Below are 124902 nucleotides of genomic sequence, written 5' to 3'. Positions count from 1 at the left end.
CCTAAACCCTAAACCCTAAACCCTAAACCCTAAACCCTAAACCCTAAACCCTAAACCCTAAACCCTAAACCCTAAACCCTAAACCCTAAACCCTAAACCCTAAACCCTAAACCCTAAACCCTAAACCCTAAACCCTAAACCCTAAACCCTAAACCCTAAACCCTAAACCCTAAACCCTAAACCCTAAACCCTAAACCCTAAACCCTAAACCCTAAACCCTAAACCCTAAACCCTAAACCCTAAACCCTAAACCCTAAACCCTAAACCTCTAAACCCTAAACCCTAAACCCTAAACCCTAAACCCTAAACCCTAAACCCTAAACCCTAAACCCTAAACCCTAAACCCTAAACCCTAAACCCTAAACCCTAAACCCTAAACCCTAAACCCTAAACCCTAAACCCTAAACCCTAAACCCTAAACCCTAAACCCTAAACCCTAAACCCTAAACCCTAAACCCTAAACCCTAAACCCTAAACCCTAAACCCTAAACCCTAAACCCTAAACCCTAAACCCTAAACCCTAAACCCTAAACCCTAAACCCTAAACCCTAAACCCTAAACCCTAAACCCTAAACCCTAAACCCTAAACCCTAAACCCTAAACCCTAAACCCTAAACCCTAAACCCTAAACCCTAAACCCTAAACCCTAAACCCTAAACCCTAAACCCTAAACCCTAAACCCTAAACCCTAAACCCTAAACCCTAAACCCTAAACCCTAAACCCTAAACCCTAAACCCTAAACCCTAAACCCTAAACCCTAAACCCTAAACCCTAAACCCTAAACCCTAAACCCTAAACCCTAAACCCTAAACCCTAAACCCTAAACCCTAAACCCTAAACCCTAAACCCTAAACCCTAAACCCTAAACCCTAAACCCTAAACCCTAAACCCTAAACCCTAAACCCTAAACCCTAAACCCTAAACCCTAAACCCTAAACCCTAAACCCTAAACCCTAAACCCTAAACCCTAAACCCTAAACCCTAAACCCTAAACCCTAAACCCTAAACCCTAAACCCTAAACCCTAAACCCTAAACCCTAAACCCTAAACCCTAAACCCTAAACCCTAAACCCTAAACCCTAAACCCTAAACCCTAAACCCTAAACCCTAAACCCTAAACCCTAAACCCTAAACCCTAAACCCTAAACCCTAAACCCTAAACCCTAAACCCTAAACCCTAAACCCTAAACCCTAAACCCTAAACCCTAAACCCTAAACCCTAAACCCTAAACCCTAAACCCTAAACCCTAAACCCTAAACCCTAAACCCTAAACCCTAAACCCTAAACCCTAAACCCTAAACCCTAAACCCTAAACCCTAAACCCTAAACCCTAAACCCTAAACCCTAAACCCTAAACCCTAAACCCTAAACCCTAAACCCTAAACCCTAAACCCTAAACCCTAAACCCTAAACCCTAAACCCTAAACCCTAAACCCTAAACCCTAAACCCTAAACCCTAAACCCTAAACCCTAAACCCTAAACCCTAAACCCTAAACCCTAAACCCTAAACCCTAAACCCTAAACCCTAAACCCTAAACCCTAAACCCTAAACCCTAAACCCTAAACCCTAAACCCTAAACCCTAAACCCTAAACCCTAAACCCTAAACCCTAAACCCTAAACCCTAAACCCTAAACCCTAAACCCTAAACCCTAAACCCTAAACCCTAAACCCTAAACCCTAAACCCTAAACCCTAAACCCTAAACCCTAAACCCTAAACCCTAAACCCTAAACCCTAAACCCTAAACCCTAAACCCTAAACCCTAAACCCTAAACCCTAAACCCTAAACCCTAAACCCTAAACCCTAAACCCTAAACCCTAAACCCTAAACCCTAAACCCTAAACCCTAAACCCTAAACCCTAAACCCTAAACCCTAAACCCTAAACCCTAAACCCTAAACCCTAAACCCTAAACCCTAAACCCTAAACCCTAAACCCTAAACCCTAAACCCTAAACCCTAAACCCTAAACCCTAAACCCTAAACCCTAAACCCTAAACCCTAAACCCTAAACCCTAAACCCTAAACCCTAAACCCTAAACCCTAAACCCTAAACCCTAAACCCTAAACCCTAAACCCTAAACCCTAAACCCTAAACCCTAAACCCTAAACCCTAAACCCTAAACCCTAAACCCTAAACCCTAAACCCTAAACCCTAAACCCTAAACCCTAAACCCTAAACCCTAAACCCTAAACCCTAAACCCTAAACCCTAAACCCTAAACCCTAAACCCTAAACCCTAAACCCTAAACCCTAAACCCTAAACCCTAAACCCTAAACCCTAAACCCTAAACCCTAAACCCTAAACCCTAAACCCTAAACCCTAAACCCTAAACCCTAAACCCTAAACCCTAAACCCTAAACCCTAAACCCTAAACCCTAAACCCTAAACCCTAAACCCTAAACCCTAAACCCTAAACCCTAAACCCTAAACCCTAAACCCTAAACCCTAAACCCTAAACCCTAAACCCTAAACCCTAAACCCTAAACCCTAAACCCTAAACCCTAAACCCTAAACCCTAAACCCTAAACCCTAAACCCTAAACCCTAAACCCTAAACCCTAAACCCTAAACCCTAAACCCTAAACCCTAAACCCTAAACCCTAAACCCTAAACCCTAAACCCTAAACCCTAAACCCTAAACCCTAAACCCTAAACCCTAAACCCTAAACCCTAAACCCTAAACCCTAAACCCTAAACCCTAAACCCTAAACCCTAAACCCTAAACCCTAAACCCTAAACCCTAAACCCTAAACCCTAAACCCTAAACCCTAAACCCTAAACCCTAAACCCTAAACCCTAAACCCTAAACCCTAAACCCTAAACCCTAAACCCTAAACCCTAAACCCTAAACCCTAAACCCTAAACCCTAAACCCTAAACCCTAAACCCTAAACCCTAAACCCTAAACCCTAAACCCTAAACCCTAAACCCTAAACCCTAAACCCTAAACCCTAAACCCTAAACCCTAAACCCTAAACCCTAAACCCTAAACCCTAAACCCTAAACCCTAAACCCTAAACCCTAAACCCTAAACCCTAAACCCTAAACCCTAAACCCTAAACCCTAAACCCTAAACCCTAAACCCTAAACCCTAAACCCTAAACCCTAAACCCTAAACCCTAAACCCTAAACCCTAAACCCTAAACCCTAAACCCTAAACCCTAAACCCTAAACCCTAAACCCTAAACCCTAAACCCTAAACCCTAAACCCTAAACCCTAAACCCTAAACCCTAAACCCTAAACCCTAAACCCTAAACCCTAAACCCTAAACCCTAAACCCTAAACCCTAAACCCTAAACCCTAAACCCTAAACCCTAAACCCTAAACCCTAAACCCTAAACCCTAAACCCTAAACCCTAAACCCTAAACCCTAAACCCTAAACCCTAAACCCTAAACCCTAAACCCTAAACCCTAAACCCTAACCCTAAACCCTAAACCCTAAACCCTAAACCCTAAACCCTAAACCCTAAACCCTAAACCCTAAACCCTAAACCCTAAACCCTAAACCCTAAACCCTAAACCCTAAACCCTAAACCCTAAACCCTAAACCCTAAACCCTAAACCCTAAACCCTAAACCCTAAACCCTAAACCCTAAACCCTAAACCCTAAACCCTAAACCCTAAACCCTAAACCCTAAACCCTAAACCCTAAACCCTAAACCCTAAACCCTAAACCCTAAACCCTAAACCCTAAACCCTAAACCCTAAACCCTAAACCCTAAACCCTAAACCCTAAACCCTAAACCCTAAACCCTAAACCCTAAACCCTAAACCCTAAACCCTAAACCCTAAACCCTAAACCCTAAACCCTAAACCCTAAACCCTAAACCCTAAACCCTAAACCCTAAACCCTAAACCCTAAACCCTAAACCCTAAACCCTAAACCCTAAACCCTAAACCCTAAACCCTAAACCCTAAACCCTAAACCCTAAACCCTAAACCCTAAACCCTAAACCCTAAACCCTAAACCCTAAACCCTAAACCCTAAACCCTAAACCCTAAACCCTAAACCCTAAACCCTAAACCCTAAACCCTAAACCCTAAACCCTAAACCCTAAACCCTAAACCCTAAACCCTAAACCCTAAACCCTAAACCCTAAACCCTAAACCCTAAACCCTAAACCCTAAACCCTAAACCCTAAACCCTAAACCCTAAACCCTAAACCCTAAACCCTAAACCCTAAACCCTAAACCCTAAACCCTAAACCCTAAACCCTAAACCCTAAACCCTAAACCCTAAACCCTAAACCCTAAACCCTAAACCCTAAACCCTAAACCCTAAACCCTAAACCCTAAACCCTAAACCCTAAACCCTAAACCCTAAACCCTAAACCCTAAACCCTAAACCCTAAACCCTAAACCCTAAACCCTAAACCCTAAACCCTAAACCCTAAACCCTAAACCCTAAACCCTAAACCCTAAACCCTAAACCCTAAACCCTAAACCCTAAACCCTAAACCCTAAACCCTAAACCCTAAACCCTAAACCCTAAACCCTAAACCCTAAACCCTAAACCCTAAACCCTAAACCCTAAACCCTAAACCCTAAACCCTAAACCCTAAACCCTAAACCCTAAACCCTAAACCCTAAACCCTAAACCCTAAACCCTAAACCCTAAACCCTAAACCCTAAACCCTAAACCCTAAACCCTAAACCCTAAACCCTAAACCCTAAACCCTAAACCCTAAACCCTAAACCCTAAACCCTAAACCCTAAACCCTAAACCCTAAACCCTAAACCCTAAACCCTAAACCCTAAACCCTAAACCCTAAACCCTAAACCCTAAACCCTAAACCCTAAACCCTAAACCCTAAACCCTAAACCCTAAACCCTAAACCCTAAACCCTAAACCCTAAACCCTAAACCCTAAACCCTAAACCCTAAACCCTAAACCCTAAACCCTAAACCCTAAACCCTAAACCCTAAACCCTAAACCCTAAACCCTAAACCCTAAACCCTAAACCCTAAACCCTAAACCCTAAACCCTAAACCCTAAACCCTAAACCCTAAACCCTAAACCCTAAACCCTAAACCCTAAACCCTAAACCCTAAACCCTAAACCCTAAACCCTAAACCCTAAACCCTAAACCCTAAACCCTAAACCCTAAACCCTAAACCCTAAACCCTAAACCCTAAACCCTAAACCCTAAACCCTAAACCCTAAACCCTAAACCCTAAACCCTAAACCCTAAACCCTAAACCCTAAACCCTAAACCCTAAACCCTAAACCCTAAACCCTAAACCCTAAACCCTAAACCCTAAACCCTAAACCCTAAACCCTAAACCCTAAACCCTAAACCCTAAACCCTAAACCCTAAACCCTAAACCCTAAACCCTAAACCCTAAACCCTAAACCCTAAACCCTAAACCCTAAACCCTAAACCCTAAACCCTAAACCCTAAACCCTAAACCCTAAACCCTAAACCCTAAACCCTAAACCCTAAACCCTAAACCCTAAACCCTAAACCCTAAACCCTAAACCCTAAACCCTAAACCCTAAACCCTAAACCCTAAACCCTAAACCCTAAACCCTAAACCCTAAACCCTAAACCCTAAACCCTAAACCCTAAACCCTAAACCCTAAACCCTAAACCCTAAACCCTAAACCCTAAACCCTAAACCCTAAACCCTAAACCCTAAACCCTAAACCCTAAACCCTAAACCCTAAACCCTAAACCCTAAACCCTAAACCCTAAACCCTAAACCCTAAACCCTAAACCCTAAACCCTAAACCCTAAACCCTAAACCCTAAACCCTAAACCCTAAACCCTAAACCCTAAACCCTAAACCCTAAACCCTAAACCCTAAACCCTAAACCCTAAACCCTAAACCCTAAACCCTAAACCCTAAACCCTAAACCCTAAACCCTAAACCCTAAACCCTAAACCCTAAACCCTAAACCCTAAACCCTAAACCCTAAACCCTAAACCCTAAACCCTAAACCCTAAACCCTAAACCCTAAACCCTAAACCCTAAACCCTAAACCCTAAACCCTAAACCCTAAACCCTAAACCCTAAACCCTAAACCCTAAACCCTAAACCCTAAACCCTAAACCCTAAACCCTAAACCCTAAACCCTAAACCCTAAACCCTAAACCCTAAACCCTAAACCCTAAACCCTAAACCCTAAACCCTAAACCCTAAACCCTAAACCCTAAACCCTAAACCCTAAACCCTAAACCCTAAACCCTAAACCCTAAACCCTAAACCCTAAACCCTAAACCCTAAACCCTAAACCCTAAACCCTAAACCCTAAACCCTAAACCCTAAACCCTAAACCCTAAACCCTAAACCCTAAACCCTAAACCCTAAACCCTAAACCCTAAACCCTAAACCCTAAACCCTAAACCCTAAACCCTAAACCCTAAACCCTAAACCCTAAACCCTAAACCCTAAACCCTAAACCCTAAACCCTAAACCCTAAACCCTAAACCCTAAACCCTAAACCCTAAACCCTAAACCCTAAACCCTAAACCCTAAACCCTAAACCCTAAACCCTAAACCCTAAACCCTAAACCCTAAACCCTAAACCCTAAACCCTAAACCCTAAACCCTAAACCCTAAACCCTAAACCCTAAACCCTAAACCCTAAACCCTAAACCCTAAACCCTAAACCCTAAACCCTAAACCCTAAACCCTAAACCCTAAACCCTAAACCCTAAACCCTAAACCCTAAACCCTAAACCCTAAACCCTAAACCCTAAACCCTAAACCCTAAACCCTAAACCCTAAACCCTAAACCCTAAACCCTAAACCCTAAACCCTAAACCCTAAACCCTAAACCCTAAACCCTAAACCCTAAACCCTAAACCCTAAACCCTAAACCCTAAACCCTAAACCCTAAACCCTAAACCCTAAACCCTAAACCCTAAACCCTAAACCCTAAACCCTAAACCCTAAACCCTAAACCCTAAACCCTAAACCCTAAACCCTAAACCCTAAACCCTAAACCCTAAACCCTAAACCCTAAACCCTAAACCCTAAACCCTAAACCCTAAACCCTAAACCCTAAACCCTAAACCCTAAACCCTAAACCCTAAACCCTAAACCCTAAACCCTAAACCCTAAACCCTAAACCCTAAACCCTAAACCCTAAACCCTAAACCCTAAACCCTAAACCCTAAACCCTAAACCCTAAACCCTAAACCCTAAACCCTAAACCCTAAACCCTAAACCCTAAACCCTAAACCCTAAACCCTAAACCCTAAACCCTAAACCCTAAACCCTAAACCCTAAACCCTAAACCCTAAACCCTAAACCCTAAACCCTAAACCCTAAACCCTAAACCCTAAACCCTAAACCCTAAACCCTAAACCCTAAACCCTAAACCCTAAACCCTAAACCCTAAACCCTAAACCCTAAACCCTAAACCCTAAACCCTAAACCCTAAACCCTAAACCCTAAACCCTAAACCCTAAACCCTAAACCCTAAACCCTAAACCCTAAACCCTAAACCCTAAACCCTAAACCCTAAACCCTAAACCCTAAACCCTAAACCCTAAACCCTAAACCCTAAACCCTAAACCCTAAACCCTAAACCCTAAACCCTAAACCCTAAACCCTAAACCCTAAACCCTAAACCCTAAACCCTAAACCCTAAACCCTAAACCCTAAACCCTAAACCCTAAACCCTAAACCCTAAACCCTAAACCCTAAACCCTAAACCCTAAACCCTAAACCCTAAACCCTAAACCCTAAACCCTAAACCCTAAACCCTAAACCCTAAACCCTAAACCCTAAACCCTAAACCCTAAACCCTAAACCCTAAACCCTAAACCCTAAACCCTAAACCCTAAACCCTAAACCCTAAACCCTAAACCCTAAACCCTAAACCCTAAACCCTAAACCCTAAACCCTAAACCCTAAACCCTAAACCCTAAACCCTAAACCCTAAACCCTAAACCCTAAACCCTAAACCCTAAACCCTAAACCCTAAACCCTAAACCCTAAACCCTAAACCCTAAACCCTAAACCCTAAACCCTAAACCCTAAACCCTAAACCCTAAACCCTAAACCCTAAACCCTAAACCCTAAACCCTAAACCCTAAACCCTAAACCCTAAACCCTAAACCCTAAACCCTAAACCCTAAACCCTAAACCCTAAACCCTAAACCCTAAACCCTAAACCCTAAACCCTAAACCCTAAACCCTAAACCCTAAACCCTAAACCCTAAACCCTAAACCCTAAACCCTAAACCCTAAACCCTAAACCCTAAACCCTAAACCCTAAACCCTAAACCCTAAACCCTAAACCCTAAACCCTAAACCCTAAACCCTAAACCCTAAACCCTAAACCCTAAACCCTAAACCCTAAACCCTAAACCCTAAACCCTAAACCCTAAACCCTAAACCCTAAACCCTAAACCCTAAACCCTAAACCCTAAACCCTAAACCCTAAACCCTAAACCCTAAACCCTAAACCCTAAACCCTAAACCCTAAACCCTAAACCCTAAACCCTAAACCCTAAACCCTAAACCCTAAACCCTAAACCCTAAACCCTAAACCCTAAACCCTAAACCCTAAACCCTAAACCCTAAACCCTAAACCCTAAACCCTAAACCCTAAACCCTAAACCCTAAACCCTAAACCCTAAACCCTAAACCCTAAACCCTAAACCCTAAACCCTAAACCCTAAACCCTAAACCCTAAACCCTAAACCCTAAACCCTAAACCCTAAACCCTAAACCCTAAACCCTAAACCCTAAACCCTAAACCCTAAACCCTAAACCCTAAACCCTAAACCCTAAACCCTAAACCCTAAACCCTAAACCCTAAACCCTAAACCCTAAACCCTAAACCCTAAACCCTAAACCCTAAACCCTAAACCCTAAACCCTAAACCCTAAACCCTAAACCCTAAACCCTAAACCCTAAACCCTAAACCCTAAACCCTAAACCCTAAACCCTAAACCCTAAACCCTAAACCCTAAACCCTAAACCCTAAACCCTAAACCCTAAACCCTAAACCCTAAACCCTAAACCCTAAACCCTAAACCCTAAACCCTAAACCCTAAACCCTAAACCCTAAACCCTAAACCCTAAACCCTAAACCCTAAACCCTAAACCCTAAACCCTAAACCCTAAACCCTAAACCCTAAACCCTAAACCCTAAACCCTAAACCCTAAACCCTAAACCCTAAACCCTAAACCCTAAACCCTAAACCCTAAACCCTAAACCCTAAACCCTAAACCCTAAACCCTAAACCCTAAACCCTAAACCCTAAACCCTAAACCCTAAACCCTAAACCCTAAACCCTAAACCCTAAACCCTAAACCCTAAACCCTAAACCCTAAACCCTAAACCCTAAACCCTAAACCCTAAACCCTAAACCCTAAACCCTAAACCCTAAACCCTAAACCCTAAACCCTAAACCCTAAACCCTAAACCCTAAACCCTAAACCCTAAACCCTAAACCCTAAACCCTAAACCCTAAACCCTAAACCCTAAACCCTAAACCCTAAACCCTAAACCCTAAACCCTAAACCCTAAACCCTAAACCCTAAACCCTAAACCCTAAACCCTAAACCCTAAACCCTAAACCCTAAACCCTAAACCCTAAACCCTAAACCCTAAACCCTAAACCCTAAACCCTAAACCCTAAACCCTAAACCCTAAACCCTAAACCCTAAACCCTAAACCCTAAACCCTAAACCCTAAACCCTAAACCCTAAACCCTAAACCCTAAACCCTAAACCCTAAACCCTAAACCCTAAACCCTAAACCCTAAACCCTAAACCCTAAACCCTAAACCCTAAACCCTAAACCCTAAACCCTAAACCCTAAACCCTAAACCCTAAACCCTAAACCCTAAACCCTAAACCCTAAACCCTAAACCCTAAACCCTAAACCCTAAACCCTAAACCCTAAACCCTAAACCCTAAACCCTAAACCCTAAACCCTAAACCCTAAACCCTAAACCCTAAACCCTAAACCCTAAACCCTAAACCCTAAACCCTAAACCCTAAACCCTAAACCCTAAACCCTAAACCCTAAACCCTAAACCCTAAACCCTAAACCCTAAACCCTAAACCCTAAACCCTAAACCCTAAACCCTAAACCCTAAACCCTAAACCCTAAACCCTAAACCCTAAACCCTAAACCCTAAACCCTAAACCCTAAACCCTAAACCCTAAACCCTAAACCCTAAACCCTAAACCCTAAACCCTAAACCCTAAACCCTAAACCCTAAACCCTAAACCCTAAACCCTAAACCCTAAACCCTAAACCCTAAACCCTAAACCCTAAACCCTAAACCCTAAACCCTAAACCCTAAACCCTAAACCCTAAACCCTAAACCCTAAACCCTAAACCCTAAACCCTAAACCCTAAACCCTAAACCCTAAACCCTAAACCCTAAACCCTAAACCCTAAACCCTAAACCCTAAACCCTAAACCCTAAACCCTAAACCCTAAACCCTAAACCCTAAACCCTAAACCCTAAACCCTAAACCCTAAACCCTAAACCCTAAACCCTAAACCCTAAACCCTAAACCCTAAACCCTAAACCCTAAACCCTAAACCCTAAACCCTAAACCCTAAACCCTAACCCTAAACCCTAAACCCTAAACCCTAAACCCTAAACCCTAAACCCTAAACCCTAAACCCTAAACCCTAAACCCTAAACCCTAAACCCTAAACCCTAAACCCTAAACCCTAAACCCTAAACCCTAAACCCTAAACCCTAAACCCTAAACCCTAAACCCTAAACCCTAAACCCTAAACCCTAAACCCTAAACCCTAAACCCTAAACCCTAAACCCTAAACCCTAAACCCTAAACCCTAAACCCTAAACCCTAAACCCTAAACCCTAAACCCTAAACCCTAAACCCTAAACCCTAAACCCTAAACCCTAAACCCTAAACCCTAAACCCTAAACCCTAAACCCTAAACCCTAAACCCTAAACCCTAAACCCTAAACCCTAAACCCTAAACCCTAAACCCTAAACCCTAAACCCTAAACCCTAAACCCTAAACCCTAAACCCTAAACCCTAAACCCTAAACCCTAAACCCTAAACCCTAAACCCTAAACCCTAAACCCTAAACCCTAAACCCTAAACCCTAAACCCTAAACCCTAAACCCTAAACCCTAAACCCTAAACCCTAAACCCTAAACCCTAAACCCTAAACCCTAAACCCTAAACCCTAAACCCTAAACCCTAAACCCTAAACCCTAAACCCTAAACCCTAAACCCTAAACCCTAAACCCTAAACCCTAAACCCTAAACCCTAAACCCTAAACCCTAAACCCTAAACCCTAAACCCTAAACCCTAAACCCTAAACCCTAAACCCTAAACCCTAAACCCTAAACCCTAAACCCTAAACCCTAAACCCTAAACCCTAAACCCTAAACCCTAAACCCTAAACCCTAAACCCTAAACCCTAAACCCTAAACCCTAAACCCTAAACCCTAAACCCTAAACCCTAAACCCTAAACCCTAAACCCTAAACCCTAAACCCTAAACCCTAAACCCTAAACCCTAAACCCTAAACCCTAAACCCTAAACCCTAAACCCTAAACCCTAAACCCTAAACCCTAAACCCTAAACCCTAAACCCTAAACCCTAAACCCTAAACCCTAAACCCTAAACCCTAAACCCTAAACCCTAAACCCTAAACCCTAAACCCTAAACCCTAAACCCTAAACCCTAAACCCTAAACCCTAAACCCTAAACCCTAAACCCTAAACCCTAAACCCTAAACCCTAAACCCTAAACCCTAAACCCTAAACCCTAAACCCTAAACCCTAAACCCTAAACCCTAAACCCTAAACCCTAAACCCTAAACCCTAAACCCTAAACCCTAAACCCTAAACCCTAAACCCTAAACCCTAAACCCTAAACCCTAAACCCTAAACCCTAAACCCTAAACCCTAAACCCTAAACCCTAAACCCTAAACCCTAAACCCTAAACCCTAAACCCTAAACCCTAAACCCTAAACCCTAAACCCTAAACCCTAAACCCTAAACCCTAAACCCTAAACCCTAAACCCTAAACCCTAAACCCTAAACCCTAAACCCTAAACCCTAAACCCTAAACCCTAAACCCTAAACCCTAAACCCTAAACCCTAAACCCTAAACCCTAAACCCTAAACCCTAAACCCTAAACCCTAAACCCTAAACCCTAAACCCTAAACCCTAAACCCTAAACCCTAAACCCTAAACCCTAAACCCTAAACCCTAAACCCTAAACCCTAAACCCTAAACCCTAAACCCTAAACCCTAAACCCTAAACCCTAAACCCTAAACCCTAAACCCTAAACCCTAAACCCTAAACCCTAAACCCTAAACCCTAAACCCTAAACCCTAAACCCTAAACCCTAAACCCTAAACCCTAAACCCTAAACCCTAAACCCTAAACCCTAAACCCTAAACCCTAAACCCTAAACCCTAAACCCTAAACCCTAAACCCTAAACCCTAAACCCTAAACCCTAAACCCTAAACCCTAAACCCTAAACCCTAAACCCTAAACCCTAAACCCTAAACCCTAAACCCTAAACCCTAAACCCTAAACCCTAAACCCTAAACCCTAAACCCTAAACCCTAAACCCTAAACCCTAAACCCTAAACCCTAAACCCTAAACCCTAAACCCTAAACCCTAAACCCTAAACCCTAAACCCTAAACCCTAAACCCTAAACCCTAAACCCTAAACCCTAAACCCTAAACCCTAAACCCTAAACCCTAAACCCTAAACCCTAAACCCTAAACCCTAAACCCTAAACCCTAAACCCTAAACCCTAAACCCTAAACCCTAAACCCTAAACCCTAAACCCTAAACCCTAAACCCTAAACCCTAAACCCTAAACCCTAAACCCTAAACCCTAAACCCTAAACCCTAAACCCTAAACCCTAAACCCTAAACCCTAAACCCTAAACCCTAAACCCTAAACCCTAAACCCTAAACCCTAAACCCTAAACCCTAAACCCTAAACCCTAAACCCTAAACCCTAAACCCTAAACCCTAAACCCTAAACCCTAAACCCTAAACCCTAAACCCTAAACCCTAAACCCTAAACCCTAAACCCTAAACCCTAAACCCTAAACCCTAAACCCTAAACCCTAAACCCTAAACCCTAAACCCTAAACCCTAAACCCTAAACCCTAAACCCTAAACCCTAAACCCTAAACCCTAAACCCTAAACCCTAAACCCTAAACCCTAAACCCTAAACCCTAAACCCTAAACCCTAAACCCTAAACCCTAAACCCTAAACCCTAAACCCTAAACCCTAAACCCTAAACCCTAAAACCCTAAACCCTAAACCCTAAACCCTAAAACCCTAAAACCCTAAACCCTAAACCCTAAACCCTAAACCCTAAACCCCTAACCCTAAACCCTAAACCCTAAACCCTAAACCCTAAACCCTAAACCCTAAACCCTAAACCCTAAACCCTAAACCCTAAACCCTAAACCCTAAACCCTAAACCCTAAACCCTAAACCCAAACCCCTAAACCCTAAACCCCTAAACCCTAAACCCCTAAACCCTAAACCCTAAACCCTAAACCCTAAACCCTAAACCCTAAACCCTAAACCCTAAACCCTAAACCCTAAACCCTAAACCCTAAACCCTAAACCCTAAACCCTAAACCCTAAACCCTAAACCCTAAACCCTAAACCCTAAACCCTAAACCCTAAACCCTAAACCCTTTAACCCTAAAACCCTAAACCCTAAACCCTAAACCCTAAACCCTAAACCCTAAACCCTAAACCCTAAACCCTAAACCCTAAACCCTGAACCCTAAACCCTAAACCCTGAACCCTAAACCCTGAACCCTAAACCCTGAACCCCAAACCCCTAACCCCTAACCCCTAAACCCTAAACCCTAAACCCTAAACCCCAAACCCCAAACCCCAAACCCTAAACCCCAAACCCCAAACCCCAAACCCCAAACCCCAAACCCTAAACCCTAAACCCCAAACGCTAAACCCCAAACGCTAAACCCCAAACCCCAAACCCCAAACCCCAAATCCCAAACCCCAAACCCCAAACCCTAACCCCAAACCCTAAACCCCAAACCCTAGACCCCAAACCCTAGACCCCAAACCCTAAACCCTAATTCCTAAACCCTAAACCCTAAACCCTAAACCCTAAACCCTAATTCCTAAACCCTAATTCCTGAACCCTGAACCCTGAACCCTGAACCCTGAACCCTGAACCCTGAACCCTGAACCCTGAACCCTGAACCCTGAACCCTGAACCCTGAACCCCAAACCCTAAACCCCAAACCCTAAACCCCAAACCCTAAACCCCAAACCCTAAACCCCAAACCCTAAACCCGAAACCCTGAACCCGAAACCCTGAAACCCGAAACCCTGAAACCCGAAACCCTGAACCCTAAACCCTGAACCCTAAACCCTAAACCCTAAACCCTAAAACCCTAAACCCTAAACCCTAAACCCTCTAAACCCTCTAGACCCTCTACCCTAAACCCTCTACCCTAAACCCTCTACCCTGAACCCTCTACCCTCTACCCTGAACCCTGAACCCTCAACCCTCAACCCTCAACCCTCAACCCTCAACCCTCAACCCTCAACCCTCAACCCTCAACCCTAAACCCTCAACCCGTAACCCTAAACCCGTAACCCTAAACCCGTAACCCTAAACCCGTAACCCTAAACCCGTAACCCTAAACCCGTAAACCCTAAACCCTAAACCCTAAACCCGTAAACCCTAAACCCGTAAACCCTAAACCCGTAAACCCTAAATCCTAAACCCTAGACCCTAAACCCGTAAACCCTAAACCCTAAACCCTAAACCCTAAACCCTAAACCCTAAACCCCTAACCCTAAACCCCTAACCCTAAACCCTAAACCCTAAACCCTAAACCCTAAACCATAAACCCTAAACCCTAAACCCTAAAGGATTGTCGTGCGCGCCTAGGATTCTTGCCCGAGAAAACGAGAAGGCGACGGAGGAGGAGCAAACAACTAGGGTTCGTTGTGTCAGTTTCTAGGGTTTCATAACCATAACCGTAACCGTAATCCTACCTATAACCTACATAACCAATGGGTTGGATGACTCAACCAACTATGGGAAATGGGGTATCTAGAGGGCTATTCACGGTGAGCGATACCTCAGAAACCTTTTTCCTATATATACTATATATATATATATATATATATACTAGTAAAAAACCCCGTGCGAGGCACGGGCCGACAAAGAACTGTACGGACCACATCATCGACTTATCCAAATCGTCCATGTGATGGAACACAACATCAACAGGTTGTACCCGTAAAATCATTTCCATAGGCTGATCATAGCCCTCCAATCTATAGAGGTTTCCATAGTTTAAAAAGCATAAAGGAGGGGGTAGGATTGAAAATATGTCAGTTGAATGGGTGCCTTTGTTAAAAAAGTCAAGAAAAGTGATGTGTAATTCTCATAGAATTTTGTTTGTGGTTGCAGCAGATAAAGAAGATATGGTCAGAGACTATTTTTTTCGCAGTGAAAATGGGGTGGTTTGGGCACCATTGTTTAGAAGGGATTTTTTTTACAGAGAGCTTGAGTTAGTGGACACGCTGTTGGCTTTGTTGGAAAAGGTCTACATCAAACGCTCTGGCATAGGTAAAAGAATCTGGATATGGGACTCAGGGGGGATTTCTCTGTTAAATGTTTCTATCATCACCTAGTGCCTCTTGCTGCATCCTCCAAAGTAGCCAAGGTATGGAGCATCCAAGCACCACCCAGGGTACAAGCATTTGCATGGACGGCTATTTTGGAGAGAATCCAGACGGTGGATTTCCTTCAAAAGAGGAATATTATTATTGTTGATCACTATGCTCTTTGTATAGAAGAGGGAGAATCGGCAGACCACTTGCTCCTGCATTGCAAGATAGCTAGAGAGGTATGGAATAGATTGTTATCTAGATTTGGTGTCCCATGGATCTTCCCAGAAAAATTATCACAGCTCTTTGAACATTGGGAGTGGTGTCCATGGAAAGGCAAGGGTAAAATTCTGTGGAGTATTTCCTTTCTAGCTATAATATGGGTGTTATGGAAGGAAAGAAATGCTAGGGTCTTCAAATGTTTCTCCAGGCGTCCCTCTTTCCTCTTCAACAAAGTTGTAGCAGTTATCATTTCCTGGGTGAGACTCTTACCCAGCTTTGCTTTTGTATTGGCCTTCGATTTGTGGCATGGTTGGCGGGTGATATGTAATGGAGTTAGGGAAAAACGAAGGTGGATCAAGTATGGGAACCACCTTTACATGGTTTCTTGAAATTTAACTTTACGGATCTAGCATGGGGAATCCTGGCCCATCTGTATTGGTGGGGTGTTAAGAGATAATCAAGGGAAGGTTATATGGGCATTCTTTGGTCCAATCGGGATTTCGGACGCGAATGAGGCGGAGGTTCGAGCCGGACATCATGTTATAAAGCTTATTATCAATGTCTTAAATAGGGTGGAAATTGAAGGTGATTCAAAAAATGTCATAAGTTGGATTAATGGGTCACACTCTCCTCCGTGGAGATTTGCGGCTTTATTTGATGAGATTCAAGACATAATTGGAGTCTTTCACCTTCACGTATATCATGTGAAAAGATCAGCAAACGGGATTGCAGATAAATTAGCCAGAGAAGGAGTTTTCAGGGAGGGCTTGGAACAATTTGACTATCTTCCTCCTTGACTCCCCGGCTTCTTGATTACTGTACTCTTTCTATTTTTTGTTTTCTTTTATTTTATCTTGTACTTCGCTCGGGACTCCATCGGTCTCGTTTATTATTATTATCTATTTGCCCTTTCAAAAAAAAATCTCATAGAATTTTTGGAGAAATTCAAATAATTCTCTTATTTTCTCTTCTGCTATATATATATATATATATATATATAAAGAGGAAGGGGGTTTACTGTTCACCGCTGATGTGGCGTCCCTCCCCTTCCTCCATCAATCTATGTGGCATCTTAATTTCCTACTTGGCATTAAGATTTCATAAAATAAAAAGCCATTCTATTGATAACTCTTCAACTTCCCATAACGCTTAAAATTCTTATTTCCCATTTTTATAAAACACCTTTCCAATCCTGAAACATCCGTCTCTTTAACTTTCCAGAAGTTTCAACGTTTTCCCATTAAATCCATTTATTTCTATTTCAAATTACTGTTTTTGACTTCTCCTTTTCCACCATATTAATTTCATCTTTCTATTTTATTAGGATACACATGTCCATTGGATTTGATTTTTTCATCTGTCCTTTTTTCCCACTTTTGATTGATTTCATCTTTCCTCTTTTATCATGCTACACCAATTCCAATTATTTTGATATTACTGCCCCATAAAAAAACTCTCTCTATCTCCAACCTCTTCACATCAGAGAATTCAGCAACAACAGGAATAAGTGGTGAGATTCTTTTTTCCTTGTGGATGTCATTAGATTTTTTATATTTAGCTATTTTACCCCATTTTCCTAATATTTTTTTTGGTTTTTTATTCTTCCTTGGTTTTCCACCTTTCACTAAGATTTTGTTTCGGTTTTTTCTTTTTTGTTTCAACTATTTTTTTAGGTTCTTCACTAGATTTAGCTACAGTTTTCCTCTTCCATATTAACGGATGTGATATTTGTGTTAGAACCTTGGCATCCCATCCAATGAAATACAACAAAAAGGTGTTGGCGAGAAACATGTTCCTATAAACATCGGAGGTGCCTTATTTCGTGATGAGGAATGGTTATATGCATAGTGATGGCATCCTCATTTCAGAAGCAGGTTGTCTGTGTAAATATCATGGCACTTTTCCTAACAAGGTTAGTCTAATTATGACTCTCCTAACATCTTCTTGAACTGTACAAAAAACAGTTATTTGGGGATCAATCATGACACTTGAACTGCAGATAGAGTTGGTTCAGCCAAAGTGCGACGAGCAATTTCATCAAAAGCCTCCACAATTTTGCAAATGTTGTCCGTGAACATGGTATGTTTATTCTTGCTGAACTAAAGATAGGATTTAAACATTTTGTCTTCTAACGTATCAGTAACAGTTAGTTGCTAGGAAATTTCAGTTTTCTTTAGCTTAAATTAACTTTTTATTGTGTTACTTCTTAGTATGGATGACATGCTATGTTTGTGTTTGCAAGAAGATTTATATCTTCTTTTTTTTCCTCTTTTTAATAAGGTTTTGTTTGCAGGATGATCTTCATAGGGTTTTAGCTAAAGAGACTTGCACTGGTTGGTCCCATTTTTCTTTTCCTTATTTTGAAATTCTCCTATTATTCATGAATTCAAAACATGTGGCTATAGTTACTTTTCATAGAAACAATTCACATCTGGAAAAATAATTCAACCCTTAGTTTCTGCCCTTAGCTTCCACCTTGCGTCTTTTTATGAATGCATTTTTCTTTTTAAAACCTTTATTGTCGCAATTTTGTTTGATTAGTTTACTTGCATTTTCTTCTTCTACAATATTTTTACCACATTTTTTTCATGAATCATTCACTTTTTGGGTTGTTCCGTGCGATACACGGGTTGCCCCACAAGTGTGTGTGTATATATATAGAGAGAGAGAGAGAATTAAGTGAAGCTACACGTAGCTAACTTAGGTACACCGACGGCTTAAAATACAGTGGGCCCACATTGTTTGGGTGATCCAAACCATTCATTTGATAGGCCCCCACATTGATAGGGTGTGCCCAAAAAATCAGCTCCATTGGATGATCCTAACCCTTCAAACTGTAGAGGCAAAAATGGGCAGATTTGTGAAGGTTTTTACACATCCATTTTTGCCTCTACAGATCGTAGGGTTGAGATGATGCTATGGAGCTGATTTTTTGGGCACACCCTATCTATGTGAGGGCCCATCAAATGAATGGTTTGCATCACCGAAACAATGAGGGGCCCACTGTCTTTTAAGGCGTCGGTGTAGCTAAGTTAGCTACACGTATGTGTAGCTACACTTTGCTCATATATATATATGAGAAAAATGATTGTGAGCTTGAAGCTCATATAAGGGCCCAAACACATGGGTCTCACATTTTTTTGTGATGATCCAAACCATTCATTTGCAAGGCCCCATCATAGATAGGGTGTGTGCCAAAAATCAGATCCATTGGATAATCCTAACCCTTCCAAAAGCGGAGGGAAAAAATGGGCAGATTTGTGGCAAACAGTGTCTGTCCATTTTGCCCTCCACATTTGGATGGGTTAGGATGATCCTATGAAGCTGATTTTTTGTACACGTCCTATCTATGTAAGGGCCTTTATAATGAGGAAAATGATTGTGAGCTTGAAGCTCATATAGCTTATATGAGCTTGAGGGCCCTAACACATGTGGGCCCACATTGTTAGGATGATCCAAAGCATTCATTTGAAAGGCCCTTACATAGATAGGATGTGTACAAAAAATCAGCTCCATAAGATCATCCTAACCCATCCAAAAGTGGAGGGCAAAATGGACAGACACCGTTTGCCACAAATCTGCCCATTTTGCCCTCCGCTTTTGGAGGGGTTAGGATGATCCAATGGAGCTGATTTTTTGTACACACCCTATTTATGATGGGATCTTGTAAATGAATGATTTGGATCACCACAAAAAATGTGGGACCCATGTGTTTGTGCCCTCAAGCCCACATAAGCTATATGAGCTTCAAGCTCACAATGTATTTATTGTTAATATATATATATATATAAATATATATATATATATAGAGAGAGAGAGAGAGAGAAAACATTTCCTACACACTTGTGTAAGTAAGTTACTTACACACTAGCTTAAAATACAGCGGGGGCCCACATTGTTTGGGTGATCCAAACCATTCATTTGAATGGTCCTCATAGAGATAGGGTGTCCACAAAAAATCAGATCCATAGGATCATCCCAACCCTACGATTTATGGAGGTAAAATGGGCGTGTATAAACCTTCACAAATTAGTCCATTTTTTGCCTCCATAGTTTGAATGGTTGGGATGATCCTATGGATCTGATTTTTTGTGGACACCCTATCTATGTGACGACCATTCAAATGAATGGTTTGGATCACCCAAACAATGTGGGGCCCCACTGTATTTTAAGCTAGTTTGTAGGTAACTTACCTACACAAGTGTGTAGGAAATGTTCTCTCTCATATATATATATATATATATATATATTAGAAGATTTGACGTAGGGGGGTCAAATAAATCGTATAATGACACAGGGGTCTAGCTATAGCAAAAATGACATAAGGGGGTCAAAACGTGGGTTTCAAAGTTGCTTTGGACGAAAATACCCTTCCAATGAAGACACGTTTTTGCTTTATACTTTTTAAAAATATTTGTTTTATTTTCAGATTTTCAGGTGACATGACTGCTACTTTTTCCCTCCTCTTCCATTTTTGTCTTTTTTTTACCACTTATCTACTTCCCCATTAAATCCACTGTAGCACTATTCCTTGCCTACAAACGTCCGGCGAGCACGTCCTCTAGACCTGGCAAAAAGTGACCCGGACCCACGGGTCCACCCGGCCCGCCCGTAAATTTACGGGTCCGGGTCACCTATTGGTGACCCTTTAGAAATTGACCCGCGGGTCCACCCGGCCCGTCAAAAGTGGGCCGGGTCGGGTGGACCCGCGGGTGCCAGTAGAAAAGTGCAAAAGACGGTTTTTTCTTATAATTGTCATATTGTTTTACTTTTTTCCGTAGTTTTCTCGGTAATTGTCATATTTTATATGTAATTTTTTTACTTTTGACCTTTTTGCGGTAATTTTTCATTTCAAACTTACAAATTCTGAGAATCTTTCAAAAATCCTTAATGATTACTTCTCTTTATTCTCTTTATTGCTAGCCACCTTTGCCCCAGACCGTACTTCACCCAATCTTTGCAGCAAAGGAGGGGCTACAAGCCGAAAAATAGCCCAGGAGAAGGTGGCTAGCAAATCCCTAAATAAATAAAAGAAACTCTTAAAAAATACGTCAAAAATCCAGGTGACCCGCGGGTCGACCCGGCCCGTACGGGCCGGGTGCGGGTCCAATGTCAATGACCCGTAGAATTTTTCGGGTCACTTTGACCCGGCCCGTTTGACCCGGACCCGTACGGGCCGAGTCAAATCCGGCCCGCCCGTTTGCCAGGTCTAACATCCTCCGTTAAACCCATTTGAAGTTTCGAAAACCCTCTTCGTCTCTTTTCATTTTGTCATTTTTTTTAAAACCCTCTTCGTAAAACCCACTGTTTCCCTCATCTTTTTGTCTTTCCTTTACCACTTATCTTCTTCCCCATTAAACCCATTTTAGAGCTTTGAGCACTGTTTCTTGCCGTTGCACGTCCGGCCACTGGCGAAAAAGATGTTGAACGTCAGACATTGAATGTCTTCCTCGTGCAAAAGAAGATAGTAGGGGATTAAGATTAGGTTGTTTTCCAATGTTATTTGAGGTTTATTTATAGTATTTTGCACATTTCAGCTTATGTTTTTTTTTGTTTTCTTGCTTATATCAATGGAAATATGTTGTTTTTGTTATTTACGGTTTGTTTTATTTAGTGTATGTGGGTGGAAGAAGAAGAAGAGAGTAATGAAAAGTGTGTTATTTTTGGTTTGTGTAGTGTATGACCCAAAAGTGTAGTGTATTTAGGTTCTTGATGACCCCCATCCCCCTCCCCTCCCCTCCCAAATAATGGCTTAGAGAAGCCCCAAAACCCCATATATATACCTGGTAACCCTATATAAGTACCTGAAAATCCCAAATAATCAACTTGAGGTCCATGGTGTGTAGTTCATTGGCACCCTATGAGGACCTATCTTCTACACCATTTAGGGTCCCATATTCTCTTCTTTAATACTATAAGGAGTTTCCCTCTAATGCCCCACACTATCACCCTTTGGTACTAGTAACCCCATATAAGTATCTGAAAACCCCTGATTTAGAATGTGATGCCCATCTTGTGGAGTTGATGGGCTCTCTATGGGACTTCTCCTACCCCATGTGAAACCTTATTTAATAACATGTAGATCCAACCTCTAATGCCCTTGAGGAGCTCCCTTTAGGTACTATTAACCCCATATAGGTAGCTGAAAACCCCTGATTTGCAACATCAACACCATGGTGTGTAGTTGATTGCCACCCTATGAGGACCTATCTTCTACACCAATTAGGATCCCATATTCTCTTCTTTAATACCATAAGGAGTTTCCCACTAATGCCCCACACAATCACCCTTTGGTACTAGTAACCCCATATAAGTATCTGAAAACCCCTGATTTAGAATGTGATGCCCATCTTGTGGAGTTGATGGGCCCTCTATGGGACTTTTTCTACCCCATGTGAAACCTTATTTAATAACATGTAGACTCAACCTCTAATGCCCTTGAGGAGCCCCCTTTAGGTACTATTAAACTCATATAGGTAGCTGAAAACCCCTGATGTGCAACATCAACACCATGGTGTGTAGTTGATTGCCACCCTATGGGGACCTATCTTCTGCACCATTTAAGGTCCCATATTCCCTTCTTTAATACCATAAGGAGTTTCCCACTAATGCCCCACACAATCACCCTTTCGTACTAGTAACCCCATATAAGTATATGAAAACCCCTAATTTAGAATGTGATGCCCATCTTGTGGAGTTGATGGGGGGCCCTCTATGGGACTTCTTCTACCCCATGAAAAACCTTATTTAATAACATGTAGACCCAACCTCTAATGCCCTTGAGGAGCCCCATTTAGGTACTATTAAACCCATATAGGTAGCTGAAAACCCCTGATTTGCAGCATCAACACCATGGTGTGTAGTTGATTGCCACCCTATGGGGACATATCTTCTACACCAATTAGGGTCCCATATTCTCTTCTTTAATACCATAAGGAGTTTCTCACTAATGCCCCACACAATCACCCTTTCGTACTAGTAACCCCATATAAGTATCTGAAAACCCCTAATTTAGAATGTGATGCCCATCTTGTGGAGTTGATGGGGGGGCCTCTATGGGACTTCTTCTACCCCATGAAAAACCTTATTTAATAACATGTAGACCCAACCTCTAATGCCCTTGAGGAGCCCCCTTTAGGTACTATTAAACCCATTTAGGTAGCTGAAAACCCCTGATTTGCAACATCAACTCCATGGTGTGTAGTTGATTGCCACCCTATGGGGACATATCTTCTACACCAATTAGGGTCCCATATTCTCTTCTTTAATACCATAAGGAGTTTCTCACTAATGCCCCACACAATCACCCTTTCGTACTAGTAACCCCATATAAGTATCTGAAAACCCCTGATTTAGAATGTGATGACCATCTTGTGGAGTTGATGGGCCCTCTATGGGACTTCTTCTACCCCATGTGAAACCTTATTTAATAACATGTAGACCCAACCTCTAATGCCCTTGAGGAGCCCCCTTTAGGTACTATTAAACCCATATAGGTAGCTGAAAACCCCTGATTTGCAACATCAACACCATGGTGTGTAGTTGATTGCCACCCTATGGGGACCTATCTTCTACACCATTTAAGGTCCCATATTCCCTTCTTTAATACCTGTGGGACACGATCCCGCGAGAGGGGTGGGGCGCGAGCCGCCAGGCACTCTCTTGGTCTCTAGTACCCACGCGATTGGCGTGTGCTTCTTAGTGTTGATTTAGATTCGTCTTTTATGTGAACTTGGGATCACTAAGGCAATCCGAATTCCACATAAAAGAGACTGACAGAGTCGCCACCTAGATGTGGGATCTAGGACCCGTAATTAACCAGAAATCTAGACTCGCTACCTGGTTACAAGAATGGAAGGTATGGGGATTTATCCACCACATGCACCATTCCTGCCCGATAATCGGTCTTCGATTCCAAAAGCTAACTCTTTTAAATTTATTTTAAATGGCTCATTCAACTCTATGTTAATATGTTATCTACGGGACATGCATCCTATGATCTAATTGCAATGTGAATCCTAAATGTGTATCTTGATTTCTTAATTTGTCTGGATTCAATCTAGGTGAAAGTTCTCCTAAAATTCTAATTTCATGAAAAATCCTAAGTGATTTGATTAAGCATTTACAAGAAAATTAATATACAAAACACCACAATTTGTTGTGGTGCCGACTCGCGGGTGGTATGCCATCAGACATCCAAGCTGCCTACGTACCCAAGCCTCACTGGGATCAGAGTCGACGTAGTTCGGTGCACCTAAGCTAAGCTACATATGCCTAACTCAACTAGGACACCGACTTAGACGGATTTGACTGTTTCAACAGTTTTAAGAGGAATTATTTAATTCAAGTTGAGGATTTTATTATCTTAGGATTTCATCTAAGATGCTATATGATTCTTATCTGAATGCAAGTTGTCCCTTAGACTAATGCAGGTTTGCCTACATCCTAGTTTACTAGGCTTGTCTTAAGGAAAGATTGGGTGACTAGTGTAACTAGACCTATGGTACGGTTGCTATACATAGCAAGCGTCCGTGATGAGGCTGGACTCCTAACTCTAGGACTCCCTAAAACTTAGGACACGACACAACACTAGTGTTCCTAAATTGGGCTCTAATGGTTCTTAGATTGGAAACCATAATCCAATGGTTCCGAAAGACTCGAGACAAATCAATTCAAATTCTTGAAGTTAATTAATTTCAGATTTCATGGATTTTCGATTTATGGACACTTGAGGATTACCAATGGTTCTAGGGTTCACCAATTTCGGCCCAGAATAGCATCCAAGGAAGGGAATCGTGCGTTCTTTCCTTGCGCAATTTAATACTTAGGTTATAACATCTTATTGCCTGGCATATCTCAGGATTTCCGTGGACAGTAACCTCGGAGCCAACAACATGCTATAGCTTAAGTATTCAAATTGTCAAAGATCGGTTGCAATTGGGATACGATTATGGATGCACTGGCCATTTTTCCAGGAAAATCTAAAGATCCTAAAATTTCTGTTTCAATGGATTAAGGAGTGAACATGTGACAAAATTTAAGGTTCTTTGGAAATTTTCACAATGATTTTTAATTAATTTCGAATTTTCAATGGATTTTATCAATTTTAAGCATATGAGCGGTTTTACAAGTGAAATTGTTGCAAATAAATTCGAAATGATTTGAAATTTCTACAGCAGCAAGATGAAAATGTATGTAGCTTACAGGATGAGTTTTGCATATTTTTACATTAAATTCACATTTAATCTTGATTAAACCATTAAATGTCCAGATTGCACAATTAACACATAAACTAGTAGAAATATAACTCTAAATTCTATGAAATTTCTACAGAAATACTATATGAATCAAAATAGCATGCAGTGAGATTTTCATGAATTTTAGAAATTATTTACTACCAATTTCGGATTTTACAATTTCCAGACCAGATTATAAATTAACACTACATCCCATATTAAAACAGATCCAAATCACACGAAAATTTTACAGTAGCAAGTAATATGGAAGATAAGACTACTGTAAAAATTTTATGAATTTTAATGATGATCTGATGTTAGTAAAAAGTCTCCTAAAATCTGATAAGTTTCAAAGAAAATATTAAATAATATACCAAATAAACTCCAAACATCTTTACAAATTCATGGTAAAATGAATCAGTAACATATTATTTTCCCACGAAATTTCATTAATTTTAGAATCTGTTTGGTATATAATTTAATTTTTCTTCGTCAAAAGATGTTTTTTGAAGAGTTTTCATTTTTAAAACACGATTTTTGATAAAATTACGATTCTGGAAAACATCTTCCAACCTTGTTCTGATGTGATGAACACAAGAAAAATTTAAAATTCCGAAAAATAGATCATCCCGAGATGGCTATTTTTTCGAATTTCATAATTTCTCAGCCCATATTTTAAATAAAATACCACTCTTCACTTCAAATTCTAAAGAACCGTTGATCCAATGTCCGATCCGATCCGATAGTTATTTTACTCTATTGAAGTAGAACATCGTATTAAATTTTGGGACTAAACGGATTTGAAACACTTATACAGATCGTGAGTTTTAGCACAAACAATTAATATTGAATTTAAGTCATTTAAATGCTAAAAAACCATGCAAAAATCTAGAAAAATACCAAATAATTTCAAAAAAAATTCAAGAACAGTAGACTTACCTATGGTGGAGTTCCTCGACGAATCTGAGAGCAAAAAAATTCCAAAATATCGCCTATGTGCGATCCGCTTTTGCTTTCCTCTTCTTCTTTTTTTTTTACTGTTTTCTCAAGTGGATATGAAGAGAGGTTGAAAGGGAAAATATGAGAGTGAAAATGATTGAGAGAGAAAGATAGAGAGAGTGGGAGTTAAAAGGATAGAGAGAGAGAGAGAGAGAGAGATATCGAGGCTTCTCCCTTTCTTTTCTTTTTTTTTTGAGAGAGAGCTTGCTCTCTTTTTTATAAGCCTTGTTTTGAGGAATCCACCTCAAATACCCATCTTGGAGTTTCTTTAATAGAATAGGAATTCTAAATGATCAATATTTCTAATCAAAAGGGAATCCAAGAATAGATTAATGTGAACCCTTCCAATAACAACCGAAACCCATTTGAATGCATTCAATGGTGTTCTCCTTTATTTGTAGCAACAATGATGCCTTTTATATAAAAATTCTAATAATTGAGCAACAACATCACCACCTTTCCATAATAAAAACCATGTGGGGTCCTTATTAAGATGCCTTGTTCAAAATATGAGAAAAATTCAACCTTGCATGCCTTTTAGCATCTTTTTTGAATAATGGTAAGAGCATCTTTTTTTTTTTTTTTGAATAATGGTAAGAGATAATCCCAAGTGGGTCCCATGTGTATTTCTCACAAATTTTCTTCAACACCAACCGAATCATATGTATGGATTTTTCATTTTTATAGAAACCACTCATGGTTTGGAATCATTACCATACATAAAACCAAAACACCTCCTCAAAAAGTAAGCAATTTTTATTCTCAACAACCCAACGAATATAATTTTTGTAGCTTTGAAGGACCCACTTATTCCCATGTGCATATATGTTTTTCCCTATGAATTCCCAAAAGCTAATGCTTACCTCACAACATGCACACTAAGCATTAATAAGCTCATTTCAAATCAACCGAATTTCCATCTTGTATTATGGCTTAAAAAAATGAATGGGGTCTACACCATAGGATGATCTAAACCATCCAATTTCCCAGCCACATCGTATATTGGTTGTCCCCCTTGCATAATACCCATAAGATGATCCCAACCGTCCAAATAATAGCCACAATGTAAATCGGTTGTGTGACCAAAATACAATTTCTGCAGATTAATCCAAACCATCCATTAAGTTGTGCCTAAAAATCATTTTCGAGAATTATCCGAATAATTCATCTTGATGATCGCAACAAAATTTGTTTGTTAAGGTAACCTCCCTGAACTCCTGGATTCTCATGAATAACTCAACATTTTAGCAGAAAAATCAGAACATTACAGAAATGACCAGAAAGATTTGAGAAAGTGTAAGGGACGAACACGGGAATGGAAAATACTGAAAAATTGACAGCGAAACCCTAATTTCTTTGTTGATCAAAGCAGAGCAAAATGGGGGTGTCTACAATACCATAAGGAGTTTCCCACTAATGACTTGATTTTGAGGATTGTAGTCCGTACAGATCGCAGTCCAAACAGTTGTCGTATCCACGCCGTGTTGTTTTGTCTCGTGCGGAAGACGTGATACGGGCCCACAGATTGATTTCAGTTTCCCTCTCTTTCTCTTCCCTCTTCTCTCTTCCCTCTTCTCTCCACCCGTCTGTGTTTTTTTTTCCGTCCTCTTCTCCGGCGATCTCTACGGGTCTGTTTGGTTCGTGAATCTCGGCGGGAAGGGGAAGTGAAAGGGGATTTGTGCAGAATGGCAATGAAAGGACCTTATGGGGGTGGGGTTTTGAAGTAACGTTTGGTTGTAGGGATGCTTACTAGGATTTTGTTGGAACTAAATTCCCAAATGCCATTTGGTTACAAGAATTTAGCGGAAGATATGCGACGAAGCAGTGCGTGGAGCCTCATCCGTCGTTTGAGAAGGCCATTCCTGTTGAAATTCTAATATAGAAACTCGGTTTTGGGGGTTTGCCATTCGGTTCTCATTGGAGAGCCACGTGGGCCGACCGTCTCCTGACATTGTTGTGGGTGTTTTGACCATCGGGTTTGAAAAACACAACCAAACGACGTGCCGGCATCTAAAATTCCCACGAAATTCTAATGAGATGCCTCATTTTTGACAACCAAACAGAGCCGTAGGCAATCTCTCCGGCGATCTTGACGAAGGTGAAGCACGTATGAAACCTGGAAAACAGTAAACCCTACCTGGTCTCAGTTTATTTTTCATGATTTGTCTTCGGTGTGAGTACGAAGTAGAGATGTAGTTTGTAGTCAGTTGACAAATTTGTATTCTCACCTGTCATAGTAGAGATGTAGATGTAGTTTGTAGTCTCACCTCTCATACTAAAAGCTTTTGAACTACATTTATGCTTTTGAACTTTCCATGAATAAAAGCTTTCTTAACATCCATTTATTTTGAGCAACAAATTCTTGAAACTAACAAATAAAGATTAACATTAAAGAAATTGATGCTTTAACAATAAGAGTTGAGTGTATATTTAGAGAAAAAATAAACCATTTGTGGCAAACACACCGTTTTTACAGTTGGGGTACATGTTTCCAGATGGCATTCTTATACAATCACATATCTTTTTCCATTGTCTTCACCCCCTTGTTATCTTTCATATTATTTTCTTTACTACCTGAAAGAAATAATTTGCAAATATTTTATTTAAGAGAAATGTGGCAGTGTGATATGATACTGCGCAAAGGGTGGTTGTGCTCCATAAGATATTGCTATTATTAGTAATTCAAAACTCATGCTATCCCATTTAGCTTTGGTGTTAAATGTGAAAGTGCTTGCGAAAAGAAGACAGACATGAGTTTGAAGAGTGTAGGGATTGAATTTTTGAGGGCCCATAATCCCTTCTCTAATACCATGCATAGCTCCCCTCTATTGCCCTTGAGAAGCCCCCCTTAGGTACTAATAACCCCTTTTTGTAGCTGAAAACCCATGACTTTCAACTTGACGACCATCTTCTGGATTTGATGGACCCTCCAAGGGTACTTCTTCTACCCCATTTGAGGGCCCATAATTCCTTCTCTAATACCATGCATAGCTCCCCTCTATTGCCCTTGAGAAGCCCCCCTTAGGTACTAATAACCCCTTTTTGTAGCTGAAAACCCATGACTTTCAATTTCAGGACTTTCTTCTGGATTTGATGGACCCTCCAAGGGTACTTCTTCTACCCCATTTGAGTGGCCATAATCCCTTCTTTAATACCATGCATAGCTCCCCTCGGTTGCCCTTGAGAAGCCCCACTTAGGTACTAATAACCCCTTTTTGTAGCTGAAAACCCATGACTTTCAACTTCACGACCATCTTCTGGATTTGATGGACCCTCCAAGGGTACTTCTTCTACCCCATTTGAGGGCCCATAATCCCTTCTCTAATACCATGCATAGCTCCCCTCTATTGCCCTTGAGAAGTCCCCCTTAGGTACTAATAACCCCTGAAAACCCATGACTTTCAACTTCAGGACCATCTTCTGGATTTGATGGACCCTCCAAGGGTACTTCTTCTACCCCATTGAAAGTCATGGGTTTTCAGCTACAAAAAGGGGTTATTAGTACCTAAGGGGGGCTTCTCAAGGGCAATAGAGGGGAGCTATGCATGGTATTAGAGAAGGGATTATGGGCCCTCAAATGGGGTAGAAGAAGTACCCTTGGAGGGTCCATCAAATCCAGAAGATGGTCCTGAAGTTGAAAGTCATGGGTTTTCAGCTACAAAAAAGGGGTTATTAGTACCTAAGGGGGACTTCTCAAGGGCAATAGAGGGAAGCTATGCATGGTATTAGAGAAGGGATTATGGGCCCTCAAATGGGGTAGAAGAAGTACCCTTGGAGGGTCCATCAAATCCAGAAGATGGTCGTGAAGTTGAAAGTCATGGGTTTTCAGCTACAAAAAAGGGGTTATTAGTACCTAAGGGGGGCTTCTCAAGGGCAACCGAGGGGAGCTATGCATGGTATTAGAGAAGGGATTATGGCCACTCAAATGGGGTAGAAGAAGTACCCTTGGAGGGTCCATCAAATCCAGAAAAAAGTCCTGAAGTTGAAAGTCATGGGTTTTCAGCTACAAAAAGGGGTTATTAGTACCAATGGGGGCTTCTCAAGGGCAATAGAGGGGAGCTATGCATGGTATTAGAGAAGGGATTATGGGCCCTCAAATGGGGTAGAAGAAGTACCCTTGGAGGGTCCATCAAATCCAGAAGATGGTCGTCAAGTTGAAAGTCATGGGTTTTCAACTACAAAAAGGGGTTATTAGTACCTAAGGGGGGCTTCTCAAGGGCAATAGAGGGGAGTTATGCATGGTATTAGAGAAGGGATTATGGGCCCTCAAATGGGGTAGAAGAAGTACCCTTGGAGGGTCCATCAAATCTAGAAGATGGTCGTCAAGTTGAAAGTCATGGGTTTTCAGCTACAAAAAAGGGGTTATTAGTACCTAAGGGGGGCTTCTCAAGGGCAATAGAGGGGAGCTATGCATGGTATTAGAGAAGGGATTATGGGCCCTCAAAAATTCAATCCCTACACTCTTCAAATTCATGTCTGTCTTCTTTTCGCAAGCACTTTCACATTTAACACCAAAGCTAAATGGGATAGCATGAGTTTTGAATTACTAATAATAGCAATATCTTATGGAGCATAACCACCCTTTGCGCATTATCATATCACACTGCCACATTTCTTTTAAATAAAATATTTGCAAATTATTTCTTTCAGATAGTAAAGAAAATAATATGAAAGATAACAAGGGGGTGAAGGCAACGGAGAAAGATATGTGATTGTATAAGAATGCCATCTGGAAACATGTACCCCAACTGTAAGAACGGTGTGTTTGCCACAAATGGTTTATTTTTTCTCTAAATATACACTCAACTCCTATTGTTAAAGCATCAATTTCTTTAATCTTAATCTTTATTTGTTAGTTTCAAGAATTTGTTGCTCAAAATAAATGGATGTTAAGAAAGCTTTTATTCATGGAAAGTTCAAAAGCATAAATGTAGTTCAAAAGCTTTTAGTATGAGAGGTGAGACTACAAACTACATCTACATCTCTACTATGACAGGTGAAAATACAAATTTGTCAACTGACTACAAACTACATCTCTACTTCGTACTCACACCGAAGACAAATCATGAAAAATAAACTGAGACCAGGTAGGGTTTACTGTTTTCCAGGTTTCATACGTGCTTCACCTTCGTCGAGATCGCCGGAGAGATTGCCTACGGCTCTGTTTGGTTGTCAAAAATGAGGCATCTCATTAGAATTTCGTGGGAATTTTAGATGCCGGCACGTCGTTTGGTTGTGTTTTTCAAACCCGATGGTCAAAACACCCACAACAATGTCGGGATACGGTCGGCCCACGTGGCTCTCCAATGAGAACGGAATGGTAAACCCCCAAAACCGAGTTTCTATATTAGAATTTCAACAGGAATGGCCTTCTCAAACGACGGATGAGGCTCCACGCACTACTTCGTCGCATATCTTCCGCTAAATTCTTGTAACCAAATGGCATTTGGGAATTTAGTTCCAACAAAATCCTAGTAAGCATCCCTACAACCAAACGTTACTTCAAAACCCCACCCCCATAAGGTCCTTTCATTGCATTCTGCACAAATCCCCTTTCACTTCCCCTTCCCGCCGAGATTCACGAGCCAAACAGACCCGTAGAGATCGCCGGAGAAGAGGACGGAAAAAAAAAAACACAGACGGGAGGAGAAAAGAGGGAAGAGAGAAGAGGGAAGAGAAAGAGAGGGAAACTGAAATGCTTTTTAATTCTTAAAAGTCATATCACCTATTTCAGGTACCTATATAGGGTTACCAGGTATATATATGGGGTTTTGGGGCTTCTCTAAGCCATTATTTGGGATGGGAGGGGAGGGGAGGAGGATGGGGGTCATCAAGAACCTAAATACACTACACTTTTGGGTCATACACTACACAAACCAAAAATAACACACTTTTCATTACTCTCTTCTTCTTCTTCCACCCACATACAATAAAGAAAACAAACCGTAAATAACAAAAACAACATATTTCCATTGATATAAGCAAGAAAACAAAAAAAAAAACATAAGCTGAAATGTGCAAAATACTATAAATAAACCTCAAATAACATTGGAAAACAACCTAATCTTAATCCCCTACTATCTTCTTTTGCACGAGGAAGACATTCAATGTCTGACGTTCAACATCTTTTTCGCCAGTGGCCGGACGTGCAGCGGCAAGAAACAGTGCTCAAAGCTCTAAAATGAGTTTAATGGGGAAGAAGATAAGTGGTAAAGGAAAGACAAAAAGAGGAGGGAAACAGTGGGTTTTACGAAGAGGGTTTTTTTAAAAAATGACAAAATGAAAAGAGACGAAGAGGGTTTTCAAAACTTCAAATGGGTTTAACGGAGGGCGTGCTCGCCGGACGTTTGTAGGCAAGGAATAGTGCTACAGTGGGTTTAATGGGGAAGAAGATAAGTGGTAAAAAAAAGACAAAAATGGAAAAGGAGTAGACCTGGCAAACGGGCGGGCCGGGCCGGATTTGACCCGGCCCGTACGGGTCCGGGTCAAACGGGCCGGGTCAAAGTGACCCGGAAAATTCTACGGGTCATTGACATTGGACCCGCACCCGGCCCGTACGGGCCGGGTCGACCCGCGGGTCACCCGGATTTTTGACGTATTTCTTAAGAGTTTTTTTATTTATTTAGGGATTTGCTAGCCATCTTCTCCTGGGCTATTTTTCGGCTTGTAGCCCCTCCTTTGCTGCAAAGATTGGGTGAAGTACGGTCTGGGGCAAAGGTGGCTAGCAATAAAGAGAATAAAGAGAAGTAATCATTACGGATTTTTGAAAGATTCTCAGAATTTGTAAGTTTGAAATGAAAAATTAACGCAAAAAGGTCAAAAGTAAAAAAATTACATATAAAATATGACAATTACCAAGAAAACTACGGAAAAAAGTAAAACAATATGACAATTATAAGAAAAAAACCGTCTTTTGCACTTTTCTACGGGCACCCGCGGGTCCACTCGACCCGGCCCACTTTTGACGGGCAGGGTGGACCCGCAGGTCAATTTCTAAGGTGACCCGGACCCGTAAATTTACGGGCGGGCCGAGTGGACCCGCGGGTCCGGGTCACTTTTTGCCAGGTCTAAAGAGGAGGGAAAAAGTAGCAGTCATGTCACCTGAAAATCTGAAAATAAAACAAATATTTTTAAAAAGTATAAAGCAAAAACGTGTCTTCATTGGAAGGGTATTTTCGTCCGTAGCAACTTTGAAACCAACGTTTTGACCCCCTTATGTCATTTTTGCTATAGCTAGACCCCTGTGTCATTATACGATTTATTTGACCCCCCTACGTCAAATCTTCTATATATTAACAATAAATACACTAGATTGGGCTGTCCGTAGGAAGAGAAGCGGGGGCGAAATATGTCATTTCCTTGTAAAAAGGCAGAATTAGGGCAGACTCTCATTTTCATTAAAATCAGAGCAGCGAGAATAGAGAGGAATCTCAGAGAAGAAAAAAGGGGTTTGGGAATCATCTTCTCCGACCGACCCATCACTGCCGGCCATCACCAATGCCCGGACCCTAAACCACCATCGCCACCTTCATCTGCCATTTTCGGCGGAAAACCAGGGCCGAGAGAGGGAAGGTAGCGAGAGATCGAAAGAGAGAGAGGGGAGGGAAGAGAGAGAGAGAGAGAGAGGCCTTTCATCGTCTTCTCCGGCGAGATTGCCGGAGCTCCACCACTGCCACCACCATTTTCTTCCTCGGATACGACCACCACAACAAGATTCCTTGCAAATCCGAGCACCATCTTCTTCCTCCTTTTTTTCTGATTGATATCATCTTCTTCCTCCTATCAACACTAGTTTCATTTTTCTCCGGTAACCCCTCGGAATCCGGCGGAATCACAACCTACCTCCCTTCATCACAAACTTACCTCCATTTCTACCGACCTCTACCTCCATCAAACCACTTTGCAAGATCTGAAGTCATAGGGACCCTAACTGGTTTTCTCATTTTGCAGACCTCATTCTCCTTTCATTTCAGCTTATCCCCTCTCTCCCTTGTCTACGAGTAGACAAACTTCAAAAAAATAACATCTGGAAGACATTATCGTCCTTAACAGCTACCGCAATCGGCCATTTATCCATTTCGAGACCAGCAACCACAATCTTACCATTACCATCATCATCATCTCCGATGTTTCCAGGATTCCTATTCCGATAGGGATAGAAGGAGCATTCCGGCATGGATATTGCCAGATGTCGAGCCTCCTTGCGTTGAACGAACTGAGAGACAAGAAAGGAGCGAGGCAGAAGAAAAAGAGGAAAGGGAGGGGGATTAGGTCTGGGAAGGGGAAGACGGCGGGGCGAGGGCAGAAAGCAAGAGGAACAATGAAGTTCGGCTTCGAGGGCGGCCAGACCCCTCTCTGTCGCCGCCTCCCTAAGAGAGGCTTCAAAAACCCCTTTTCCCTCACTTTCCAGGTAACAACTCCCCTTCTCCCCATTCTAGGGTTTCTATTTTTTTTTCCTTTTCTTCACTATTGAACATCATTTTGCAAGCAAGTGATATAGAGGAAGTCTTTCTTGTTATCTCTCTATTCTCTTCGACTAGTTTTTGAGTAATCCATCCAAAATAGGCTTGCTTTGATATTCCTCTTGAATCTTGCTTTTTATTAAGAATTCTCGACTCCAAACTCAAACTTAATGTCATTGTAAGAATGTGTTGTTTTTTTAATTCTAATTATGCTTGGACTGGTGAGTATGTTATAATTTTATTTGCTTGCTTAATCTATCCTGTAATTTTGGTTGGATCCCATAATTTCTAATCTATATGACACCTCATTTGAAGTCAATGGTAGGCTCTTTGGTGCATAGGGGTGTGACTTCAGTGTCACCCAGTTCGTGTGAGAGGACGGGTAGGCCGTACATCTCTACTGCTATGAGTGCCTTTTCTGACTTTGATGGGAGGCGTTCATTGGTGGACTTACCCCTTACAGGCGCTCCATTCACTTGGTCAAGTAATCGGGACTCACAATGGAGCAAATTTTATCATTATTTGTTTTCCTTAGGTTGGAGTTCTTAGTTTCTTGCGACAATCCAGTTGGCCCTCCCCAAGCTAAGATTGGAACTTTCTCCTATTTCACTGGATCCAAAATATGGTATCATGAGGCCCTTCCCCTTTTCGGATCAAGCTCGCTGGGTTTGAGGAGCCAAAGATGTAAGAGTGGCTTCAAGATTGGTGGCCTCAAAGTCGGAGTCTAATGGGTAAATTAACTTATTAAGGATGTGGGCTAAATGGTGATGGGTTAGGCTGCACTAAGGAACTAAGGAAGGTTAAGTTATTGTAGAGAATCAAAGACGTGGACACTAAGCAGGGGGCAGGGGGCCCCTCTCAAAGTTCATGAAAACTTAAAACGGACTACTCTAAAAGAAGAGTTAAATAGAGTCATCCTGCAAGAGACAAAGTGGCGACAAGGAGGAGACAAGAATACAAAATGTTTTCAGTGTTGACAGTGTGAGGACGAACTACATTCAAGCCTTAATGATAGATGGGACTCGTAGCAACAGCCCGGCAACGATTTCAGCTGATTGTCAGATTTTGCTAGTCCTTATATTCTTCAGAGGAAGGTCCGCTCGCCGTGCCTGATGTGAAGGGTCAAGTTTGACTCATTGGTTGAGTTCGACCAAGAGTAGCTACAGTTTCCTTTTGGCAAGGAGGTAAGCTCTATTCCTGATGAAACTCTATTCCTGATGAAAGTGGATCGAGCTCTGACTTGTATTTGGATTTCTTCCAGGAATGTGTTACCAATGGGGGGCTTAACTGCTTATTTTTGGGAGTTTTATAATGGCCTTAGTTTGAGCAGGAGCATTGCACCGCGTTCATCTCGCTTATTCCCAAGGGATAGAGAGCGGAGAGATTGATAGATTTTTGGTCTATCAGTCTGATGAGCAGTATCTACAGGGTGTTTAATGTTCATGTAGAGCGGTTGGACGTGATGCTTGGGAAATTAATCTCCAAGTCCCAATGTGCCGTCATTCATAGTAAGCAAATTCTTGATGGAGCAATTATCACTAACGAGGGCATGGACTTCTATGACAAAAGTGACAGGGGTGGCATATTTTGCAAAGTTGATATGGAGAAAGCATAAGACTCGGTATAGGGGAGTTGATTAGATTGCTTGCTGGGGCGCATAGGGTTTGTGAATAGGTAGAGGGATTGGTTGGAGTGTTGCATTTTCTCTATGGGGTGCTCGGTATTGGTGAACGTCTCACTTAGAGGCTTTTTCAAAATCTGTAGGGGCCTTAGGTAGGTAGATTCCTTGGCCCTTTTCATGATTTTTGCGGAGTAGCTTAGTTGATTGATCGACAAAGCAATGCTTGGAGGCCTCATTGATGGTTTCCTGATGATTCTGTGGGTGTTGAGATCACCCATTTATAGTATACCAGTACGACTCTTTTGTAGCATTGCAGAGGAAGAGAAAGTGCTTTACCTTATGATTTGTTATGAAGTGGGATCGAGGCAAAGAATTAAAGTTGCCAAGTCGTCCATAATTGGAGTGAGATTAGGCTATGTTGATGTGATAAGTTTGCTCGAATATTAGGATGAAAGGGTGGCTTCGATCCTAATTCCTACCTAAGCATGCCTCTATGTGTCGGTCGTCCGCGTAAAGGCCTTTGTGACCTGGTGATTGACAGGATTGAGAAGAAGCTCATGCCTTAGAAGAAGAGCCTCTTCTTTTTGGGTGGGATAATCCTGCTTTTCAAAGTTATTTTGGTGAATCTGTCTCTATAGTTTGTACTTATTCCACTGCCTTGTGAGTTTGGATCAATTTTTTCAGCTTTTGTTCAAATTCTCATGTAGCCAAATTATCATGTTTGTGTCAAGGAAATAGCTCCCTGGCCTCTTGTTTCTATATAAAGGACACGATCAGGATGAAGACCCTCTTTAACTTCCATTCTGATTGATTGGATATCTCTCATAAGGAATCGAAGGAAGATTCAACAATCTAAACCAAAAAATACCCATGGCATAGCCCTTGAGGATCAAAACATGCTTTGGTACAAATGTTGACCCATGAAAATCACTCAAGCCAACAGAAAACTAATCATACACTAGAATTACTCAAAGAAAATAGAGGAGAACATAAACACCATGAATTGGATTTGCTCCAATTAACAATAAAAACTTCAATAGAGTTGATATTTCCTTTTTTGCGTTTTCACTCCAGTTCTCTTTCGAGCAAGGTGTAATTAGAGCTGTTTTTGGTGTAGGGAAATCTCCGCCCTTTCCTTGCTGTAATTTTCCTTTTTTTCCCTATAGTAAATCTTTATAATATTGTTCCAAAAATAAAGACAGGAAGATAAGCTTCACTAACTTCAAGCTTGAAAAACATGAGAATACAAACAGATTGGGGCCCACATTGTTTGGGTGATCCAAACCATTCATTTGATGGGTCCTGACATACATAGGGTGTGCCCAAAAAATCATCTTCGTAGGATCATCCTAACCCTACGATTTGTGGAGGTTTAAAATGGAAATAGACACATAGTTGTGGAGGTTTAAAATCATCCATTTTAAACCTCCACAAATCGAAGGTGTTGAGAGAGAATAGAGAGAAGAGAAAAGTGAGTTGGGAAAATCTCCCCCTCACTTATGTATTTATATTAAATAGGATAAGTACAAAAAAGTCAACTATGCCCTGAGGCAATACACTATATCCAACACTCCCCCTCAAGCTGGAATGTAGATATTATACATTTCCAACTCGTTACAAATATCATTTAACTTTGACTTAGGTAATGACTTGGTAAAAATATCTGCTAACTAGTCCACAGATCGAGTGAAGGAAACATGTATTTCACTCATCTGGATTCTCTGGCCAATAAATGGCAATCAACCTCTATATGTTTGGTTCTCTCATGAAATACGGGATTGGTGGCTATTTGAATCGCAGCTTTATTATCACAGTAGAGCTGAGCTGGAGAAGTAGCAGAGAAACCAATCTCTAACATGAGAGACCGTAACCAAAGAATCTCCCCACTAGTATGAGACATAGCTCGGTATTCTGCCTCAGCGTTAGACTTAAAAACTATCTCTTGTTTCTTACTTTTCCACGATACCAGATTGCCACCAACAAAGGTGCAATAACCCGTGGTTGATCTCCTATCTGCTGGAGATCATGCCCAATATGCATCACTAAATCCTTTCACTGTAACATGCCCATTTTTCTTGAATAGCAAACATTTCCCTGGTGCACCTTTCAAATAGCGAAGAATCTGAACTACCGCTGCCCAGTGAGAAGTACGGGGGGCATTCATAAACTAGCTAACTACCCCAAGTACATAAGAGATATCTGGAGGAGTAACAGTGAGATAAATAAGTTTCTCAACCAGACGACGGTACCTGCTAGGGTCATCCATAAAGTCTCCCTCTTTTGCAATTAGCTTGGTGTTTGGATCCATGTGAACACTAAGCAGGCTTTGCCCTTACAAATCCAGTCTCCTCTAACAAATCAAGCACATATTTCCGCTAAGAAAGAAATAGATTGCTGCCAGAATAAGCTACCTCAATCCCTAGAAAATACCGTAGGCGTCCAAGGTCTTTAGTGGAGAATTCTGCCTGTAGGAAGGTCTTCAATTTCTATATACCAATCGTATCACTGCCTATAATAATAATATCATCCACATAGACTATAAGGAGAACATGTCCTGCCTCAGAGTGACAACTAAAGACAGAATGATCAACTGCACATTGCCGCATGCCAAATAGAATGACATCACTAAAGCGCCCAAATCATGCTCTAGGAGACTGCTTGAGCCCATACAAGGACTTGCGTAGCCTGCAAACTGAAGATGATATCTCCCCCTGATCAACATACCCTGGAGGTTGCTCCATGTAAACCTCCTCAAGCAAGTCACCATGAAGGAAGGCATTCTTCACATCAAGCTGATAGAGGGGTCAGCCTTGGTTGACAGCAAGGGAAATGAAGACACGAACAGAGGGAATCTTGGCAACTGGGGAGAAGGTCTCCATGTAATCAACGCTGAAGGTCTGGGTGTAACATTTGGCGACAAGGCGAGCCTTTAGCCTCTCAATAGTGCCATCTGGTAAATGTTTGATGGTGAACACACATCTACAGCCAACGGTATGTGCCCCAGAAGGAAGAGGAACTAAATCCCAGGTGTGATTGGAACGAAGGGCACCCATCTCAGACTCCATAGTAGCGTGCCAGCCCGGATGAGCAAGAGCATCAGAAACAGGCCTGGGTAAAGAGACAGAAGACAAGGAAGAGACAAAGCTACGAAACAAAGGAGTCAGATGGTCATAGGAAACCACAAAAGAAATAGGATGAGCAGTTGTACGAGAGCGGGTACGAGATGCAATAGGAGAATCAACTAACTTATCAGAAGATGGTAAAAGAGGTACCTGAGAAGAGGAGATCGGGATCTCCAGCTGCGAGGACGGCAACTTAGGCGGCAGGGCAGTAGCAACATCTCTCTGGCGACGCTAATAGATTTGTGTGAGAGGAGGAGGAGGAATAGAAGGTGGAGGAGTAGGAGAAGGAAGAATAGGTGGAGTAAAAGGGACCAGATCAGGGAGGGGAAGAGGAACTGGAGAATCAGAGAGGCCATCCCGGACAGTAGTAGGCTGAAAGAAAGGGCTGAACTCAAAGAAGGTGACATCGGTCGAGATAAATAAGCGTCTCAGCTGAGGGCTGTAGCATCTATAGCCTTTTTGTGTACGGGAGTAGCTCAGAAAGACACATCGCTCAGCCTGAGGGTCCAACTTATCCAGACCAGGAGATACGTTGTGTACAAAACAAGCACAACCAAAGACCCAGGGGGTAAGAGGAAAGGGATCACTAGTAGGATGAAGTATCGAGTACAGGGAGGAGCCATCAAGTACACAAGATGGAAGGCGATTTGCGAGGAAGCAAGCGGTGAGAACGGCATCGCTCCAATAAGACTTAGGGACATGCATATGAAAGAGGAGGGAGCGCGTGATGTCAAGTAAGTAACGGAGTTTCTTACTGATACCGTGGGACGAGAGAAATGTGCTAAACTAATTAGAAAGATACTCACGTGCATTATCAGTGTAAACATTTAAGGATGCACTGATATTGTGTAGTAATCTCAGCATAAAAAGTACGAAATGCATTAAAAACATGAGAACGATCTTTTAAAAAACAACCAAGTAACACGAGAAAAATCATCCACAAATATGATAAAATATCTATAGCCAAACTAAGACATAGTACGTGAGGGACCCCATACATCTGAATGTACTAAATCAAAAGGACGCGATACTCGACTAAGGACCCTAGAGGGGAAAGACACACGATGGTGTTTCCCAAGTTGACAAGACACGCAATCAAAAGGCTGAATAGTGGAAGAAACAGTAGATGTCTGGTGTAGTTTCTAGAGAGGGGGGTGACCGAGACGACAATGCCACAGGTACGAATCGACAGAGCTGTGTAAGGCAACACGAGGCAAGTCACTGTCGAGATGGTAGAGGCCATCCACCTCACGGCCCGAGCCAATCGTCCTCCCAGTCGTGAGATCCTGAAAAACGCAGTGAGAAGGAAAGAATGAGACAGAGCAGTGTAGATTCTTAGTAATTTGACTAACAAAAATTAAATTGAAAGGAGATTTGCGGACACAAAGAACAGAGGATAATGTAAAGCCAGAATGTGGAGATAAAGTACCGATACCAGTGATGGGTGTAGAGGTCCCATCAGCTAAAGTAACAGAATGAGTCGCAGGAGAAAATGGAGAAAAAGAACTAAGGGAAGAGGCATTACCAGTCAGATGGTTCGAGGCCCCTGAATCAATAATCCAGGAACTTGAGCTAGTAAGGAGAGGCCGGTGAACTACCTGGCTAAGCATAACCGGCAGTAGGTGAGCGGCTGCTAAGACGGAGACGCTGCAACTCATCGTAATCGGCCCTGGAAATAGTCATAGTGTCACTCTGTGGGGCGGTGGGGGCGCTGCCAAGAATAGATGGTGCTGGCAAAGCATCAATAGGATCTGCAGCAGTAAGGTGGGCGGACCGAGATGGACGAAGCTCTGGGTGTAGTGTGTAACAAGTATCTATATAATGTCCCTCTCGGCGGCAGTGAGTACAGTAAGAACGTGGTCGGCCACCAGTACCACGGCCGCGACCACCATCGCCGCCGCACCACCACGATCGACACGGCAGCGACCACGCCCGAATGAGCTACCACCACGGCTAGAACGGAACCCGCCGTCATAAGCTGCAAGGGCGAACCGTCGGTAGGAACAACAGTAGAAGAAGCACTGAGTAAGCACTGCTGAGCACGTGAATAAATCTCGCTGATAGATGGAAGTGAACCAGAGTCGAGAAGCTGCTGACGAAAGGGTAACAACTCTGGCCCCAGAGACTCGAGAAAGTAAACAGCACGGAACTGGTCACACTGTCGAGTAAGGACAGCCAGATCAGTGGTCAGGGGCATATAGGTGTCGAGCTGCTGGCAGAGTGAGATAAACCGGCTATAGTGATCAGAGAGAGAGGCATCATCGCGCTGAAGACGTATCCACTCAGAGTACGTGGATGAGAGACGTGTGAGGTTATCAATCCCAGAATAAATGAGAGCGGCATGATCCCAGATGGCCTTAGAGGTACGCAAGGTCATCAGTGGTCTATACACCTGGGGGGTCATACTCTGCAACAGAAGGCTGCGAATGAGGGCATCATCCTGCCGCCAACGGTCATAGGTAGGATTCGAGGGAGAAGAGGGATCCTGCTCAATAAGGGATACCTTACCTTGAGTGAGGAGGTAGGTCTTAAGAGCGAGACTCCAACTCAAGTAGTTGGCCGTCTAGACGCTCCGAGGTCATCTGAGGAAAAGAATGGTCCACAGACGGAGAGTATGAGGAAGGAGTATAACTCGAAGAAGAGGCCGGCGCCGTAGTGGAGCGGGTGTCAGCACGAGAAGGGCTGATCTGAGGAGGATTAGTAACATCTGGGGAATCCATGACAATAGATAGAAGAACGACAAAAGGTATGGGAAGCTCTCAACGATACCGGCAAACCAAAAGAAGTACAACGAAGATAGATGAGGATAAAGGTAAAGGAAGTCAGATCGATGATCTAGAGAAAAGAGTGCGGCCCCGAGACAGGGACAAGGGATGGGGGCGAGATATATGAGCCATAGGGAAACAAGAAGATATAAGGACCAGAGTTGAAGCCGCGAAGAGATAGAGAACAATTTCAAAGGATTTTAGATCATTGGGAAGAGAATGAAACTAACGTTGCTTGGTTTCGTTGTTCGAAGAGGGTAAAAGAGGAGGAATAGAGGAAGACAAGAAATAGGGTGGGTTTTTATTTATTTATTTTTTGTTTGTGCACTGTTGGGGGGGGGGGGGGTGGTGATGGAAAAATACAGAGGGGAAGGGAGGTACTTTAGTCGTACTGTAGCGGTTTTAGAATTAGGGTTAGGGTTAGGTTAGAGAGAGGGAGAAGGGGGTTGGGTTAGGTTTGATGGAGGGTAAAGGTTTCTCTAGGGATCAGAAACCCTAGGGCTCTGATACCATGTTGAGAGAGAATAGAGAGAAGAGAAAAGTGAGTTGGGAAAATCTCCCCCTCACTTATGTATTTATATTAAATAGGATAAGTACAAAAAAGACAACTATGCCCTTAGGCAATACACTATATCCAACAGAAGGCTTAGGATGATCAATGGAGATGATTTTTGGGCACACCCTATCTATGTCGGGGCCCATCAAATGAGTGGTTTGCATCACCTAAATAGGGTGGGCCCCACTTTGTTTCTAGTTGGTTGATTGAACAGAAACACTTTCCCATATATATATATATATATATATATATATATATATATATATATATATATATATATATATATATATTGGAAAAGTGTTTGTGAGCTAGGGCTCACAAACATAGGGGGGCCCACATTCTTTGGTTGATCCAAAGCATTCATTTGATAGGCCCTCATATAGACAGGGTGTGCCCAAAAAATCAGCTTCATAGGATCATCCTAACCCTTCCATTTGTGGAGGTTAAAACGGACGGGTATAAACCTCTATATGAGGGCCTACCAAATGAATGCTTTGGATCAGCCAAACAATGTGCCCCCCCCCCCCAAAAAAAAAAAAAGATTTTGGGGGGCGCGGGAGGGGAGGGGGGGGGTCAAAACCATTCATTTTGGCAAGCCCTTCCATGGATAACGTGTGGCCCAAAAATCAGCCCCATTGGATCGTCCTAACCCAATCGAAGGTGGGGGGAAAATGGACAGACACTGTGTGTCCATGTTTCTGCCCATTTTCCCCCTCCACAAATGGCAGGGTTAGGATGATCCAATGGGTCTCAGTTTTGGGCCATACCCTATCCATGGAAGGGACTTCCAAGTGAATGCTTTGGACCCCCAAAAAATGTGGGCCCCACCCTGTTTCTGCACACGTGTGCAGGAACCCTTTCATATATATATATATATATATATATATATATATATGGTAAAGTGTATATGGTCGATCCACCTTTATTTACGATTTTATTGGCGTGAAAAGTGTTTGCATTTCTGTTTTTTATGTGAAAGTGGGGTAGCACTGTGAGAGGACTACTAGCACGTAACTTAATGGTGGATCGACCAGATAGACTATCTGGTCGATCTATATTCCGGGCCCAAGCTATATGCATGGGAGTAAAATGGTGGGCCCCACACAATTAAACATGAGGTGACAAATGATGCCCCCTCCTGGTCCCCAAAACAAAAAATTCATAGGGCTAGGTAGAAATAGTGGACACCACCTCATAATATTGTTAGGAGTTAAATGGTAGGCCCCATCCTAAGCATAACTTTGGGTATAGATGGTGGCCCCCAACCCATCTATAGCATAAGTTACAAATTGGTGGACCCCACCCATGCTAAGAATGGTCATAAAATGTTGGGCCCCTCCCTGTCATATCATTTGGTGTAAAATAGTGGGTCGGTAGATTTGGTGAACCCATCAGATAGTGTAAAGTGTGGCCCCTACCCATGCCATGCTTAGGTATAATGTTGGCCCTCTCACTATCAAATATGAAACATGAGGCAAAAAGACAAGTTTTTCCAAGAGAAACTTTTCCTGGAAAAGGTGAATGACAAAATGGAAAGTTGCGTGCTTCACGCTTAGTATATATTATAGATATACCGCAATGAGAAACGTAAACTTCTTAACCTAACCTGAACCTAGATTGATCTCCTCCCTTGGTTCTTCTAACTCCAACCATTAGAGCTAACCTGAATACGGCTTCCATCTCAAATCTACTATTCCCGCTTTTTCTTGATAATACCAGCAAAAATCTACTGACACCTTGGAAAAGGATTTGCACGAGAATAAACTGTCCGTGCTCCAATTCCAAACCAACTTGCCCTATCTCTGCCTCTTGATAAAGACCGATTTCAACTTCACTCAAAGGAGACAATCATATTCAGCTCCCAATCAAAGAAGTTCTAGCGAAACGGAGCCTACCCTACGCTCTTGATGGACAGAGGACCCATCTATACTAGCCTCATGATGTGATGCCATTTTGATGAGGCAAGAAAAGTTGACCTTCAATGGAAGATTGCCACACCATATGTCATTCTCGAAGCAAACGAGAGAGCTAGAGCAGGCCTTCCAATACCCACTTGGCCGCTTGGAAAGAGGCCCTGGATCTCAAAATATCTCTCAACTCGGCATTGTCACTTGGCACTTTAAAGTATCTTTTGACTCCTAGTGGCTAAAGTTGGAGCCATGCTTCCCAGCCATCACCTACCTCCAAAGTTGACCCTACTCCTCCCTGTATCTCCAAATCCGATTACTGAAAAAGAATGGTCACCCTCCGATCTTGACCTACAAATATACTTATAAATTTCCACCGGAACCGACACGAAATGATCGAAATGTTTATGTTTCTATCCACACCCAAACGATACCAAAATTGACACGTATATCAAAGCCAAAATCATAAGTATATTAGTGGTATACTATATCAGTATGTTTTATATAATTATATTATGTGAATGGCATGTAAAACTTGTTGTATGTATTATGCATTAATATTTAGAGTTGGGGCTCTTATATTTTATATTTCCGGTGGCATCTTTATATATAAATATTAGAGGATATTAAGTATTAGAAAATAAGTCTATCACCCGATTTTTCTTGCAATCTCACCACCCCTTAAATTTCATTTCTTTTTTAGCATCTAATACTGAGAGAGAAAGTGGGAAGGGAGAGATGAACAGTCTTACACCACTTTTCACTTGAGAGAGATGAGTTGGAGGGATGAGCTAGCGGTCTCTTACACTCTTTTGGTTAGAAAGTAATGAAATATGATTAGGATCAATGTCTCGCTGAATTTCGACACCTGTTTTCTTTTCCATTTTCTTTCATCTCTTCCTTGTCCTATGTTCTACCTACATATAGTACTGTAAAGTATATGTATGTTGAACAACATTTTCTAAGAAGGTTTTGCCTACATATAGTATTGTAAGTATATGTATGTTGAATAATATTTTCTAAGAAGCTACTCTCTTATATCTTATACCACTAGATCTTTATATTTTTTCTTATTATTCAGCCGACACTTTGAATTTATTGTGGACACCCGTGTCGTGTCGTGTCGTGTCTGACACGACACCTGTGTCCTCACATGTCGACACTCCTTTACACTTTTAAATGTACTACTAGAAGCGTTTGTAACATTAGTAACTTTATATGTATGTATGTGTATGTGTTGAAACTCAGCACACAAATCCGTGTTGGCAAATCTTGATTATATGTACTTTCTATTTTAGCCGTGTCCCTGTTTTAAAATTTTGAAAATTTGCCGTGCCCGACACTCCGTGTCCGTGTCGATACATGACACTCATTTCCGTGTCCACAAATCATAGATTTTTTCTTTATTAGATATTAGAAATAAGAGGTACAATACACACACACACACACACACACACACACACACACACACACACACACACACACACACACACACACACACACACACACTTTATTAGATATTAGAAATAAGAGATATTTTTTCTTTATTAGGATCGCTGGATTTCGACACCTGTTTTCTTTTCCATTTTCTTTTTTCTCTTCCTTGTCCTATGTTGTTCCTACATATAGTATTGTAATGTATATGTATGTTGAACAACATTTTCTAAGAAGGTTGTACCCATGGTTTTAAATTTTGACCAAAATTGGTAAATACCCGTAACGATATTTTTTTCCAGCCGAAAATTATGGAATTTCCCCAAAAAATTGAGATTTTTGATAATTATTTAATATTATCCTGAAATTTCGGTCGAAATTCTATACGAGAAAAAATAGCTGTTAATTGATTTTGTCGAATTTCGGCCGAAATTTCGATTTTGGAATGCGTTTCGAAATTTCGGCCAAAATTTCGGTTTTGGTGAGGACCAAAACGCATTCCGTAACTGAAATTTGAAACCATGATTGTACCTACATATAGTATTGTAAAGTGTATATGTATGTTGAACAATATTTTTTCAGAAGCTACTCTCTTATATCTTATATCAGTAGATTTTTGTATTTTTTTCTTTATTAGATATTAGAAATAAGAGATTATAATTGCCAACGTAGGAACAATGTTGGTTCTTGGTCTAGCAATAGGATATAAGAGATTATAAATTTATGGAGCATTAATTATGAGAGCCCCAACTGTATATGACTTTCATGTGAAATGTAGTATGCATTGAATTATCACACATGTATGACAGCATATGTCACTAAGCGTTCAATATTGTTAAACCATTATAGATGGTTGCCTTGCTTATGTGATAGTTTCTAAGTGTGTATTTCTGTTTGTTCTAGTATGTCTTGAAGTTTCATCTCTAAAATTCTATCATTTGCATACGTGTCCATACGCTTCCGTGTTTTTATAGGATTTCCACTGAAATTTCCAACCGAAACCGACGCTTCCGTTTCTATGGTAATCGAAATTCAGACTGAAGCCGAAATTTAAAACCTTGCCTGTAGACTGCCTCCCAGTGCCAGCTAACTAAATGATATTTTCATCTCTCTTCCCTGTCGTTCCACATGACGTTTTTCTTAAGCTGGTTCAAGTTGTCAATGACACTATGATGATTATTTGGATAAAGAGGCGTATAATCCGAACGGAGGTCATCTATAATGAAATATACAAGCTGGACAACCCATGGGTTGTCTTAATAGTTGTAACTACGGTTATTTCATGACCCTGTCTTTATTCATGTTCTTCTCAACCTGGAGACTCCAATTCCTGCAGGGTGTGTTTGGTAATCATCCTCGAAGCCATTCCAATAGAGCGGGAATCATGGAATTCCGAAATCATTCCAGTGGTGCGTAAATTGCAGAAGTGGCTCCTTTTCACTTGGCAAAAATCCATCTAAAATGTGCTTTTGGAACGAAAACGCAGGCTGCTTTCTCGAAACCAACTGCCGTTCCCATTCTTTGGAGCAAAAGGATCTGAAAATCGCTCCAAAAACTGGTTACCAGACATGCCCTTAAATGTTTCTGTCGAACTTCTGATATGCAAAACAGTAATATTAAAATAAATTTTTTTGCTTTTCCAATCATTGTAGTGGAAATCTATTATACTTTCAGGGCTATTATCTAGTTTGAAATGTGCCTTCTCAATTTCTCTGTAACAGCCTGTTGGTTTGGGAAAGATTGCAAAACTCATAAATGCAGGCCATATTGACTATCGGAACTGATGACAATGAAAACACTCAAGGTACCGAATTCCTCTTGTAGTTTTATACCTTTTATGGTCTAATGGCTTTGTTTGAGACTGATTATATATGTGACAATAGGATACAGGTGCCATAGGGAACCAGATAAAAGATGGAGTAAGATTGAGGGCCGTGGTTCTGATTCTTCTTAACATATAAAATGGCCAATTCATCTTGAGGTAACCTTCATTTATGAGCTTCAAGCTATTTCAGGATGAACCTCTTCTTTTATTGTATAACCATACATTCACCTTAGTTCCTCAACTTGCTTTTCTTTCTTTGTTTACAACAGCCAAATAACCATTCTGTCAATTGCAATAATGAGCAAGTGCTTTCTACATGCCAGAATGATCAAAATACACCCCCACTACTTTTCCTAAAGGGCAACAAAAAATCCACAGTATTTGCTTTCCTGAAAATAACCCACTACTTTTCTGAAAGGGCAACCCAAAATCTCTTAATTAGCAGTATCTGCTTCCCTGACAATAATAAAAAACAAAAATCTTGTAACCTTGGGCTACGCATTCTTTGTTAATAAGAATGATTGAATTTCACATTTTGAGCTGAGAAAATGCCAAAATGTAAATCACAAACAGTCAAATGGAATGTCTCTCCCTTGGTTTACTTTGCATGCAATACAAGCACAAGCAAGTGACATTGCAAGTGGTGCAGGTATCAAGGGTAACAGTGAGGGCGAGGGAAGCAGTTGAAGCAGCAGGTGGTTCAGTGAGGAGAGTGTATTACAACAAGTTGGGGTTCCGAGCGTTGCTCAAGCCTGAATGGTTTGAAAAGAAGGGGAGACTGTTGCCGAGAGCAGCACGACCCCCACCCAAGCAGCGGGATAAGGTTGATAGCATTGGCCGCCTCCCTGCTCCCACCAAACCCATTCCGTTTTTGCCGCAAGAGAAGGACGCTGCTGCTACTGCTACTACTACTACTACTACAGCTCCGCTACGCCCCTCATCATCATAAACACACTATTATTAAGTATTATTAACTTGACTCAGCCTTAAGTTTGCTCTTTTAAGATTATTTCCTCTTCATGTTAAAAGGTTATTTGAAACAATGACAGCGAGTTGGTTAACCTGTCTGTAAGAAGTAGCATGCTAGAGGAGCATTTGGGGATGCTATTGTGCATCCTCCCGCCATACATGTGGCACTATAAGACATACATTTAATAACTCTGAAATATTCAAACATACCTGTGACCATGGTTTTTTTTTTCCTCGAGATAGATTTCGTATTTCTGTATACAATGTTTTTTTTTTTTTCAATTTTTTCTGACTCCACAATTCTTTGTGTAACCTGTCTTATTCTGCTTTATATATTGTTTCACATGCTTAAAGATCTCATTCTAGTAGATCATATGCATCTGACAACTAAAATGGATACAGCCATCTCTATCAGATGTTGTTTGATGATGCATGCTAAGAGGTGAACCAGTATGTTTAGTAACTTAAGTTCATCTTCAGAGTTACGTATTTGCAGTGGTGTTTCTTTGTCTTTCTGATTGAAGGAAATGGCTGCTTCCCCTTTTCACCCGTATTATTGCATGTGTTCCCATATTATTGATTGCACATCTTGGCAAGCCTTTAATAAGATATACAGCATCAGTTATTTTTTCTCTTACATGCAGGACACACAGTTGCTTTTATGGGATCTAGTAATGGATGCGATTGTGGTGCCATTGCGTTGATGTCCTCCAGGTGGATCGCCTACACTTAGTGGTGGGAACCAGTCTTCTCATTGGTACCACTTTCCTCCAATGGGCACTCTTGAACAGGCTCCAAGCATGCGAGATGTGCCAAAACTTTCACCCCTAGTTGCACATCGCGCATGCACAACCCCTTTCGGGCTTGATATTTACAACTGAATCGGTTCTTATTGTTTGCCGGGAAGGACATGTAAAGATCTGGATGAGACCTGGGTATGCTGACAACCAAGCAAATAATTCAGATACGGTCCTAGTTGGGTAACAACATTACAAAACCCCTACTGTCTGCTGTCAAAGTTGGGGGTTCCATTTACAAGCTGTAATGAGATCTCTATTAATGGGTCTCACTTAATTGGCTGTGTTTATGTTTGAGCACTGTCTGCTCCTTGTTCTCTGCCTAAGGTTAACTGGCTTTCATGTATAAATCCAAGGGTAAAATGTTTGAAGAAATGAATAACGGTGAGAAGGCTGTTCAAGCGAAGTGAGGGATTTGCTAGTGTTCATCACAAAAGGCCTTTTGCGGATGGGCTATTTTATGTGAGAGCAGCCACACCGGATCACTTTTCAGCAGATTTTGCTTCATTCACCAAGTGGCTGCAATTACATGCAACAGCCCATCTGCGAAATGCCTTGTGCGATGGATGCTAGCAAATTCCATATTATGATTATCCTACAAGTCCAGGATAGTTATGCACAATAAAGTAAGAACTTGTTTCTAACAATTATATGGGATTTTGAGTTGTGCAAAAGCTTTTTAAAAGGGAGAAAAAATAGCAAAATATGATAAATTGTATTTCCATATTTCTAATGAGAAATCTGCATAAAATGTGACCTATTCTTAATAATAGGGGAATGCGGCAAATGTTGGAATGATGATAAATAGTAATTTTATTTGCAGGTTGAAGAGCAATTGTTTTGAACCGGTTAGCGCACTTCAAGAATCCAGTACAACTATGGTTGACATTTTCACTATAAATATTATTATGGAGCAGGCGAGGGTGGGGGTATGGTATGCTCCTGTTGGCTTGGTTGTTGCGAGTAAGAAAGCAAATTGAGCGAGGGTTTGGTCTATCGAGGGGCAAGCGGGGGGGATGTTGGGGAAAGGAACGGCTGGTTTGCAACGAATCCCAAGCTGGCGCCTAGTGCCTTATATATATCCTTGCGATCGTCGGTCCCTCACGCACCTTCCACCACCCGTTCAAGCGTGTGCAACGCGTTTTAGCCGTGGGAAGAGAGTTAAGCCGTGGGGTGGGGTGCCAAACAACCAAAAGCCCACTTGCAAAATATGGATTTCGGAGAGTTGTTTGACCGTCCGCCTAGTCGTAGGCAAGGCAGCAGGCTCTGGTCCCCACGCTATCCCCCCTTTCACACGCGCACGATTGAAGATAAAGACACCTCTCTCTCTCACACACAGTCTGTACACAAACACAAAGCCCACTTGCGATTGGTGGCAGCTTTTTCAACGGACCGACACGACGGCGTGTATTCAAGGAGGGGAAGTGCGACTTTATTATTTACAGCTTTGGACCCATCCTCCTCCTCTCTCTCTCCCCTTTGACATTTGCCCAAAGTCAAGCAAAACCACAAGCGGTATTTGGCCCATCAAAATTCAAAACCATAGTCTTTTCTCATGTGAAAAACAAAACCGCTTTTTTGTCCCGTGTATAAATCATAAACTCAAGCTACCTCTTTTTCCAATTTCCTCAAGTCAGCGACGTCCGTGCCCCTCCGTCCGTGCCCCTCATCTCTCTCTTGCGCATGCCTAGATAGATAGCAGAGAGAGACAAGGAAAAGGGCAGATAGAAGCAGAAACCGCGTATTTCCCATATATATATGTATATATGGACAACAACGACTGGGATCTTGAGGCGGTGGTGAGAAGGTGCTCCTCCTCCGCCAGCCCCGCACCCCCCATCGCAAGTACAGATCCTTTAGCTCTCATTTCTACCTTGCTTCTGGAAAGGAGTGATGAAGATCTTCTCTGCTTCTCTGATTCCATCGCTGCCCAAACCGCTATTGACGAACTGGAGCAACTCTGCAACCCTTTCTTCTTCAAAACACCTGTTTCCCCACTACCCTCCTCTACACTTGAACAGCAGCCCCCGCCCCCTTCCATGCAAATCCCTAGATCCAGACGAAGGTAAATTAATTCTCTTGCTTATCTGTTGTAGATTAATATAGGGCTAATTAATTAAGCCTTAAAATAGAAAAAAAAAATCAATTATCGTCTCTCTTTCTAGTCTGAAATCTCAACACTACTACTACTGTTGTTACAGAAAGAACCAGCAGAAGAGGGTCATTTGTCAGGTACCCGCCGAAGGCCTCTCTTCCGACATGTGGGCATGGCGTAAATACGGTCAGAAACCCATTAAGGGCTCGCCCTATCCAAGGTAAGTAAATCAAGGTTGGCCGGGGTTAGGGCTAGCGGGGTTTTTCTTTTATTTAAAGCAGCCTTGCATCTCTGTCTTGTTCATCATGTTTGTTTGTAAATATTATTATATGTGGACGGAACAGGGGGTATTACAGATGCAGCAGCTCGAAAGGGTGCCTTGCAAGGAAGCAGGTGGAGCGGAGCCGGTCCGATCCGGACACGTTCGTCGTAACCTACACCTCCGAGCATAACCACCCTCTCCCAACGCACCGCAACTCACTAGCTGGGAGCACCCGACAAAAGTATACGACCAGCAAGGCCTCAACGGGAGGCCTTTCTCCGACCTCTTTAATGGCATCTGTTGATGAGCAACAGCATAAAACGGAAGAAGACGGAGGAGAAGACGAGGCAGATCAGCTGCTGCTGGAAGATATGGTGATGGGGGACGATGATGATATGTTCATGGATTTGGAAGATCTCCGGGAGGCTAACTCCACCGCCGATCACTTTCCGGTGGCGTTCCCCTCTCCTTGGCTCCCTAACAACTCCGCCACAACCGCTGCAGGTGGCAGCTGATCACAACACCCATGACATCATGAGATTGATTAAAGTTCTCTCTACCCCCTTTTCTTTTCCTCACCACCAGAGAGAGAGAGAGAGAGAGAGAGAGAGCATCTCTCCAAAAATACTTTTTTTTGTATAAGAGACTTTTTTTTCAACAGACTTATTCTCTGTTCTCACTCGCCATATATATATATAATATAATAATAAAGAGATGGGATTATACTTTTTTTTCCACTGCCATCACAACTCAACTTTCCCCTTAATGAGGGTATCCAAAGGGATGAGTTGGCCGCATACGGCCTTGGTTACTGCCTTAGTAGCAATGATATTCATTAGATAATTTAAGGGACCCTTAAATTATATGGTCATTTTGACTTTCGTTTTTATTTGCAGAATAGAATATGGGAAATGATATCAGCACAACCATGTTTTAATAATTGCACGGACCCAGTTTGTCTTTTCTTTTTTAATTGCCTATTGAGAGCTTTTTGGGAACTGTAATAACCCTTTGGCCACTCCTTAAATACCATGTGTTAGTGAAAAATATCAAAACATGGTTGTGCTGATATCATTTCCCTGGAATATTTATATGATTTAGTTCGTTTCTTCTATGCTGCTTTATCAAATATGATTCTGTGCAAGCCATGCGTTAGTCGTTGCAGATCCAATCCCCCCCTCCTTTCTATATTACGAGTTGAAGTAAAACAAAGATCAAAGAAAAGGTGGGTGTGATGTTTTCAGCTTGTTTGCTTGTTACAGGCATCTCGTGATTGAATAACTCTTTTGTGACTGATGGGAGAAACCCATAATAAGGAGGTGCCATGTGTACAAAAAAATAGTCTTTTTTGTGGTTGTAGGTCACATGTGATGGCGTGGCAATACCTTATTTGTTCGGTTTCCAACTGAAAAATCTGTTTCTTAAGCATTAAATATAAAACGATCATCAACCTACTGATCTGTTTTTGTTTTTTTGTCAAAAAAAAAAAATTGAAAGAGAGATTTCGTGCCGTTCTAGAGTGACCCCGTCCACTTTGTTGTGTCCCTCCCCTCCCTTATCCGACGACTTTAAGATCTTTGATCGCCATATCTTTTCGCCAGCTCAATCATGCGATTGAGAAAATAGATATCCGTTCTCCATCAGACACTGTACGCGCATTCGGCAACCATTTTACAACTTGTTTCTGCGCGCACGTGTAAAAGCACATGGGTGAGTTATTAGCCATTAGATCATAGCGGTTAGAGATAAGAGAGTATATAAGCTAATCCCTTTGTTCGGCTAACCTACCCACCACAAGCCTGTTTCTAAAATTTTCTCCCTCTCCGTATTCCCGTTCCGCCCGATCCGGGCGTTTTTGTTTCCTACTATGCTCCGGTCCTCCGGATCCCTCCATCGTTTGGTCCCTCAATCGGGGACCTCACTTGCACACACGACTCTCGCACACTCGCACGGAAGGAAGAGGTTGTTTTCGAACAAGGTAGCGCAATAGTTGCTTGTTGGCTGTTCGACTTTGAGAGTGGTAACTGGAGCTAGCGAGTTGATCTTGGTGTTCAGAGAGAGAATAGGGAAATCCCAAAAATCTTGTTCAGCTAACCGACCCACCACAAGCCTGATTCTATTTTTTTTTTCACTTTTTGGGCGTTTTTAAAGCTAAAAAAGATTGGATTTTGCCGAGCGACAACTAAGAGTCGCTCCCAGATCTCATCAATCCCTTTCTCTCTGCTAAAAATGAGAAGCCTTGCCGAACACACCCTGTGTTGCCCTGTGATTCGTTGATAACATTAACGGTTGGGATCACCAAGCACCGTTAATGGTAAATTGGTAATAGGAGGAAAACACCAAAGAATGCCAGTTTATTGTCTGAACTTTCATAGGCGACGAGTTTTCAACTTTACGCCATGACACGCTCAAAGTACATGTGTCAGATTAAATTAAGACAATTTTGCCCTTCCTTGTTTTGCAAGTGGTACACATCACAATCAACCTTTTTTCCTGCTAATTGCGTCTATTTTTCGACCTGCATTAAATATACCTCGACATTCGCAAAATAGGACTCATTTCATGTGAAATATAATCTTTGCCGTAGAGGCTGAAGTCGACAGCTACAAGGAAAGGTGCGGCTGGAATGCAGATGTATGCGATCGGAAAATACATGGGTGCGAGTGCATTAAAGAAATTCGATTAATGTTTTGCAATATCAAGGCCCACGCCTATCGAAGTTGTGAAAGGAAAGTTTTAATCTACACCGTTGAACGATAGGGTTCGTTTCCAATTAACTGTGGTCCGATATAGTTTCGAAAGGTTCATTTCTCAACGCCGTCGTAGCCACTAGCTTCTCCCTCCATCTTTCTGAGAAACCTCTTTTTTTGCTGCCTCTCCCTTGTTCTTTCGTCTTCTACATCTTCTCCCTTGCTTTTCCTTCGTCTTCTGCATCTTCAGCCACCGTTTGGTATACAATCCTCGTACAATTGTTAACTTCGACGGACGAGATCAGTTAATGCTAACCATTACAGTTACAAGGTCTAATTACCTTCGCACAAATGTGCTTACCTTTGGCACAAAAGTAATTATCTTTTTCAACATTTTGGAATAATAAATTGTTTACAATAAAAAAAAAGGGGTGAAAATGGCCTATTTTCTTTATTCTCACAATTATCAACTCGACGTACGCTAGTTCATTTAAGGGAATTTTAATACACTAATTTATTTAACGGGGACGTTAATACCATACATTCTTCATCCGCTACAAGTCTACAACTAGGTAAAACATATAGTGTGTGGGTTGGGGTGTGTCTCAATCATAAAACTACATTTATGGTCGACAAGATAATTATTAAATGCAAGCCGAAAGAAACCTTCTAAAATCATAAAATATTAGAAATGAGTTGCTGAAAGAAAGTATGATTGACTTGTACCCAGAACTTGCAGGGAAGGGCAAAATGGTTTTATTTTGGTCTGACACATGTACTTTGAGCGTGCGAGGGTGTAAAGTTGAAAACTCACGACGCATATGGAAGTTCATAGAATAAACTTGCCTTTTTTGGTGTTTTCCTATGGTAACATAGACTGCTAGCAAAACGGAAAACGGGAAAGCGTTTTGTTAAAAAGACCTTGACCCTCTATGTTGACACGTGCGCAAGAAAACAGGGAAAGAGATCCCAGGAGATAAAAGAGGATAGAAAGGAGGGATCGGAAAGGAGGGAAGGTAAGGGTAATGCAAGCGAGTGCGCTTCGGGGATTGCTATTGGTGTTGAGAGCAGCAGATTTCTTCCCACACTTACCTCCTCCTCCTCGTCTTCTTCTTCATAATAATAAATTCACGGCCGTTTGGCCACGGATCCGAACGAGTCAGTGCGCCATGTGCGAAGACGTTTGTGGACCACTGAAGAAGCAGCATAGAGCGGGGCACTGGTGCTCCGTGCCTGATCTGAGTCTCCGCGACCATCACTTCACCGTCCCTCTCGATTATGACCACAACAACAATGACAATAACATTTCGGTTTTTGCTCGAGAGGTCGTTGCAGGTAAAAAATTTATTTTCTCAAATTCTCCTTTCTCTCAACTTGAACTCCAACAATCTCTCTTCTAGGGGTGTCAATGGATCCGCTTCGGATTGGATCCACTTAAGTATTAGTCCAATCTCTTATGGATCAGGTCGGATTACAAGTGTTCTTCGGATCTATTTCCCGTGTCTCCGTCACCATCCATTTCAAATCGGACCATCCATTGGAGTGTCATCTTCTACACAATTAAAATTCTCGAAAGAGGGGGATGGAGAGGGAGAGGGCGTGCGTGAGTGAGTGTTAGCGCTACCAGGGTGAGGCGACTTAAGGTCAATTATTTATCTTTTGTAGATAAACTGGGGTTTGACGAGACCCGTACCAGTACCAGTGTATTAAGATAAGAATGATATTACAATCGAATTTAAGAAACCACATTGAAATCGTGAGATACAAAGTTAAGAAGGGAAATCCACCGCTAGATTGCCTTCTCTCCAAACATGGGTGATTTTCCGAGCTTGGAACGTTGTAAGTTGTCCTTTATTTCTTTTATCAAGGGACTTTGCCTCCATGTCTCTTTGCAGTTTCCATTAATCACATTTACAGCAAAAGGAGAGTCTGATTCAGTCCAGATTTCTGCAAGCTTCAACTTCATTGCTGGTAGAATACATTGGTGAATGACTGTATGTTCCGAGCCAAACATTTCCTCGATTTTCGTATTGATGGAAAAAAAGGCCTCGGACGAAGCCTTCCGAGTCCTTCATAATGCCTCCTATTCTTGCTCCATCTTGCTCGAGAGAGGCATCTGTGTTGATCTTGTACACGCCTTTCCTAGGATTGGTCCAGTTGCACATCCTTAACAATTTCCTGAAGGACTGTTTTCTTGTGTCTTGCTTTCCCTTCAAAGAGACAGGCATCCCTTTCAAGCCATGTACAGTATATTGACGTTGAAAAGGCGAGCTTGATAGCAGCTGGTGTTTGACCTTTACCCTTGTACAATTTCCGAATCCATTCCTCCTTATTTGCTAGAGATGTGAGGGGTTTGCATCTATGACCATCTCCATATCCAGGCAGTGTATGCGCAGCCAAAGAACAAATTGTCAATTTTCTCCAATTCAGTTTTGCACAGCACGCACATGTAGTTAATTTTACTCCCCATGTATTCCATCCTATCGCTGGGATTGAGCTTTCCGAGGATAGCTTGCCAAGTTGCGAAAGCATGCTTGGGGATGTACCCTGAGAACCAAATAGTTTTAGCCCAAGATCTAGCTGTGTGGTGCGATCTGATTTGATCCCAAGCACTTTTTAATCAGAATTCACCGCCTGTACATGCCTTCCATATCACCTGATTTTCCTGCCCTGAGACCATGGTTGTATCTGAGAATCTTTTTTACATCTGGGAGGGATGCTTTGTCAGATAGGGAGTCCCACTCCCATTTATTGAGGACTTGATCGATGTTGAAATTGCGATCAAGGACTTTGTCGATGTCACTTCTTTCGAGTTGGAGGCACATACGGCCATTGGGGTGCCATGGTTGAGACGAGAAATCGATTCCCTTCCCATCTCCAACGATGTAGCATGTGTTCCGGATTGTGTGGTCTCTTGCCTGAAGGATACTTATGAACTATGATTTAGCCGACACTTTGAATTTATTGTCGACACACGTGTCCACCCGTGTCGACACTCCTTTGGACACTTTTAAATGTATTGCTAGGAGTGTTAGAGTTGATGTGGGCATGTGGACAAGTATTTGTGTAATAATCAATAATTTTATGTGTATTACGTGCCATCATTTCTAGAATTTTAGATGTTGCCATGTCAGACAACTCATATCCGTGACATAACTCAACACACGAATCCGTATCGACAAATTATGATTATATATACTTTCGATTTTAGTCGTGTCCCCGTTTCTAAAGTCTGGGGGGTTGCCGTGTCCGACACTCCGTGTCAGTGTCGACACGCGACACTCGTGTCCGTGTCCACAAATCATAGCTTATGATTCCCTATGATGGAATCGAAGGCATCTTGATGGTCCATAAGTTTTGCCCCCGAATGTTTTCTCTATGGATCCGCTCATTCCACGGGCTTTTCCTCTTATTTATCATGTGCCAGAACTATTTAACTTGGGCTACTTTATTTATGTCTTCTGATTCCAAGGCTGCATTCCTTTTTGGTCTGCAGATTCACTCTAAGGGACTGAGTTGAGCTTTTCTTTTGGTTAAGGTTAATGGTTATAGAATGAAGACATTTGTAAAAAGGTGGGGGGTAGCTCCAATTGAAGAGAAGATGAGAGAGCACCGCTTAAGATGGTTTGGACATATCCAAGGTAGGCCTTTGGATTCTCTGGTGAGAAGAGGCAACTCGTGCCAAATTGATGGAGTAAAAGGAGGTAGGGGCAGACCGAAAACAACTTGGGTAGAAACAGTGAGGAAAGACTCGATAGCTAGGAACATAACAGGGAACATGACCTTGGATAGGATAGAATGGAAGAAAATGATCCACGTAGAAGAACCCAACTAGAACTAGGATTAGAGCCGGGTAGATCCCTTTTACCTTCTTCATGAATTTTTTTCTAAAGGATTCATTTAGCCGACCCCAGCTAGTTTTGGACAAAGGCTTTGTTGAGTTGAGTTGAGTTGAGAAGGTTAATGGTTATAGAAGGAAGAGAAGAGGGTGACAGAGATGAATAAAAAATCTAAAAATAAGAATTGTTGAAAAAATATGCATATGACTTATTTTGTACTAAAATTTCCCTGAAATAATACTTAAAATTATAAAAATAGAGGGTATTTTCATAAAATAGTATAATTAAATCAGATTTAGGATTGCCCCACGGGGTTTTGTTAGTTCCCTGGATCCGGTAATAATTTCAGATCCTATGATAGGGTCCTGAAATGTGTCAATGGATCCTGGTGATGTGTCTAGTTCCTATAGTTCAGATTCAGATGGTCCATCGGACTGTCTGGTCCATTGACGCCCCTTTTTCAACTCCTCATTTTTCATCACTTTTCCATTACAACCATATACCTTTTGGAATATTAGTTTATCAAGTGGTGAGAGAGAACTAGAGAGAGTGGGAGATGAATAAACTTGAGATTGCATGACTGAGGAGAGGGTAAAAAGCTGCTGAAAAGCTCGGAAAAATAAATGGTATCTTGATTAGACCTTTTATTTTCCTTGTTTTTCAGCCTTTTCTCACGCTCTTCCCAGTCTTGCCCTCTCTAGTCTCTCCTTCTCCCACCCTCTCTAGCCCTCTCTCACCACTTGATAAACTAAAATTCCATGGAAAATTGTCCACGGCAGCCAAACATGGCCTTTATTCACTCTCATTCCTCCCTATAGACTGGCTAATAACTTGCTAACTTCCAAGCATGGTTTTAAATTTTGGCCGAAGCATTTTGTTTCGGCTCCTACCAAAACGAAATCTACTTAGTTTCATAAAAATACAAGATTTCGTCCAAAGTTTTGGGATTTCGTCCGAAACGTGTAACTTTTCGAATAATTTTTTTTTTTTTTCTTGTCGAAATGTCTACAGTTCGATAGAAACCCTAACAACTCCAACTCATAAAATAGAAGAACAATGAGATTTCTATAAGTTATTTCTAAAAAACGACAAAAATGAAAAACCAAGCTCCGCCAGGGTATGGATCCAACTTTCGGGTTCGGATGAAAGGGTTTGGAACTCGGCCTGGGTATTTTCTTTCAAGTCCTTCTATAAGCCCAATGGTTCCCACACTTGGCATTTCCTTCTTGTTTTGAAGATTCCAAACACAAGTGATTTTAGTTCACTAATGCGATTGAGTGTCTTTAGTTATAGATCTCATTAGTTTGCAATCAAGAAGCTTGGATCAAGCCTAAGGAGCTTAATTGGATCATATTTGGAGTGCCAACGTCAATGGAGATCCAAGGATCATTGAAGACTTGACGTTGTGAACTCAAGTATAGAATTAGGATTTTTCAAGTCTGTATTAGATATTTAAGATCGAACTCTATCTAGGGTTTATTGAGGCATAAATAAACCACTAATAAGGTCATACAAAAGAGTAAGGTAAAATCAATATATCATAGTTGCTAAGGGTAAGCAAAAGATAAGCACTAAACTAGAACATACTTAGTTGATCATTAACCTTAATCCTGAAAAAATTAGTCCAAAATATTTTTAAATATTTTTGAAAATATTTTTAAATATTTTTGAAAATATTTTTACCAGATAGATCTCGTATTCTCGTTCTTCTGATGCCTGTAGAGCACAAGAACATCGAAATCCGATAAGAAACGAATGCGATATGAATTTTACAAGTTAACCATGAATATTTGGAAAACTGTCTTCGGGTATTCGAAGCCTTGTTTGAGCATCTGAAGTTGGGCGTCTGAGGAAAGTGTTTGGGCGTTCGAAAATGTTAAATAAAGTTACCCGAGGAGCTCAAAATCTTAAATGCACCCGAAGCCTTGTTCGGGCACCCGAGTCGTACGTCCGAAGACCCCATTGGGCTTCCAGACACTGTTTTGCCAGTTTTGTCTTTTCCCGACGACTAGTTGGTCGGGCGTTCAAGTGGCTTCCGAGTTGACCATTGGAGACTTAAAACGGTTTGTTTTTTGGTGTAGCCTATATATGTGTTCCAATGTTTTCTAAACACAAATCTAAGATTCCTAAGACCTATTTGAATATATTTAAGAGTGAAGAAACTTGTTTATGCCTCTCTAATCACAAGATCAAGGGTTTGGATCATGGCTTCACTTTTTATATTTTCTTTAATCATTGTAACCCTTGTGAGGGATTTTGTTTTTCTTTCTTTCAACATTTAAGAAGTGTATTTGGACGAGTGTAAAGAGACGCGGAGGCTTGGATCATGGCTTCACTTTTTATATTTTCTTCAATCATTGTAACCCTTGTGAGGGATTTTGTTTTTCTTTCTTTCAACATTTAAGAAGTGTATTTGGGCGAGTGTAAAATGACGCGGAGCCATCTCATGAGCAAGTGTTGGAGACGTTAGCTTTCTCCAGAGTTTGTAATTGAGTTGATTCCCCTCCGTTAAGGGAATCCGTTTTAGTGAAGCCATCAAGAGTTTTGGTGGAGTGGAGTAGGTCCTAGGCTTGGACCGAACTACTTAAAAATTCTGGTGCACATTTTCTATCTCTTTCTCTCTCTTTATCTTTTATCTTGTGCATTTACTTTTTACTTCTTTGTGCTTAAAATCCAAATTTGCCTTTTTTTTTAATTCCGCATTAGCTAGGGCAAAACTTTTAAAACCCAATTCACCCCCCTCTTGAGTTGCCATCCTCACCTGGGACATTGGATTTTCACTTTATATAATCATCTTGTATCTTTTCCTTCATCTTCCATTATCGTCAAAGTTTGGGACATCCAAGCTCCTCCCAGGGTATGTGCATTTGGATGGGTGGCGAGTGGTAGAATCTGGACAGTTTACCTTTTGAGGGATCGGGAGATGTTGATCATTGACCTCTATGCTCTCTGCATAGCGGCCAGGGAATCGATGAACCATATTTTCCTACACTGTAGGGTGACTAAAGAGGTGCGGAGCTGCATTTTATCTAGATTTGAAATATCATGGGTTTCCCCTGAAAAGCTCATTGACTTAATGGAAAGTTGGTCATTGGTTTCTTGGAAAAAGAAAGGGAAGATTCTTTGGAATGTTTCCCTCCTTGCTACGATATGGGTATTATGGAAAGAATGAAATGCGCACATTTTTAAAGGATACTCAAAGCGACCACACTTCCTCTTTAATAAGGTGATCATCATTACTATTTTCTTGGGTGAGGACATTACCTTGTTTTAGGTTTGTGTCTGCTCACTATCTATGATATGGTTGGAAGGAGATTTTCAGTGACTCAGAATGGGAGCCTAATATTGTACAAAATTGGGAGCCACCTGCCCTTGGGTTCCTAAAGTTGAACTTTGATGGGTCTAGCTTGGGGAATCCTTGACCTTCTGGAATTGGAGGAGTTCTACCTTGGAGCAGTGAGATGGTTAAAGAGAGGTGGAGAAGTTACTTTGATAAGTTGTTTAATGGAGAACCTGTAGCGAATTTGGGAGAACTTGATAACGCTTTTGATGATACAAATCGGAGGTTTGTTCGTAGAATCCGAACATCAGATGTAAGAGTAGCTATGAAAAATATGAAATTAAGTAAGGCTAGGGGGCCAGGCGATATTCCTATTGAGACTTGGAGATGCTTGGGTGATGTGGGTTTGGTTTGGTTAACTAGATTATTTAACAATATTTTGAAGACTAAGAAGATGCCTGATGAGTGGAGGAAGAGTACATTAGTATCTATTTATAAGAATAAAGGGGATATTCAGAGTTGCACAAATTACCGGGAATTAAGCTAATGAGTCACATCATGAAGCTTTGGGAGAGGGTAATTGAGCATAAACTAAGAAAAGAGACTGAGGTGTCAGAGAATCAGTTTCGCTTCATGCCCGGACGATCGACTATGGAAGCTATCTTCTTGATTAGGCGGTTAATGGAGAGATTTAGAGAACATAAAAAGGACCTTCATATGGTTTTCATTGATTTGGAGAACGCGTATATAGGGTTCCCAGGAGTATTATGTGGTGGGTCCTTGAAAGGAAAAAAGTGCCTACTAAATATGTTGATGTGATTAAGGATATGTACGATGGAGCAATAACTAGTGTCAGAACCACGGATGGCACGTCTAGTGAGTTTCCAATTACAATAGGGCTGCACCAAGGATCAGCTCTAAGCCCTTATCTTTTTACGCTAGTTATGGATGAGCTTACAGAGGGTATCTAGGATGAGGTTCCGTGGTGTATGTTATTTGCAGATGACATAGTATTAATCGATGAACTAAGAAGTACGGGTACTCTCCGGAGGCCCAAGTACCCGTGTCGGGTACGTATCGGGTGCGGGTGCTCTTGAGTACTCTTTGGGTTCGTACCGGGTATGCACCCGGATTTGTGTATGTATCGAGTGCGCACCTGGTTCAAATTAAATTGAAAATTACAGATTTACAGTAGAGGGGCTGTCCCAAGTAACAAAAGGGGGGTTGAATATATCAAAATATCTATAATATATATATATATATATATATATATATATATATATATATCCCGCAATTAAAAACCTAACAACTTAGAAGTAATATTAGATTTTGGTGAAGTAATATTAGATTTTGATGATGTTATTGTTATTTGATTGTTCTTCAATTAAATTGTTTGAATTCTTTAACAAAATATTTAATTTTTTTATTTTTATAAATATATAATAAAATATAAAAACTATATTATATTCAACGTACCCGTATCATTTAAAAAAAAAAAATCACGTATCCACGTACCCGTATCGTGTCGTACCCGCACCCCGTACCCGTATCCGTGCTTCATTGTCGATGAAACCAAAGCAGGAGTAAATGCTAAATTAGAGTTATGGAGAACTACTTTGGAATCTAAAGGTTTTAGACTGAGTAGGACTAAGACAGAATATATGGAATGCAACTTTAGTAATGTAAGGAGGCGGGACGAGGATGTAGTAAATATGACTGGACAAGAGGTACCTAAGAGAGATATCTTTTACTATCTTGGTTCAATTCTACATAAGGAAGGAGAGATTGAAGATGATGTTAACCATAGAATAAGAGCAGGTTGGTCGAAGTGGAAGCTTGCCTCAAGAGTTTTGTGCGACCGTAAAATCCCTGCCAAGTTGAATGGAAAGTTTTATAAGACAGCTGTGAGGCCAGCCATGCTGTATGGCTCAGAATGTTGGGCCACCAAGAAGCAGCATGTGTATAAGATGAGTGTAGCGAGATGCGAATGCTTACATGGATGTGCGTCCACACAAGGCTAGATTGAATTAAAAATGAAGACATTCGTAAAAAGGTGGGGATGGCTCCAATTGAGGAGAAGATGAGAGAGTACCGGTTAAGATGGTTTGGACATTTCCAACATAGGCCTTTGGATGCTCCGGTGAGAAGAGGCGACTCGTGCCAAATTGATGGAGTAAAAAGAGGTAGGGGCAGACCGAAAACAACTTGGGTAGAAACATTGAGGAAAGACTTGATAGCTTGGAACATAACAGAGAACTTGATCTTGGATAGGATACAATGGAAGAAAATGATCCACGTAGAAGAACCCAACTAGAACCAGGATTAGAGCCGGGTAGATTCCTTTTACCTTCTTCATGATTTTTTTTCTAAAGGATTCATTTAGCCGACCACAACTAGTTTGGGACAAAGGCTTTGTTGAGTTGAGTTGAGTTGTATTGGTGTAGCAGATGCCAACGAAGCTAAAGTGCACAGGTCGGCTAATGAGGTGGCTAATAGATTACTCAGAGAGGGTGTGTCGAGGGCAGAGGTGGAGTTTTTTTATTTCCTCCCCCCTCGACTGCATCTTTCTTCTTGTTCCATAGGGATCTTACTTATGTATTCTTCTATTTTTTTTTTCTCTTCTTTTCTTCATTCTTTTATAGACATCCTCGGTCTTTGCCTACTTTGAATGAAATCTTTTACCATTCAAAAAAAAAAAAAAAAAACAATGCTGAAGAATCTTACCTGGATTTCGGCCGAAATTCAAAACCTTGCTTCCAAACACTACAACTCATCAGCTCGGATAAGCTTATCCCTCCTAACAATCTTCTCATGTGAACACATTTGAAACACACTTATGGAAATGGCATCCTAACGTACTTAAATCTTATGACTAACAACTAATGACTCCCATGACTAACACGTTACCCCCACAACCCTATCGCATCATCCCCTCTCTAGTGGTTGTCAATCTTAGAAGTAGGAATCTTCCCTCATGGGTGCCGCTCCTGCCCAAACTTTGATTCGACACTCCTTAGGAACGAGCTTCCAAGGAGCGTTACTCCGTGACTATTGGCATCTCAAAATCTGGAGCATCAAACCCCCTCAACTCTTGAAAGACTTCATTGTAGCAAGCACAAAGGCATCTTCAGAAAGCACGAGGGAATAGGGCACGGAAATGAAGATGGTTAGAAATTACTATGTTCTTAAATTTTGAAAGATATATCTGAAGATGGTTAGAAATTACTATTTTTTGATGTACTTGAATTTTGAAAGACATAAAAAAATTACATAAACGCCCCCATGATGCTCCCAACCTTAGACTCTTCGATAGCTCTTTGCTCCTTCCCTTGCACCCGCTTCATTCTTGTAAGTTTTCATTGTCTCCCTTGCAAGTTCATTCAGGCATGTAACATCTTATGCTTCTTCATCTTAAATCGATCAATCGCTCGTCCATCCATCCACATCCACAATATTTCAACTCTTATCTTATTCCAGGCTTCCCAAACAAATTTTGTTTTCCGCATAAAAATGCCGATATGACAGGGTTGCTGTCAATATTTGCTTAAACTTATCTAGCAAGCACAGTATATATTTTTGTCAAACAAACACAGTATGGTGCGAAAACAAGTTGATGTTTTCTTGAATTTTTAAAGCTCTTTTTTAATTTTTTGACTGCTGATTAAACTTTATTTTTAAAAGAAGATGCATTTTTTTGCGTCTTTTCCTTCTTGAATTTTTATTTTAGAATGCAAATTTTTTTTGTGTTGGTAAATTTTTGCTTATAGGCTTATAGCTACACCCAGTCTCTGCACTTTTTTTTTAGAAGAAATGCATAATATTTATTTTTGACTGCTGATTAAATTTAATTTTTAAAAGAAGATGCTTAATTATTTTTGGGCTAACACTCATCTTGCTTCAAAGTTATACAATACAATAACTTATTTTCTTTGCCAATAATCTGATGTATTGTTGAATTTCCAGTGTTTGTGAGTTTTTTCCCCTTTTCTCTTATAGTCCATTACCAAATCATGTTTCGAATTATGTTTCTTATAGTTGGGAAGGAAGAACAACCACTACCATATCTATTATTCCTACAAGGTGGACCAGGATTTGAGAGTCCACGGCCTACCGAATCTAGTGGATGGATTAAAAAAGCATGTGAAGAATACCGTGTTATTTTGCTGGACCAGGCATGCTTTCCTGGACAATTTATTATCACCACCTCTTATTGCAAATTTCAAATTGGGTATACATTTTTCCGCACATTGATGAATTTTTTATTGGGCAGAGAGGAACAGGCTTGTCAACTCCTTTGACAATATCATCTCTGTCACAAATTACACCCGCAGAGAAGCTGGCTGACTACTTGAAACATTTTCGAGCAGATAATATAGTGAAAGATGCTGAATTTATTCGTGTACATCTTGTACCAGATGGTGGACCTTGGACAGTTTTAGGACAGGTATCAAGCTTCTTGTTCTCCAACTTGAAGGGCAAATGTGTTATTCAAAGACTGCAAGTATTCTGTGTTTTTATATTCTAAGTTCCTGTCCTCACGATCGCACAATACTATTTTTAGCGAAGAGAGAATGACTATTCCCAAAAGTGATGATTAATTGCAAAAAAAAAAGAAAAAAAAAGAAAAAGAAAACCCTAGGTTTCAAGAGGCTTGAGACGAGCATCTTTTCATTCCTGTTATTATCAGCAGATTTATTGTTGACTTTGCATTACATAATCAGTGAGGTCAATGCCAGATCCTAACATGAGATCGGCCTGTAGCCTAGAACCATGTGCATACATTTACTGATAGAAGTAATGGTATTATCTGTCCAAGTTTGGACGATATATAACAATTTTCTGAAGATATGGCCTGATTGATGATAGATAATAGTTTTTTTATTTGTTGCTAAGAGATGACTTGACGCAACGGTAAGGTTGCTCCATTGTGGCCTGGTGGTCAATAATCTATCTTACCTCCTAAAATAAGCATAGCTAAGTTATACGTTCTATAAGAATTTCCTGAGTTTGTTTATGTTATGTTAAATATTGGGAAATGATATCAACACTCCACCGTTTTAATAAGATACGCAAAAGCATCTTATCATTTAGTATTTAAAGGGCTGTCAGAGTAATATTACAGTTCTCAAAAAGCTCTTTCAAGCTCTTTAAATACTAAACGACAACATACTTCGCGCATGTTATTATAACACTGCAGTGCTGATATCATTTCCCTAAATATATTATGTGTCAATTGGTGATGCTGGTGGAATCAATCTGTATCATGCGAATGGAGACTTCTAGGCCCGTGCATTTCCTCAAATGAAGCCATGTGAGAAATTAACATCAATAGGGCATGAATTTGGATTCTCTTGAGGAATTGTGTTGTTCAAACAAATAGAGTTGTTGCCTTTTTTTGCAGAGTACATATTTTCTGCTACTTTTTGGAAGCATGGTGCGAACTTGATAGACCTAGGTTCTGGGTTTCTTGTGCATCTTATTGCACAGATACCCAACATTATACATTTTTATATTCCAATCCATATCTTTACACATTCCATTCATCTCTATTGACCACTGTTTGATATTTGGTGAATACCCAGGGGTTCGCGGGTTATTCTGGAGAACCTTTTAAAGCATAATGGGCTTATCTTCACATAAAATAGCATAACCCCACTATCAGATTATGCTTTCGAAAAGTTAATCAATTTACCCTTTGGATTTTATACTTCAGAGTTACTGTAAAGAAATTTCATCAATGGTCTTAAATATGTCCAAGCATGAAATTTTCTATATTAAGTTACACTAAAAGATAGCAAAAGAAATAAATATGGGGCCGTTTTATCAACACATATCTCTGGGCTCTTTATCCTCACCTCTAGTCTTGGTATGACACACCCAAGCTCCTCCTAGAGTTTGTGCTTTTGCTTAGACGGTATTTCTGGACAAAATTATTACTGTTTACCCCCTGCGGAACTGTTGTATGATGATTGTAGATCATTGCTCTCTTTGCATTTAGGTAGGGGAGTCAGTGGATCATATTTTTATTTATTGCAGGTTTGCCAAAGTCATTTGGAGCTGCATTCTCCAGATGTTTGGGATCATGAGGGTTTCCCCTCTTGTATAGCGGACCTCCTATAATGTTGGTTTGTGGCCCCGTGGAAGAGAAAAGCGAAAATCCTTTAGCAACTTTTCCTTGCTTGCAACTATTTGGGTGATTTGTAAAGAGCGAAATGATAGAGTTTTTCAGAGTTACTCTAAAAGCCCATTCTATGCATATTCCAAGATCATATCACTTTGTATTTTCTAAGCTAATTCTCTCCCATGCTCCAGTTTTATCTCGAGTTTTGATCTTTGACGCTGATGGAAAGAGATCTGTGTTTCTGGTGAAGTGAGGAATGTTCCTTCTCCTGGCTAGTCTCCCCCTGATTCGAGGATGTTTAAGTTAATATTGACGGCTCGAGCATTTGTAACCCAGGGCTGGCTGATATTGGAGGTCTCCTTAGGATGAGTGGGGAAGAGGGCCTACTCCGGGCTGATCATGCTCAAATGAAGCGGAGCTTAGGGAGGTCCTCCTGGGTATCAGGCTAGTTGACAATAGTACCTTGCCAGTTTTTGTGGTGGAGGGGGATTCCCTCAACATAATCAGATGGATGCTTGGTAGTCACCCTCATCCATGGAGGTTTTCTCATTTGGAGGATGAGACCCAAGATCGGACTGGGGTTTGTCGAGTCTCCTTCCGGCATGTCAAAAGGTCGGCCAACAACGGTGCGGACTCTCTTGCCCGAGTTGGGGTGGACATGCCTCGCTTGGAAGTGTTTGACTATTTTCCCCTTGAAGTTGTAGCCACTTTAGCTCTCTTGTTATTCTTATTTCGCCTCCTCTTGGCTTGATTTCTGACTAGCTCGGTCGTGCTTGCTGTATTTTCTTCTTATTAATAAAATCTTTTGTACCATTCAAATAAATATGAGGTCTTAATACAATCTGAAAATCAAGAAAAATGAGAAATTTAGGGCCCAAAGTAGCCACCAAGCTAGGGACAATAGGCTCAAGGATGAGGTATATGCAGATGCAACCGTCCTAAGAGTATTGGTGGCTCAAAATAGGATCAATGTGGCTGAATCTGTGGTAGGAAGGATCTCACCCGGAAAAGTCAGCGCATCGACCTTGAATATCGTATACCGGAGTTCCAAAAGGGTGGTGGAGAAGTCAGGAAGCTCGAACAATCCAAGAAGCTGCAATCGCCACCAAATGTATTTGTCAAAGAGGAGAAAATAAGATGGAGATAGGCTCGTGTTAACTCCTGGACAGCAAGATGAAGTGTAAGTGAAATATGTGCAGAAAACACATGGGAAAAGAGATAAAAGAGGAGGTTGGGACTCTAACAGTGAGGTTACAGTCGCTAAAAGGAAAATAGATGAAGGGGAAGTCAATGGGAAGCAAAGGAGGCAAGTAAATGGGAGAATTAGGGGGCTCTTATGACGAACAATGCCTAAAACAGTCCTATATACCATTGGATCAGTATGGGAGAGAGAAGACAACACAAGGGAGTAGGAAGGAGGAGAAATGGAACAGTTACAGTCACGGTTGAAAAAATAATCTAGTGACTGATTTGGAAGAGAAAATCCAGAGAGAGAGAGAGAGAGAGAGAGAGAGAGAGAGAGAGAGAGAGAGAGAGAGAGAGAGAGAGAGAGAGAGAGAAACCTTGTGCAAATGATTACAGGTTTTTCTCCCTTTTGTCTCAAGCATGGTTTTAAATTAACGTTTCGGCCAAAATATTTCGGTTTCAGTGGAAAACGAAACGAAATTCACATTGAGTCGGAAAAGTACCAAACTTCGCCGAAACGTTTCGGAAATTTTGGCTGAAACGTTTCGTTTCGGTGAAATTTAGGAAATTTCGGGAAACGTTTCGGAAATTTCGGTGAAGTACAAAATTTCACCCAAAATTTTGGAAATTTTGGTGTCTGAAATTTCGAAACCGAAACGTTTCGGTTTCGCTGATGACCGAAACCGAAACCGAGATTTAAAACCTTGGTCTCAAGGGGGGTGAGGAAACTCCACTTACGGCTGCTCCTTGAGGACTGCACAAAAGTCCCTTAAAAAATTTGGGCTCTCCTCCCCCTTGGCCTCCTTTTATAATGGTTTAAGTGATAGCTGATGTGTCATTCCTATTAGTCAATAGTTTATTTTATTTCTTTTGAAAAATGTATTAGTCAATAGTTTATAATCACTTGTCACTTAAATTATTAGTGACTGACTTAAATGCCCCTACAACCCTACTTAATGGTCAATGAAACAAGTTCACTTAAGGTTAATATGAGGACATGATCAAGATACGAGAATAAGAAGGATAGTAAGGTCGTGTGGGCTGTATTTGTAGACAACCCCACAGGCCACATCTAGGCTCCCAAAATAGTAACAATCTAAAATATAAAAAAATGTTGAAAATAGAAACTAATATAAAAATAGAAACTGTCTAGGCATCATAGCTTGATCTCATCAATATATTTTTTTAGAGATGTGTTCCCTACATTGAGTCTCCTGCAATATATTTCATGTATTAATTTGATCTTTTACGTGGTCATTGATTATTGGTTATATGATTTATTCCAGAACTACTTATTCATACTATTTTTGTAGAGCTATGGTGGTTTTTGTGCAGTTACCTATTTGAGTTTCGCTCCACAAGGCCTGAAATGTGTCCTCTTGACTGGCGGGCTTCCCCCAATTGGAAATGGATGCACGGCAGATGTTGTGTATAGGGCTTGCTTTGAACAGATTCTTCGTCAGAATGAGAAGTACTACAAAAGATTTCCTCAGGACATTGAAATTGTCTGTGAAGTCGTAAATTTCTTGACAGAATTTGAAGGAGGCGGAGTGAGTACCCTAGTCAGAATGGCCTTTGGTTAATGTCCCTGTAATGCTAAAAAATCACTAACAATCTTTATCCTCTCATATAGGTACGTCTTCCGTCCGGTGGAATATTAACCCCAAAGGGATTACAAACTCTTGGTCTCTCAGGTTTAGGATCCTGTACTGGTTTCGAACGCTTGCACTACATGTAAGGCATGTCTATATGTTCCCTGTGCTTTTCAGTTCAACCTATGCAGATTGATCTGATATCTACTTGGTACAGGTTTGAAAGGGTCTGGGATCCTACATTGGTTTTGGGAGCAGAAAAACATATCAGTTACTTCTTCCTGAAGGCCGTAAGAAGATAATTGCTTTTACATTTATTTTGTTTTGCTATGCTTAAATATCCTCCATTGTTCTAACAAATATGTTAATTGAGATGATAATGAGAGCCATTTGTAGTTGATATTGTGAAAGCTATTTTCTCTGACTGTTCTGGACAGCTGATCTTTAAGTTAACTGTAAAGATAAATAACTTTGCATGAAAGCTTACAGTGATGCATTTCTAGCTGCAACAAAAAGTATTGGTTTGGAGGACATCTTTGAATATGTATATATCTGTATAGCAGAAGAGAAAATAGCTATTTTTTTTCCTTTTCTTTGTAAAATCTGTGATGTCGACAGTTAGGATTTTCATCGTATTTTTTCCGTCAGTGGCCCTTTTTCTCTCGAAATTTCTCTCCCTATCCTCCACTAACTGACAAAAATGTTTCCACACATCAAGGATTTTCATTGTATTTTTTCTTTCAATTGCCCTTTCTTTTTCTCTAAATTTCACTACCTATCCCCCACTAAGCGACAAAAATGTTTCCAACTCTCTCTCTACAGAGAGTCCTCTGTACACGCGTCCTTCTCCCTCCTCCCTATGACACATCTGTCTTCTATTCCCACAGCAGCTTTCCCTATCTCTTCATATCCTCAAACCCCTTTCCCCATCAGTCTCTACTTGGCGCCATTTCAACGGCGTGATTCGTCTTGGGTTTCTATTGGGTCGTTGCCCTCTTCACAGCCATCGCCGTTTGCACAAGTTCAGAGAGAGATCAAAAAGGGTTCTAGCATGTAAATCTGTTGCTGAAATGCAAACATATGAGCAACACAGTCATAAATAGGATCTGGAACTTGAGCTTGAATAGGAGATGGTAGCAGTGGTTTCTCCTCGGCAGATTTCCAGAGGAATGCTTCGATGGGTTCTGGCTAGCTTTGATGAAATCGGTCCTCCTTCCAAAACCCAAATTGTTAAAACGGTACAATGATTTCAAATAGATCGGTTATATCAAAGATTTCTACAAACCAAATTCCAATTCTTCAATGCCCAAAAAAAAATCTAAAACCTTTAAACCTCAAGTCTCCAAGTTCGCCTCTGAAGTTCTGATATATTCCTTTTTTTTCCTTATCCCTCCAGGTGTTTGATGAAATGCGGAGCTAGGGGTTCTAACCGGCTTACATCCCAAAAATAATCTCCCCCTTGTATCTCTGCCTCTTTTCTCTCTCTAATCGTTCCTGTTGCGAGTTTCCATACTGCCTGACCAAATTGCCGCGAAATTGCCGCCATCTCCACCCACGTTTGGGGGTTTACTGTTGGTAAACGGAACAAGTTGCAGCCCCCATTTTCGTCTTCGATTGGGAGAAGAAAATAGAACCCAGTTCTGTTTTGTTGTTGTAAATGAGGTTTCGGCTGCGATTTCAGATAAGGAAGACATGATAAAAGTTTAAAATCATCACCCCTATCCCTTTTCGTAAGGAAGAAGAGATTCACTCTGAAAGCAGTTTTTTGGGTATGTACACCCCATCACAATGTTAGAATAGCAACTTTGGTGTCCCTAGGATTGATACCTGTTTTTTAACCGACAAAAGTGTTGGAACCTGCTATGTATGGGGTTGTTATGGTATTTTTATTCTACTAAGGCCCCATTGGATTCCACGAAAAATATTTCTGATGAAAAATATTTTCTCATGGAAATTCTTCTTTTCTGTCCATCTCTTTTCTGTTGAATTATTCAATGCTTCTGTATTATACTGAGTAATAGAACCGACGTCTCAATACATCTCCACAAAAATCATGAGCATCTCTTGAATTGTTTAATAAAGGATTTTGGTCTCTGTAGTTTTTTTAATAAAGGATTTAGTCCCTATAGTTTTTGTTGCCTTTTGTAAATATTGATATGAAGGTGTGTTCGGTTGTACTTCTCCATCTCAGTTTAAGCCTTTTTATTTTGTATTTTATACATTTAAACTGCAATTTAAGAGGAAACAATTCTAATAATACATATTAACAGTATGTATTTTCCTACATAGATGCTCCAAGTGGTAGTTTTATAGTTATTTTTCTTTGCATTATAAATTTGAATTGAATTGATTCCTTTGAATTGCAATATCTTATTTTCGTTTGCAATTAGGATAAAAGATGATGAGTTTATTTGTGGATCTTTTGATGCGTCATGAGCAATATTGGGTATATTATCCATCATTCAAACTTATTTTTGGTTTTAAATGCGTAGTGAAGAAATATCACTTCGAAAAAGATAGACAAGAGAGGTGGTGGAAATACCATTTCCATTTCCATTTTATTTTGAAGTTTTAATTTTAATTTCCGAAGCTATCAGTCCTTTTTTATTTCTTTTAGACCGTTTTAATGCATCATTTTATCAGTCATTTACATTTTTTAGGTCGCTCTTGCATCGCATGGGGTGTTTTTACTAGTGTGTGTGTGTGTGAGCGCGCGAGCGTGCTTTCCAGTCACGCCCCAGACCCGGGGCCCTCGAGGCACGTGGCAGGCGCCGCACGCTCGCTAGGCGAACCCGGCAAGCGGGCAAGTCCTCTGAATATATATACATCAAGACAAGCATGGTAGGAAACATAATATCCACAAATAGCTCAAAGACAAGAAATAAAAGAAACTTTCTTTTATTTACAAATAACCTCTCAAGGTTCTCATATACAAAAAAACAAAAGAAAAGCAAAATACAACTCCATACTGACTCTAGCATGGATCATCTCCTCTCTCTCTTTGCCTCGGAATGCTCGCACTGGCGGACTACTCCGGATCTGAGATGTGCAACATCGAGCACAATTAGCATATAGCTAGTAAGCAAAACAGTAATCTAGCAGTGTATCATAATCTGCTACTGGTTATAGTATAATATATATATATATATATATATATATATAACATTTCATTTTTTCTGAATTAAAATCAGGTATATTTTCAAAGCTGGTAATCACACACACAGATATACTGTTGAAGTTAAAGTTAATAAGCACACATGGATGTATAATCATCTCTAAAGCCAACAGGGCAGAGATGAAGATATAATTATATCATTTTTCAAAGCCATAAAGGCACACACGAATAGGTACATTTTCAAAGCCATAAAGGCACACATGAATAGGTACATTTTCAAAGCTGGTAAGCACACACAGATATACTGTTGCAGTTAAAGTTAATAAGCACACATGGATGTATAATCATATCTAACGCCAACAGGGCACACATGAAGATCAGTTAAAGTTAATAAGCACAAATGGATGTATAATCATCTCTAACGCCAATAGGGCACACATGAAGAAACAATTATATCATTTTCAAAGCCATAAAGGCACACATGAATATATAATCATTTCCAGTAGTGGAACTGGTCAAGGTCGGATGATCCAGATCCACCACTGGAGCGGGCGCAATGTATCCAGCCACACCACTGGTCGGGGTCCAAATGTATCAAGTATAAACTCAACATGTGAGACACAACCCAGATATACATAAAGTCTACTGTAGCCATGCTCAATACTCATAAGACAAACAAGTCACCCAGCATCACACACACACACACACACACACACACACACACACACACATATATATATATATATATAAGTTATCTTTCTCTAGCAATTACATCTTTTATTGATGTAATTGGAATGTACACTCATATATACATGCATACACTTGGTTTGCATAACATGCTATGCACATGGAAAATTACTGAGTTACTTACTGGAAATCGCTATGTCCTTTCCTTTCCTCTTTCTTCTTCTTGGCACCCTACAAGTTAGGTGTCTTATATTAATGCTATTGTCAAGTCACAAGCATCATGCACAACCCACTCGAGGTGGAAAACTGGGTTTCAAAACCCAAAACAACCAATAAGTGTGAAATACACTTTCACTGAATGCTGGTAGACCGGCCTAAAACTGCACAATACAAACTCCAGGGGGTCCGCTGTATACTGGCCCCTACGGTATACCGGCCTAAAGCAAAAATCCAGATTTCTGGATTTTGCTCCCTTTCAAACTCAGACCAAATAAAAGAATTAGAAAAACTTTAAACGTCAAACTTGTTCAAAACAAAGTAAGGAACATCTGTGTAGTTGACAACTCTGGCCAAATCCCACCGGAGATGGCCAGAAAAACTTAGTTTTTGAAAAACTCAAAATCTGTCATTTTTCTTTAAACTGAAATCTTAAAACAATTATAACTCTTAAACCACTTCGAACTGGGCTTAGCTCAAAACGTCAAAGTTACTAGATATACTATTTCCAACAACTTTCATGTTGACATCTCCAGCCAAATCTGGCCGTAAGTGGCTGGAAAACATGGAAATTCTGATCAGTTATAGATTTTCGAGTTTTCATTAAACTAAGATCTTAAAACTTAAATAAGTGACAAACCATTTCGAACTAGACTTAGCACCAAACATAAGAGTTGTTAGTTACAACATTTCCAACAACTTTTATGTTGACACCTCCGGCCAAAACTGGCCAAAGGTGGCCGGAAAAACTTTGGAGTCACCATTTGACTCCCTACATACACAGTTTTGGCAAAACTGCCATAGCTTCCTCAAATCAAAACAAATTTTTGTAAACTTTATATGCAAACACATCTACTGTTCAAGATCTACAACTTTGTAGTTGATGACTTTTTCCAAAACCGACTGAAAATCACGCAGGGAGGAAAAGAACATGAAGAACATAGAAAAACTTACAATTTTCTTGTCTCCTTTCTACACTTGAATCTTGCTCTTAATCCAACCCAAATCCAGCAGTAAACAACATATAACAAATTAACAGTCCAGCTGGCCTCTGGTGCTCTGCCTTGACCTGCCGACAGGTAAGGCATTGTGCCACGAACTGAGCTATCTCTCTCTCTCTTCTTATTCGTCCACCAGAAAGTGGACCTCAAGTCTCTGTACATCTTTGTACTCCCTGGATGGACTGAGTACCCTGTACAATGGGTCTTCTCAAGTCTCTCTCGCATGAGCTCTGATTCTGCGGGTACACAAACATGGGATTGGAAGCTCAACAAACCGTCTGCGTGTACTACAAAGTCAGTCTCAGCACGACTCCGACTCTCTCTGAACCTCCTTCAACGGAGGGTCTACTGGCTACGCTTCTCTGATCCGGTCAAGCAAAGTGGGTCGGACCTGTGAGTGTGTGTGTGCGCGCACGCGTGTGTGACAGAGAGATCTGCCATGACTATATTATATTGTCTTTTTGAGAATTGCATTTTTGTTGTCAACCATGCTGAACTTCTTTCGTGTACACATGCACATCAATGGTACTGTTGTATCCAACCCTATGTCTGGATACGATCAATATACAATTATATGTCTTATAACTTTATTTGTATCTTCTTTTTTTACATATCCATGGACTGGTTCTGAATTATTAATTAGCATCTGCTCCTAGCATACCGGTTTAAATTTTAGCTGATTGTCTATGTTGGATTATTTCTTTTCTTTTCTCTATATTCCCAAAGGATTAGCAGCTTTACACCACCATTTTTCACTGCTGATTAAGTGCATGTTGATGGTGCAGTTCGAGAACTGGATGGCATTTGACACAAATCCACTTTATGTTCTTTTGCATGAGTCCATATACTGCCAAGTAATCTTCTCTGTCCTCTTTTAAGAATAATTAGGACTCCAAGCCATGTTTTGCTGAACTCTTGAATGGTAATTTGTCTCTGTCTGATTGTTTTATTATGTGGGAAGTTGCCTCTAACTTTTTACTGCTTTTGACAAGTAGGGATTCTCATCACGTTGGTCTGCACACAGAGTAAGGGTTGAATTTGAGAACATGTTTGATGCAATCAAGGCTGCAAAAGAAGGGCGTCCTGTATTATTCACAGGAGAGGTAAAACATTAGAGAGATTGTTAATAGATGTGTGCGTAGTGTTTTTTTTTTCATCTTCTTTCTTCAGTCAATTCAACTTTCAGATACTATAGCAGACTTTTTCGTAAATTCAAGGGACCGATCTTCTTTTTTGTTGAATGATCACAACTTTATTGATAAGGAAATATAAAACAAAAATTCAAGAGGGACAGAGAACTCCTGTGAGATAAAAATAAAACAGAGATTTCCTGTAAGATAAAAATAAAACAGATCTATTTATAACTTCTTGGCCAACCTATCCTCCAATTTTTTAAAATGACAACTCCTTGTTGATTTCGAAATTTTGCTTTGTTCCATTTGATACAAACCAGTCAGCCAACAGCCCAGCTTTTATAGAAAGAAAAACAAATAATGAAAACATCAATGACTCACCTACTTTGCTTTCTTCTTGCCTGGCTTCTCTCCGGGCATACTTTCCCAATCTATACTTCTGTACCTAATAAAATAACCCGAATGTTAAGAAAAAGAGAAAACCTAAAACATCAGTCATACCAAGAACCTCCAAAGATTGGGAGAGCAGTTGGGTGGATGAATCCAAGGAGAGTTTTGTTTCTATGGTTGGGAATGGAGGGAGAGCTGTTGTAGAGGTGGGATGAGTGGTGGAGAAGAAGACATGACAGTTGAGACCAGAGAGATAGAGAGAGAGGATGGTAGTTGAGCATAGCTGTCGGTGGGAGATGGCTTTGGGAGAGATTGGGAAGCAGAGAGGGTGAAGGTGCGAGACACGAGAAAAATTGGAAGAGAGGGCGAAAAGGTTTAGGCCGTGTCGGTTTTGGAATTAAATTCAGGCCCAAATGTAACAAAAAACTATACGGCCATCTAACGTAAATTAGGGAGGCTTTGGAATTTTAATTCAGGGCAACTTTGGTAAAACACAGTTTACGTTAATTCGAACACGCATGAATATGTATGACTCCGTAAACCTTTGTTTTGCCTAAGTTTTACATCGATTGGAATGAACCCTAATAGTAATTTCATATCCACCTTAATGAAAAGAAGAAAACAAAAAATCTGAGTTGACTAAAAAACTATTAATTTATGATACAAGTGCCTCAATAAAAATGCCTTGAGGCACTTGCATTTCATAAATGATTTCAAGGACGTTTCTATATTAGAATAGAATAGCCTCATTACCTTCACTAAAGTGCAACCCGTAACCATTGTTTCAAAACAAGGATGTGGGCCAAAATGCAGCCTGGGACTCAGTTTTGGGTAACAATCCCCAGAAGGTTTCTGTTAAAAGTTGGTGATGGTTGTCCACACAAAGGTTCTCAAGGAGAAAGGAGGAGAGAATATGGGACGGAGAGAAGACAAGAAAGGAGGGTGAAAAGAAGCGAGGGAGGTCGTGGACAGTGAAGTGCTCACCCCAGAACCCATCATATTCTCTTATACAAGTCACTTAACAGAATTTACATCATTGCCATTAGGGCCATCCAATGATGGGCCCTATCAAACTAAACTAAGTAAACTAAATCAAATACTTAAAAGACACTGAAGCATAAATATGATTTCCTACTCTAAATTAACTCACACACTCCTCGTCAAGATAAAGCATGGATAACATCATGCCTTGAAACAAATTTATCCAATCTAGCTTCGGATACTTCATTCTGAGATATCAATTGACGCAGTCTCTTCATGTCACTCATCCACTTCCTCTACCAAATTCACAGTATAACAATTGTGAATTAGAGGACATCAACATCATGAACACGCAGCAGTCCACAAACAAGAAGGCATAACAGTCGACTCTTTATGGAAGCGCAGCAGGCCGCACTACAGTATTCTTGTAAAGGATGAAAGTTTCCATAATGCATATTCCTCCTTGACCAACCAGAATAATTCAGGGCACAATAGTCCAAGAAGAACCTATACATTGATTGTGCACTAAGAGAAAAGATAAAGGCCTATGGTTCAAGAAGAACGTCTATAGAATAAGAGTATATTATGGGTTTTGAAAAAGAAGATGACAATGATTAGGGTTTTGGAGAACTAGGATTTAGATAAAGGGTTCATCACTCAAATTTGGATAACTAGGGTTTAAAGATGGACAAATTTTCAAACAGGTCGAAGGCACATGCGTAGGGCTGGATTTTGAATAAATTAGAGGCTAGGGTTTTAAAAAGATGAATTTTGAATAAATTAGAGACTAGGGTTTTAAAAAGAGGCAAAGAACTACGGTTTTAGAAGGAAACAAAGAACTAGGGTTTAGAAATTATGAACATAATCTAAGGTTTCTAGTACATCTAGGGGTGGTTATTCGGTTATAACTGAACCGAAATAACCGAAATTTGATAACCGAAATAATTTCGGTTATCAAATTTCGGTAATCGAAACCGAACCGATTAAAAATTCGAATAACCGAATAGTGGGAGAAAAAGAGGGAAAAAAGCAAAATCTTGGTTTCGATCGGAGGGCTAGGATCATCCAATTGAAATGATTTTTTGTGCACAACCTAATTAAGTTGTGATCAATCAAATGAACGGTTTTGATCATCCTACAGAATGCCCATATAGCACTTTTTTTTGAAAAAATAATGGTTTTTATCATAATTTCGGTTAACCGAATTTTTTTTTAAATAACCGAAACCGATAACCGATAACCGAATTTCCAAAAAAATAAAAACCGAAACCGAACCGAACCAACCGAACCAATTTGGTTCGGTTTGGTTATTCGGTTTTAACCGAATAATGAACACCCCTAAGTACATATAGGGTTTGAGGATAGAAAGTAGAGAGGAGAGTTCATTTCAAAAAAAGGTAGAGAAGAGAGTTAAGGATTCGTAGTCGATTCACATACCTTTTAGGATCTTTATCTTCTACATCTTCTACAATTTGAAAAAGATCTACCATTAAAAAAAAAAAACAATTTGAAAAAGGTCTAGAATACTCACTTTGATATGATGTTAAAGTTGCTGGTGGTTAGCCACATAAAGGTTTGTAGGGTGAAAGGAGGAAAGAATATTGGAGAGAAACAGAAGAGGGAAACATATCTTCATGTATACCCTTCTAAAGGAAGTTCCTCGAGCTCAAGGTGGAGATGGTGGCAAAACTTTGGGTCAAGATGAATGGGATGTACATTAGAAGATTTGGTCATGACTGACGAATATGGAGGTGAGTCCTCTCAATTTCCTTTTCGGTTAAGTCTTTCTACACCCTGGCAACAGTTTGGAGAACGAAGGTTGATCTATGCCTGCACCCCTTTAGATTCTAGCTTTCTATTTGACTGCATGTTTAGATAAGATTCTAACCATGGAACATTTAATACATTGTAGGAGCTAGGGTTGTTGACAATCACTGCTTCTTGTGTTATGTCGACACGGAGTCCATTGACCTCCTTTTGATTCATTCCTTGGTTGCCAAGCATTTGTAGAGTACACCCTTGTTATTTGAGGTGGCCTTGGTCAAACTTAGATCAATTGTTGATTTGGTTGAAGATTAGGCTTTCCACCTGTGGACGGCGAGGGGGAAAACTACTGCGAAATATTTGTCTCCCAACCATTATTTGGACTCTGTCAAAGGAAAGTAAAAGAAGTATCTTTTATGGTAGAGTTGAGCATGTTATGTTTAACCATGTTGTTTAGCTGGAAGTCACCTTTAAGTTATTTGATTGTACTTGTTCTAAGCTGAGGAGACATTGAGATATTTGATGCCTAGTGTTGTGGCAAGAGATATTCTTACCCTCCGATGGGCTCATCCTCCTTTGGGTTCCATTAAATTGAACTTTGATGGCTCCGGCATTGGCAATCTAGGATCAAGAGGTTTATGCAGATTATAAGCTCAATAAGAGGCATATTTGCCCATTAGGATTTATTTCTATGCTATTTAGTTTTTAGGATTTTTATTTCCATGTTATTTAGTTTCTAGGATTTTATTTCCATGTTTTTAGTTTTAGGGCTTTTATTTTTCATGGAAATTTATTTCTATTGCCTATATATAGGCCTCATGTAGTAGAGATTTTTAGTCTATTAAAGATTGATTGAGAGTTTTCCCCTCTACAAATTTCTCTTCTCTTCTCCCCCAATTTCTATTATTCTTCTTCATCCTCCGTCTTCCCCCTTTTCTATTCTCTTCTTCTCTTCCTCTTCCTCTTCTTCTTTTTTTCTCCTCGTTCTTCTATTTCTCTTCCCTAGCCTACATCATTTGGTATTAGACCGAAAGATCCAAGCATGCCTTCTTTCACCCTCTTGTCCCTTCATTAAACCCTTCCCACACAACCCAAAACCATCCACGCTAGTACCCAGCCCCAATCTCCAACTTTCAGTTCTTCTCAGGCCCCAAAGCCTATCCACGCCCAAACCCTCTTAACTGATCCCAGCAGCCCCCACACATCTTGCCCTCCTTCCTTTCTCCCATTTCAACAAACCCCCTACTCCCCTTCTCTGTTAACCTATGCCCAACCTGAGAAGCAATTACCACCACCGCCTACCCCTCCTCTCCTCCTTAAACCCTAAGCCCGCGGGCAACACCACCTCACCAAACCCTCTTCACCACAGCGTGAGTAGCCACCGTCGACGTGGTTGTTATCTTCCCGTCGTTGTCACCGTCGCCGGACAAAACTCCTCTTCTTCGACCACTTGTTTGCATGAAAGGGCTTTTCTCCAGATCCTTAGTGAGGTACCTTTTACATAAGGAAATAACCCCACAATTCTCCTTTGTCCCCCCTCCTCCTCCTTAAGTGACTCATGTGACAGGGTGTCACGTGAGTGAGTGAGAAAAAAGAAATGTCACGTGAGTGAGTGAGTGAGAAAAAAGAAAATAAAAGAAAAGGAGAAAAGAAAAGAAAGAAAAGAAAAAGAAAAAGGAAAAAAATAGAATTTTTTTTTCTCTTCACTCTCTCCACTGTTTCTCTATCTCTCTCTCTCTACACTCTTTCTTTCTCAAGTCTTTCTTCTCTCTCCACTTGGTTTCTCTCTCCTCACTTGGGTAATTTCCGCTTAGAATTTGGTCTCGCTGTCGACACGAAAGTTGTTTGTGACAACTTGAAGAGTCTATCCAGCCACTTTCAGCAGCTAGCAACAAGCACAACTACTACTTCAGCCAACTTTCATCATTCATCAATTTTGGTCCAACTTCTGATCCAAGCCAACCGAGTGTCCGATCTGAGATCTGTGAAAGCATTGTGTTTCTTTCGACCTCACGGACAGATCTGACGACTGATTTTCGCAGATTTCTTATCAGACCATGCGACGTTGATCCATCCCATAATGACTCCACCAGTTGTTCCATATTTTGATGGATACGAAGATCTATATTTTACCGCACCACGCATTCCATATTTCTATGGTTACGATGACTACTACTATCCCTGTCGAGATTTCGAGGATGCATGTTTACAATGGATCAAGGCGCTTGATGCATACCATAAGTACTATGGTTATGATTATCGAATAACCATTCATCGAGTCAAGTATACAGTATACAATGACGCCGGTTCGAAATGGTGATTCTTTATGCTAGAGCGTAGTAATTTGAGCAGCAAGCCACATTCCGTCTAGAGGAAGAGGTTCATTATGAGTTCACGAGGATTTATGCATATCAGTATGAACAAAGATTGAAACATGAGCAAACGTATAAACAAAGATTGATGCGTGAAAAAGCTGCTCGATGTGAAAGAGAAGTCAAAATTGAAGCAGCAAATAGATATCTAGAGCGTCGCATGCCTGAGTGGGATTTGCAGAGCCACTTAGCTACTTCTTCTCCCCTACGGCCCTACCACATGTTGATGATGTTAGTTCTCAAGAAGGGGAGAAGGAATTTGCTAACACTATTGAGGAGCCACATGATGATCCAGCCGCCATTGTTTGTGAGACCATTATAGACGTTGAGCCCGAGCTTATGTCAGATACTAAGTCCGAGACGGCAGATGCAGAGTCAGAGATGACAGATATACAGTTAGAGAGTCCAGTGATTGATGAGGCTTTGACAGAGCATGGAGAGCACAAGCATTCCATTGAGGATGTCTATTCCACATCATTACGGGAGCGTAGTGCAAGTGTTGATTCTACCATCGATGTTTAGTTTGAGATGATTATGGTGGATGAGACCGAGGATTTCACTGCACATGACGATCATCAGGAGGATTGTCCGTTTGACTTCTTTGAGCCACATAAGATATCAACAGATGAACTTCTTGAAATTGACATTTTGGAGGATGATCATGGATTGGTACTGCCCATAGCTATTACGCCGATCCAGGAGGAGTGTGTTGCCATCTTTCCAACTTCTTTGATTCTTAGGAGAGGTTTCTGTTCTGATGGTTCTACATGGATTATTTCTTCTCCATCTCTCTACCAGCATCTCATATCTCTTTCACGGGTAACAAGAGAATTATACATGAGAGACTACGATCGGTTACTATTGCTATTATTCGTGTTGATTGTCTACACATTTGATCCATGCGGACTAGAACTCGAGGGCGAGTTCTTTTCAAAAGGAGGAGAATGATGCAGATTATAGGCCCAATAAAAGGCATATTTGCCCATTAGGATTTATTTCTATATTATTTAGTATCTAGGATTTTCATTTCCATGTTATTTAGCTTTTAGGATTTTACTTCCATGTTTTTAGTTTTAGGCATTTATTTTCTAGGGAATTTATTTCCATTTCCTATATATAGGCCTCATGTAGTAGAGATTTTCATATTTTGATGATTAATGATTGATTAAGATTTCTCCCCTCTACATATTTCTCCTCTTCTCCCCCAATTTCTATTCTTCTTCCTCATCCTCCTCCCCCTTTTCTCCTCTATTCTTCTCATTCTCTTCTTCTCTTCCTCTTCTTCTTGTCTTTTCTCCTCTTTCTTCTATTTCTCTTCCCTAGCCTACATAAGAGGTGTTGTCTTATCTTCAGAGGCTACAAGAGATTAGTTAAGCCCATCTACTTAAGGCTCCAATGAGACAGAGGTTCCAATGCATTCATCAATCTGCTAGCAAGGAAGCGTACACCCTGGCTAGAGTGGGAGTTGCTAGACCCAACACGATATCCTTTGTTGTTTTTCAAATTGTGTTGGAGTCTTAGTTTCGTGTGTTCCTGTTTGCCTAGTTTGTGACCAGCTTGACCCGTGAGTGCTGTTTTGCCTTTTTCTAATTAAGTTTGCTTATGATGCAAAAAAAAATGATAAAACTTGACTCAACGTAAATAAAAAAGATTTGGAAGATAGGATAAAGCATAAGTTAATAAAAAGATTTGGAAAATAGGATAAAATATAGGAATAGTATAAGGAAAACATAAAAATTGGATAAGAAAACTTTATGATGCTTAGATCATAAAAATATATATGTAATGAATTTTAGATTGAAGATGTAAAACATTTGTGATTGTAGTTGCAAGAGTAAATAATTTGATGCCATGTAATTGTAATAAATCTATTGTTTTTGTTTGAAGATGTAAAACATTCGTAATTGTAGTGGGAAGAGTAAATAATTTAATGGCATATAATTGCAATAAAGCTATTGTGTTCGTGCATGGACTGTTATAATCTATTGTAACCTTAAGACACATGTTTGGCAATCGAGACCACTGATATGATGGGTCACCATTAAATATATTTAAACGTGAAGTATTGTTTCATGCAAATGAAATATGGATATAACTAATATACTCATAAGTCATTTTTGTATGTTAACTCTAGTTTTCTAATTTCTTACTAATATGTGTCTTGTATCACATCTCGTGGTATGTGATACCTATATCCATATTTGTTTCATAGTTTTCAGAAAATACAGGTATGTATCTTTGCTCCCTGTATCTGTGCCCATATATGAATCCATGCCATTGATATCTCAAAGAGTGGTGTCATATCTGCACTCTCTGTATGTGTATTCACATCTATATCCATATCCAGGTATGGGCGATAAATGCTATAGATATTATTATAATCAATGGCTTTTAGCTAATCTGCGTCCATATCATAGCTAAATCCCTGCAGTATTTTGCTAATTCATATCTTATCACCATAGCTAAATGCCCAATTGAATCTATAGTATTTAGCTAATATAGACACATGTTAACTAATATTGTTTGTGTATCCATATGCCTTGAAGGATCTTTTCACTTACGTCGGTGCTCTGTAGCATTTATCTGATTCACAATCCTATGGCTGGCTACAGATGATATTCCCGTGGATGTTTGACGAAATTCATGCCTTGAGGCATTTTAAGGAAGCTGCTCATTTATTGGCTGAAAAGGAGGATTGGCCTCCACTATACAACGTTGCTACATTGAATAATAACCAGGTGTGTTGCCTTCCGTAATTCTTCATTAAATGTTGGAGTTTCCTTTTTTCTTATTTTTCTATTTTTTGGTAATAATAAATGGCAGGTCCCTTTTTTTGTTAGGTAAGATGGGGTTTTGGCATGACCCCTAATAGTTATGAAATTTGTTTCGTTTGAAACGGACGAAACATTTCGTTTCAGACTAAAATCTGGAACGGAAACTGTATATTACCGTTTTGTTCCGGATTCGTTCCGTTTCGGACAAAACATAGTGTTTCAGCCGAAACGGGGCGACAGCCGAAATACTGCTTTTTCAGAAAAAAATACAAGAATGCCCCATAACGTCTAGTTTGATTTTTGACGATTTTTATCCTCATTTTGACCTTTTGACCATTTTATAGCCGTTGGAAGAGTATTTTGTGTCTTTGGACATCTACAAGCCCTTACACCTCCATATAAACCCATCTAAGCCTTATTTTCCTACTCACTTCTCCCTCAACCTCTCTTATGACTTTCTTTTATTACCATATTCTTCTACTTAGCATTCTCTACTACATTCTTCTCACTAATGTCTACATTTTACTTCATCCAAAGATCCAAAGGATTTGGATCAATCTTAAAGGCTTCAAAGTACTATAAATCTTTGATCATATAACGAGTCAAAGTCCAAAGATCCAAGTCTTCTACAAAGATCCCAAAATCCAAAGTTTACAAAGTCCAAGCTTCTACAAAGATCCAAAATTCGAAAGTTCAAGCTTCTAGCCAAAGATTCAACTACACTACTGATAAACCCTTGCCCATATGCAATATTTGAGTTCCATCTTTTGATAAAAGTATATCTGTGGTGATCGCTCTGGCGATAGTGCTGATTTAGGGGGGAGACTGTTGTTTTTTGGTGGCCGTTGATCTCGTCGTTGTTCTCCCAGTGGGTGGCCCTTTTTTTATTATGTTTTTCGCTATGTATTCACGACACCAGCTTGAGGGGGGAGTGGTTGGAGTGTATACGGGTATTATAGTTTTTAGAGGATATTATAGTTTTTCTTTGTAATAAGCTTACACTTCAGCTTGAGGGGAGTGATGAAGGGTATTTTGCTCTTTACGTGAATTGTTGAAGGCAATTATAGTCTTTGTAGCATGTAACCCTAAGTTGGACTCTATATATTTGTCATATTCATGTGAGCTCCCTTTAGTGGAGACTCATAATCTTCTGTCTCTCTCTTCTTCTAACAGTAAAGAAGCATGCAGAAGTCCTGTTCACTAGGACAGAGATGGATGGTGTTGAGATGCAAGATGTGATCCACATTCTCCATCTATGCCCAAATTCCATCTTCTCTTGAATGAAGTCGAGGAATACCCAGTCCACATGATCGTATGCCTTTTCTAGGTCGATTTTGCAGACTATCCCTCTTTCCCCTTCTCTTTTCCCGGAGTCATGACTTCGTTTGCTTTCAGTATTCCATTCAATATCTGTCTCCCATTCACAAAGGCCTGCAACTATGACATAATGTTTTCCATTACCTCTTTAATCCTCCTTGCTAGTACATTTGCCAATATCTTATAGATGCTATGTATTAAGCTGATGGATCGGAAGTTTCTTAGCTCAGAAGCTCCTCCTTTCTTTCGAATGAGAGTGATGAAGGTAGTGTTTGATTCCTTGCAAAGTCTTCCTCTCTTATGGAATTCGGCTAAAAAAGCTATTACCTCCACTTTTATAACATCCCAGTATCCTTGGAAGAAAGCAATGGGGAGACCGTCGGGACCAGGGGCTTTGCCCCTTCTCATGGAGAATATGGCCAATCTTTTCTCCTCTGAGAACTCCCTCTCCATCCATTTGCTTTGGTTTTGGAATATCTTCTTGAATTCCATGCCATCGATCTTTGGCCTCCACTCGTATTCTTTTTTGTAGAGATTTTGGAAATGTTGTATGATATGCTTTATGCGGTCTTTGTCTTAATGAAATCCCCACCCTCAATTCAAAGCTCAGAAGCTCCCTCCTTTAAAATTGGAGTGATAAAGGTAGTGTTTGATTCCTTGCACAGTCTTCCTCTCTTATGGAATTCAGCAAAAAAAGCTATTACCTTACCTCCACTTTTATAACATCCCAATGTCTTTGGAAGAAAGCAATGGAGAGACTGTCGGGACAAGGGGCTTTGCCCCTTCTCAGAAGAATACGGCCAATCTGATCTCCTCTAATAACTCCCTCTCCATCCATTTGGTTTTGGGATATCTTCTTGAATTCCATGCCATCCATCTTTGGTCTCCACTCATATTCTTTTTTGTAGAGATTTTGGAAATGTTGCACTATGATATTCTTTACGCGGTATTTGTCTTCAATGAGATCTCCATCCTCAATTAAAATGTTAATTGAATTGATTCTTTTCCTTGCGCTTGCCAATCTATGGAAGAATTTTGTGGTCTTTTCTCCTTTGACCATAGAGTCCGGGACTTTAATCGCCAGCATATCTCTTCCATTCTTAGGATATCCTCGTACTCCCCTTTGAGTTGCGCTCTCTTGATTTTTTCATTACCATCTAGAAGAAGGCCCTCTTCCGATCTTTCAAGGTCTATGAGCATGGCTAGGATTTATTCTTTGCACACCTCCTTTTCTTTGGTTTGTTTCTTGTGGCATTCTTTAATTTTGTTCTTCAAAATTTCCAGCTTTCTGCACAATACAAAACCTTTCCATCCCTCCACTGAAATCTCATACCATTTTTTTATTTTGTCATCAAACCCCGGTGAGTCGCCCCGCCTTTTCTTTTCCTTTCCTCAAAGTTAGTCAGCTCCAGCAATAGTGGACAGCGATCCAAAGTTGTACGGGTGAGAACTCTTTGGGCTGTGAGTGAAAACAAGAGGATATCTGTGAAGGAGCTTGTGACGAGCAAACAGTTGTTTGGGTGATTTGGAGGGTGATAATCTTCGAGAATAAGAAATCCAATCATAGTATGGTATTTGGGGAAATTAGTAGTATTTGTTTGTGGATTATAATGAGGAAGGTGTTCGAGGGCTAGGGCTATGTAGTTCAAGATTTGGATCAGAAGTGGTCGATGATCATTTTGGATGGAGAAATGAAAGGTAAGAAGAAAGTATAATGGAAACCCCAGGGTCCCAACATTCTTAAGCTGTATTTTGGTGGTGCTGATGTTGAAAACCCAGGTCTGGTTGGCATAGTTGGGGTGCTTTAAGATTTTTTGAATGGTATCATGTTTCTTGGATTGTCTGCAATCATTTCCTGTGGGGGAGGAGAGCCTCCTAGGTGGTCTGTTTTATTCGTTCTTTTTCTCTTTAACCATCTCGGTCGGGACTTGTTTTCCGGCCTTCTCTTATAAGTCTTACACCATTGCAAAAATAGAAATATCTTTGTCATTGTTTTCTTTGGCTTAATTAAATTTTATTTTCAGTTGATGGAAAGAAACTCTTGTTGCCTTGAGTGTTTGGAAATTAGAAGCCTTCTACTGTTGGCCTGGGAAGTATTAAATTTTTTTTGGCAGGTGTCTACCCTTTGCAGAGATCTGGAGTGAACTAACGGAAGTTTAGTTTAACAAAAATACTAAAAATAATATGGAACGGGTCAAGAGTAAAACATGCCTACATTACAGTAATATGGTGCATGTTAGTTGCATGCTTTGGATCTTTCTTGATGTCCTGTTTGTTACTGGTCCATTAACTGCTTCTGTTAGCTAAACATTATGCGCCCTGTTTTTTTGCAGGTGCCAGTTGCTGCTGCTGTTTATTATGAGGATATGTTTGTTAACTTCAAACTAGCCATGGACACAGCTTCTGAGATTGGTGGGATCCGGTTATGGATAACTAATGAATTCATGCATTCTGGGCTGCGTGACGGAGGTTCTCAGGTCTTGGATCAGTTGATGGGAATGCTGAAAGGAAGGAAACCATTGTTTTGAATTTGCAATGACGAAATGGTCATATATCCTTTGCTTGTTTAAATTATAAGCATTGTTAAGATTTCAGTGGGAAGCTCGATATGTGATTGATTTGTGGGAGTGTGGAGAATCTTGGTTATGCTTGTTAGATTTTTAACTGGAGACTGGAAGGATGATCATGTAGACATTACAGGTTGACCCAACCAGCCATACAGAGACTGACTATCCAAAACCAAAAAGACAGTACTGTTAGGATCCTTCCTAATAGACGCCTTTTAGGCCCCATGTGTGCCCTATGTGCCCGTGGGAACAACCCTGATCGGATGATCCTAGTCCTGCTGCAATCCATGAATCTAGCCTCGTTTAGGGTTCTGCCAGGAAAAGCCATACCATTGATTTTGTAGCCCTTCATCTTAATCATGGCGTGTCTGTTTGGCATGGGATCAAGACCATGTGGGCCGCTCAAAAGATCAACATTCTCCATTGCACATACGTGTCCCCATGTGGAACCCAAAATTGATTTTGCCATTAATCTTGACAGAGATGCCTTGTCGTTCTCTGAGTAAATTAAATTGTGGGATATGTATTTCCACCCCGATGGCTTGCATGAACCAAAAAACATAAAAAATGCCTAAACACCGATAAGAACCGGTTAAAAGTGGTTCAACCGACCTAATGGTTCATCCAGTTAACTTCAAACTTTAAACCGGCAACTGGATCACGCCATCCCATAAAATGGATTGGAGCATTAACCTATTTTTAACTACCCTAATGCTATGCTTCACGTTTTGCAAGAGAATAATCAAGTTTTGCCAACCTTTTGACTGATTATATATATATATATATATATATATATATATATATATATATATAGAGAGAGAGAGAGAGAGAGAGAGAGAGAGTTCCTAAGGTGTCACCTCATATAGCTTATATGAGGTGGCGCTTAAAAACATAAGGAGCCTACTTTGTTTGGATGATCCAAAGCATTCATTTGATAGGCCCTCACATAGATAGGGTGTGCTTAAAAAATGAACTTCATAGGATCATCCTAACCCTTCCATTTGTGGAGGTTGAAATGGATGGGTATAAACCTCCATAAATTTGCCTATTTTTAACCTCCATAAATGGAAGGGCTAGGATGATCATATGGACCTGATTTTTTGTAGGCACCATATCCATCTAAGGGCCTTTCAAATGAGTGGTTTGGATCACCCAAAAAATGTGGGCCCCTTATGTTTTGTGAGCGCCACATCATATAAGCTATATGAGGTGACACCTTAGGAACTCTATTCTCTCTCTCTCTCTCTCTCTCTATATATATATATATATATATATATATATATATATATATATATATATATATATATACTAGTAAAAAACCCCGTGCGATGCACGGCTGACCAAGAACTGTACGGACCACGTCGTAGGTTGATCCAAACCGTCGATGTGATGGAACACAACATAAATAGGTTGTGCCCCAAAATCATTTCCATAGGCTGATCCTAGCCCTCCATTCTATAGAGGTTTTCATAATTCCTCTTCAATCGAATGGTTAAGATCACCTTATAGATTTTTTATTAAAAAACCATAAAGAAGGGGGGTAAGATTGAAATTATGTGGCTTTAATGGATGCCTTTGTTAGAAAGCATAAAGGAGGGGGTAGGATTGAAAATATGTGGGTTGAATGGGTGCATTTGTTAAAAAAGTCCAAAAAAGTGATGTATAATTCTCATAGAATTTTCAAAATATTTAAAAAATTATCTTCTTTTCTCTTCTGCTATATATATATATATATATATATATATATATATATATATATATATATATATATATATATATACTAGTAAAAACTCTCGTGCGATACACGGGCCGACAAAGAACCGTACGGACTACGTCATAGGTTGATCCAAAACGTATATGTGATGGAACACAACATAAATAGGTTGTGCCCCAAAAACATTTCCATAGGCTGATCCTAGCCCTCCAATCTATAGAGGTTTTCATACTTCCTCTTAAATCGGATGGTTAAGATCACCCTATAAATTTTTTATTAAAAAACCATAAAGCAGGGGGGTAAGATTGAAATTATGTGGCTTTAATGGTGCCTTTGTTACAAAGCATAAATGAGAGGGTAGGATTGAAAATATGTGAGTTGAATGGGTGCATTTGTTAAAAAAAGTAAAAAAAAAGTGATGTGTAATTCTCAAAGAATTTTCAAAACATTCTCTTCTTTTCTCTTCTGCTATATAGTATATAGATATATGAGAGAGCAGTTCCTACACACATGTGTAGATAAGTTATCTACACACTAGCTTAAAATACAGTGGGGGCCACATTATTTGGGTGATCCAAACCATTCATTTTTAAGGCCCTCTCATAGATAGGGTGTCCAGAAAAAATCAGACCCATAGGATCATCCTAACCATTCGAACTGTGGAGGCAAAAAATGGACTAATTTGTGAAGGTTTAAAGACATCCATTTTACCTCCACAAATCGTAGGGTTGGGATGATCCTATGGATCTGATTTTTTGTAGACACCCCATCTATGTGAGGCCTTTAAAATGGATGGCTTGGATCACCCAAACAATGTGGGCCCACACTATATTTTAAGCTACACATATGTGTATGAACCGTTTTCTCTCCCTCCCTCTCTCTCTCTCTCTCTATATATATATATATATATATATGGGGAAAGTGATTGTGAGCGGCCCCTCATATAAGCTTATATGAGGTGACTGCTAAAATCATGGTGACCCACATTTTTGGGGTGATCCGAACCGGTCATTTGATAGGCCCTTGACATAGATAGGGGCTGCCCAAAAAATCAGCTCCATAGGATCATCCCAACCCTTCGAACTGTGGAGGTGAAAGAGGGGAAAATGGACGGGTAAGTGGGCAAATTTATACCCGCCCATTTCCCCCTCTTTCTCCTCCATAGTTCGAAGGGTTGGGATGATCCTATGGAGCGGATTTTTTGGGCACCCCCTATCTATGTCAGGGCCCTATCAAATGACCGGTTCGGATCACCCCAAAAATGTGGGCCCACCATGTTTTTAGCGGTCACCTCATATAAGCTTATATGAGGGGCCGCTCACAATCACTTTCCCTTATATATATATATATATATATATATATATATATATATATATATATATCGGAAAAGTGAGCGTACTCAGTCGAGCTAAAAACAGTGGGGGCCCACTTTTTTTGGGTGATCCAAACATTTCGTTTGAAAGGCCCTTACCTATATAGGGTGTCCACAAAAAATCAGATCCATAGGATCATCCTAACCCATCCAAATGTGGAGGGAAAAATGGACAGACACAGTTTGTCCACAAATTTGCCCATTTTTCCCTCCATAGTTGGATGGGGTAGGATTATCCCATGGGGCTGATTTTTTTGTGTACACCCTATCTATGCAAGGACCTTTCAAACGAATGGTTTGGATCACCCAAAAAAAGTGGGCCCCCACTGTTTTTAGCCGATCGAGTAGATAAGCTTATTTACTAGATCGAGTACACTCACTTTTCCCTATATATATATATATATATATATATATATATATATATATATATATATATATATATATATATATACACACTAGTAAAAAACCATGTGCGATGCACAGGAGGACAAAGAACTGTACGGACCACATCATAGGTTGATCCAAACCGTCCATGTGATGGAACACAACATAAATAGGTTGTGCTCCAAAAATCATTTCCATAGGCTGATCCTAGCCCTCCAATCTATAGAGATTTTCATAATATGTTGTTCCTCTTAAATCGGATGGTTAAGATCACCCTATAGATTTTTTATTAAAAAAGCATAAAGGAGGGAGGTAAGATTGAAATTATGTGGCTTTATAGGTTGATCCAAACCGTCCATGTGATGGAACACAACATCAATTGGTTGTGCCCGTAAAATCATTTCCATAGGTTGATCCTAGCCCTCCAATCGATATAGGCTGATCCTAGCCCTCCAATCGATAAGGTTTATATAATTGTTGTTCCTCTTCAGGTGCCCGGAATCCGTTAATATTTTGCAAGTGTCCTGCATGAGTAATATAAAGTAGTTCTTTCGTCATTGTCATATGTCTGTACCTCTTCTCGGTAGTTTTTTTCCGTAAGTGTCATAAACATGTACCTGTGTCGGTACTTTTCGTATGTAGATTACGATTTTACCCTCACATAGATAGTATGTACAGATATGTGGGGAGGGCAAAAAACGGTAAAAATTATCCCCATTGACGTGTTAAACGGACAATAATTCTCCCTTTTCTCTTCTGCTATATAATACTAGTAATACCCGCTGTGAGATGCACGACACTGCAAAAAAAAGGACTATGATACTAAAAAAAAAATTAGTTAAAAATATGTAGAAACAATATTTTTAACCACGACGTGCGATGCACGACACGGCAAAAAAAATGAGTATGATACCCGACGTGCAATGCATGACACGGCAAAAAAAAAGACTATGATAACAAAATAAAAAATTAGTTAAATACATGATAAGCAAAAAAGTATGCATAACCACGTACCAAGTAATGAAAACAATGCAAAAGAAAGAGTTTTCTAATTGCTTTTTCTGGAAAAAAAACATGCACGATACAGTGGAAAAAAAGTATATGATACAAAATTTCGTAATTAATTTTTGTTTAAAAAAATAAAAATATACACGACAAGGCCAAAAAAAAGTATATGATACAAAATTTCGTAATTAATTTGTGTAAAAAAATAAAAATATGCACGACATGGCCAAAAAAAAGTATATGATACGAAAAAATATTATTTTAAAAATATGTAGAAAAAATAAGTAAAAAAGTAGCCAAAAATAAATAAATAAAGTATCATATACTTTTTCTAAAAATATATCATTTTTATATTTTTCTAAAAATATTTTCTAATGCTTTTTAACAAAGGAAGGGGGTAGGATTGAAATTATGTCGGTTTAATGCGTGCCTTTGGTAAAAAAGCATAAAAGAGGGGGTATGATTGAAAAAATGTGGGTTGAATGGGTGCTATTGTTAAAAAGCATGAAGGAGGAGGTAGGATTGAAAATATGTGGGTTGAATGGGTGCTTTAGTTAAAAAGCATAAAGGAGGGGTAGGATTGAAAATATGTGGGTTGAATGGGTGCCTTTGTTAGAAAAAGTCAAAAAAAATGTGGTGTAAATTCCATAGATTTTTCAAAAAAATAAAAAAGCTTGGGCTTTTCCATCCAGCTTATTTTATATATATATATATATATATATGAGGAAAGTGTTGGTGAGCTTAAGCTCACCAAACTTATGGTGAGCTTAAGCGCTCAATCACATTGCGGCCTACTTTGTTAGGATGATCCAAAGCATTCATTTGAAAGGCCCTTACATAGATGGAGTGTATACCAAAAATCAGCTCCATAGGATCATCCTAACCCATCCATTTGTGGAGGTCAAAATGGATAGACATTATTTGTCCACAAATCTGCCCATTTTTGTTCTCCACAAATTGAGGGGTTAGGATGATCCTATGGAGCTGATTTTTGGTACACACCCTATCTATGATAGAGCCTTGCAAATGAATGGTTTGGATCACCACCGAAAATGTGGGACCCATGTGATTGGGGCACTTAAGCTCACCAACACTTTCCTCTCTCTCTCTCTCTCTCTCTCTCTCTATATATATATATATATATATATATATATATATATATATATATATATATGAGCAATGATAGATACAAGGGAGCCCTTGCATAAAGAGCCGCAAAAGGGCTTATGATTGGATACAAGGGAGCCCTTCCATCCACGTCATCAGATGTAACTGATTTTTCTTTTTCAACTGATTTTAAATGTAATTGAAAATAATGTGGACCCAACGAAGAGCCCTTTTGCAGCTCTTTATGCAAGGGCTCCCTTGTATCTATCATTTCTCTCTCTCTCTCTCTCTCTATATATATATATATATATATATATATATAGAGAGAGAGAGAGAAGGGTTCCTGAGCTGGTGCCAGCGGTGGCTTATATGAGGTGGCGCTCACAAAACATAGGAGGGCCACTTTGTTTGGATGATCCAAATCATTCATTTGATAGGCCCTCACATAGATAGGGTGCCCACAAAAAATCAACTTCATAGGATCATCCTAACCCTTCCATTTGTGGAGGTTAAAATTGGATGGGTATAAACCTCCACAAATGGAAGGCTTAGGATGATCCTATGGACCTAATATTTTGTGGGCACCCTATCTATGTGATGGCCTATCAAATGAATGCTTTGGATCCTCCAAACAGAAATAGGTTGTGCCTGTAAAATCATTTTCATAGGCTGATCCTAGCCCTCTAATCTATAGAGGTTTCCATAATATGTTGTTCTAGTTAAGGTGCCCGGAATTCGTCAATATTTTGAAAGGCGTCATGAATCCGTAGTATTATGTAATATGTTCACAAAAATCTGTAGTATTATGTAACATATGTTCCCAATCCGTAATTTTGCCAAGAATACGTCACTATGTCAACTTTGTCCACTTTTTTTATTACAAAAACATAAAGGAGGGGGGTAGGATTGAAATTATGTGGCTTTAATTGGTGCCTTTGTTAAAAAGCATAAAGGAGGGGGTATGATTGAAAATATGTGGGTTGAATGGGTGCCTTTGTTAAAAAAAGTCAAAAAAGTGATGTGTAATTCTATTAGAATTTTGGGAGAAATTCTAATAATTCTCTCATTTTCTCTTATGCTATATAGTATATACTAGTAAAAAACCCCGTGCGATGCACAGGCCGACAAAGAACTGTACGGACCACATCATAGGCTGATCCAAACCGTCCATGTGATGGAAGACAACAGAAATAGGTTGTGCCCGTAAAATCATTTCCACAGGTTGATCCTAGCCCTCCAATCTATAGACGTTTCCATAATATGTTGTTCCTCTTAAGGTGCCCGGAATTTGTCAATATTTTGAAAGGCGTCCTGAATCCGTAGTATTATGTAATATGTTCACAAAAATCCATAGTATTATGTAAGAGATATACGTAATCCGTAATTTTGCCAAGCAAAAAAGGTCAAATTTTTTTAATTAGAAAAGCATAAAGAGGGGGGTAGGATTGAAATTATGTGGCTTTAATGGGGGCCTTTGTTAAAAAGGATAAAGGATGGGGTAGGATTGAAAATATGTGGGTTGAATGGGTGCTTGTGTTAAAAAAAGTGATGTGTAATTGTAGGAAATATTAAAAAAAAGTGATGGGTTCAACTCGACCCAACCCGATTTGCAATTTCCTCAACCCGGCCCAACCCGATTTCCAATTCGGGTTGGGTTGGGTTGGGTCGGGTTGACCCGATTTGATATGGTACCAATTGTTGTTGACCACAACTCAAGCCGGGTTGTTTTGGATTTTGAGAACTAATAGTGAGTCACCAATCATCAGTTTTTAACTCACAATCGGTTCTCAAAATCGAAAACAAACAGTCAGATGGAACCCAGATTCGGGCTTCGGGTCGGGTCGGGTTGCCCAACACCCCAAGCCGACCCAACCCAATTTCTAATTCGGGTTGATTTTTCCCAACCCAATCCAACTCGATTTGTGAAAAAGTTTAACCCGACCCAACCCAAATTCCGGTTGAACCCGTCAGGTTTGGGTTGAACCCGACCCGCATGGGAACATCCAAGTAACAACGATGGTTTCAAGTTATATATAGTGCTAATGTCCTCAGTACCATATTTTATAATGGCACTACTCACCGTATTTTGATAGCAGCAAAGGGGTTAATGGTAAAAAGAGTAATGGTGACGTGTAAATCTAAGATAAAAAGAAAAGAATTTCTCTTTTCTCCCGCTATATTGTAGTAGACAAAGAATTGTACAGACCACGTCATAGGTTGATCTAAACCGTTCATGTGATGGAACACAACATAAATAGGTTGTGCTCGTAAAATAATGTCCTTAGGCTGATCCTAGCCCTCCAATCTATAGAGGTTTCCATAATTGTTGTTTCTCTTAAGGTGCCCAGAATTAGTCAATATTTTTACAGGTGTCCTACATTCATAATATCAAACTTTCCGTAATTTGACCCGCACATAGTGAATCAGGAAAAGTAGTTTTTTCGTGATCGTTAGGGGTGCAACTTGGGTCTCAACCTGACCCAACCCGATTTGCAATTTCCTCAACCCAACCCAACCCGATTTCCAATTCGGGTTGGGTTGGGTCGGGTTGACCCGATTTGATATGGTACCAATTGTTGACCACCTGAACTCAAGCCGGGTTGTTTTGGATTTTGAGAACCAATAGTGAGTCACCAATAATCAGTTTTTAACTCACAATCGGTTCTGAAAATTCAAACCAAACGGGGACTAACAATTAGCAAAGGGAAATGTTATCCGCACTACTATATTTTGATGATCACAATCCTCACTTTATTAAAGTACGGTATGGCCCACACCATAGGACTATCCAAACTGTCCACTGTGGACTGTGGAGACTATTTCAATGTTGAAAAAGAAAAACACATATACAGAACTTCTTCAGATGGAACCCAAATTCGGGTTTCGGGTCGAGTCGGGTTGTCCGATAGCCCAACCTGACCCGACCCGATTTCCAATTTGGGTTGATTTTTTCGGACCCAACCAACCCGATTTGCGAAAAAGCTTAATCTGACCCAACCCAAATTCGGGTTGAACCCGAACCGACCCGCGTGGGAACATCCAAGTAACAACGATGGTGTCAAATTATATATAGTGCTAATGTCCTCACTACCATATTGTATAATGGCACTACTCACCATATTTTGATGATTGCACTCCTCACTTTATTAAAATGTACGCTATGGCCGGTACCATAGGATGATCCAAACCGTCCATTAGATGGGCCACTGCCTACATAGGTTGCGCCCCAAAAATAATTTTCATAATTGATCTGAACCCTCCAATCTATAGAGGGTTATAGGTTGATCCAATCCGTCCATGTGATGGAACACAACATCAATCGGTTGTGCCCGTAAAATATAGTGCTAATGTCCTCACTACCATATTGTATAATGGCACTACCCACTGTATTTTGATGATCGCACTCCTCACTTGATTAAAATGTATGCTATAGCGCGTACCATAGGATGAACCAAACCGTTCATTAGATGGGCCACTGCCTACATAGGTTGTGCCCCAAAAATAATTTCCATAGATTGATCTGAACCCTTCGATCTATAGAGGGTTATAGGTTGATCCAAACCGTCCATGTGATGGAGCACAACATCAATCTGTTGTGCCCGTAAAATCATTTCCCTAGGTTGATCCTAGCCCTCCAATCGATATAGGCTGATCCTAGCCCTTCAATCGATAGAGGTTTCCATAATTGTTGTTCCTCTTCAGGTGCCCGGAATCCGTCAATATTTTGGATGTATCGTGCATGAGTAATATAAAGTAGTTCTTTCGTCATTGTCATATGTCTTTACCTCTTCTTGGTAGTTTTTTTCCGTAATTGTCATAGACTGGAACCCTGTGTCGGTACTTTTCGTATGTAGATTACGATTTTACCCTCAAATAATTTGTTACATATATAGATGTTAGATAGCAGCAGAGGGGTTAATGGTAAAAGAGTAATGCTGACGTATAAAGGTTTGAGGACGGGGGGGGGGGGGGGTGTTTGAAACTCAGAGGCGTGGGAATTTGAGGGCATATTAGGCATTTCTCTAACATGGACATGAGGGAGGAAGGGGAAGGGTGCCACATCAGACGGGAACAGTAAACCCCCCTCCCTCTTTATTATATTAGATTTTTATTAAAAAAGCATAAAGGAGGGGGTAAGATTGAAATTACGTGGCTTTATAGGTTGATCCAAACCGTCCATGTGATGGAACACAACATTAGTCGGTTGTGCCCGTAAAATCATTTCCATAGGTTGATCGTAGCCCTCCAATCGATATAGGCTTATCCTAGCCCTCCAATCGATAGAGGTCATAATTGTTATTCCTCTTCAGGTGCCCGGAATCCGTTAATATTTTGCAAGTGTCTTGCATGAGTAATACAAAGTAGTTCTTTCATCATTGTCATATGTCTTTACCTCTTCTTGGTAGTTTTTCCCCATAATTGTCATAGACAGGTACCCTGTGTCGGTACTTTTCGTATTTAGATTACAATTTTACCCTCAAATAATTTCTCATAGAGTTAGATGTTAGATATCAGCAAAGGGGTTAATGGTAAAGGAGTAATGCTGACGTGCTATATTTGGTGAAATAAAAGGACAATAATTTGTATGTAAATTACAATTTTACCCTCACATATAGTATGTACAAATATGTGGGGAGGGGGATAGGATTGTAATTATGTGGCCGTCATGGGTGCCTTTGTGAAAAAGCATAAAGGAGGGGGTAGTAATGCAAATACGTGGGTTGAATGGGTGCCTTTGTCTAAAAAAAAGTCAACAAAATGTGAATGGAGGGGAGGGCTGCCACATGGGCAGTGAACAATAAACCCCCCTCCCTCTTAATTATATTAGAATATTAGATAGAATATATATATATATATATATATATATATATATATATATATATATATATATATATATATAATGATTGTGAGCTTGAAGCTCATATAGCTTGAGGGCCCAAACACATGGGTCCCACATTTTTTGTGGTGATCCAAACCATTCATTTGTAAGGCCCCATCATAGATAGGATGTGTACAAAAAATCAGATCCATTGGATCATCTTAACCCTTCCAAAAGCGGAGGGCAAAAATGGGCAGATTTGTGGCAAATCGTGTCTGTCCATTTTGCCCTCCACTTTTGGATGGGTTAGGATGATCCTATGGAGCTGATTTTTTGTACACACCCTATCTATGTAAAGGCCTTTCAAATGAATGCTTTGGATCATCCTAACAATGTGGGCCCACATGTATTTGGCCCTCAAGCTCATATAAGCTATATGAGCTTCAAGCTCACAATCATTTTCCTTATATGTGTGTGTGTATATATATATATATATATATATATATATATATATATATATATATATATATATAAAGAGAGAGAGAGAGAGAGAAATGATAGATACAAGGGAGCCCTTGCATAAAGAGCCGCAAAAGGGCTTATGATTGGAATCACCTCATCAAATGTAAATGATTTTTCTTTTTCAACTGATTTTAAATGTAACTGAAAATGATGTGGACCCAATGAAGAGCCCTTTTGCAGCTCTTTATGCAAGGGCTCCCTTGTATCTATCATTGCTCATATATATATATATATATATATATATATGAGGAAAATGATTGTGAGCTTGAAGCTCATATAGCTTATATGAGCTTGAGGGCCCAAACACATGTGGGCCCACATTGTTAGGATGATCCAAAGCATTCATTTGAAAGGCCCTTACATAGATAGGATGTGTACAAAAAATCAGCTTCATAGGATCATCCTAACCCATCCAAATGTGGAGGGCAAAATAGACAGACACGATTTGCCACAAATCTGCCCATTTTTGGAGTGGTTAGGATGATCCAATGGAGCTGATTTTTGGTACACACCCTATCTATGATGGGGCCTTGCAAATGAATGGTTTGGATCACCACAAAAAATGTGGGACCCATGTGTTTGGGCCCTCAAGCTCATATAGCAAAAATGGGCAGATTTGTGGCAAACCGTGTCTGTCTATTTTGCCCTCCACTTTTGGATGGGTTAGGATGATCCTATGGAGCTGATTTTTTATACACACCCTATCTATGTAAAGGCCTTTGAAATGAATGCTTTGGATCATCCTAACAATGTGGGCCCACATGTATTTGGCCCTCAAGCTCATATAAGCTATATGAGCTTCAAGCTCACAATCATTTTCCTCTCTATATATATATATATATATATAAGGTTTCTGAGGTGGTGCTAGCGGTGGCTTATATGAGGTGGCACTCACAAAACATAGGAGGCTACTTTGTTTGGATGATCCAAATCATTCATTTGATAGGCACTCACATAGATAGGGTGCCCACAAAAAATCAACTTCATAGGATCATCCTAACCCTTCCATTTGTGGAGGTTAAAAATGGATGGGTATAAACCTCCATAAATCTAAACCTCCACAAATGGAAGGCTTAGGATGATCCTATGGACCTAATTTTTTGTGGGCACCCTATCTATGTGAGGGTCTATCAAATGAATGCTTTTGATCATCCAAACAAAGTGGGCCCCTATGTTTTGTGAGCGCCACCTCATATAAGCCACCGCTAGCACCACCTCATGAACTGTTTACTTACTTACTTATATATATATATATATATATATATATATATATATATATATATATATATATATATATATATATATGAGGAAAGTGTCTCTAGTCTCTCCCCTAAATAAGCTTATCTACTCCTCCCTTTAAAAAAACACAGTGGGCCCACGCTGTTTGGATGATCCAAAGCATTCATTTGATAGGTCCTAACATAGATAGGGTGTGCCCAAAAAATCAACACCAAAGGGTCATCCTAGAATTTCATTTTGTTGGGCACACCGTGTCCATTCTGGGTACCACAAGGCACCACAAAACGAAGTTCTAGATGACCCTTTGGTGCTGATTTTTTGGGCACACCCTATCTATGTTAGGACCTATCAAATGAATGCTTTGGATCATCCAAACAGCGTGGGCCCACTGTGTTTTTTTAAAGGGAGGAGTAGATAAGCTTATCTAGGGGAGAGACTAGAGACACTTTCCTCTCTCTCTCTCTCTCTCTCTATATATATATATATATATATATATATATATATATATATATATATATATATATATATATATATATATATAGAGGAAACTGTTGGTGAGCTTAAGCTCACCAAACTTATGGTGAGCTAGCTTGCCCAATCACATGGGTCCCACATTTTGGGGAGTGATCCAAACCATTCATTTGCAAGGCCTTATCATAGATAGGGGGTGTACCAAAAATCAGCTCCATAGGATCATCCTAACCCCTCCATTTGTGGAGGACAAAAATGGGGCAGATTTGTGTCTGTCCATTTTTGTCCTCCACAAATGGACGGGTTAGGATGATCCTATGGAGCTGATTTTTTGTACACCCCCTATCTATGATAAGGCCTTGCAAATGAATGGTTTGGATCACTCCCCAAAATGTGGGACCCATGTGATTGGGCAAGCTAGCTCACCATAAGTTTAGTGAGCTTAAGCTCACCAACAGTTTCCTCATATATATATATATATATATATATAGAGGAAAGTGTCTCTAGTCTGCCGACTAGAGATCATTCTCTAGTCCGCCGACCAAAAACACATGGGTCCCACATTTTTTGTAGTGATCTAAGGCATTCATTTGATAGGCCCCATTATAGATAGGGTGTCCACAAAAAGTCAGCTTCATAGGATTATCTTAACCCTTCGATTTGTGGAGCTAAAAAATGGACAGATTTGTGGCGGTTTATAGCCGTCCATTTTAAGCTCCACAAATCGTAGGGTTATGATGATCCTATAGAGCTGATTTTTTGTGAACACCCTCTCTATGTCAAAGCCCATAAAAAAAAATGCTTTGCATCACCCAAATAAGGTGGGACCCATGTGTTTTTGGTCGGCGGACTAGAGAATGATCTCTAGTCGGCATACTAGAAACACTTTCGTTATATATATATATATATATATATATATATATATATATATATATATATATATATATATATATATATATATATGAGGAAAATGATTGTGAGCTTGAAGCTCATATAGCTTATATGAGCTTGAGGGCCCAAACACATGTGGGCCCATATTGTTAGGATGGTCCAAAGCATTCATTTGAAAGGCTCTTACATAGATAGGGTGTGTACAAAAAATCAGCACCATAGGATCATCCTAACCCATCCAAAAGTGGAGGGCAAAATGGACAAACACCGTTGGCCACAAATTTGCCCATTTTTGCCCTTCGCTTTTGAAGGGGTTAGGATGTTCCAATGGAGCTGATATTTGTTACACACCCTATCTATGATGGGGCCTTGCAAATGGATGGTTTGGATTACCACAAAAAATGTGAGACCCATGTGTTTTGGCCCTCAAGCTCATATAAGCTATATGAGCTTCAAGCTCACAATCATTTTCCTCTATATATATCTGCCCATTTTTGCCCTCTGCTTTTCGAGGGGTTAGGATGATCTAATGGAGCTGACTTTTGGTACACACCCTATCTATGATGGGGCCTTGCAAATGAATGGTTTGGATCACCACAAAAAATGTGGGACCCATGTGTTTGGGCCCTCAAGCTCATATAAGCTATATGAGCTTCAAGCTCACAATATATATATATATATATAGGGTTCCTGAGGTGGTGCTAGCGGTGGCTTATATGAGGTGGCACTCACAAAACATAGGGGGCTACTTTGTTTGGATGATCCAAATCATTCATTTGAAAGGCCCTCACATAGATAGGGTGCTCACAAAAAATCAACTTCATAGGATCATCCTAACCCTTCCATTTGTGGAGGTTAAAAATGGATGGGTATAAACCTCCATAAATCTAAACCTCCACAAATGGAAGGCTTAGGATGATCCTATGGACCTAATGTTTTGTGGGCACCCTATCTATGTGAGGGCCTATCAAATGAATGCTTTTGATCATCCAAACAAAGTGGGCCCCTATGTTTTGTGAGCGCCACCTCATATAAGCCACCGCTAGCACCACCTCAGGAACTGTTTACTTACTTACTTATATATATATATATATATATATATATATATGAGGAAAGTGTCTCTACTCTGCCGACTAGAGATCATTCTCTAGTCCGCCGACCAAAAACACATGGGTCCCACATTTTTTGGAGTGATCTAAAGCATTCATTTGATAAGCCCCATTATAGATAGGGTGTCCACAAAAAGTCAGCTTCATAGGATTATCTTAACCCTTCGATTTGTGGAGCTAAAAAATGGACAGATTTGTGGCGGTTTATAGCCGTCCATTTTAAGCTCCACAAATCGTAGGGTTGGGATGATCCTATGGAGCTGATTTTTTGTGGACACCCTCTCTATGTCAAAGCCCATAAAAAAAATGCTTTGCATCACCCAAATAAGGTGGGACCCATGGGTTTTTGGTCGGCGGACTAGAGAATGATCTCTAGTCGGCATACTAGAATGATTGTGAGCTTGAAGCTCATATAGCTTATATGAGCTTGAGGGCCCAAACACATGGGTCCCACATTTTTGTGGTGATCCAAACCATTCATTTGCAAGGCCCCATCATAGATAGGGTGTGTACCAAAAGTCAGCTCCATTGGATCATCCTAACCCCTCGAAAAGCAGAGGGCAAAAATGGGCAGATTTGTGGCAAACGGTGTCTGTCCATTTTGCCACCCACTTTTGGATGGGTTAGAATGATCCAATGGAGCTGATTTTTTGTACACACCCTATCTATGTAAGGGCCTGTCAAATGAATGCTTTGGATCATCATAACAATGTGGGCCCACATGTATTTGGCTCTCAAGCTCATATAAGCTATATGAGCTTCAAGCTCACAATCATTTTCCTCATATATATATATATATATATATATATATATATATATATATATATCTATATATATATATATATACACATATGAGAATAGAGTTCCTAAGGTGTCACCTCATATAGCTTATATGAGGTGGCGCTCACAAAACATAAGGGGCCCACATTTTTGGGGTGATCGAAACCACTCATTTGAAAGGCCCTTAGATGGATATGGTGCCGACAAAAAATCAGGTCCATAGGATCATCCTAACCCTTCCATTTATGGATGTTAAAAATGGGCAGATTTATGGAGGTTTATACCCATCCATTTCAACCTCCACAAATGGAAGGGTTAGGATGATCCTATGAAGTTGATTTTTTGGGCACACCCTATCTATGTGAGGGCCTATCATATGAATGCTTTGGATCATCCAAACAAAGTGAGCCCCTTATGTTTTTAAGCGCCACCTCATATAAGCTATATGAGGTGACACCTTAGGAACTCTATTCTCATATATATATATAGAGAGAGAGAGAGAGAGAGGGGGGGGGGAAATGGTTTCTGTGCATGGTTGCACAAACCATAGTGGGGGGCCACATTTTTTGGGGGATCCAAAGCATTCATTTGGAAGGCCCTTCCATGGATAGGGTGTGTACCAAAAATCAGCCCTATACGATCATCCTAACCCAATCAAAGTTGGAGGGGGAAATGGACAGACACTGTTTCTGCCCTTTTTTTCCCTCCACAAATGACAGGGTTAGGATCATCCTAAATGGTTGATTTTTTGTACACACCCTATTCATGGAAGGGCCTTCCAAATGAATGTTTTGGATCCCCCAAAAAATGTGGCCCCCCATGGTTTGTGCAGCCATGCATAGATAGCTTATCTGTGCAGCTGCACACAAACCATTTCCTCATATATATATATATATATATATATATATATATATATATATATATATATATATATAGAGAGAGAGAGAGAGAGAGAGAGAGAGAGAAACTGTTGGTGCGCTTAAGCTCACCATTTTTTTGGTGCGCTTAAGTTGTTATAACGCCTCCCATTCGTTTAAATGTTTGGGTCCCGCTTAAGCTCACAAAAAATGGTGCGCTTAAGCTCACCAACAGTTTTCGCATATATATATATATATATATATATATATATATATATATATATATATATATATATATATATATATAGAGAGAGAGAGAGAGAGAGAGAGAGAGAGAGAGAAGGGTTTCTGCGCTCGAGCCTAGAAACAAGGGGTGGGGGCCATTGCGGGGTTGATCCTAACCATTCATTTGGAAGGCCCCATCATGGATGGAGGCCTACCAAAAATCAGCTCCATTGGATCACCAATGGGTGTCCATTTGTGGGGCAAAAAATGGACAGATTTGTTTGTCCACAAATTTGTCCATTTTTTGCCCCACAAATGGACACCCTAAGGTGTCCAATGGAGCTGGCTTTTGGTGGACACCCTACCCGTGAAAGGGCCCATCAAATGAATGCTTTGGATCCCACCCAAAATGTGGCCCCACCCTATTTCTGTGCTCGAGCGCAGATAAGCTTATCAAACCATTTCCTCATATATATATATATATATATATATATATATATATATATATATATATATATATATATATATATATATGAGGAAAATGATTGTACGCTCGGGTGTACCTAACCTTAGGTACGCTCGAGTGCCAAATCACATGGGTCCCACATTTTTTTTGGTCATCTAAACCATTTATTTGCAAGGCCCCATCATAGATAGGGTGCATACTAAAAATCAGCTCCATAGGATCATCCTAACCCATCCATTTGTGGAGGTCAAAATGGACAGACACTGTTTGTCCACAAATCTGCCCATTTTGCCCTCCAGTTTTGGAGAGGTTAGGATGATTCAATGGTGCTGATTTTTGGTACACACCCTATCTATGATGGGGCCTTGCAAATGAATGGTTTAGATGACCAAAAAAAATGTGGGATTTGGCACTCGAGCGTACCTAAGGTTAGGTACACTCGAGCGTACAATCATTTTCCTCTATATATATATATATCAGAAGAGAAAAGGGAGAATTATTATCTATTTAACACGTCAATGGGGATGATTTTTACCGTTTTTTGCCCTCACAACATATCTGTACATACTATCTATGTGAGGGTAAAATCGTAATCTACATACGAAAAGTACCGACACAGGGTACCTGTCTATGACAATTACGGAAAAATCTACCGAGAATAGGTAAAGACATATGACAATGACGAAAGAACTACTATATATTACTGATGCAGGACACTTGCAAAATATTGACGGATTCCGGGCACCTGAAGAGAAACAACAATTATGGAAACCTTATCGATTGGAGGGCTAGGATCAGCCTATATCGATTGGAGGGCTAGGATCAACCTATGGAAATGATTTTACGGGCACAACCAATTGATGTTGTGTTCCATCACATTGACGGTTTGGATCAACCTATAAAGCCACATAATTTCAATCTTACCCCCCTCCTTTATGCTTTTTTAATAAAAAAATCTATAGGGTGATCTTAACCATCTATAGAGGAACAAAATATTATGGAAACCTCTATAGATTGGAGGACTAGGATCAGCCTATGGAAATGATGTTTGGGGCACAACCTAATTATGTTGTGTTCCATCACATGGACGGTTTGGATCAACCTATGATGTGGGTCCGTATAGTTCTTTGTCAGCCCGTGCATCGCACTGGGTTTTTTACTAGTATGTGTGTGTATATATATATATATATATATATATATATATATATATATATATATATTCGTTTTAGTTTGGGTATCGTTTTAGTTTGGGGCGTGGCATTTATCTGCATGCATGCTCCATCTATGGTCTTGCGGAGAAGTCGAGAGAAGGCATATAGTGCAAAATGTAATATTGAATGGTTTTGTGATATATGTCGATGTTGGGCACGTTTCCGTTCAGGCGGGCAGTTGAACAGAAGTAGGTGAATTGTAGTTGGCTGAGCTTTGAGGCTTGGTGCTGAGAGGGAGACTTGTCTTCCTTCGTCTTATAAGAAAACACAACCTTATGACGATCGAGAGTAGACGAGACTAGCTATCCTCTCTCTCTCTATCTCTCACATATAGTAATAGAGATATAATATAATAATATATAAGATATAGTTACGTACCCAACCTACCTTTCTATCCACTAGTATTTATATGCACACCCAACCTTTCCATCACCTTGTCACTCCAAACTAAATTCTCTTCCCCCCTTGTAATCAATGGAAGGGGGTGCACCACCACCCAACGCTTGCAGCTTCTTTTCGCCTCCACTTCCATCTACCTTCCAAAACCATTATCCCACTTTTCACCAACAAACTGCGCCGGATGTTGACTGGACGGTTCTACTCTCCGGCCAAATTGGGTTTGAAGAAGAAAAACCGCAGGCCCAAAGTGCATTATTTGAAAGTCTAGGGAGAGGGTCTGAAGAAGAAATGTCTAGTAAGGAAAAAGGGAAGATGGGCAGAACAAAGAAAATTAGTAGGCCCAGGTTTGCCTTTCAGACCAGGAGTGCTAACGATATCCTTGATGACGGCTACAGATGGAGGAAATACGGTCAGAAAGCGGTAAAGAATAGCATCTATCCCAGGTAGGTGTGTGCGGTGACCAGTCACACCCCACTTCTTTTATCTGTGCCCTTCTTTTCTTGTGTCGCTAGCAAATCCCCTTTATATATACTATATACTATATACTTGGCACCCAATTCCCTTCCTACCTTATGTTCTTTCTAGTACTACGTATCCTTCATACTATTACCATCCTTTCCGCTATTAATCTAGGAACAAAAGACTGATAAATTACATTTTGAGTCTGAAATTACATTACTTATGTATGGTGCCGTATAGTCTAAAAGCTCATTTTGTCATCTCCTTTCTAACTTTTTTCATGATTTTTCTTCTCAACCTGCACCGCCGTTAAAGCAAGAGGGAGAAAAAGAGAAAAAGAGAAAAAATAAGAGGAAGGAGGAGGAAAAATAAGAATAGATGTAGGATAAATATAAAGCACCAGAAAAATGGAAGGCGACAGAAAAAATGAAAAAGAAGAGGAAGGAGGAAAAAAGAAGAATCGGCCAAAATTGGGATCAAATCAGCAATAAATCAAGTCAAGTAAGCAAAGATCGGGTTGACTTTGGAAAAAATCCGGTCAACTCGGCAAAAGATAGCGTCGACCTGCAAAAAGATCACGTTGACTTTGTTGCCGAGTCAGCCCGATCTTATTGATCGGAGTTTTTGCCGATTTGACCCTATTTTGGCCGATTTTTCTTTTTTCCACCTTCTTTTCCATTTTTCCCAGCACCACCAATTCTTCTTTTTCCTCTTTTTCTTCTTCCTCTTCTGCCATGTCTGGGAGCCATGGATTTTTTTTTTCATGATCAATTATTGCCTGCAAGTGGTGAGGGAGGGGTAGGGCGGTGGGAGAAGGAGTGATATTTGAGAAGGCATGCTGAGATGAGGGTGAGATGTGGTTAAAAACCAGGAAAAATTCGATCCTATTTTGAGTAAAGTTTTTGTTTCATGATTTTTAGCCACTTTTCACCACTTAGAGACACCAGTTTCCGGTATTTTGTTTCCGGATTTGTAACCACTTCACCCTCATCTCCACTTGGAGACTCCGATTTGTCATGCAAAACAATTCATGGTAGCCAAACTCACCCTAAAGGTTTGATTTTTGTTGGACTAAATATTACGGATGGGGAGTTCGTTAGGGACAAGGTTACCAGATCAACGGTCCTTATTACATACACATGTCATCGTCCGGGACCCAATTTTGATCCTTAGGCAAAAGAGGTGAGTCTAGTTAAATAATTTTGTAGTTATCTTTGCAACTGCCCATTTGTAGTTACTAGTTTTAATGGCTTTCAAGGACAACAGAAACTTTATAAATAGAGAATTATCTCTATAATGAAAAAGTTGGGGATGGGCCTTTGTTTTTTATGATGACATAGGGTATCCCACCCCAATTTTTTTTAGGGCGGGGCTATTCCCATGGGCCTATTTTGATTGATATGAACGGCTCTCATGGTGTGATTCAGCTTGGAAAACGCTGACCATTGCATGGGGGTTGCGTGTGATCATTAATTCCCCTGTATGCGTGTGCTCTCTATAACTTTCCAAGGAAAATCTTTCTTTCATTTACTTCAAATTCTTCCACGAATAGGGAAAAATATCTTTATATGGTTCATGGATAAATTATGGACCAGAGGTCTATATATATTATGATGTTTATTTGGATGACACTGTGCTAGCTATGTATGTGTCCGGAGAGGCAATGTACGTGCTATGCATCATAGTTACCAAGTTAGTCCTTGGAATGTTGTGAAGTGATTTTTCCATTTATTTATTCTCTTTTCTCTTCTCTCCTATATAAAATTGGAATTAACTTGTTGCCTATAAACTGTTTTTCCTTTGGTCTTATGAAGGAGTTACTACCGATGCACGCATCACACATGCAACGTGAAGAAACAAGTGCAACGTTTATCCAAGGATACAAGCATTGTGGTCACAACGTACGAGGGAGTTCACAACCATCCGTGCGAGAAACTCATGGAGACCTTAAGCCCTCTACTGAAGCAGATGCAATTCCTTTCTAGATTTTAAGACCCAGCTTCTTTACTTCCATAGGCCAATAGAAAAAAGTTTATGGCCTTCCTTCGACAATGGGACTCTTTTCTTAATTTGAACGAGCTAGGAGCAGAGACCAAAGCAATTTGTATTCAATGTATAAATTCCCCTTCAAAAAAAAATTCCCCTTTATTAATTGCGCACCATCAATCCAATTGGCAATGTTTTCATAGCCTTCTTCTTTAATCGTGGCCTTCTCTCTCGGCTTATATATATATATATATATATATATATAACTAGTGGGACACCCGTGCGATGCACACAGCGACATAAAAATTATGTTTTTGATTTTGATAATTTAAAAAGGAGGAGATACTTTGAAAACGCAACTTCTAGTTGCTATTAAATCTAAATCTAAGTAGGGAATGGGGTCTTAATGTTTAGGTATTTACTGTGGTATTATGGAAAACTTTGTTAGCATTTTGATATGGGGAAATAATTTAAGGAGAGATTATAGGGAGAGATAGGACCAAGGGGGAGATTTTAGGAACCAAAACAGAAATAATTTAAGTTTCCTATTTAAGATTAATTGCAAAATTAAAGCAATAATGAAAATGGAAACAACTAAATTTAAAGTAGCTTGCTTGGGGAGTTTGCCGCGTAGGATTAGAAGGAATTTTTAGGAAGCCAACGGCCGTCCATGTCACCATTGGCTTGTCCACGCTAATTGCTGTTTTATAATAGTTAGATTATTAGATCAGATTAGATTTCTATTAAGAGGAAAGGAGATGGGGAATAGAAGGGGTGACACGTAGCTCAACCACGTAATGCACAGGACGACAGAAAAAAATGGGAAATTGATTGTAAAAGTTGCTCTGTGCATGAGAAATTGATTGTAAAAAAATGGGAAAGGAGATGGGGAATGAATCAATGCTGGGATTAAAAGATGCTCTGTGCATGGAATTAGATACTGATTGCAGGAATGCCATAAATCGATGGTGACTGATGGCTTAAAGTAGTAAGCTATGTTATTTGGGTTGTTTCTTATATGGTGAGAAACTGGAAATAAAACTTTCTCCTCCATTCACTGTTTGATGTTTGGGCATTCTATGGAAACGGGAATGAGAATTCCTTTCAATCCAATTTCCTGAAATCCAAACAGGACATAGAGAAATAATTACATAAACTGAATTGTAAGGTTAGAAATCAAGGTTAACATCAATGATTCCAAAGTGAAAGTGCATTAAAAATAGACAACATTTGATGCTTAACGTGAAAATGTAACCCCGAAATGTATGATCAATCAAGGCATGAATTCTATGTGAAAAAGATGGAATTGAAATGCTGAATTTTGAGCACAATTTCATTGTCAATTATAGCCCGGCTTTTTTTGTACGCTTACTGAGATAAAAATGCAGGAAACTGATTCTTAAAATCAACAAATAAGGGGAAAAACAGTCTATTCCTCAGAGGAATATCATTGTAAAGTGAAGGGAGTAAATAAGGACTACGCGATTTTAAGCAGATATTTAGGAAAATTATGGAATATGCGATTTTAAGCAGATTTTGAGGGAATTTCCTTTTTGGAGTACAAAAGATATTTACATTTTATTTATGCTGCCACGTCTGATTAACCTCTAGGTGGGGTTAATGTTATTAGATGGAAAATTAAAACAGTGACAAAAAAAAAATTAACTGTGCAAAACACAAACTGGTGTTCTTATAACACGTGTTCATTCAATCCTCAAAAACCATATCTAAACAAAAGAGAAAATCAATCTCTTCATTTTATCTATACATGGTGCAATTGCATCACATATTTGGGGGTTAGGAAGGAACCTGTGCGATGCACACAAAAGGAAAATGAGAGATATGAGAGATAGCGGCTGAATAAAAGGGATGGAGATAGTGCTGTCGAAATTGTAGCTGCAGAGATAAAGAAGAAAAGGAAAAAAATTTACTAACCTTAGAAAGATCGACCACTTTGCTCTTAGTAGCCAAATCTGCAAGCTTGTGTTCCCTTGGAAAAAGAAATACGAAAGGGAGGGAAAACCCTAAACCATAGAGAGAGAGCTATAGGGGTGTATGGAAATCTATAGGGTAGAAGAGGAAAACGTTAAGAATAGTAATGACGTTAAAAATAGTAATGATGGAATTCGTGTGGGGAGAGAGAGTTGCCAAAATTAAACGTTTTGTAGAGAGAGAGAGAGAGAGAGAGAGAGAGAGAGAGATTTTAGGACAGTTTATACGTTCTAATAGGGAGAAAATATCATGTGTAGAGATTCTGAGAGATACGGTTTTGTTATGAATAAAACTTGGCTCAGGTCGGGGTCTGAGGAACTTTCCTCAGACCACCTATAATAGCAAAGAGTGAAGGGGTGTGGAAATATCAATTCGATGCTTAATATATCCACACCCCTTGCTATTAGACTATTAGCAAGGGGTCTGAGGAAAGTTCCTCAGACCCCGACTTGAGCCAAGTTTTGTTGTTTTGTTATACACTTTGGTTTTTTAATAGGATGCCACGTTGGATTGAAGGCTGGATGGGGGAGCTGTCCACGTGGGCGTGAACAGTGAAACCCCCATCTTGCTATATTATAATAGATAATAGGGATTTGCTAGCGTCCATCCCAGAAGACATTTCGTGGATGGCCTGTTGTGCTTGCATGTGAGAGCAGCCACATGAGCTGACTTTTCAGCAGATTTTGTCTTCATTCATGAGGTGGCGGCTCTCACATGCAACAGGCCATCCGCGAAATGCCTTGTGTGATGGAAGCTAGTAATTCCCATAATAATATTGCATGCTATTTGACTTTGTATCCCAACAGTCTCAGTGCGTGGGATTCTAGGTCCACCCCACTATGGCTCACAGTCAGGACCTCGGGCAGCTTCTTTCTTTAGGCAAATCAAATAATATGTGTATCCATGCATGTGCCTTAATAAAAATTAAGCATATTATCCAGAGAACAGATTTGATGCACCTCTTCATTGTGAAAATGAGGGGCATTGAAAAGTTGGGTCATCCTGTAGACACCCCATTTTGACCAAACCCCAATTAAGTGATTTAACTAAAAACATTTTCAAATCAATGATCTAGTGTCCCAAGTTTGTCTCTAGAATAGGTTAGGATCCCTTTTAGGCCCCCACAAAATTTCATTGAGATTCGTCGCAGTTTGCCTAGCAAACAAACATAATAGGTAGCATAGTATAGGAATAAGGGGAGTGTATTATCTCGGCCAGGGGGTTGCCTGGAAGGAATAAAATGTGTGTAATTTGCAGCAGGCGGTTGTCCGTGGTAACTAATAGAGTTCGAATTTGTTCTCTTAATTTTCATTTTGCATTCTTTTCATGGGCCACCCCTTTTAACCAAAGCCCAAGTTAAAATATACATGAAAGGGGTGTTCCGAGAAAGAAGGTAGCCCAAAAATCAGCCACATTTTCTATAAATAGCAGCTGGAAGCTAAGAAAGATTAGGGCTTTTCCTAATTTCACTTTTTTTTAGAGAGAGAGATCCCCAAATGGCGAAACCCTAAGCCTAGTTCATCTTCTCCGGCAAACCTAGCCGGAATCTAGAGCTCCGGTCGGTCATTTTCTGATCACATTCTTTGGACAAGTTTGCTGGAATCTCGGTTTGTTCTCCCCTCAATTATCACAATTTTTCTCTTTGTATTATCTTTAAAAACCAAGAGCAAACCCTATATCTACCTTGCTTAAACCCTAACCTCCTTCTCTTCTTTTTCTCCGGCAAGACTCCCCGGAGCTCCGTCCAAGCTCCGGCCATTCGTTTTTACCTTTATCGTACTCAATATACTAGATCTCCTTTCATAGTCATCCTCTTTAGCATCAGTTTTCTCATTTCCCTTTTGTTTTCCATGAAACAAACCCTAACTTGAGCAAAAATTACAGATCTGCTCTGTTTCTGTAGACTAAACCTTAGGTTTTTACTTTAGAACCATAGATCTGTAACCCTAACTCTTGATCCTAGCTTTTTATTTAAACTTCGGCCAATTCTACCTTCGAATCCAACTCTCTTTACCTCATATTCGATTTTTCCCATCTCATACCTAAATAATTCGTGATAATATCTCATCGCATGATCATTTTTCTCATCTGATCTCTTAATCTTTGTAATTTGGGGAAGTGTACGAAAGAAGAAGATAAAATAGCTCAGATTTAGAGCTAAGATTGGAAATTTCAGTATATCAGGGCTTCCTTTCTTTCTCAGGCAAGAAATTTGGGATTTTTCTTCGATCCTCTCTACAGGAAAAAGAGGTAATGGATATTGAACTTTATTGCTTTAATTCCTTACATTTTTATGGCTCCTGAACTTTGTGGCTTCAACTCCTTATATGATTTTCCATGTTTTTTTGGTTGCTTGATTTCAATAATGGTCAAGTAGCTTGTATATTCTGATTTTAGAACTTTATATCTAATTTCGAGCAAGACTATGAGGATTTCATATAAGGGATAATAGGCAAAGGTTGATTGAAATGATAATTTCTGTTGAGATGGTTATGGTTGTGTGAAATAGTAGAACAGATGTGTTTTCACTGAATATTGATGGATGGATAAAATAAAAGATAGAAGAGTTTTGTCAGGCTAGGATTTTTGGTAGGAGGATACATGTATTTTCATGGATGTGGATTCTATAATGATATTTGTAATCAAGAGTTTACGCTTCTTTTTTTATCAGTTGTTTATAAGCATGATATTGTTGAATGTTGATGTCAAAATATGATTGTACTAATGCCATTACTTCTAGATGGGGGAAATACATGTTGATAGTTGTACGAAAATCAGTCCCATTCTGTTTCAAAGGGCAAGTGTTCTGATCTTGAAAGACAAGTTGATTCTTGTGTAACCATTGAGACAAGATAGTACCTATAGCAACTTATCTTTTGGTTGATGACTAAAGTACTATCATGTTTGTGTATAAAGTTTATCATTGGTGGCTTGCACATATTGTTTGAGCAAGTATTTATTGTTGCTTGTCCAGTTGCCTTTGTTATTTTCTTTCCTTTTGTCCAATTGTGAAAGGAAGTAATTAATTACAACTCGTTATGTTTCTTTTGGATCCATGTTGTCTAAATAGATCACTTTGTATAAAAGTTAGGTGGCTGTTACTTGTTTAAGGTGTTTCACACACCTGCACCTTAGTATTTTCATATACTTTTGAGTCATGAGTCTGTGAGTGTGTATGAGCATATGAGTGTGTGTAGGTGTGTTTGGTTTGACATTAATATATGCGTGCATTTATTGGATAAATTGAGTTTGCATATTGGACATTGGTATCATGTCCCTTTTGTGTTCAACAGAATTTGGTCTTAGGGGTCATTTTGTATACATGGTAGTAGAGTCCCCATCAAAATGTGGTGGTACTGATGTTAGTTACCTACCTTGTCTTTAGCCTCATAGTTAGGAACCTCATAGTGTGGATTTGAGTTAATTACACTTTATGCTAGTCTTATAGAATAAACTTAACTTTCTGTTTTAACTTGAAACCATTTACTACCTTTCCATTCATGAAATGAAAGTCATGTTATAATATTAAATTTTTTTTTTTTTTAATATTACATTTGACAAGGGCTGAAACTAGAATATAATTTAAGCTAGTTAGATTTTTATGATTCCAATTCACTCTTGGTCCAAATGATTTTTTCTAAGAAAATAAATAACTCAGTTATGCTTTATCATGTTTTATGACAAAAGATAGTTATGGCATGTAATTAAGGCTATAATTTTGTATAACTTTAAGGTGATAAACTTTATATTATCTAAATGATTTTTTTTTATTGTGTTCAGAAAAGAGCAAGGATCCAGTGGAAATATCAAGGTTTTTTATTAATTTGATCCTTTATAGTCAATTAATACAAGTATTATATTCTCCTTTGCATACAGTTGGTAGTAGTGGATATTAATGGCATTGAAAGCTGTATGAACACCCACAAGGTTGATATTATCACTATGTCCATGGTCTGCACTGAGCAAGTCATTATACCATTCATTTTATAAAACAGATGTTGTTAATAAGTGTCTGCATAATGATCAATTTCTTTTTTAGCGTTAAAACTGGTTTTCATCAAATCTCATCTCTTAAGAAGATGATATGTGCATGGTGGCATTTTGCATTTATGATATTTTCGGTTCATCAGATGGGATGTTCTTATAAGCCTATAAATTCTACTTTTAGCTGGTCATGGAAATTTATGGTGTTTGGAGAGAATCACTTGTCAGGAATCATTCTAACAGTAGTAGATCAAATAGAATGGTGTGGGGCAGCTGTTTAGGTATAAGATATCTCTATTGTTGATATTGACGCTAATATTTTCATGCTTTGATTGGTTTCTATACTATATTTTGATGGAACTCCATAATTTGATAAAAGAATGTGTGGTTGTGCCTTAGTGTTCAAGAATTTTAACAGGAAAAAATCCGCTACAATGTTGTAGGGAGATCATGTCACTGTTTGTGTAATATTGCTCTATTTTCTTGCAAGCATATAGTTAGAGTTTTCTTAAGAACTTTATAGTTTTTTTTTAGTGTTCAATGTAAAATCTCTTTAATTACATCAATTTTGAATAATTTTTCCCAAAAAAAGTTTGAGGTGTTTAATTGTCTGATAACAATTTCAGGGCACTTGTGGTCATGTGTTTGTTGTAATGGATACAGACATAGCTAGTATAGCATGTCATGTTGAGAAACATGTCATTGGCACAAAGCCACAGGACATTAAAATTTTTAGTATTCTATATGATTGTATTCATGTTACTCATTTCAAAATATCAAAACCAAATGAGATAAGAATTTAAGAATGGATGCAATGTTACAAGATTTTTATCTCTAAAAGGTGTGAGTTTTCGAAAAATTATTTTACTGCAGGCTTTGTATTAGAATGATTTCCTTGCATATTTGAAGTATGATGTGATGATAGTTTTGCAATTTCTTTTAGGTTATAGTGCTACTGAACTACCCATATCCTCTTTTGTATTGTCTATACATGAGTTGCTGTTTTGGGAGAGGGAGTTTATTCGAACATTGTTATATTTTTATGAAAAATGATAATTATGCTATTACATTACCTTATTGACCGAAGCATGGAAAATATTGATAAAATTTATTTCGTTGATTGGAATTCAATAAAGTTATTGTTCTGGAATTCAATAAAGTTATTGTTCTGCTAAAGATAAGATAGAAGTCACGACTTTTCTTTTGGTGTACATTTTACTAGTATCTAGAGCCAATCTTTTAGGGGAGTTGATTAGTCTATATAGCAACCCTTATTCCTTTTTCTTTCTTCCCTTGTATAGAGACTAATTTAGTCTTTTAGATGTTTTTCCTTGTTATTCATTAGCCCTTTCTCATTGCAAAATGGCGATGACGGCGTTAGCCCAAGCCCAACCTTAGGGGACTAGCTTGGTCCATATAGCACTCCTCTTATTTAAGAGATTTTCCTAATCATTTTAGATATACACGTTTAGATAGAATCCTTCCCTCATTGTGAAGGTGATGAAGGTATCAACCCAAGTCCATATTTTAGGGGACTTGCAAGTCCCAGTAGCATTTCCTTTTGTTCTTTTAGGAGACTCACTCAGTCTCATTATCTTGCTTGCCTTCTTTTGGAGAAATGTTTTGTCTCATTTGTTTTAGGGGTGTCCCCTCCTTTAGACATGTTTTATCTAATTGGTGTTTCATTTGTTTGTGATCATGCTAGTTTACTTGTTTGTGACTACGCTGGTGTGCCTGTTTGTGACCACACTAGTTTACTTGTTTGTGAATCACATCTGTTTACTTGTTTAGCATCTTTATCTCGAAATTTGTTCCGAACTACGTTGACTTTATCCTCTCCCACAAGGTACGTAGGCAGCTTGAGATCCATATCCCAAGTCTAGTCAAACTTTGTAAATAGATGTTGTAAATCTTTCAAAAATCTCACAAAAATCTTTAAAACCTTGTTTTTCAAAAAGATCTTCCTCTAGAGTTAGAAGTTTGTTCTAGATAGAGAGTTTTTAGAATTATGAGTTTGTCTTTAATGTGTTGTGTGTTTTGTTTGTGTTTGTGTTTGTGTTAGAGTTAGGAGTTTGTTACTCATCTGTTCGGTCAGTTGGCGATTCACATCGCCGACTGATGACTAGGTCTAGGAGACGTTAGTGATCTCATTGTTTTCCTTAGGACACACGGCCTAGTTATACATAGGTTATAAGAATCACCTGCATTAGCTTAGGGCTAACCTGCATTTAGTTAGGGCATATAGGGTGTCATAAAATCCACAATCCACTGGAATTTAAATAATCGCACAAGAAGCTTTAATAACTAGTCCGGTCTTTCAGATCGAGTCTAGGATAGATATTTAGATGTCTTAGGCATCATAGTTTAGAATAGGCACGAAGAACTACGTTGCTTTGATTCTCGTGGAGGCGGGGATACGTAGGCGGCTTTGGATGAATACCAGACCATCCAAAGAATCGGGCGAAATCGTTTAGAGTTTAGGATTTGTTGTATTGTGTTGTATGGTATCGAGTCATATTGTATGTTTTGCTGTGTTTTCTTACTTTCTTGTACAGATCTTATACCTTTAGCTGTAGCATGCATGTGTTTGTCCATCAGAACTTAGACACCAGTTAGTCGTGTTACTCATAACCTAGCTGTGATTAGGCGACATTTCTTCCCTTCCATTTATTTTGTGCATGCTTATTATTTTATCCCCTGGTCATGCATGTTTAGGTAGACGTCCACTCGGAGATATTTGTTCCTATTTGACATGATTGTCGCCCAAAATTCTTCAAGGTTAATAATAAATGGCATAAGAGACCAAGTGTTTGCACTCGGACGAATTGGAGGTGCTCTTCAGACCTTCTCCATTCGTAATCAGGCACGAGCCCATATATTTCTTGTTATCCATGGTATATAGAGCATATTTATTTTTGGGGTTCCATGGCCTATCCATGGATGGTGACTCTGAGTTTGTTTTAGGTACTTCTTGGTTTGAGGATTTATCCTTGGATCAAGAAGTATCTCATTTATCGCCACTCGTGCTATGCTATGAGGGTGGCATCCGTTTCGAGAGTTCCTTAGTAGAGCTCTCCTTCACACGTGGATGATCCAAAGGCCGTTGGGGGCTCGTCTCCCACATCAACCTCCGGATCGGGGTCCACACATCCCTACAGTAGTGAGCCTAAAATTGCACTAGATAGATGTGTTATTCTAAAACATTACTTAATGATCCTTTTGGATCTTCGGTAATGAAAAACAAAGAAAAATTCGAATTAAACGAAATGGGACAGAAATACCTTGAGCCATGGCCGCCCCTCTTTGGTGCACAATCTGATGATCCCTCTCACCTTTCCGAGCATAAGAACGGCTCAGAAACCTCCCTCAATCTTCACTTTTCTCACACACCACTAGGCTTAATAGAAAACATCTCTCAAAGTGACTTCTCTCTCAACGAACTCTATTGTTTTTTATTGTGGAAAGAGGGACCAAGGGTCTCCTTTTTTAGGCAAAGAATTCCCATAAAGCTTCTAAGTTAGTGCAAATTCATTTGGATTCTTAGGTGGAAATTGGCAAGTGTTAACTAGCCAAATTGCCTTCCAAACCGTTTCCAAACTTAAGAATTTACCCTATAGCAATGAAAGGTTGCTTAATATGCTAGGCCACACACTTTAGTAACTCTAAAACGAGGAAATTATAAATTTTAGAAAGTTAAAAACATGGATACTTTCAAGTTTAGAAACTCTAAACTTTTATAAATGTCCAACAAGATAATCTCGAGTTTCTTTGTCACTCCCCAAACCGAGCCACGGCTCGATACGTGACAACGCCATGTACTTGTGAATCTGCTTCACACGCATGCAAGGCTATTCAATCGATCAATCACGTGTAGCACTTTTTTTTTATTGGCACTTGTATGGAGAGAGACTAAGTTTTATCAATCAAGGGTAGCACTTGTATGCACAGAGACTAAGTTCTTTCATAATTAAGTCATAAATGAGTCTATGAGGAAATGAATCATAAAAAACTACTACTAACAATATCCAAAAGGGGTTGATGTTTCTAGTCGGCCGACTAGAAAAGTTTTCTAGTCTGTCCGCCAAAAAATTAGTGCGGGTCCACAGTTTTTGTGTGATCCGAAGCATTCATTTAATAGGCCCTGACATGGATAGGGTGTGCTAAAAAAATCAGCTCCATAGGATCATCCCAACCCTACGATTTGTGGAGGTTAAAATGGATGGGTATAAAACTTCACTAATTTGTCCAATTTTTAGCTCCACAAATCGAAGGGTTAAGATGATCCTATGGAACTGATTTTTTGGGCACAAACTATCTATGTCAGGGCCTATCAAATGAATGCTTTGGATCATTCAAACATTGTGAGCCCACTGTGTTTTGGGTCGGCGGACTAGAGAAGGTTCTCTAGTCGGTCTTCTCTAGTCGGCCGACTAGAGACACTTTTCTCTATCCAAAATAAGATAACTAAAGATCACATAGGTATTTTTTCTCTGTCCATGTCTATAAAAGAAAATAATAACTCAACGACAGTCCTATCAACCAACTCTTCACTAGTCTTTGGAACCCCGCAACACAATCCATACCTACTCCTTGAAATTTGAAAAGTATAAGAGCGATAATAGAGCGGGCTAATGCTCGGCAAGTAAATATATTCCCTATATCAGATGGATCAAGCATGCAATACTGCATAAATAAAAGCATTTCAAAAGGATTGGTTATCTTTAAAAAAATTGTACCATGAAAAGAGTGTTTCAACAGCAACATTAAAACTCCATGCACATCTTGTAAAACAACTATTTAAGCCTAGCAGTCAAAAACTATAGTCGTTGTCATGCCCCTAGTGACAGACGATTTGGTTCTAGTTTTACATCACATGCTGGATGAGGTAGGTGATCGGTCCAATGAATTCATGGCTAGTTTCAAATCCCTTACTGGGAAAGGTATCCAGTTTCACATCACCTACTAGACGAGTTAAGTTCCAGTTTCACATCGCCTACTGGATGGTAAGTTCCAGTTTCATATCGCCTACTGGATGAGGTAAGTTCCAATTTCACATCACATATTGGACGAGGTAGTTGACCGATTACACAACCCCTATTGGCAAAGGCCAAAAGGGATACTATAGCATTGCTAGATGGGGGCATACATGAGCAATCTACATCACTATGGTCCATTTGGACCTAAACGTTTCCATGGAAAATCTTATAATGCCACAATCATGCACAATCACATCAAACAATGCTTGATCCGTGATTTTTTTTTTCAACAAATACACATGCTAAAACATGCCTCGATACAAGTTATGTACATATGTGTGATTTTAAATCATTTTCACAATTCTCAAATTAAGGACAAAACCATAAACATGAATATCAAAACAAGGGGCAGAGCTAGGAATTTGCTCAAGGGGGGGCAAAGAATGGTTGTTATAGCATGTTGGGGCCACCATTTTACCCTTCATGTTTTGATAAGTGGGGCCCACCATCTCCCCTAACCCATGCATAAGGTGGATCTCACAATTTATGTAGTGGGGCCCACTATTTACACCTCATCTTATTGAGGGAGGTTTCTAACCCTAAGCACACTCAAGATGTTGTAAGGGAAATCCTAAGCACAGTACTGGAATTAGGTCCTTCAATTATTATTATTTTTCGTACATGCAAAGGTGGAAAATGCTAAGTTGCTTGTTACCAACTATCTTTTCTCAAGTCTTTTTCGTGTATTATATACCATTATTCTTTAAAAGAAAAAAAAATTCTAAGAAAATAAAATACGATCCATGCCCATAGGTTCTTTAAAACCTTGTAAAGGTGAATTCCTCGCTACGTATTAAACCTATATTGTATATAACTAGAAAACTGAGCAATACTAGAATGTTTATTACTAACTGAAAATAGTTAAATGGGAAAGCTTGAGCTGTAATGCACAAAGGTCCTATGTTATTTAAAACCTTATAAATGTGAATTTTTCTATCTATATTAATTTGTATGTAGCAAATATAAAATACTTAAAACCTTATAAATGTAAATTTGTCAATGGATATTAAATGTCTTCCATACACTACAAGAAAGATAGTTTTACCCTCAGTCTATTACCGATGGTCCTAAATGAACTGTCGGTAGGTTATCGACAAAACAAAAAATGCTAATATAATTCCAGCATATGTATTTACCGGCGGACACAACTGCCGAAGAATATATTAAATACCAACACTCTAGAAAAAACCATCTATATATTATCAACAAAATGAAAAAAAGTCAATAAATTCTGGTCAATGTGTATATTGGCGGTCATGCGTCCATATACCTCTTTTAAAGACTGTCAAGACATATGCTGTGTTAAAAAAACTTGCACCCCAATCCAGCTCACCTCTCAAACTCTCTTTCTCTTTCCCCTGCACCCTAAACAGAGAAGAGAATTAAAAAAAAGAAGAGTAAGAAAGAAAGAACGTGGTATGGTTTCTTGTTCTTGAATTTTATCCCTATATTGAAAGTGAATGCCCCTTGAAGAGGAGAGAGAGAGAGCTTTATATATAATATACACAGATAATTAAGTACCTCATGTAATAATCGATGAAATCAAGAGAAACTATATATTTATAGGAAATGATTTCTGCGCTCAAGTGTTTTGATAAAACACGCGCTCCACTTGTTTGTCGTGTAGTATTTAAAGGGATGTAAGAGGATATTACAGTTCTCAAAAAGCTCTTAAAACCCTTTAAATACTACACGACAAACAAGTGGAGCGCGTGTTTATCAAAATACTTAAGGGCAGAAATCATTTCCCTATCTATGTTATATAAAAGGGGAAAACTTTGGGTGTCCCCCAAGTTTATTTAAAACCTCATACATGTGATTTTTCTCTTAATAGTAGATACTTTATAAATTTAAATCTTTTTATAGCTATTAAATACTGCACACTCCCACTAATGATAGGGATGGAGGACAACCTATGATGAACATTTTTACAAACTTCTATGAATAACTGAAAATTTCTTGGAAAAATAGCAATTTTTATGCCCTATATTAAACTTTAGAAAGAGAAAAGTGCTTCTACTCGATCGAGTAGATAACTTATCTACGTCGTCGGCAAGAAACACAGTGGGCCCACATTGTTTGGATTATCCAAATCATTCATTTGATGGGCCCTCACATAGATAGGGTGTGCCCAAAAAATCAGCTCCATAGGATCATCCTAACCCTCCGAACTATGGAGGTAAAAAATGGACAGATTTTGTGAAGGTTTATACCCGTCAATTTTAACATCCACAAATCGAAGGGTTGGGATGAACTTATGGAGCTGATTTTTTGGGCACACCTTATCTATGTGAGGGCCCATCAAATGAATGGTTTGCATCACCCAAACAATGTGGGTCCCCACTGTATTTTAAGCCGACAGAGTAGATAAATTATCTACTCGATCGAGTAGATATACATTTCTCCTTTAGAAATGCCTAAATAGTAAAAAAAATTGCATTTTTCAAAATGAATGTGAAACTCATGAAATAAACACAAATTTTCTAAATTAAACACAAATTTCACGAATACTTATTTAATTTCTCGTGCATCTTTAATATAGCTATGGAGAAATTTTGTGCATAAGATATTCAATAGTTAAAGGAGACATTGCATTTATAAGGTTTTAGGGCTGCCAAAGTTTTCCCACTACATATATATAATAATGATGGATTAAATATCTTATACATGTTGTACCGATCCGCGAATTGAGCGAGCTTCCCTTGTAATGATGTGGCGGTGCATCTCATTCTAATTTAGTGGTCTCAGAAACTGTGAAGGAATGTTTCCCATAACACGACTCACCAACTTGATCTTCTACGGAAAACCATATTTTATGTCCGAACATGCTTGGAAAAACAGGTATGGTCTCACTTTCCTTTGCCATTCAAGTGTGCAACCTCTACCATGCTTAGGCCCTTTGTTCACTTTCCTAATTGAAGAGTCCACTGCTTGCTTGCTTGGTCGACATTGCGTTCAGGCCAGGCCTTTTCTAGTAGGTGCTTAGCTACTGAAGTGGGGAAGAGGATGGAACAAGAAACGGGAGCACTCCAGAACTTCTGCTCCACTCACCCAATCAACTTGCATGGTTGAAGTTGGGGCGGAGGGTGGGGGTGCTGGTCATATTGGGCTACCTAGGTTTTTCCAATACATGTGTATAAATAGATTAAATATCGCATACATGTATTTATCTATAGCTCTTATGTAACTTATAGGTGTAGGTTTAATTTTTGATAGCTATTGCATACCTTACATTTTTAATCTACAGATTTATTTCAACTCATAAAAATTCAGTATGCATTTTTTTAAGGGAAAAGGGAACCTAAGAGTTTGCATAGATAGCTTCCCTATGCAAGTTGCTAACCGCCGACGATCAGAATAATTTTTTCGGCGAGTTGCTGGTATCGTTTTGTTCCTCGCTGACCAATGAATCACCCCCTAAAGTTTCAAGTCGATCTGACAGTCGGATCGGGAGAATGGAGCTTTCAAAGTGAGTGGCAGTTTCTGTAAATTTCAAAGTTGAGTGGTAGTTCAAATAATTTACATAAACTGCCACTCACTTTGAGAGCTTTGTTCTCCCGATCCAACCGTTAGATCGATTTGAAACTTTAGGGTATTATTCTATATTTGGAGAGGAATAAAACAATAATAGCTACTCGCCGGAAAACTTTTTTCGGTCCCGGCAATAAACAATTTCCCGGGAGCCTGCAAAGGTAAGCTACCGCGCAAACTGTTAGATTCCCTTCTCCCTTCTTCGTATGCCCCTTCTAAAATAAAAAAAGATCACTTGCAGGCTAAGAGTTGTGGCATTGGTGAGGCCGTGACCCCAAGACTAACCATGAAAGACAGACAAAATAGGGATGGAAGCTTAAATGTCGGTACGCTGATAAGGTGGGGCCCAACAATTTTTTGTTTTTTGTTTTTTGTTTTTTGTTTTAACATGAATGAGGCCACCATTTTTCACTTAATTTGGTTAGCCC

At 39.8% G+C, this 124902-nt stretch overlaps 3 protein-coding genes across 6 annotated transcripts; all 3 read left to right on the top strand.

Moving 5' to 3' along the window:
• Positions 1-33470: 33470 nt before the first annotated feature.
• WRKY22 (WRKY family transcription factor) lies at positions 33471-52628 on the top strand. 4 transcript variants are annotated; one of them, XM_077395273.1, is made up of 8 exons: positions 33471-34486; positions 47665-47747; positions 47834-47924; positions 48418-48732; positions 49382-49717; positions 50358-51599; positions 51736-51849; positions 51974-52628. In XM_077395273.1, exons 6-8 carry the CDS (start codon positions 51301-51303, stop codon positions 52404-52406), a joined length of 846 nt encoding a protein of 281 aa, XP_077251388.1. In that variant the 5' UTR covers positions 33471-34486; positions 47665-47747; positions 47834-47924; positions 48418-48732; positions 49382-49717; positions 50358-51300; the 3' UTR covers positions 52407-52628. The 4 variants fall into 4 exon arrangements, with proteins under 4 accessions (XP_077251388.1, XP_077251386.1, XP_077251389.1 ...); XM_077395271.1 differs by having other exon boundaries at positions 47827-47924; XM_077395274.1 differs by lacking the exon at positions 48418-48732.
• Positions 52629-55552: 2924 nt separating this feature from the next.
• LOC143890532 (alpha/beta-Hydrolases superfamily protein) lies at positions 55553-89045 on the top strand. The gene is made up of 10 exons (XM_077395270.1): positions 55553-55916; positions 65736-65872; positions 65971-66144; positions 70320-70556; positions 70640-70740; positions 70816-70888; positions 76403-76471; positions 76613-76720; positions 84870-84995; positions 88682-89045. Exons 1-10 carry the CDS (start codon positions 55607-55609, stop codon positions 88874-88876), a joined length of 1530 nt encoding a protein of 509 aa, XP_077251385.1. The 5' UTR covers positions 55553-55606; the 3' UTR covers positions 88877-89045.
• An 18405-nt stretch (positions 89046-107450) lies between these two features.
• LOC143889342 (putative WRKY transcription factor 43) lies at positions 107451-110133 on the top strand. Its single transcript, XM_077393528.1, has 2 exons — positions 107451-107929; positions 109760-110133. The coding sequence occupies exons 1-2, from the start codon at positions 107562-107564 to the stop codon at positions 109935-109937; spliced, it is 546 nt and encodes a 181-aa protein (XP_077249643.1). The 5' UTR covers positions 107451-107561; the 3' UTR covers positions 109938-110133.
• Positions 110134-124902: the final 14769 nt, after the last annotated feature.

This window comes from Tasmannia lanceolata, unplaced genomic scaffold, assembly GCF_043159265.1.
Source record: "Tasmannia lanceolata isolate RefF3 unplaced genomic scaffold, GAP_Taslan_0.1 ptg000013l, whole genome shotgun sequence".
Taxonomy (NCBI): Eukaryota; Viridiplantae; Streptophyta; class Magnoliopsida; order Canellales; family Winteraceae; genus Tasmannia; species Tasmannia lanceolata.
The sequence above is the reverse complement of the archived record's forward strand: the minus strand, read 5'-3'. Positions and strand labels throughout refer to the sequence as shown.

Coding starts and splice junctions, on each gene's coding strand:
- WRKY22 (XM_077395274.1), top strand. CDS start 51,301: ATGGACAACAACGACTGGGATCTTGAGGCGGTGGTGAGAAGGTGCTCC. Junction 51,600..51,735: donor ATCCCTAGATCCAGACGAAG/GTAAATTAATTC, acceptor CTGTTGTTACAG/AAAGAACCAGCAGAAGAGGG. Junction 51,850..51,973: donor AAGGGCTCGCCCTATCCAAG/GTAAGTAAATCA, acceptor TGGACGGAACAG/GGGGTATTACAGATGCAGCA.
- LOC143889342 (XM_077393528.1), top strand. CDS start 107,562: ATGGAAGGGGGTGCACCACCACCCAACGCTTGCAGCTTCTTTTCGCCT. Junction 107,930..109,759: donor AAGAATAGCATCTATCCCAG/GTAGGTGTGTGC, acceptor GGTCTTATGAAG/GAGTTACTACCGATGCACGC.
- LOC143890532 (XM_077395270.1), top strand. CDS start 55,607: ATGCAAGCGAGTGCGCTTCGGGGATTGCTATTGGTGTTGAGAGCAGCA. Junction 66,145..70,319: donor CTTGGACAGTTTTAGGACAG/GTATCAAGCTTC, acceptor CTATTTTTGTAG/AGCTATGGTGGTTTTTGTGC. Junction 70,741..70,815: donor TTCGAACGCTTGCACTACAT/GTAAGGCATGTC, acceptor TACTTGGTACAG/GTTTGAAAGGGTCTGGGATC.